The 144,179-nt window shown below is 33.2% G+C and overlaps 2 protein-coding genes and 1 long non-coding RNA gene across 6 annotated transcripts; 2 read left to right on the top strand and 1 right to left on the bottom strand.

The window, feature by feature from the left end:
- Positions 1 to 9,366: 9,366 nt before the first annotated feature.
- Positions 9,367 to 13,378, top strand: LOC141483443 (uncharacterized). Its single transcript, XM_074178093.1, has 2 exons — positions 9,367 to 10,178; positions 10,239 to 13,378. Exon 2 carries the CDS (start codon positions 11,384 to 11,386, stop codon positions 13,376 to 13,378), a length of 1,995 nt encoding a protein of 664 aa, XP_074034194.1. The 5' UTR covers positions 9,367 to 10,178; positions 10,239 to 11,383.
- A 31,254-nt stretch (positions 13,379 to 44,632) lies between these two features.
- On the top strand, positions 44,633 to 138,113 carry pros (homeobox protein prospero). 4 transcript variants are annotated; one of them, XM_023158798.2, is made up of 6 exons: positions 44,633 to 44,681; positions 110,722 to 112,885; positions 114,452 to 114,727; positions 117,359 to 117,540; positions 127,290 to 127,449; positions 130,408 to 138,113. In XM_023158798.2, exons 2-6 carry the CDS (start codon positions 110,801 to 110,803, stop codon positions 130,585 to 130,587), a joined length of 2,883 nt encoding a protein of 960 aa, XP_023014566.2. In that variant the 5' UTR covers positions 44,633 to 44,681; positions 110,722 to 110,800; the 3' UTR covers positions 130,588 to 138,113. The 4 variants fall into 4 exon arrangements, with proteins under 4 accessions (XP_023014566.2, XP_023014565.2, XP_023014570.2 ...); XM_023158802.2 differs by lacking the exon at positions 44,633 to 44,681 and having other exon boundaries at positions 110,418 to 112,393; positions 112,493 to 112,885; XM_023158797.2 differs by lacking the exon at positions 44,633 to 44,681 and having other exon boundaries at positions 110,417 to 112,885.
- LOC111504281 (uncharacterized) lies at positions 64,504 to 71,655 on the bottom strand. Its single transcript, XR_012466090.1, has 3 exons — positions 71,130 to 71,655; positions 69,181 to 69,416; positions 64,504 to 65,152 (listed from the first exon to the last, which is right to left on the bottom strand). It is a non-coding gene; the product is annotated as an uncharacterized lncRNA (long non-coding RNA).
- Positions 138,114 to 144,179: the final 6,066 nt, after the last annotated feature.

The following is a 144,179-nucleotide window of genomic DNA, read 5'->3' as shown; positions in this document are numbered from 1 at the left end:
ATAAAAATTGTAATGAATTTATTATCGACTTCATTATTGGTAAGTATTTGTTTATTCTTATCAATTTGTTATTATTTACAAAATCGAACAGACATGGATGTTGACTACAAAACTATGTTTCGAATAGTGGAGTGGAGATTCAATTTATTGGGACTTTTGAAGTTTGTCTATAACATTCCGAAAAAGTCAATTATGGAGTGGAGATTCAATTTATTGGGATTTTTGAAGATTGTCTATAACATTCCGAAAAAGTTAATTATGTTTCTGAATATACAGAGTGGGGCACTCCATACAACATGGTCCCTGTAGACCAATCCATTAATTTTTTTGGCGGAATTTCTCCATTTCATAATATGTGCAGAAGAAAATTATTTTGAAGTCTCCAGGATGGCTCAAAAAAGTGTGACATATCAAAGTTGAGTTCATTAAATCGAACAGCCTGTAAATGGAACACTGTCACTAAGAATTCTGTTAGCAAATCAAATAAATGTGGTTTCGAAGCTATCTTGATTCAAAGAATGCATTGAAATAAAAACTACTATATGAAAAACAATTTTGGTTGGTTATAGGGAACTAAAAATGAATTAAAATATAATTGAATCTTATATTGCTCAGAACAAAATAACACAGGGTGTTTCGTTTGAAATAACAAAGTTATCTTTGTTGAAAATTATAAGAAAGTGACAATAATTTTTGAACACTCTCTATAATATTGGCAAACGAGAATATAGGATATTCCATTTGAAAAAAGACAATTTCGATATGTCACCCTGTAAGCTTCAGAATAATTTCCATTTGCAGCCTCAATAGATATACATACAATGAACAGGAGAAATTCCGGAAAAAATTAATGGTTTGGTATACAGGGACCGTGTCGTATGGGGTGGCTCACCCTGTATTTGATCATTATCACCAAAGCAAATATTTTATGAAATATTCTGTTTGTGATTTGTTAAATTCATTATTATTATTATTCACTATTATATATATATATATATATATATATATATATATATATATCACACCTAAGCGTATATATATATATATATATATATATATATACAAATATGAAAGTTATTGAGTGTCTTGATATAGAAACAGAAGTTAATATCGGACATAGCACTCATGAAAGTGGCAAACCATAGACACGTGTTTCGGGCTTTTGGCCCATCATCAGTATGGTGCAGCCAAGTGTAAGGATGGGCAACACTTGGTTACCAAAAGATAGAAATACAAATGCACGGAGCCACCAACAGGAGCCAACCGCACATTTGTGGTTTCAGTTGATAGATCTCGTGTTCACAAGAAAACTATCAAAATCACCACGGAGGCAGCTATAGCTACCTGCGTGACATCCGGGTCCAGGAAATTATACAAATATGAAAGTTATTGAGTGTCTTGATATAGAAACAGAAGTTAATATCGGACATAGCACTCATGAAAGTGGCAAACCATAGACACGTGTTTCGGGCTTTTGGCCCATCATCAGTATGGTGCAGCCAAGTGTAAGGATGGGCAACACTTGGTTACCAAAAGATAGAAATACAAATATATATATATATATATATATATATATATATATATCACACCTAAGCGTGTTCAGGGTTCTCGTTTGGTTCTGGGAAACTAAATGATAATAAGGAGAAGTAAGTAGCAGTTGTAATTTTGATGAGGTAATTCGACCCCTTTCATTCAAGATTTGAAGATTAGTGTCCATTTCTGACATTTGCATGGTATTACCTGTCGATCTATCCTTTTGTGGATCGTCGGTATTTGATCTTTCTCGAGATTACATGTTTTAAACTACAACTTCTAGTTCTTATTTCTCACAACAATATTGAAGACTTCTGAAAGTTACTCGTGTCAATTGTACACAAAGTCAGTATCTTCAAAAGTAAATGAATGAATAGTGAAAAAACATTTTTGAAAACAAGTTTCAAATTACACCCATCCATTATTACATTAAACAATTTGTAAGATATAAAGAAATTCTATTTTTTATTAAAAACATAATTTACCAATTATTTTTGTGTGTTTTTGTGAATTTCGTGAGAAATAAGAAAGTCTACTCTAGTTTTTCAATGACGAGTTTGAGATAAATATGACAGAATTGAAAAAAGTATTGAAATTCCATCATTTTTGCGTATTTTCGTGAATTATGTTAGAAATACGAAACTCAACTTTAGTTTCTCAAAATGTGAGTTTCGCCTATAACGGTAAAAACAAGTTTGGGTGGATTATGTGAAAAATACTGCATTAGACTATAGTTTTCAATATTTCGACAATATTTAGAATGAATTTTAAATGAATATATGACTCAAAAATGTTTTGATAATTTTCTAATTTTTGAATTATTTGTGTGAATTATGTGAAAATTGTGCAATTCTACTGAAGTACAACGTTTTTATGAAATTTGAAACGAATTTGAGATAAGTCTCACAATTCCATCAATATATGATAGAATTGGCCGCTGATGAAAATCCATGTCTTCATTAGAGATTTTCACTGGACAAAACCGTAACACGTACATACTTTGTTGAGATATAACTCTTCAGAATTCCTGTGGCAGCCATTTTGTTACCGCCATATTATTTTTTTCCTTAAACCCTATCATTTGATATCAACATCAAAGGGTGCATAAAAGCATAGTCCACCATCTTTGGGAATCCTCTATATTAGTTGGAGCGTGTCGTCATTTTATTTTTCGTATTTGTATTTCCGATAATATGAGGGTACATAAAAAACCAGTCTCTCATCTTGGACGGTCCGCCAATTTACAATATAATTTTATTTCACTAATCCAGCCCTTTCATTTGATGTCCATGTTATGGATATTATAGTGGAAATGATAAATCACAATTTTGTAACACCTGAAATATTGGAAAAAAATTGCGGCAAATTTCTACTCAATCAGAATTTGAAAAATGCATTAAATTTTACTTTCCAAGATTTGATTATAGATTCTGGGATCAGTGAAACTAGATTAGATTAGATTAATATGGGGCTTCTGTGCTAAACAGCCACTACACTGCGACCTTTGCAGATCTATTGTGTGTGTCCTCATGTATGCTAGAATTCCTTGTCTAGGCCCGTCCTTGTAACTAGACTCAATAGGCCAGACCTCAAGTCCCCCATATATTGAGAGGGTTGTGGTTTTTCCTCCCCTAATGTTGCAAACCTTATCTTTGACAGAACTTCGCAATAGCATAGTATGTGTACGGAGGTTTCCTCATCCTCTTGGCAAAGCCTGCATAGGGCTGTGTTTGCCAGTCCGATGTTGTTCATGTGTTTGTTGAGTCTACAGTGTTTCGTCAATAGCCCGACCAGAGCTCTAGTTGATCGCCTATTCAGACTTAGTAGGTACTCCGTGAATTTTGGGGATGGCTCTTTAATGAACTCTTTGGCCTGTCTCATACCCGGCGCCTTATTCCACCAGTTTGAGATTGTTTTTCCTTCCAGTTGCTGTTACAAGTTTTTCGCGGCGCCACAAAAGGGTTCTGGGCCAATGGGGGAGCGTTGTGCTCCTTCTCGTGCTAATGAATCAGCCTCTTTGTTGCCCTTGTATCCTGTGTGGCCTGGTACCAGTGAAACTAAATGAAAGCTTGTAAAAAACGTGATAACAATGTCAAAAAAATTGTGAGAATAGTTCTTGTTCAACTACTCAATCGTCAATGATTAGTCAAACTTCTGTAGTAATGATAAATTAACATTATGAGGACATAGTGAAACACAAATGAATAGAAAAAATATTGATACAAATTGTTTTGACCGTTCAATCAAAAAACAAAACTGGTTAGGGGATTGCAAACAATTCCATTGTTTAGATTCTGATTATCATTTGGGGAATTTGAGAAATTGAAGAAAATGTGATAAAATCATTCTGTATATTACATATTGTTTCTTGATCAAAAACAAATTACTTCGAAACGTTATACGGTAGCAGACATTTTTTGAAAAATGTTCGTGCCTAATTCTTCGATTTTGCTTGGGACTGTATTTCAACAATAAAATTCCAACCTTTTCAGATTATACAAGAGCATTGAAACTTTTTCCAATGTTTTTATCAGTGTTAGCGCTGTTAACTACTATGGCCATATACTTCCTGTCTTGGCAAGCTATATTGCTGAGCAAACATTGTGAAATTTGGAAATGCGGTTATCATTTATATTTTTTGTGCTCTAAATGCATAACAGGTATTTGTAAACACAAGAACACAAATCAGCACATTACCAGCACCATTACCATCTATCCTGAGTGCCAGTTTAATGAATATTTTTGCAACGTTCAAGAGTTCAACTCAAAGCTCATATCAAAAATTATTGTGTTCTACCCATAATCCGATCAGGTTTCCGAAAAGGATATAGTTTTACCAGAACTCTCTTCCACATTGTTGATTGCATAATCACATTGTTGATTGCATAATCACATCGAGGGAACACATGAAATACTTGAAATTTGAGATTCGAAAAATGCATAAATAAACTCGTTCAGAAGTCTTGACTATTACCGAAAACATAACATGGAACAGGCATTTTTAACAACAGATTGAAACCACTCTAATAGAAGTCGTTAGTATTGTCACAAAAGAATCAAAATAATATCACTGTGAAGGAGGAAGTCCTCTGCTTCAACTGTCTTGCAAGTATAGTCTCGTATACTTCATTCAATGAGTAGTTTTTGGAAAAATATGACAGAACAGAGACAAAATTCGATTAGCTTATTCCTCAAGGAATAAAACCAGTTCGTGAAGTTTGGTAAGAAATACTTTGAATGGGCATGTTACTGAACTGAATTCAATAAGAAATCACCTCACTGAATGCTAACAGACCTGCAGATAAAACTTATGTAACAACCGAAAAAAGTACTCACGTATCTAGCAGCAGTAATTCGTCTATTACAAAAGTTCTCTCAATTTTTCAAAATCATTAAATCATGTTATACATTACGAAACATTTATATCCACCCAAATGAGATATATTTTAGAAAATTTAACGATTATTTCGCAAAACCTGGCATTATTTTATAAAAACGAAAGGGAGCATGATTTAATGGTAGGATCAACTGAAAAAAAACTAGTTGTTTTCTTCATAATTATCAACCAGATAGTTGATATTACAAATTCGAATATAATAAAAGAACCTCCTATTGCTGTTATTGAACACGATAAGTTTAAATAAGGGTTATCACGCACTCAGTCTGAGTACTCTAAGTGATTTCAGTATATAGGTAGATAAGTTCAAGACAGGTGAGTCTATTTGAGCATCCACTGCAACCCCTGCAAGATTTTATTGTAGCTCACACCTATTTGAACTACACCAAATAAATACAGTTTCTCAACAAAGCCAATTTATTCATTCCACGACAGATCTTTCATGTCAGCTGGCAATAGTGGGAAATTGCCAAAGGCTGATAATCTAATCCAGTTCAGATCATGGTAAATTTTTCTCAATCTGATCAACAATTGGATCCTGCTCTCGAAGAGGCGACAAATCGTTTCCTGGCTGCACCACCTAGCCTCCTCTAGGTTTGTTGAAGAGTTTGAGAACTGAGCAGCTCTTGCTCTTGACATATGTTTTTCCGTTAACCAGCTGTCGCACCCATATGAACGACAACCCTCAGAAGTCGAAACTTGTGCGAGCTAAGGATTAACGAGGTCTTACCTTTTAACGTGTGATTCCTAACACGGGTTGGACGATAGCAAGTGAAGCGATCGTTCAGACTAGGGCTTGAACCACCGACCAACACGACAATAAATTCGAGTGAGTGAACAAATCACCCACGCCGAACAGCGTGGCTACCGACCGACCGACATGGAGAACAACATCTAGTTTCTTTGTAAAGTCAGCTCAAAAGCTAGAGAAGTGGGAAGCTATTCCTCTTCATCCTTTATTGAGGAGAATTGGAGTCGTTCATTTGATACTCACCTCCTCTGTTGACTCGGGTCACTTACAGGACATCCTCAGAGGAAGATGCTTCACTCCTGATAGCTGATAGCTGTCGAAAGCGCTCGCAGATAATCAATAGAAGATATAATAAAACTTCAAATCTTTTTCGTGAAATTCAATATTGAAATATATGTATATATATATATATATATATATATATATATATATATATATATATATATATATATAACAGAATAATTAGTGACTGGATTAACTATAAATCGATTTCATTCGTGAAGTTGCAGTCAATAGCTGGGCTGTTACAAAGAAAACTCTTTGTTATATGTCAAGCTTTCGGTATATTTCACACCTTCGTCAGGACAACTACAATAATAAGATTATATATCTTATAAAAAATATATAAACATGGAGAACTTACTAACGTGAGAATAAAATATAAAATGATTCAAAAACAGATAGAAAAACATTAATAAATGACAGTTGATAAAAATTTTGGCTGACAATGTCAATAGCCCAGCTATTGACTGCAACCTCACGAATATATATATATATATATATATATATATATATATATATATATATATATATATATATATATATATATATATAAGCCAAGCCAAGTGTAAAGATGGGCAACACTTATTGGCCGAAAGCAGGAAACAACACATACGCACGGAGTCAACAACAGAAGCCAACCGCACATTTGTGGTTCCAGTTAAAAGACCTAGAATTCCTAGGCTACATCTAACATGGCCACGTAGGCAGCTATAGCTACCTGCGTGACATCCGGGTTCAGGATATAAATACAGATAGAGATTTTATCGAGTGTGTATGATACAAAACAAGAATGAAATAATTCGTGGACACAACACTCAAAAAATAGGGGCAAACCGCGGAAACGTGTTTCTGGCTATTGGCAAACCGTGTCCGCGGTTTGCCGACGAAGAAAACGAAGGAGAAATAGTAATGGTATTTCATCCATTATGTAACTGACTGATGTAAAACAAATTATTATTTTTGTTATCAACAAATAACTGTCATTAATTGATTCATGTCAAAATTAACTTTTAAATTATTTTATGACAGCATAAGAATGACAGCCTTCTGCATCTGTCCGGCTAAGATTTCTGCCTTAGCGCGGCAAACCGGTATGATTTTGAGATTCGAGAGTAGAGAGGGCATCATTTCACCAAGGACTCCAATAATCAGAACAACCATCTTGACAGAGTGGTCTGGATAAAGTCTTCAGAGTTCGAAGAGAAAATCTCGATATTTTATATGTTTTTCATCATTATTTCGGATGATATTCGTCTCGCCAGGAACGAATAGTTCCAATAAATTCGGCACTTCTCGTTCCTCATAACGGATTCAATATTCCCTGGAGCGTAGGGCAACACTGGTCTTTCGTCAATATTTACCGTAAGAGTGCCGTAGATGGTAATATAGCACTCTTAGGGCCGCGTTATGTCTAAGGATATAGGTCGAGACCGCATATGCTGGAAATGCAGATAGCATGTGCCCTAGGGTCCCGAGCGTCTCGCGGCAGGCCCTGCACCGTGTGTCAGGAATCTCTATACCCATTACGCGACTACGTTAGACTAAAGTATTGAAGATACCATCCTGGCATGCCATGATGAATCCCTCAGTTTCCAACTTCAGCCCACTCGACCTGAGGAAAGCGAAAATCAGACGCTTTGATGAGCCAAGGTCTCCAATATTATTGAAGAAGGCCCCATGCATTGGCTTATCCTTGTGTTTCTGCAGAAGTTAAGTGATCTCTGCGGTTTTTATATGAGCTTTTTGCTGAACGGGTTCCAACTCGGTGAGTTGTGGTCACCTTGTTCAGTTTCGAAAACTGAACCGAGTTCATCAGCAGCTCGGCAGAGGAATGCTCCAATACCTGCCCTCTCATGGTCACAGACCAGGCAGAGAAGCGGATCCGAACTCCTGACGACTTTACAGGCTATATCCAGAACCATTCTGTCATGTAGACAGTCCAAACTCAGAAGTCCACGGCCTCCCTGTTGTCGGGGGAAGTACAACCGTGGAACGGACGATTCGGGATGCAAACTCCTAAGGAGATGCATCATTTTTCGGATCTTTACGTCGAGTTGATACACCTCCTCACGAGTCCACTTCACTACTCCAAACGAGTAGAATAAGATTGGAACAGCAAGCATATTTGTTGCAGCAACTTTGTTCTTCCTCGACAGTTCCGTAGTCCCCGCATCTGTGCTGATACTTGCCGCGGAGAGAGTTCTTTACCGCTGTTACCACTTGTGAGTGGCGTTGTTCCACCCCGAAGTAAGTATACGTCTCTCCGGCATCCAAATGGTGTAGGATGCTTCCATCTACGAACTGCACATCCTCTCCGTAGTCCCCGCACCGTCCTCTTTTGAGATGGACCATTGCACATTTGTCTATCCCAAATTCCATACCGATGGCATGCGTGTACTCTACCACCACCCTCAAGGACCGATAGACATCCTTCTCTCCAGAGACATAAAGTTCAAGATCATCCATATGAAACAAATGGGTGACCTTGTGCCTCCGGTTTTCCGTGGTGCCACAATTATATCCTCGAATATTTCTGAGCTCAACGGATAATGGCAATAGTGGACTCTAGCTTGACCAGATGTTATAATGAAGCGAGTTCGCCAGATCAGTGGTATCAGTTGGGCAATGAATCTCACTATTTTGTCGGGTACCGCAGGGTATCTCAGCAAATGCAAGATGAGCTCATGCGATATTGTATCAAATGCCTTACGGTAATTGATCCAGGCCATAGAGAGGTTACACTTATATTATATCGAGTCCTGCGTTACACATCTATCGATGAACAGGTTCTCTTTACATCCGGCAACTCCTCTCTTCGACCCTCTCTGCTCATATATCTGTTCGAACACTCGGTTAACTGCGGTGAGTATTCGTGTGTATGAGATGCTTGTAAACATCTTATAACACGAATTCAAGCATGTTATCGGTCTGTAATTCTCAGGAATCGACAAAACTCCGCTTTTGGGGAATGAGAAAGGTACGCCCCTCGACAAACCAATCCGGAATCAGCTGCTCTCCGCCCAGCCATGAGTTGAAAACTTTGGCGGTGGGTTCTTGGTAGTTTTTTCCACCAGTAAGTGTTTAGCCCATCTGGGCCAGGAGCAGCAAAGTTCTTGGACCCACAAAGGCTCTTCGAACGTCTACCGGGGTTATCAGGTTGCGTAGTTCATTGACTTAGGCTGTCGAAGCTCTCTGTTGAAAGCTTCGAACTGCGCTAGAGCTGGAGTATTTAAGTTGGGTGGCTGCGGGTGTTCATAGATATTCTTCCCGAAGGAATCCACCTAATCAGCGGTCGGCGGATTATCCACAACACAACACGTGACTTCTTAGCAGCCACTAGCATTTGTATCCTATCAAGGCAGTGCTGTTTGGTGGTCAGCAGCACCCCTTGATTTAAAATGTGATGGTGTTACGGTTACAAAATTCGTAACTCCAAATATTTCTGGTTATAATCTCCAAATGCTATTTATTGTCTCTAGCATAACAGGACACACCAATCCTTTGTATTGGTCTAGTATGTGATTTCAACAAAGTCATTTTTGGAACGGTATTCGCGAAACGATACCATCTAGAAGTGTTGTTTGTAGAACGTACCTTTAATTGCAATATTATCAGCTGGCAGAACTGCGCTGTAGTCTCGAAATTAAGGTCCGGACTAACTCTTGTTGGAGTGATTTGTTATTTCATATGTGATGAAATACATATTCAATTAGTTGGTTCTTGATAGGAAATTGGTCGTAAGAAGAGGTTGTTTAGTATACTATAAATAGGAATCGAATCATAGGCTAAATGGCATGAATTGGAATTGTTTTAGAAAACAGGTTTTGTGATTGGTCGCTGATTACATTCCTGTAAAGTGTAAATATATTTATTTTTAGTCTTGTTGTTTTGGTAGGCACTGACGGAAAAACGTCAGGGTAAAGGATCACTTCCGGAAGGTGGAATTTGAGGTGGCGAGTAGATTTTCTTTGGGGAAGATATAGGTCGCCGGTGGAAAAAAGTTTAACTGGTCCAACGTTAGGGTAATATCACTAGAGAGTGTCAGTGTCCGTTAGTAGATGCGGGATTTCACCCTTCGTGGAAATAATCCGTTCATTGTGTCTGGAAGTAGTCAATGGAAGCAGGATTGAGGAAGGTTGTTTGCATGCCTGATTCCGGTAACTAGTTCACGTGGCCATCTTCTACATAGAAAAAAAAAATCTCGACTCTGTCGAGGTAAGTAAATTCGGTTTTATGAATTTCACAATCATGAGAGTTTTCTCTTTTGTTTCACAGATTTTTGTTCTGGTTGTAAGAATCAACCTATTAATCAAAAGTAGGTTTGAGGTTCATCTAAGGGCTGTCCCCTTGAGTAGGTTAGTCAATCTTGAGATGCGGAATTCTTTCATCAACCGTATTCTCCACTGTTTGCTGGTACTGGTATTCGTCTAAAAAGATTGTATTACTCACCCTGGGAAAGGAAAAACAGCAGAAGGCTGAAGTGAAGTCAGAGCAATGGCATGGTATCATCAGAATGCTAGGCTAAGTATTCATTGTCAAGGTAACCTCTTCGCAGTGTTGAATATGACTATTTGGAGTTTATTATGAGCGTAATTTACAATCAAAGTGTTGAATTGAAGAAAGGGTTATAATATTAGTTTTTCCCAAGAGTAACTGTACGCTTTCAGCAATTGCTTTAAGTCCCTACTCAGTATAGTATAGACATTCATTTACATTTATGTAGATACCGAATAAGTATCTCAAAATTCAGACAAAAAGATTGATAATCTAGTCAAGATTGATGTATATATGTATAGACACACAAATAGTGTAGTTTTCAAGTTTCAACCTATTTTTCAGAGATAAGTTCTGGGGTTATGTTTTGTGTACAGTATTAAAACGTTTAATTTCAATTTTTTTTTATGATAACAAGCCATCAAATTCTGACAGAGGTAGCAAATAGATTCCTGATCACCTGAGTCGCTTTGTTTTTGTTTTCCCTGTGATTTTTTTTTGCAGCACATACAATAGATCTTTGTTTTTCTAGCTAATAAGGTAATTTCCCTATTTATTTGGGTTTTGGGGGATACTTATTTCTTCTTCCCATATAGCCATCCCTAACCAGGGGAGGTAGGACACTCTGACATCTCCATACATGATAGAAAGATTTGCTGAATTGATATTTCGATACAGGTATGTTCGTTCCTTGGGGAAGATTGAGTTAGCCGGAGAGTCTTCTACACTAACAGGTTTGACAACACCCGCAGGGACGTAGCATATTTTTGGCGCCCACACGTAACTGAACTCATAATTTCATCTTTTAATCAAAACTGAACTCGTTAATGTTAATTTAGGATTCTTACCTCAAATTTAAATGGTGCACAATTGAGACCATTTTGCAGAGTCTTGAAATATCATATCCGTTTTCCCAATAATAAGTAATGGCACTAGTTAAAATAATACCTGATAGGCTTAATAAAGAAGAGCTAGAGTATGAAATAAGTATTAGGGGTGCTAACCCTCAGGGTACTGTTAAAGAACTTATTGCTAAACTTCGACAGCTAATAGAATTAGAAAATGAAGGCCATAGTTTCAAATTAACATACAATTATGAAGCAAGGAATGAACTAGACATTTGTGCAGTAAAAATTAATGAAATAAAACAAGCTTTAACTGAAAATTTTACGCATTCTCTGGTTAAAAAACTACGAGCTCGACTTGCTCATGTGTTAGGGAGAGTTGAAAATATTTCTTCAACTATTTCGGTTGAGATTGAAGAACGTTCAAAATTATTGTCATTAACACTGGAATGTTTGGATGAATTTGAGAAAAAACATATTAATTTCAAGGATGACTTAAAGAAGGAAGAAAATCCTGTAGATGTTATATTTCAAACTAGTCTAGTACAGGGTGGAAAACAAAATACTTCCACTCCTGTTTCTGTCAATAATACAGATTCCCAGATAACTTCTCACCAGATTACTGATTTAACTGATGGTGTCTCAAAAGTTAAAATTGCTGATTGGGGTTTGAAATTCAGTGGAGAATCTGATGCACTAGGACTTAATGCATTCCTAGAAAGAGTAAACGAACTTAGGGAATCCAGAGGGTTAACAAACCATCAATTATTTAGAAGCGCTGTAGAGCTCTTTGAGGGTAAAGCTTTAATATATTACAGGTCTCTGAAAAGTAAGATTAATGATTGGAATACCTTATGTGATGTTTTTAGAGAAGAATTTTTACCTAGAGACTATAATGAAAAAATATGGGAACAAATAAAATCTAGAACACAGGGTGATAGGGAAAGTATTGCAATATATGTAGCATATATGGATAACTTATTTGGCAGGCTAACTGTAACTGTAGAGGAGATAATAAAATTGAAAATCATTAAAAAAAATATTTTACCTTTTTATCAGAATCAATTGGCTTTTGTTGATATACATTCTATTGAACATTTAATTCAGCTATGCCGTAGAATTGAGGATAACAGGAAAAATATGTTAGAATTTACTCCCCCCTCTTCAAGTAAACATACAGTAGAAATTGATTTATCTTATCAAGAAGAAAAAAGTGTTAAGAAGAAACTAGACTTTATGGAATTTACAAAATCAGTTTCATTTAAGAAAAACAAAAAGCCTATTCTCAAAAACCACGATAAGTTGTCAAGTGATACAGAGTGTGACACTACAGCTGAACGGGAAAGAAAACCAAGGAATAGCAGTAACGACAATATAAATAGTGGAAATTATAAAGATAGGGATAGTAGTGTTGATTCTAGGAACAGTGTAGGTAGCTCAGAGGGAGGAAATTACAGGAAAATAGGCAGACACGAAAGTCGTAGTAGAACATTAAATAAACACAAACATTGGGTCAATAGTGTAAATACGGGGTATGAAAAAACTGAGGACAGAGTTAGGAATCTTTCGGGTAATAGAGATAGTTATAGGGGTAATTTTAGAGACAGTTCTAATGATAGGAGAGATTCATTAGAAAATCGTAATTTTGGTTTTGTAAATAGAAATAGTATCGATAACAGAAATTATTCAGGTGATAGGTATAGGAATTTTTCGGGAAGTAGAAACTTTTCAGGAGATAGATATAGAAATAGTTCGGGAGAAAGGAATAGAGATTTTTCAAGGGATAGATATTTGAGTAGAAGGGATAGAGATTCGTATGGAGATAATTTGAATTCAGATCGGTATAGAGTAACTAACTATAATAATTATAGACCTAGAGGTGGATATCTACAAAGTAATTATCAAGATAACAGAAATAGGGATAATCAAAGGAAATTTTCTCATAATTCTGAACAACAACAAAACAGAAACTATAGTTTGGGTGGTAGATCTGGCAATCAAGAAATAATATGCTTTAGGTGTCAAGGTAAAAACCACATTGCTCGATATTGTACCCGTCGTACGGAAAACGAATAGAGAAACCGATTATAGTCCGTGATTGTGTTTCAGATAAAAGTAATTCGGTCTCAAATAATGAAAACAATGACTATTATTCTAAAGCAGAACTTGAGTTGTTTAATAATTATAGTAAACCTGTATTGTCATATTTAATATCACAAGCAAATAATAATGAATGTCCTTATGTGACCGTATCAATTTATGGAATTAAAATGAATGGTTTATTGGATTCCGGTGCAAATAAAATATTCATTGGAGAAAAGGGATATAATATTTTATTAAATCTTGGATTAAAATTAATAAAGTCAAACAGCACTTGCATAGTTGCGAATGGAACTTCTGTGGAATGTATAGGCTTCATGAATATTCCCATTCAATTATTAGATAAAATTCATGTTTTTCAGTGTTATATAATGCCTCAGTTAAGACATACACTAGTTTTAGGCACAGTTTTTTGGGTAAAAATGGGTATAGTCCCAGATTTGAGAAAAGGGGAATGGTTTTTTGGGAATGCTGATAATAGTCATGGACAATTAAATGCAATTGAAACTGCTGATGATTTGACTCTAGAACAAAAGAAGGAAGCTAATTCAGTGATAGATGAATATTTTAATTCTATAAAGGACATCAAGCTAGGTTGCACCGATATAATAAAACACGAAATAAAAACTGATAGTGTTCCAATAAAATCAAGATACTATCCTGTCAGTCCTAAAATGCAAGAAAAAATAGACGAGGAAGTAACTCGCATGCTAGATTTGGGTGTTATAGAAAAAAGCGAAAGTCCATGGAATTCACCTATTTTAATGGTACCGAAAAGTGACGGATCCTATAGATTCTGTGTAGATTTTAGAAAATTAAATGCAGTCACAGAAAAATGGGCTTATCCTTTACCTTTAATCAGCTCAATTCTTGATAGGCTTGGTAACGCAAAATATCTTACAACTTTAGACATAAAATCAGCATACTGGCAAGTAAAGATGGCGGAAAATTCAAAGAAATACACAGCTTTTTCAATTCCAGGTCGTGGGCACTTTCATTTTAATCGCCTTGCGTTTGGTTTGACCAATGCGCCGTCCACATTTCAGTTTTTGGTTGAAAAAATTTTTGGACCAGAATTAGAACCATATGTGTTCAAATATCTGGATGATCTTGTTATAGTAACTCCCGATTTTTCCACTCATATTCAAATCTTGAGAGAGGTTTTTCATAGACTCAAATTGGCAAATTTAACTCTTAATAAAGACAAATGCAATTTCTTCAGAAGTGAATTGAAATATGTAGGATATATTGTAAATAGGTCAGGGTTATCAGTGGACCCAGATAAAGTTAAAGCCGTGGTTGAAATGACACCACCACAAACACCTAAACAAGTACGTTCTTTCATAGGAATGGTATCTTATTATCGCCGTTTTATACCATATTTATCAGAGATAATAGTCCCTTTGACAAATCTTACTAAGAAAAAAGTTAAATTTAAATGGACACCAGAATGTCAGTTAGCTTTTGAGAAAGTGAAAAATACATTAGTAACTGCACCAATTTTATCTTGTCCTAATTTTAATGAACCTTTTGTTCTACATTGTGATGCAAGTTCATATGGCTTAGGTTCAGTTCTTACACAGGATTATGACGGTAAAACTCATGTAATTTGTTACTTATCCAGAACGTTAAATAAACACGAAATTAAATACTCTGTAACAGAAAAAGAATTACTATGTGTCATTTGGGCTATTGAGAAGCTCAGATGTTACCTAGAATTATCAGAATTCACAGTAGTGACAGATCATAGTAGTTTGACATGGATTCATAATTTAAAAAACCCTCAAGGTCGTCTTGGACGATGGACATTACGCTTACAACAATATAACTTTAAAGTTATACACAGACCGGGAAAAGAAAATGTGGTACCCGATTATTTATCTAGATCTCCTGTAGATACTAATTATGTAAATACTGTAAATATAGACAATAAGGAAAAATGTGCTTGGTACAGAGATATGTGTACAAAAATCAAAAATCAACCTTTGAAATATCCTTTATGGAGAGTAGATGATGAAAACATACTGTATAAATATGTAAATGATAATAATTTTTATGAGCCTTATGACAAATGGAAAACGGTAATAGCAAAACCACAAAGATCACAAATTTTATTTGATGCACATAATGATCCAAAATCTGGACATTTGGGGATATATAAAACATATAATAAAATTCTAAGTAAATATTTTTGGCCTAAGATGAAATCTGATGTAGGAAGATACATAAAGAAATGTAGAATTTGTGCAGAACAAAAGCCTGAACAAAAAAAAAATATCAGGTCAGATGGGGAGTAAACCTGTTATTACCAGGTGTTGGCAATACATATCAACTGACTTGATAGGCCCTTTTCCAAGAAGTACTCTTGGTAATCGTTTTGTTCTTGTAGTGGTAGATTACTTTAGTAAATTCACATTACTATTTCCACTTAGAACAGCAACAGCTAAGAATGTAGCAAAATTAATTGAGGATTATGTCTTTTTGCTTTTTGGAACTCCAGAGTTACTTAGATCAGATAATGGAGGTCAGTATAAATCAATAGAATTTGAGAAATTACTGAAAGATTATAATATAACCTTTTTAACAAATGCTTTATATAATCCTGGTCCTAACTTTACAGAAAGATATAACAGGGTACTTAAAACAATGATTCGGTCATATATTACTGATAATCAAAAACATTGGGATAAACATTTATCAAAATTAGCTTGTGCACTACGAACATCTAAGTCAGAGATAACAAAAAACACACCTTATTTTATCAATTTTGGATATGAAATGGTAACAGAAGGTAGTGAATTTAAGCAAATAAGGAGAAAACAAATTTTGGGAAAATAGTTTAGGAATTCCAAGTAACAAAAATAGTCAGGATATAACAATAGACGAAAATTTAGCCAGTAATAACAATAATGAGATTCAAAAGCAACAAAATCAGGATAGGGAGAAATCTAGTAAACTGAAAGAAATTCATAAATTTGTGGTAAAGCAATTAAAGAAGGCTCACTTACAATCAACTCACAATTATAATTTAAGACATAGACCTGTGGAATTTGAAGAAGGTCAATTGGTATGGAAGAAAGAATATAATCTCTCGGATAAAGGTAAAAATTATTCAGCTAAACTAGATAAAAAATTTGCAGGTCCATACAAAATTAAAAAGAAATTAGGAATCAGTACTTATGAATTAGTTAATGATCATGGAAAATCCTTGGGCAAATGGGGTGTAAAAGACTTGAAGGCTGATACAACTCAGGTGGACGAACAGACTGATCATAGAAAGAAGGAGCGTAGAAAAGAATAATCTTGTGTCAACAATTGGATTGTTTTGGTAGCGGCTGGCTTATATTACTTTGGTTTTCATAAAATTTCTTCGAAATTTTCTTTTAAAGAAGGGGGTAGTGTTACGGTTACAAAATTCGTAACTCCAAATATTTCTGGTTATAATCTCCAAATGCTATTTATTGTCTCTAGCATAACAGGACACACCAATCCTTTGTATTGGTCTAGTATGTGATTTCAACAAAGTCATTTTTGGAACGGTATTCGCGAAACGATACCATCTAGAAGTGTTGTTTGTAGAACGTACCTTTAATTGCAATATTATCAGCTGGCAGAACTGCGCTGTAGTCTCGAAATTAAGGTCCGGACTAACTCTTGTTGGAGTGATTTGTTATTTCATATGTGATGAAATACATATTCAATTAGTTGGTTCTTGATAGGAAATTGGTCGTAAGAAGAGGTTGTTTAGTATACTATAAATAGGAATCGAATCATAGGCTAAATGGCATGAATTGGAATTGTTTTAGAAAACAGGTTTTGTGATTGGTCGCTGATTACATTCCTGTAAAGTGTAAATATATTTATTTTTAGTCTTGTTGTTTTGGTAGGCACTGACGGAAAAACGTCAGGGTAAAGGATCACTTCCGGAAGGTGGAATTTGAGGTGGCGAGTAGATTTTCTTTGGGGAAGATATAGGTCGCCGGTGGAAAAAAGTTTAACTGGTCCAACGTTAGGGTAATATCACTAGAGAGTGTCAGTGTCCGTTAGTAGATGCGGGATTTCACCCTTCGTGGAAATAATCCGTTCATTGTGTCTGGAAGTAGTCAATGGAAGCAGGATTGAGGAAGGTTGTTTGCATGCCTGATTCCGGTAACTAGTTCACGTGGCCATCTTCTACATAGAAAAAAAAAATCTCGACTCTGTCGAGGTAAGTAAATTCGGTTTTATGAATTTCACAATCATGAGAGTTTTCTCTTTTGTTTCACAGATTTTTGTTCTGGTTGTAAGAATCAACCTATTAATCAAAAGTAGGTTTGAGGTTCATCTAAGGGCTGTCCCCTTGAGTAGGTTAGTCAATCTTGAGATGCGGAATTCTTTCATCAACCGTATTCTCCACTGTTTGCTGGTACTGGTATTCGTCTAAAAAGATTGTATTACTCACCCTGGGAAAGGAAAAACAGCAGAAGGCTGAAGTGAAGTCAGAGCAATGGCATGGTATCATCAGAATGCTAGGCTAAGTATTCATTGTCAAGGTAACCTCTTCGCAGTGTTGAATATGACTATTTGGAGTTTATTATGAGCGTAATTTACAATCAAAGTGTTGAATTGAAGAAAGGGTTATAATATTAGTTTTTCCCAAGAGTAACTGTACGCTTTCAGCAATTGCTTTAAGTCCCTACTCAGTATAGTATAGACATTCATTTACATTTATGTAGATACCGAATAAGTATCTCAAAATTCAGACAAAAAGATTGATAATCTAGTCAAGATTGATGTATATATGTATAGACACACAAATAGTGTAGTTTTCAAGTTTCAACCTATTTTTCAGAGATAAGTTCTGGGGTTATGTTTTGTGTACAGTATTAAAACGTTTAATTTCAATTTTTTTTTATGATAACAAGCCATCAAATTCTGACAGAGGTAGCAAATAGATTCCTGATCACCTGAGTCGCTTTGTTTTTGTTTTCCCTGTGATTTTTTTTTGCAGCACATACAATAGATCTTTGTTTTTCTAGCTAATAAGGTAATTTCCCTATTTATTTGGGTTTTGGGGGATACTTATTTCTTCTTCCCATATAGCCATCCCTAACCAGGGGAGGTAGGACACTCTGACATCTCCATACATGATAGAAAGATTTGCTGAATTGATATTTCGATACAGGTATGTTCGTTCCTTGGGGAAGATTGAGTTAGCCGGAGAGTCTTCTACACTAACAGGTTTGACAACACCCGCAGGGACGTAGCAATGGATACGTCGTAGTTTGGCGGCTATTCGCCGCACTGCGAACGTGAAAGGCCTGTTGGCCGCCCTGTATTCCATCACACGAGATACGAGACGCGTGTTGTCTCGCCAACGTGATCTTAGCCTCCATCGAATTAGTATTATTATTATTATTACCATTATCATTATATATGAATAAAACACCAAAACTGCACTTTCTTATACATTTTTCCTCCACTAATTAGGAAAACTTAAAATCACACCTAAATACGGTTGGAAAAAATAAACACCTGCCAATATATTGATGCTTCAACAAATGGAACCAACCTCAAAATAATTCAAAACGAACAATCAATATCCACAGTATCAATGAAATATATTTGTGTTTACATAATTATTAAAAAGTTAAAATTTTATGACGGTCAATGAATAACGCCATGTGAAATCGTATAGCGAATTAATAGGTGTCATTCGCTCGACCACCGAAAAAAAGTGGAACTGAAAAATGTATCACTTTTTTATTTTTTACACAAGAGTGCGGGACACCTGTTGTTGGTTTGCTGCTATTAATAGAAATCGATACACTTTGTCTCATTTGCCGTAAATGCCAACTTTACGCGAATGTGTGTACATTCCGAGATGGTTTTGATATCATTTTATTGCAATTGAATGTGCATTATACTTGTTTGATATTGCATAGATATTGTAGAGTACTTTATTGGTTGTGTGTTTTAATGTCAAAGTTGTTTTCTAAATTTGTGTGTTTAGTACTTAAAGAATCGCCGACATTTTATCAAGACATATAATTTATATTTTTGAAAACAAAACCATTTTCCAGAACTTTATCGGTCGGTCGGTAGCCAAGCGGTTCGGCGTGGGTGCTTTGTTCACTCACTCGAATTGACTGCCGTGTTGGTCGGTGGTTCAAGCCCTAGTCTGAACGATCGATCTTCACTTGCCATTGTCCAACCCGTATTAGGAATCACACGTTAAAAGGCAAGACCTTGTTAATCCTCAGCTCGCCCAAGTTTCGACTTCTGAGGGTTGTCGTTCGTAGGGGTGCGACAGCTGGTTAACGGAAAAACAGATTTTTAAACAGATTTTTTATCATAATTCATGTACAAGATGAGTGAGGACCAGCATATTAAATTCGTGAACCGTGAGAGATTCAAAGTCGGTTGAATAAAGAAAAAGTTGACTATTTTATAGATTATTTGAATGGCGTTCTAGAATTTTGGAATTCTGGTTGGTTCCACAAATATTCAAAATCGATAGAATAAAAAACAAAACTGCTTATTCATACATTTTTCTTGACCATTTGTTCATATTCTTCAATATAGGTGAAAGTATTCGTGATTGAACACCAAACATAGCATTTTCGACCGGTAATAGGTCTCTTTGCTCGCTCAATCGTTCTCGAGTCAAGCACTAGTATAATTAAGCACGAACAACTTTCTTCATTACGCTTTCTGTGGGATCAACAGAAAACTCAAACCATGCTTGTTGAAGATAAATTGAAGTCCCCATGTTTGTCTTTTGCAAAGCTAGGCTTCGACATTGACAGTTTTTCAGCTAGTGGCCAGTTTGTAAGCTAGTGGCCAGTTTTTAAGCTAGTGGCCAGTTTTTAAGCTAGTAGACCTACATTGAAAGCGGCAGAAATAGAGTTTGGCTTCACCACGGAATTCATGAGAAATTTTGAATATTTGTATGGACAATTCACCAAAATATAACGTACCAGCAGAAATGGAGAAGATACAGCGAAAAATTACTTTGAAATTCATGTTTTTTTTCTGTGTTACTTCGCACCCAAATTAGTTAAATTCCATTTTTTGGTACCATACAATTACACCTAAAAATATACATTTTCCACAATCCAACCGATTTCTATCTTTCACCGTTCACGAATGTGAATAGAAACGCGAGATATCCATATTAATGACTGTACTATGTATTTTGAATTGGCGATACATAAAATTTTCAATCTTTTTTTTGATTTATTTGTTGATTCCATAAATTATAATCATCTCGTTTTAACAATCAATTCATGAAGATCTAAAACCACAATAATCTATTATCAGAACATAGGCTTTCACGGTCGGAGTCACGATTGAAGAAAACAAAATCCTGGCTAGTAAATTATGCTCGAATGGAACCTAAAGTACCAAACGTTTCGTTTGCTACTGCGGGAGACATCATCAGTGGTACTTACGTGCGTTTACTGCGAGGAAGAAAGTTATACCTCGAAGTCTCAGTAACGGAACAGGTTTTGTCGTTCATTACGTATTTCTAATGAAACAATGTACAAAATAATTTTCAATAACCATATCCTTATCCATATGACGTAATAATGAAATTTTTCAATTTTTTTTCAAGTGCTCAATTTGGCAATGAATACTGCAACAGTCGTGATATGTTTTCATACCTATATTGTTACTAATACGAGTATTTACAAAATATAAGATAATACATATAACTTTTCGTCACTTTGTCGCTTCGTCTGAAATCTCTATTGCTCTGGACCTTTAATTGGTCCATGTCTTGGTTAACCAAATGGCAGTTTGGAAGACAGTTAAACCGCTATAAACTTGAATTAGGATAACTGGTCAAGAAAGAAATATGGTGACAGTTTTCTTTACACTCCAATTCCCAACTGGTTCTTCATTGCCAGATGCCAGCTAATTGATTAGTGTGGAGGATGCATCTGATAAATTAAACAATAAAAAGGTTCGTGTTTACGAATATATGCTCCCCTGAATTATTATTATTATTATTTCAGGAGGTAAATTATTCAAAATAACTCTGGTGACTGTATCGATGAGACATACATATACATTGAGAAAATAAATATTAAGGAATACAAATCCATTAACATTTACTGATTTAATGCTTTTACGGAGTACCTGAGAAATGTTGAATGTTATTCAGAAAATTCACCAAAATGAAAGATAGCAGCACTATCCGATTTCTAAGATTATTACTTCAGTATTCTCTAAATAGAGAACCTGTCGGAACTTCCATTACTGGTTTCCAGAATGCATAACTCATGAGCTTCAAATGAGCTTTGCATTAGGAGAAATGAATCCATTTACAGTTTGATGCGTATTTTTCTTCACTGATTGACTCGCGAGTTACCACAGTCAGAGCCTAACATTTAGACTAGACAAGAATATTGAACGTTTTTCCTCATTTTCTCTAAGTTGTACGACGTTGGGAAACCTCACCGGAAATATTAGTAGTTTGTTATGTCACTACACTACTTGCAGTTTTCACGGATGAGTTGGTACATATAAGGGTAGTACACAATTGCTTCCATTCAACAGGGCCGTTATAAATAAACATAATGAAATCAATTTATTTCATATTAGACAATGGAAGTCCAAACTAATGAAATGCACCATAAAACATTGTCAACCACCTTCAAACAAATTTATTTGATGATCATTAAATTACCAAAACCTCGGGAATATCAGAAACACTACAATTCCACTCTATTGAATGAATATTATCAAAGGAGAAATTGCAAAATTACAAAACATATATAAAAATTCCCTATTCGAAACTTCGAAATTGAGGATGTGCCAAGTCGGACATCTTCAATGAGTATACCAGGTGATTCTCTACGGTGGCTCACCCCTATAACTTTTTCATTATTGGAGATAGAAAAACGAAATTTGGAGGCTGTATTCAATAGTTTCATTTACATTCTTTGACATATTCACTTGCTTTGCCGTACTTCCGGTTTGACCGGAAATGACCCCAACTTTCAATTTTTGAATAGAACATCCTATATATTTTTATTTATTTCGATGTAAAATGACATTCTGAATCCAACAATAGTTCACTTGTCAATATTTGACAAATAAAATCATTTTCATTCCAATTTTTATTTTTTTGATCTACGAGTAGAATTCCATGGATCGTGTGAATCGCTTCATTCTTCATCAATTAACATTGGAAAAATAAAACTTTGAGGCTTATGACTTCACAGTCGTTTTAAGAATTTTTTTTTCAGTCAACTTGATTTTTTCAAATGGAAAGGGGGTCGCTCGTCGGCTTTTTGTGGACATCACATTGATTAGCTGTTCCTCACCGATATTCTAGAATGCTATGCTTACTTTATGCTCTAGTTCTTCACGGGTAGCTGAGAAAAAATCTAGCGGAGTAAGTTCTGGTATTCCAGAATCTAGAATATGAAAAAGATATAATACATTTATGTAAAAATATGACAACTCAAGAATGTACCTCGCAGGCCACTGAATGGGTCCATAAGTGCCAATCCACTTCTATGGGACGGTGTCATTCAGATGTTCTCTTACGACTTGAGAATTGTGAGATGAGATGATAGATATCAACTTGGTTAGCCAGTGGCAAATCTCCAATGAAATCATTAATTTTATTTCTAAGGAACTGTAGATATCTTTCCGCAGTCAGTTGTCCGTCGAAAATTATTGGCCCCAAAAGTTTTCCTCCGATAATACCCATCCAGCAATTGAAACCAAATCGCTCTTGAAAATTTCCTTCTTGCATCAGATGTAAATTTGTTTGAGGCCAGTACCTTTTATTATTCCTAATGAACATACCCAAGTTGGTGAATCGGGTTCCATCTGAATACTTACATAATTTTAAAAGGAAAACGTGCATCTACTCTGTATTTAGTCAAAAACCAGTTGCAATAAGTCAATCTTCGGATGTGATCGTTATCGTAAAGATGTGAAGTCATAAGCTTCAAAGTCGTAGTTTTTCCATGTTACTTTATCAATAATGAAGCGATTTACACGATCAATGGCATTATAGATCAAAAAATAAAAATTGGAATAAAAATTATTTTATTTGTCAAATATCGACAAGTGAAGTATTGTTGGATTTAGAATGTCATTCTCCATCGAAATAAGTAAAAATATATAGGATGTCCCATATAAAAATCGAAAGTTGGGGTCATTTTCGATCAAACCGGAAGTACAGCAAAGCAAGTAAATATGTCAAAAAATGTAAATTGAACTATAATACAACACCTCCAAATTTGGTTTTTTCATCTCTAATAATAAAAAAGTTATAGGGGTGAGCCCTAAAACTGATATGAACTGATATGATTTGATTAGTAAAATATCAGCAAACAAACGAATTACAACAAAAAATGTAATTTGGAAATAAACAGTGTTTCTCATCTCCGGAAAATAAACAACTTTGCACTGTTTACAAATTTCTCATGCATTGACTGTAATTTCAAGAGCGCCGTATATATTTTCATTCTTCCAACATTTCTGCAAAATGCTCAGTCACACTAAAATCAATTCGAGCATCCCCATGTATCAGACCACTGCGGTGTACAGAACCTACTAAAACGTACCCCCCTTCAGAACGCATCGAAATCCTCTTTTCGACGTGGTTGCGTACAAAAAAGCTGCGTCAAAAGTTCTCGCCGTCGCCAAGGGATGTATGGGGGCACCACCAGTCGGCATCCTTAGCGTCTCGACGCTGCTCATGCGTCTCCCCACTCCTTGATAATGCTTGATAGTATCCCACAAGACGGACATTCATTGCCATGTATCCCAAGTGTTATGATTCCTATAGTAAGTGTACTCGCCTTTTTTAATTCTTAAGGAAAAGCATAAGGTAAGATTTTCGTGGAATTCAAAATTCAGAAAAACTGCTTTTCAATTTTTTTTTGCTTGCGAGATTTTTTTAAGTTGTGCTGTAAGTTCAGGTGAGTGAAAGTGAATTGCCGGTGCAACACATTTTCAAAAACAATTAAACCAAAACAGAAGTGAAAAGGACAGGAGTAAATAATTAATGAATTAAAGTTTGATTTAAGGAAGTGCAGGGAGACTTAAGAAGTGACTTGTGAAAAACCCAATTAACTGACGTAGTGTGCCTACAGTGACATAAAAAAATAGTGTTAAACGAAAGTACGCGAAATGATGATAAAAATATTTGTTTATTTTTACAAAATGGTGGCTTGCAAAAACTGATGTGCAAGGAAGGACTTCTAAAAAATCAACACTACTCAATAATGAACGAAATAGAATCGTTGGACTACTTTGAATACATGTGGAGTTTGCATGCAAGATATTATTTTCAGCATGATTCATTTTCGAATAATTGGTTTCGATTTAAAGCATGTATATGAATGTAAAAAGTCAGTTGAAACTTCTTCAAGGATAATTCTTGTATGATCCCGATCAGAAACTACGAAATAATGATTGATTCAAATATATGCATCATTTCACTGATATTTTTGTTACATATCTGATGAAAACTATTACCAAAATTGTTCAAAATTTTGATACAAATATATTCCGAAAATCTAAGAAATATTAATGAATAGGCAATATTTTCATAAAATTTCAGAAACCTGTCATAGAAATGAACAAACCCCCTGAAAAATGAATGCGTGCAAATAATCTTTTATTTCCATGACCACACGTATCATAGTTTTTTAATTCAAATCAGTGGCACTAACATCCAGAATCAAAATCTGTCACTATGTATTCGTGAATTGCTGAACTATCAATTTAATCTGAACCTAAAATTGACTTTTTGTAATCGACAGGTCAGATAGATACGATACAAACAGTTTCTCGCATCGAATAACGTGAAAAGTAAACTTTCATGATTTGATTTCAGTTCAGTTTCTCACTCTATAGATCCCACTCATCTCTCTTGGTTTTTGTCGTCGGATGAGTTGCTTTCTGTTGATTCATCAATGTGTGGCAAATATTTGATTGTGTTTTGGAAAAATTGATCTTTGAAAAAAATCTAATAAGGGTACTATTACATTTTGAAAAGTGAGTTTAATTTTTCATAAAATGTGAAGTGGAATCACATCATTACCCATAAAATTCCCTGTTTATTTTCATGATACATTAGGTGCATGAACTTGAAGAAAAAGTTATTTTTTGTTGTGACTAGGTCATGTGAATGAAAAAAAATCCTCGATTAACGTTTCTTGATTCGAAAATACATTTTTTCTACGAATGTCATTCCATATCTCTTAAAGAGTTCTTTTGAAAGTATTTTGTGTTATCCTTTGATAATTTTGAATAATTTTTCAAAACTATAGTGAATTTTATTCTCAATTATTGAATCATTTTCCGCGTGCAGGGTTGATCAAATGAGTTGTGTAATTGATTAGATTAGATAAGTTCAAATGACATATATGTCATCAAAATATAGGTTGATGTCTGCAAATGAACAATTAGTCAATGAAACAATAATCAACAATTTACTCTGAATTACTAATGGAAAACATTCAGTAATTGAACCTTGATCTAAAAGATATCATTCGTTTCGTGTGAACTCTTTGGAAGGGGTATGTTATTCATTTACACAGGTTCAAGGCTTCATCTTGAAAGCCTCAAGATCAATTATCTCATTCTGGGCAATGAGTACAATTTTCAGCAGGACAAACTGAACGGTTTCTCGCAAAGTACGTTAATTACACAAACTAATTTTTCCAACGTGTTTCATCCAAAATGCTTTTAATTTTCATAGATCGATTTTTTCAAAAAAAAACATTGAAATGTATGATAACACTTATATTCCTAATTGACTTCAATAAATGTAAGGAATAAAACAATAATTGATACTACTTTTCTCAACTGATATGATAACTGCAACGTTTGAAAAATGTCGCCTAATATATGAGATGAAATTATATGGATCCAATTTTTCATTTGGTATGCATCGAAGCAACATATATTATTACGATGAGCACAAGTGAATAAAAAGACTCGTCACACTCAAATAATATTTGTATTTCAGAATGTGAAAGTAAGAATTTTACGAGTATATTTATTGACTCAAAAATGATCAACACAATCCAATTCAGTCGTAAAATACATTACTGAAACTTCAACCATAGTTTCCTAAAATCTTTTCGAACCTCAGTTATAGATATTCATTTAATGTTTATTACTGTTTTCGGGTGTATAACCTTCCACAGTCTGAAAAATAAACGAAGATAAATCAACAGTGGGAAACATTGACTCGTCCACAAAAACGGGCTTCAAAAGAATGTGTTCATTTGAAAAATGAATACAGTGTTATTGTACCAATGATATGTTCATGTTGTTAAGAAACCGATGAAAATTAGGGAGCCCAAAGGCTCAACAGTTCCTAAGATATGATATAAATAACTAGGTATATGCCACACCTGCAAAATGCGATATTCAGCAGTACAATAGCCTTTTTTGTAATGATAATCAACGAATCGATGATACGTATATTGCAAATGTTGTGAGGAATATCAGGCTACATGTTGTGAATCTTCACGTGATTAGAAATGGCAAGTATTCCTAACCAGAGGCATCAGGCGATGAAAATACGAATTCCATAAAAACTCGTTAATGAGCATCAAAACCAAGAGCCTTTCTTGAAAAATCTTAACAGCTACTTAAAAATATAACTTTATTATCATTCTCCCCTACGGGAGGCGTGTCTACGGTGGAGGGGAGAGATAGCGTCGGCGCGCGTCCTACCCCTGCGACGTCTTGTGTCAGTCGTCGGCCGGCGTCCTGCACTGGCGCCGTCTTTCCCTAAGGAGCACCTTAAACCCATGTCTTAGCTAGACGCCTTCACTCCTTCGATATCCTTCGTGGCGTAAGGACACAGTGACTAGTCCTGCGCAGGATAACACACTTTGCCGATACCCAAGCAGTATTTTGGAGTTTATCTCTGAGTTACTTCAAGTTGTGCTTCGTCTTAATAATAACTTACTCATTAGTGATCGAGTGTTAAGGACATGTGCGATGATTAGTTTTTAAGGAATGGATTATTTCATTTTCACATGAAGGTAAATTTGTGCATGGTTATTGTCATGCTTGTGAAGTCAATAAATTATTTTTTATTTAATTTTTTTTTTCATTTTCTATTCATCTTCGCTACCATAATGTGCATAATCCCAACACAAACAATCTTTATTTTTGAACAGTTTATTATAAGAACTTCTTTCAAATTTTCCCATATTCCATTTTACTCTGTAACTTCCTTTGTTTATGAAAAACTCTTAGTCTGACTTGAACACAGTTCCAAAATTGAAACAGTGCAACCTTTAAAATTGTTTTGGATCGAATCGAAGTGGAGGTCGAAGTCTGATGTCATTATAATGAATTATCTCATTCACCTTCTTATTAGGTAATATATGTTTTCAAAAGTTAGCCTTGAGTAATTGAATAACTGTTTCTAATTTTGACATATAAAGTTGAACTTTCCGAAATTGATGTGTTAAAATCCTTCACTTGTTTTTAACCATTTACGAAAGGTTTCACTTCTCATACTGAATGGAAAAAGTTCATTCATTTCATCAAAAATTACAAAACCAGAAACCACATAGACGTTATCAAACTTTTTATACTTTCATCAGAATTGGAAAAAAATGTGTATGAAACAAGTTGGAAAAAAAATCATTTTGTGTTACTCATGCCTTTTTGCCCTTGTAAAGTTTTATCATTGATTACATTAGTAAAAAATATCCCTAAGCAAAAAATATAAATGGCCAACTGAACGAATTTGTGATGAATATTCATAAATTATTTACTGTTGGGTTTCATAATTTCGAAGTATATTTCAATCTCTTCTCCATCCCATTCAAAAATAAGTATACAATTCAATTTATATTTATATTTTTAAGAAAGAATAAATTGAATATAACTCTCATATAGGTTTTCTCTTAAATTATTTGTTAAAAAGGACTTCATCAAATACAGATAAATATTCCAATAGTATCATACCTGCTCGAAGAAAAAAAATATGTGTTATTAATAAGCTATAGAATAATTGTTACTTTCAAACGTGCCAATATCGATTTCTCAACATACTCATCTTCCAAGCTGTTAAAACATAAGTTACAGTAAATTTTCACCACAAATATCTACCTAATTTTAAAAATTATCACAGTATCAATTTGTACGAGTCTTATCTTCGCAGCTCACCAAACATTTCACACAACTTCTAGAAGAACACTGACTGAATTCATGTCTCTCAGTGAACACTCGCGAATACTAACCCTTAGCAAATTGAATAAAACCTGTATTCACATTCAAGGGACTTGAAAGTAAATGTGATATACAGGCGAGTTTCGCACCCAACTATAGCATTGTTTAATAACCTGTATTAGTTTATCATTCTCTGAGAGAACTCAGACAATTTGTAGACCGCTACTTTCACGTATTATAGTGAATACGTTACAATCAGCTATTGGGATTTTCTTTATTGTGAAGCGAAAATTTTTATCAGATCCACTTGAATTCACCAATGTTACAGAATATTTATTCATCACAACATTTGGAAAACAACCACTTCAATCGTTTAATATAATATAATGAAAGGAAATATATATTTTATTTCAAAAACTGTTTTCCATTGGTAAATTTCCATATTTTATATAAATTCTATAGTTTTTTGAACCCATGATTTGCATCTTAATTAAACTGTCTTCGAATTTCCATAACCAGAATTCCTCTAAATCTGTCATTGAAAAGGAATTAATTTTTATTGAACAGTGTAAAGTATAAAATAAGTATGACATAATTATAATGAATCTTCATTCAACAGTCCAATACCGTGAGGTTTTGGATACTATATTTACATTTTTATTTCATCCTCAGAAAGTTATCATTTATTACATACGAAATATAGAAAACCAAAAAATCTAATGATATAGTTATATTCAAAAATGAAATTATTGAGTGATATTCATTGAACATTATGAATGAATTAGGATAAAACAAGTAAGATTTCATTGTGAGACTTTCACTAGAAGGTTTATCAAACCCTAACACGTATTTAGCTTCCTCAAGCGTTTTCATACTAACATGAAATTCACTTCAATTCTATTACTTGAATACGTTCATACAATTAGTGCTTATACTTACTCATATAATATTTCTTCTGTACCCCTACCGAATAGTGAGCAATTTACGAGATTGGGAAAGACTGTAACCAGTATGATATATCACTTTTGTAAATTTATTTTTGAAATCTTATTTCGAACTATATATTGAATTTTCCTCAAGCAAATGTTTTCATCATAAGAATTATATCCAAAATTAAATTGAAATTTCAATGATAACTTAGAACTCAATCGACATTATAGATCAATCAAAAATATTTGAAATTATGAAATATAAGTATCTTTATCTTTCACTACAGCAATTTTCAAAAAAATTATTTCGTAATTCGAAGACTAATATCCCTGGACTGATGGGTGTCAAAAAAATGTAACAATAACGTCAAAAAACTAAGAAATTGCCTGGAATCGTTCGTTGAGAGATAAACCCTCTTGTCATGTGTTCTCGCACAATGTCTAGGAGCTCATTTAAAATCAATCTGTGGATTATACTACATTTTCATCAAGAGTGAGTGAGCATTGATTTTTTTACAAAATGGAAATCTGAACTGTACGTTCATCCTGAGTTTTGATAGAAGATTTAGCTGTACTAATACAATACCAAACTCCCCAGTTTATAATACTCAAACCATACTCAAAATTTAGACTATCTGAGGAGTTTGAATTTAAAGTTTTCAATCGTCTAGAAATTATCAAAAAATTTAAAATGAAAGGAAAGTTTGAATAAGATATGTGTTTTCAACAATATTTCCATTACTAACAGTTCATTAAATGAAAGTAGAATGAAAAAAACATTCTATCGAGTATCTACACTCTTGAAAATGCTTATTTCTCGTATCAGCAAAACAGTAAAACACCCAAAACACAACAAATATCATTCAGTTAGGCTATGTTTTATTTCATTTCAAAGTTTTTCGAATAATAAGTTATTTATTATTTATATCGTCTCATTAATGGAAATCCCTTTCTATACATGATTTTTAGTTGTAAATATACTAACTAGCATCTTCTCAGGATATCATTTCCATCTGAGAAGTATTCTTCCAAGGTCAATTTAGTAATGCCTATGAGATGTATGGCAGACTAAAGCAGATATGTTTGGTATTACCGGTTGGGTTAGCGTCAGTCAATCGCATGCCGTGTGAACCTATGGTTCAAGCCGCGAGGCCGGACGATCGATTTTCACTTTCTTTCGTGTTACCCGTGCTAGGAATCGCACGTTGTAAAGGTAAGACCCCGTTAACCCTTAGCTCGCACAAGTTTGGACTTCTCAGAGTTGTCTTTCGTAGGAGGGAGACGGTTGGATAACGAAAAAACATTTTTCAACAAAGTTGAGATTGATGCAACACTTTTGAGCTTTGATTTTTTCTAAGAAACTTGAAAATATAACAATTGATCATTAAACGCTCTCTATATTCCGAAAGCTTCCTTCAAATAATTTTATTCGTTTATTATGTGTCTATTTTTCTGCGACTGATAATCAAATAATTGACATTATGACCAAAATCAATCATTAAATTTTATCACGAATTTCATTGACATCCCAAAAATTCCTTCATGAATATTGAGCCATAAATTCAATTGAATTGGAAACTTTTTTTCACAATGCACATTTGCAATGCAAATTCTTATTAAAATTGATTAAATTGTCGTTTTAAGTATTCAATATAGATAAACTTTGTCTTTCACACTAAGTAATTTGGACGAATCGTTATTACGATTAGATTAAGTTGACGCAAAGAAGTAAGCCATTACGCGTCGCGTCTACTGTAAGACGACGGGGGACAATGCGCGGGGGTAGAGGGGCGGTCTAAGCAGTGAAGCGCCATCACCGAGAACGCAGGCAGACGCGTGAGGGCAGACGTCGTTGAAGATTGTGTTAATTTTGCAAATTTCTTTGTAACTCGATTCTCGAAGCTATTCTACACTGAGTGCTGTTAGCATATGTTTCAAGTTACTGTATTTTTAAAGTAAAAATATAAATTACTACCTCTTATATTAAGGTACAAGCCGAAGCTACTGAACCTAGGTAGGTAGGTTCTTTGTATACCCTAAATAGGCATCAAGAAAGGAAAACAGGATTTTCCACTCCCAAGGGGGAAAAATAGGGGTTCAAAGATTGTATTGAATTTCGTCCGTTGAAGACCTGAAGTTTTGTGGTAATAAAAAAAATACTGTGACTATTTGTTTAAAATGATTTGTCACGAAACTCAATGTGACAAACCAAATTTTATTAAACAGGCCCAAAATCATAAAATTAGGTTACTGCTCAATGATTCACGGTAACAAAGGCAATTTTATCGAGAGGTGAGATTGTTACAAGCAGCAACTACATCGTTTGGTTTCCAATTCTTTGTTGACTTTTTCGGATGCACAGTTCCCATAACAAAAAAATGTATGAGAAGCTCATTGTTATAATAAGGCAAAACGTAAGAGAAGAAAGGAGAAAACATCCTTACCAATTTAAGTATAGTACCGATGGATAGTTTTTTCAAATTCATTTCATACTGAATTATTTAATTCATCACAAACCCAGCACATTCGCCAAAATATATATGTATGCAAAAAAATTTCACAAGGAACAAACCTACAAAACGTCGTTCAGCGATCCCAACTGGACTAATCATCAAACACTATAATATCATTTTCAATTAAACATTAATTATCAGCACATATTTGACATTGACCTAGGGCCAGACGGACTACTGAATATGTCGATTATTACATAGTCAATGAACTATTCATGTATTGAATAATACGATTCACTATAGGGTATATAGAGGACAATAACCCAATGAATACTTTTTAGTCGCATTGAAGAATTTGAACTATATTTGACTTTCCCTTTCCAAAGCTTACATAATGCACTTGTCAGTCATTTAAATTCAATTATTGATGGATTGAAATGACAATTTTTCTTAAACTGAATCGAGCACAAAATGATCAGTTCCACAAATATTTTCGGTTTTTCACAATATAAATTTGGTATACGGGGTGTCAAAACTGCCTACACTCGATGTCTTCCTTTCAGGAAATAAAACGGAAATTCGAAAAAAAAACGTTAATTTTCAAAAGGAGTAGTTTCACGCAACATTTCAGTCGAGAATTAATATCAATATTCTTATAAAAGTCCATTATATTATCTATAGAATCATGTTTCACGAAAATAAAAAAAGAGAGAAATGAGAATATAAACCGATACTTTTTTTCAAAAAAACGGTAGTTTGTTTTGTTTTTAAGAACTGAATATTCTGATTTTTTTGAAAAATAGGAAAAAGTGAACAAATTTCGATAATTATTTTCCTTTTTTTTGTATAAGGAAATAGTAAATGAGTAAAAAAGTTTCAGCTTCATCTACAAGATATCTATTTTTTACTATTTATTTTTGAATTAAAATATCATACAAAGAGTTAATAGTTTAGGCATTTTCACTGAGTATTGAACATTGTATGGGGCTTCCCAATGAAAAATTCCCACCCTAAATATTTTCATGAAGAACGCGACATTCACAGCTTCACTTTCCACCTCATCTATTTGATGAATTGTTCAGAATATGAATCATTAATTTCAATGCATAGATACAGCCGTAACTCAAAGTTGTTTCAGACGTTCATGAGATAATTATTATTCCACTTTTCAATCGAGATAATCTTCCTGTCTTTGATAGATTTTACCTTCTAATTGGTCCCATGAAAATCCAGATGAATTGAGTCAAGAGTTTGAGCACGCCGTTCTATGCAATATGAAAACATCAATTTTCTTGCATATCGATGATTTCCAAGTGGATGGTGTTCTATCTTCTCGAAACCACAGCTTGAAATAATTGCCATCCTTCAGTTCATCATCATTATTGATAAAAAATACGAGATCCTGCCTGAATTTCTCAAGAGTCTGACTACGGGTTTTCATAGTGATATGAAGATTGTTACCTTACCAATACCTACAATCTTGTATGTGTACTTATACATTTCCATAAAATATACACTCGTTACTGAAGCAAATGATCACTAATACTTTCGGATGGTTCGATAAAAGGTTGCTAATGGTTTCACTAAATTATACTTTGATATTTTCTTGGTCGTAGCTATTTGAACATCCTCCTATACTACTCGTCGATGAACGAAGAGCTTTGCGTTTTCTATTTTTACAGAACCAGTTTTCATGAGTTTTTCATCAATACTATATGTAACTTGTCGTCTAGATTACTCGTCATTGAATGCCTTTGCACCAACCCAGTTGACGTTTTTCGTATACCAAAATAAAATGTTTTTTCAGCAACGGTGACAATAACTTATTCGAAAGAATAATTCAAAGCCTGACATAATATACGACAAAGGAAGATTAACTTTCCTCTTGAAGATGATCACTTGGTAATCGAAACACGTGTCTAGGTGTTAAAATAACGGTTTGGTGATGGGATGAAACTCCAGTAATATTCATTTTCATTCAGTAATTGAAGTGTCACAGCTTTTTTTCTTATTCTTACAATTTTATATTTTTATGAAATAGTAGCAATTCATATCACTAATTGGATTTGTATCATTACAAAGTGATAAGCTCACATTGATTGTTACAAAACGTATTTGAAATATACACTTTGACAATAATAATGCTAGAAATGGTAAGCAATGAACCTGAAGTAGGTACCTGAGTACTCTTTATGTGGATATACATTCGAACGAATCAACAATATGAGTATTTGAAAGATACAGAGCTCGAAACGATTGATTATTCTCACTTCTAATCCAACGTTGATGAACCTTTCACAAAATTCGGGCGTTCAGACACATGCATATATATGTATAAACGCTAATGTATTTTGCTAAACATACATGAACTATATCAATCGACAGTGGACATCAATGACACCCCCACTCTATGTACATAATTTGGTCACTAGTTTACACATTATGGTTAATTGTGGTATCCCGCACAATTGCTCATTAAATGTTACGCTTCTGCTCACGTGATCAACACGTGGAGTTTGCGATACATACACACCAAGCGAAGGCAAAAGTCACGTGCTTGCCTTGACAGGTTTGCAATGGTGTAGTGTCAACACATGGTCGGTAAGGTGCGGTAAATGAATGAAGAAAGAATTAAAAGTAGTGACGTTGTCTACGGACGAGTATGTTTGGTTGCATACGCATAAGGCAACCGCTCTAAATTTAATCGATAAAAGACTTGAATTAGTTGCTCTGGAGGTTGCCGGAGTAATTTGAAATGCTGGGAAATGAATGGATCGGAGAAGTAACCACTACCACAGAGTAGAGAAATATAATCTTTGCCTCTACCACATTGTTTGTGAACAAAAGGTATTCAATTCGAATGTTTCCACATTTAATTTTCGTGAAAGTTATTCCACCCATTCAACCTAAGGTATTGGTTCCTGAAATATTTTATTGAAAAGCTCAGTAAAACCAGATACATAAATAACTATTTTGTTCTTATAGTGGACCTTTTTTAACCTTCAGAAACGCTGGATTAGCATTATTATCGAGTTTTCTGTTGCGTTTGTAGAAAATACTGTAAAACATTATTCAGAAAAAAATAAATGCATTTATGAAATCATTATATCTATTCATCATTGCATTTTTCATTGCATAGGTAGAGACATATAGAAATAAATTAATTTCGAACAATACTATAAATAAATGACGTACATTGCTTTACCTCATTTAGCTCATTTTACTACAAAGTTTCTATAGTGAAAAAAGGGTATTTCTAGATTTTATTATTTATTGTCTCCACCATATACCTCCACTTTGTTCTTCACTGCTTTTATACAGGATGAGTAGAAACTATCAGTCAAAATCGTAAAAAAAATTTTTTTTCAATATTTTCAAGACGCACCCTGTATTTTGTTATGATTCTTAGCATTTCTTATTCCTCATAGAATTTTAGTACTAAGTATAACAGTTACTCAAAATAAATAGGGATTGTGACAAAAACGAGTACAATTGGATATTTCATCATCTATTCAGTTACATTTTCTTATTAACAAAAAAATGTTTATTGAAAAAATTGTAGATCTGGTTTTCCACTAATTGAATATATTCTATGTCAAGTCAACAAAAAACCATGCTGATTTCAAAAATCAAAATTATTTGATCGAACATAATTATTATCGAGAAACGAAACTAATGAAAATTGTTTTCTATCAAAGAACAAACACTCCAGTCTTGAAATAACTTCCATTCAAACAATAGATAATTGCTCCGGGAGACCAATGATGACAAATTTGAAACGAGAGAAAAATTTGTAAATTCTCACAAGATAGTTTGATTCAATTTTTTTTATTGAAGTATACGTGATGCTTTAAAAGTAACATCAATTTACATAATTTCTAGTACTACCAAGAACTAGCATAGCATTCAGGAATTGAAATTATTGGTAATTTGTTTGAATTTTGGTTCGTTTTTTAACTTTTCGTTATTCGCTCAATGGTCAACATTATTTGTAAATTCAATAAGAATATTAAGATGTGAAATATATGTATAAAATAAATATGTATCTGTATACCTGGAAGATTTTTTGGAATACCATGCAAGACTTTAACGTGAGATTTTCATGAAAGGGTTAAAAAACAGCCACACGTGTTTCACTGAACAATAGCTCCTTCAGACGTGTTCAATGCAAAAACTAGTTGATTGTTTTTAACAGTAGCGCAGCTTGTCAAATCTAGGAGGAGACATGAGAATTTCTGCTCTGTGACTCTTTCGCTAGTACGTTACTAGCGAAAGAGAGAGAGAAAGAGAGAGCAGAAATTATCAAGTCTCTTTCTGGATTTGACAAGCTGCAATATAATTAATGATATGAAACTAAGAAAATATAAGTACCTACGCTCATTTTTGAAAATAATACACCAAGTGACGATAATCAGACCAAGATACAAATTGCTTTTGATTTTGTTATGTTGTTCTTTTCCCTCTTATATATATTCGTTACCTATTCTGTGTAATTTCAGTTTCTTCGTTAGCATTTTCAGGTAAGAATTTGTAAAATTCAATTTTTTCGTTCATTCGTTCGGATAAAATGTCAAAATGTTTGAGTTGCAAGTTTCAACGTTCTGTAACGAGAGCTCTGTAACGAGATCTCTTTAGCATATATTGCCATAATTGATTACGTAATTGGGTTCGCCTTCAATTGCTATTCGACTTTTTTTTCTTGGAAGTCATCTCTTGATCGCAATAAATTGAAAGTGCCAACGTCCATGGGTATTCAGTACTTTTTTGACTATATATTTTCAACTAGAAAAATCAAAATCTGTTTCGAATTATACAATCAAAACACAAGATATACATAGTTACTGCAGCATTTTGCAAGTAAAAAGTAATTTAGCGACTTTTTCAAAATGAGAATTAGGAAAAAATTGTGAACGCATCTTATTAAACTGTTAGCCAGTTTTGTTGAAATATTTTTAATAGAGACATAACTGTTTTGAGTACTCAACAGATTTGAACCGTTCCTTTATTAGATTATAATTTTCAACTCGGCAAGATTTACAACTAGACTAATCAGTTGAAATTCGAACCCTTAATAGACATTCAGGAATTTCCCAACAAATTTCTCCGGAAAATTTCGCAACCTCCACCTTTAGACCGTATATTTTTTTTACTTTGCGTTACTTGCAATTACCGGTGGACACATCCGGGCCGGAAATGCATACGTATCGCCGCCTCAGCTACGCACGCGCACGCGACTTACTCTAATCGTTGGCTGCCACCCCACTAATTGCTAATGTACATATTGCATTTGCAGCTATATTACGACGAATTACTAACTTCAACACAATTTGATGGACTAATCCTAATGAGATATGTGGTTAACTTAGTACCTGCACATATAGTTATCCAGGTAGAGCGGCATCTCGTAAATATTGTTCCCATGAAGAATACTTCAAACATTTCGTTTTGTAAATCAAAGTTTGTAGAAAAGAATGTCAGATTCTCACTTAAGTTGAACAATTTGCTTTCAGGTGCTGAAAGATCAAATACCTTTGTTAGGAAAAACAATGTTGTAAAACGGAATTTCTGTTGAAACAGAATTGTTTGAAATTAATTTTGCGTTAACCAGCTATCGCCTTCCTACGAACGACAACCCTCAGAAGACAAAACTTGTCCGAGCTAAGGTAAATGAGGTCTTACCTCCTAACATGCGATTACTATCAGGTTGAAAGATAACTTTACTACTTTATCATTGTGGGAATTCCCCCATTAGGAAAATTTAGGGTAGTTCCTATGTTAAAAGCGTATAGTGTTTCTAGAGATGTTCTCAGTTCTCAAAACCAGCAAGTAGTTACTCGACAGAAATTGAATTTAATTATGCAATTGGAACACATGATTTGGGAATTTGAATGACAATCACAAATGGAAATAATACAGACTGAAAATTCTAATTTGCGATATAATAACTTCTCCAGAATTTGGTGACATATTTTTTTAAATAACGATGAATCTGAATACAAAATTAAATATTCTGAATGTCAATCTGATAGGTTACCGTTAATACTTAGAGGCTACAATACACTACAGAACCGATGAACAATTAAATATGTCTAGAAAGAAAATCTACTTAAAAACTATACCCACAGACGACAATATTGCATATTTTATTTTAAGCCTTGATTTCATGTTAAATTGTATTAGTCTGAATCTCTATGCAGTTTTCATTACTGTATGGTATATGCTGAAGTGTTTAACGTTTATTGATTACTAAATAATCCAGATATTGAAACTTCATAACACACTTGTAGAAGAAGTAATGGAAGGGACTAGTTTTGGTAATAATATTTATTTAGAGCAAGCAAAATGACGACCAAAATTAAAGTTCTTTGAGGCAACATAATAACAGTTCATTACTCAGTGTTTCCTCTCCTAGCTCTAACGATAGCCTGCATCCTCATGGGCATACCCCGCCAAAGGTCTCTGATGGTTTCTTGTGGAATTCGATTCCATTCTTCCTGTGCAGCAATTCTAAATCCCACAATTGAGATAGAAGATAGATTTCGTGCCCGTATATGACTTTTTAGAATGTCCTAACTATGTTCTATGGGATTTGTGTCAGGACTGTTTAGTGGCCACTCCATTACCTCAAGTCCAACAACTTCAAAATACTGGGTGAATGTTCTTCCAGCATGTGCACGAGTATTGTCATGCATTAACCCAAAATTGTCGTAACCGATGAAGCCGTCATAAGGTAAAACATGCTCTTCAAAGATGTTGCGTATGTACCAGCTAGCATTAATTCTTAAATTCGCCCATATCAGCTCGGTGTGACTGCCCCAATAAATGCCACCTCACAACATAATGTGACCACTATCAAAGCTAACTTTGATGAATGTTTTGCAGATTACATTCTGCAAAACATTCTCCAGATCTTCTGTATACTCGACCATGTCCATCTGGTTTCCATAAGTGTTTTCTTGTTTCATATGTGAAAAAAAAATTCCCACCGATGTTCATTTCAGTTGACATGGGCTATTGCAAATTATAACCGTATAGATTTGTGGTGTGGGAGAAGCCTAGGAACTCTGAGAAGGCGTTTTGGATTCAAACCAATTTCTCATTACTGTTTTGGAACTAATGTTAAACTATCTTGTGCTCAGTAAATCGTTTCTGAGATGCGGAGCTGTAAGCGTACGAAGATTGAATTTTCAAATATTGGTCATCTCTTGACGTTGTATATCTCTTACGTCCTTGACCAGGCCGCTTTTTGTACTCCCCAGTCTCATTGTATCGCTTCACAATACGATAAACAATAGATTGATGGATATGCAATCTCCGTGCAATATCTTCTTGTCTGTATCCTCATTGACTAAAGTAACAATTTTAACACAAACTAATTCGCTCAAATGCGGCATCTCACTGAGAAAACTACAGAATCAAGACAGAAAGTACTCGAACAATAAACATTAACCGTGGCAAAGGCACACTGTTCACAGTTTGTTATTTGTACTATTATTTTACTCATTCTTTTATCAATGCCGAATGTAAATTTACGTAAAATAATTTGGCATTTGAACATTTATCAATAAAAATAAATTATACAATTTTTTTTCCGAAAGTGTATAAATGATTGTGAAATAAAAAAAAATGTTCATGTTAAGGTGGAAATTGTACGTATGAGAAACATTTTTTCCTCGCCAGAAAAAAAAAGCTGTATTTCGTCGCGAGTTTCGGTAACAAAGTTGGCTTCATCAGGGGATAACTAAAACTCCTCTCCTCCTCACCTGATGATGCCAAATTGGTTAGTGAAACGCGCGTTGAAAGACAGCATCTTTGATCTGGTGAAAATTTCATTCGATGTTGAAACTGAGTTGAGTATCACTGTCACTGTACCGTTACTCTGTTTTGAAACTATTCTTTCATACTGTTCGGTAGTAAATTGAAAAAACTATACTAAGCACCACTTAGATATTCAAAATAAAGTTGGTAAGAAAACAGTTATGTAAATAATTTTTATAATGAACCTATATATACTTCATTATAGGTTAGGTTCATTAGCTAATCGTGAATTCAAAGACGAAATATTTTTGTCACTATTTTGATTTAACTGTACAAACATGAAAAATGTTCCTCAAATGGAAACATTTGTTGTGAAAAAACCAAATAGATTTTTTTCATTTTATTATCAACTTCGATAAAAAAAATTTCAAATTCAAATTTTCCATCAGTGATATTTCGTAACTCTTAAAAGTTGATAGCCTCATCGAATTCAGTTCAATAAAGTGAAATAATTTTTGAAAATTTATTTGAGAAATATCTATGATTGAAAGTGAATGTGAATTCTGAACAATTACCAACTCAGGCTCTTTTTATGAAAAATTACATAAACAAATTCTTTCTGAATTTTTGAACGTTTTTCGGATATTCATTCCTAAACAAGATATTACCAAAATTGGCCTTCCATTAGTAGTTATTGAATATTTTGGTAAAACGTACTTCTTATTTTTTGTCAATTATGAGTTACTTGAGACTTGTGGAATCGTTCATGTGCAGATTTGGTATCAACAGTATGAATCTAGTGACTTTTCAAAAGTATTTCAGATCTATACTAGAAAGCATATGGTAAAATACAACACCTTATTAATCAACATATCGCACAAATTTCTACTTTTCAGGGATACTATCTGTATGGAATTGACCACAGGTTAACAAAAAATTCATTTCTAATTCTTTTTTATTTTAATTATCCGTAGCAATAATTGATGTACCTATTCGACTGGAGTTTCTAATTATAATAACAGATAGCTATGTTGGTTTTGTTGTTTCATGTGAAAGTGTCATAATGAAAACTATTTTTTAATACGTGCTCCATCGATCATCATCAAGTATCGGCCAAGTCCTTAAAAAATATAATGAAATATTGCACAACTTGATGTAACTTGCAACGTACCTAATCGATACGAAATGAAAAAAAAGGCACGCCTGAAGAAGGTATTGTATAACAAAACACGTGTTGCGTTTTTGTAAAACTGTTTAGTGGAAATCTCATAAAAAAGTGGATTACCTTCTGGTGATGTACTGGATTACGTTATAGATTTTCATCAAGTATCGGCCGATTCCATCATTTATCAAAATAAGATTTGAGTCAAAAAATCACCTTTCAGTTACATCTAGAACCTCAAATCAAATTCATATTTTCCCAACCATCAACTGAAATTAAATAGATTTACTCATTGGTATGTTTTTTACAACAACTCAGATGGTCGTTATCAGTATCATTAAACTCAAGCCATGTGGCTTGTATCTTATCTGGGACTTCACATTGGAATTAAGCTGAACTGTAGTTAGAAAAAGATAGTAACGGAATAGGTGGGTGGATAACTGTTATTCTTTCAGAGGAAGGTATTGAGTGAATTTACGCCCCTGAAATTGAAGTTTAATATTCGTTGGAAGTGTTCCAAAATGTGATCTGTTTTTTTCTCCCACAATTATTGCTTAAGCAGTTCAGATAAAACCTTTAATAATTTTCAGAGTTACCTGTATTCGTACCTCCGACTTTTCATGGTAATAAACAGTGGAAACAATTTATGGACTAGAATCTAGTCCATATCTAGTCACTAGATAATGTTACTTGGTATTTAACAATTTCGGCAAATAATTTCATATATGTCGTATGATGCTGAAGAAAGTATGCCATTTGTAGATATTTTGAAGTATATACTACAGTAACGCTTTAATGTGGGATTTTCTCTGAACAGTTCAGAAAATCACAAAACGTGTTTCACCATACAATAGCTTCCTCAGACGTCTTGATATTATGTATAAGTGAAAATCTCAATGAAGTATTCGTTGAAAACGTTATGAATTTTCAGCAAGTATTGGCCATTTCTCACATATTTAGAAGTATTGGTTTCTGGAAAAAATGCCGTGAATGAGTAGACTTATACCACAATTCTTCAGAAGTTATTTTCCTTATTGTGATTCATATAGCAACATTATGGAATCAGTCTGTCTATAAATTTGGCAATTGCGTCGAATAAAGTCAATAGTGATATGAATATTATCGACATTCTAATCATTTTCCGCTACTTCTTTCGGGTTATTCCAGATTTTCTTATGTAGGTATGTATTTACCTAATTCTGATTTTCAAGAAAATCGGTTTGAAAACTGTAAATATAGTTGACCACATATTCAGCAAAATCAACTGAATAGTAGAAAAACCACTGAGTGAATACTTCATAATGAACTGCTTTCTCAATGATATTAATTTCTAAAGAAAAATATTCCTAGTTAATTTTGAGAAATCTATTCTTAAAATGTAATGTGCGTTTTCAAAAAACGATTTATCAGTTAGAAAAACAAAAAATTATTCCAGAAACATCGAATATTTATGTACATAAAAATTCAGCAAACTACGGACAAGTGTTATTTGGATGACAACAAAAGATTTTCACATATAATCAGTGGGCATACTTGAAGACTGGCTATAAATAAAATTATCTAAGAACAATTCGTTCAGGCCGTCTCAACTACCTACACAGTAGGTTAATGGACTGACACCTATCAGAAAACAACTACTCCCCTGGCTAATACCACGAAGGGCGTTGGATTAAATCCGACAGGTGTCAGTGCAGGATTCTTCACAGAAGTTATTCCTGCATAGAAAGTTATTGCCGCAATAGATTTTCAATTATTGGAACACACTTGCAGACCGGTTTCTGGCTGTTTGGCCACTCCTCAGTGCAAGGTAGTGTATATCATCAACATGAAGTCGATGATTTCCGATAATTGAAAATCGAATTCCGTCAGAGTATCATTTCTCAAACTAAGCTGAAGCCTACAACAAACAACAGGTTTATCGTCGCCCCATCTGCCTGTCCTCCTGAAACAACTACTTTCATATAAACAATGAATTATACGAAAGAAAAAATTCTTTCGAAACAAATACTTCTATATGAACACTGAATTATACAGAAGATAATTTTCTCTACTCAGTTTGTATTTCAAACATTCGTTGTGGAATAAAAATCAGATATCATTCATATGAGTTCTACTTTAAATGAATGGTAACAAATTGCTCTTACATAGAACACTGCCATCCTCACTGGTATCAAGATCTTGTATCTTGTATCAAGATGGAGTAGTAGAAAGCCAAAAAACTTTCTTTCCCAAAAACATTTTTATAGTTTCACAAAAAGCTACATTATCTTCGAAATAACTGAAAAATTATTAATGATACGTAACTATCTATGAATATAATGTGTATTCATCTATTTTGCAGTAGTTCATTTTTGAGTTATTTTGAAGAAAAAGCAATTTTTGCAGAATTACAAAAATGCTGTTTTCACTACAATCTCTTTTTTTCAGAAATTATAGCACTTCCAACCGATTGATCTCCCACAGCGTATTACAAGTACATGGTTGAATTATTTTTATTAGGGGTGGTAAAAAAATTGTCGCCGAACAAGTTGGAATCAAGATTATTTCCATCATAACTTGCTCAGTTTTGAAGCTAGAGAATCTTATAAAAAAATAAAAAGAATATTATTTCAAGCACTTTGAAAAATATCGTGGAGGTTTCTCTAGAAAAATGACATTTTCACTCGCGAATAAGCAGTATTGACTTCCAGAAAAACTTAATTGAATTAGTTTACTATCCATTTTCGATATTATTTTCAATGAAATATTTTTACCCCCATGAGGAGGTAGTATCCACCTACAGTGTAAAAGCAATATAAAAGATAAAGGGTCACCTTTGAAAACGAGGGTAAGTAGAACCCATAGCCAAATTTTTGTGCCAATCTTTGCTGTTTGCCAAAATTGTGCAGAGTCGCAAATTATACAGTGTCGCCTAATTTTACCACCAATGATTGGGCTATAATGAATGGGTTTTTGATTCATTGACTGCATATAATAATTTCAAATGACAACTGAACACTCTAATTCAAATGCACTCCATAATTACCATAATTCTTTCGCTTGTTCACTGTCACTTGGGATCTCTTCTCTTATTGAAACTAATCTGTTCTCATGTATACACTCCAGAAAGCCGTGAAAATCTGTTCACTCATCTGAAGTGAGTATTGAATGAGTAGATCAGGAAAGTAGCAAAAAAGTTATCAAAGTTTTACACAATGTTAGATAAGGTGGAAACAGTAATCTGAATATTTCTGTTGGGATAAAGTGAATATTCCTGCCAAAGTTATTCTATTTTGCAATAGATGAAACGCCTGTAGTCATTTGGTATATTGGGAAGTTGTCATAAAAAATGAACGGAAAAATGTGATGGAAATCTGGTTTTATTGATACAAAATTATACAGAACAAGCAGTTGTACATTATTATACTTATGCTAATTTTCATGTACATGTAGTTGTACATAAAAATGAGCATGGGTATCATCGTATCTTCAGTTATCATTTTTTAAGCTGTGAATTTTGATAGATCACTTACCAATGTAAATTTTAGATAATGTCTTCCCTTACAGCACATATCATGAACAAATAGAATTCAAATTAAAGTCAACCAAGGACATGGTTGTACAGTAACGCCGTTGACAAAAGCAAAAATCATATATTGCGTCTTCATGAATGCATCGATAGTTATTGATCAAAATACTAATTTGAAGCATTTCCCAATATTGAAACATTGTGCGTTTGCTTGATGTTTATACCTTTCGGATTAGCACAACTTACCTATATTTACTTTGTTTCAGATCAAGTAAATGGAAACAAACTTATCATCCCCCCTTTCGAATATATGGTGAGTACATTTCGAATTGTTAAAAAGTATTTTGAGTTTTACAAACAATTTTATGATGGAAACTAATGTCTTGGTAAATACCCCTGATACTACCGTTATGTTTGAATGATCATTTGAAATGGTCATTTAACATATATTTGAATTATATCATTTGAGCCGTTTGTTTGAAACGAATAATAGAAGCACTATCATTAATTTGAGAACAGTAATGTAATATACCTCTTGATACTTTCCTTAACAAAAAAAAAACAATATAACATAGTGAGCAATACGGAGTTCCGTGATTACCCGATTTGCAGTTCCCAACAGATATAATCATATTAACAATGCGGTAAAATAAATGATAACACCAGTTGATTTGTGGTTTGAGGTTACTTTTTGCGTTATGCATATATGAGTAATACAAAACTATCACATCAAAATAAAATATTTCAAATGGGTGCGACTGATATTGATAGCTGAATAATCGTTATTTTTCTTTCAATACGGGTTGTTTCAACTATCGTTTTGATCACCATAAATCATTATTTTTTTTTCCATTAATATTTTTGTGCAGCACTGTACAGAACAAGTAAAAACATTTCTTCGGTATTTTTAAGTAAAATCAGTTCATAACAAATAATTGGGTAATTATGAGTGTTCGCATCAAGTTATCTGTCAAGAATATCATTTATGAGCACGAAACACCAGATCGAAATGTATTAATAATTAATAAATTCTTCATAATACATATAACAATGTTTTATCAATAATGAATTCAGTGAATTAGTCTTTATAGAAATTGAAGATTACTGCTGAAAAATGAATTATTACTCACTGTTGACACAGTAATAATAGGAACTGTCAATTACTTCTAGATATACTCAAGAAAGTATCTTACTGGGTTGTTCATAGCTTTCAGAAAACAAGTAAGTGTTGATTGTTCCAAGAAATATCGAAGAAGAAATCATTTCACTTCATTGCAGTAGAAGCATTCATTGAACGAAAATAATTCATCAAATTTGTAGTAAAAAGTTCAATCCATATTGATTGACACAGTAGCTATATCTATATATTGAACAAATATATTTTCCATTTATTGGTCATGTTTTTAATTAAACTAATAAGCATACTCACAATTATTTACATTGTGGGATGCAGCCGATTACTCTTATCTGCAAGAAAATCCATTTTTAGCACTGCTCGCCCAGAAGAGATAAAAATGACAATAGAAAGGAAACGGAAAGCGCTATCAATCTCGTGTTCATTATTTTAATTAGATACATCTTACATCGCGAAATTCCAAATATATAGATCATGGGGAAATTTGTTTATCTGTCGCATTGTCGACTGAAAATAAATGCGAAGGAGAATGGTGAAAGTACACACGTTCAGAGTTCACACACAATTTATTAGATCATTTTGAAAATGGTCCAATAAATCGAAACCAGTCGTAACAAATAATAAACTTAGTGAAAAGTAGACAAAAGTTTTTTTCTTCATTCTTTATTCTGTATGATTTTCTACAAAATAAATAGGTCATGAATTGAACAAATTATGAGTATTATCGTAACTATCAAAGATACTTTATATTTTGTATATCGATATACACACTGAATAGAGAAAAGTATCTTCTGTATAATTCAGTGTTCATATAGAAGTATTTGTTTCGAAAGAATTTTTTCTTTCGTGTAATTCAATGTTTATATGAAAGTAGCTGTTTCAGGAGGACTTTCTTTCAGTTTGTGTCTGAAAGTTACTTCTTTGCATGATCTACACATCCATGTATAGAGTTACTTATTTTCAAATTGATTAATCCTTCCTTTCTTTGGAAGATTCTCTCATCCATTTTTTTGTATCAGATGGAGTAGTAGAAAGCCAAAAACTTTCTTTCCCAAAAAATTAATCACTCCTAAAAATATAACCCTTTCAAATCATACAATTACTTATTCACAGTCCAAACAGTACAACTTAAACAAATGAAACCTCAAATATGCGTATGTCTGCTTTTGATAACTTCTTTCACTTGTATCTGGGCAGCTAAATTGGTGCACAATTCGTGACTTTTTTATTGTGAAATGTGATTTTCATCATAGATATATTACATTTGGAAGGCATTTAATATGGATTTCAGTTAAAAATTGATCAGCTAGTCATTTTTCATAGCATAAAAAATATTCCATTTCAAATAATAATATTACAAGTAACGAAATTCAATGAACTATGTTCAACAAAATTTCTTTTAAATTAAATATGAAATTCGAAATTGGTTTCGCAATATAGTTCACATTCCTTCATCTCATTTAATATAATTTCCAGAGAATTTATTTTAATTCCGTACCTAATTCAATTCTTTATTTTCCTCAAACCTTTTTTTTAAATAACCCTTAAAACAACATAAAGTACTGTAATATCTGGATACATTGGGGACTATCAATCTATTTCCTGAGATTGATGTATAAAAACAAAAACATCCTCAAGGCACTCTGAGAGCTCATGTTAGATTTGATCCCCTGTAGATTCATTTATTTAGAAAAATGATGTCTTGGAGTGTATTGAAAAAAATTCGATCTCCAAAAAAATATTCCTTTTGAAGTGAAATTCTTATATATGAGGGTGGTCCCAGAAGAACCCGGCCGAAAAAATAAAACACAAACATTTTGGAAAAAAAGTATTTATTTGTCAACCTAATCTACTTGCAGCTCAACACACTTTTTCCAGCGACGTTCAATGAGTTCTATATCGTTTTAATTATAAGATCTCTCTTGCTCCTCAAAATAGCCATTAAATGCTGACATTACTTCTTCATCGTTGGAAAATGTTTGACCACTGAGCCATTTTTTCATTATTGGAGAGGAAAAATAATGCGAGAGGGCTAAATCTGGCGAATACGTGCATGAGGTAGCAATTCAAAATTTAATTTTTTAATTTTGATCATTGTGATAATGGATTTGTGAGATGGTGCATTGTCTTGATGAAACAACATTTTTTTCTCAGCCAACTGCGGCAGTTTTTACTTGATTTCTTAACTCAAACGTTGCAACGGTTCATTTTCACAAATTCATCAAAAACGTTCGTTGTTGATGGCTGCCAAACAAATATTAAACAACATATGTTTTACAGATTGTGTACTTTCTAATACAGTGATATTTTTCAAACACCTAGCGCTATTTCTAGGTCAGGCCGGGTACTTCTGGGACCACCTTCATATACCTCTTTCGAAGAAATTAAGAGAGCCAAGCAATATACTTATGATGCACTGTTTGGACCCTTTGGTATAGTAATAAATATTAGTGGAGTTCTATCCCTACACCAAATCGTTATTTTTAACACCTCGACACGTGTTTCGATCACCAAGTGATCATCTCCAAAAGGAAGATTAAACTTATTTAATCTTCCTCTTGAAGCTTTTAAAGTATTGATATTCCTTCATGAAATTCTATTGGCTTTCTACAGTGTAGCTGATTTCACATCACTAATCTGAGTTCAACATTCCTAACTATTCCAAATTATTCATTCAGTTTAGAGATGATATGGAAATAAATAAAGCATATTCGATTATTCAGAAATTTTATAGAAAATTTTAGTTTTCGAATATCGTGTATTTCGAAAAGGGCGCACTTAAAAAAATACTAACTTCGAAAATATTGATGAATTTGTGTCAATTCAAAAACCGTTTTCATCAACACCTGGTTGGAATATCAAAAAATTTGAATTGACTTTCACCAACTTAAAATCAATCTTCTTAACTCGCACTACCGTTTGTAGAATTGAAATATATTATCTATATGTCTATAGATATTTTTTGTTGAAGTTTTAGATGAAATGCCCTGTATTGATAATACATTTCCTGATCGGTAAATATTATTTGTGTGATTCTGAACATATTCTACATTATTTCCAATGCGATCTTCAGTGCGGTAGAGAGTGCTGAAATTGTCGGGCTTTCATTTTTCAAGGTGCTTGCTTCCACCTGTTTGTATTGGTAGGTTTTCTTCCGTGACAGTGGGCGTTGACTTGATTCAAGACAGAGATAACTTGTTGATATATCTGATTATATTTCTTATTTTCCACCACTGATTGAAATGTTCACATGATAGGTACCTATGTCTATCTTTTAATGAATAACGATGTATGTAAATGTTATTCACACAATCATTTCTATTCAGTGAGGGCCGAATTTCATCATCAACTCACTGACCTGATATACGAGTGTAAGGCACTTGTCAGTCATTAAGAATTCGGTGAAGAAATGACGAGGTTATCAGTTGTTGAAGCTCCGGAGCTCCGTAAAATTGTGTATAAACATAAGCACTGATGTGTTTGTTGATAATAACGAAATGTAAACTTATTGTTTCCATCAAATCAAATTTCTATGTTACCTATATTTTTCATTAGACGAAAATGAATTTTCAATTTCGAACTGAATCATCATTTAAATGTATTTTGCAGTCCTGCTACTGGGAAAAGTCATTTCCATCAAAAACATTCAAAGCCAGATGTTTGGTATTGAAGTATATTGAACTGAGTATAAACTATCGCATGACTATATCCGTAACATGTAAAATCGAGGAATTATTTGTATTACACATAGTGTATGTCAGTTTATTTCAATAATGAAGGAAAGTAATTTTCTGTGGAGGAAAATCAGTTTTTATTGACCTCCTTTGGGTATTTCACTTTCGACAATCTGAAAAATATAAAAATTGTAATGAAGAACTTTATATACACGTATAGAAGGCGCAACTTTTCAGTTCAACCCTATAAGCTACTGCATATATTCAAAGTATTTTTCCAATAAAAAATGTTCTAATAATCAGTACCTACCTTATTGAATTCGATAATATCGCTTATCAAAAAAAAAGAGCTGAGAAATTATATACAATTCTTATCTTAACTTAATTCAATTTAGCTCTCTTTCATGGTTCCCAATGAATTTCGAAGTTGCTGGCAGGGCAAAACAATACATTGTATATGGCTTAACCGATTAAAGTGAAGAAAAGCGACGGAAAAATCTTTCGTTGAAATGCCAGAATTGAATATCTAATACAAAATCGATTTCAATTTGAAAATATACTTATACTCAATCACCACTTTACTATTATTCTCTGTTTCTGGAACGTTCAGACAAATATCTGTATAATAAATATAAAATAGTCGAAAACTGAAAAACAAAATTCATCGATTCGATCTGAATTTTTGTTAATTTGACTATTGTTCTTCGAAAAATTGTGTGACTGCATCTAAATATTTGAAAAGGTTTTTCTTGCATTTCATCCGTTACACAGTTGTGAATATTAATAGTGATCTCAGAGCGAAAAAACCTTCATTTTATCTTGTTCTATAATCAAAGATGTCTCTTAGAATAATACATTTTTTTCATTTCATTTTTGATTTCACCAACTGTATGAAATTACATATTCTCAATCTACAAAAAATTCAAACAAAAAATTATTTGCGCTGTATAAAATTAAGTGAAGCATACATTTTATGAAAAAATAGAAGCTCTGGCGTAGCGTCGCTCCCAAACCAGAACTGTAACAGTGTTCTTAACTTGCGTTTCATTAACCACTTTGCAACGTTCGGAGATGACACATGTGCCGGTTTTTGCCTTCGTAATCACCACCTTCCCATTCGAAAAATAGCAATTTTTTTACATCAGTGTTGTTATAGCTTTCCACTCTTCTGACACACTTCCAAATAAAAAACTATATTTCAATCAATACTAATTCATTTTATTTCGGATAAAATATGTCTCACTTCCAATATGGGATTGTGTACTAAACTTCAAATCGAAGCATATCAGCTGGAAGCAAAGCAATAATCATCAAGATTTTGATACAAAGTCGAATTTGCCATGACGGATTTCAATCACGAAGCGTTATAATTAAAAAATGAACGTTGCTGGACATCAGGGTTATGGACCTGTTGAGCAGTTAGCTATGAATCCTGTGCCATTATGGAGCACATTAGACATCGTTGGATAACAATCGATGGTTTTCTATAGAACATCGTCGGATGATAACAATTGTTTTGTCGCATGAGCAAGGCGAATCGATTTTACGAGGGTGGAAGAAGAGTTTCTTCTCTACTAATTGCGATATAGAAATCAAAATATTCGAAACCAAAATTCAGTAGTTCTCAGAGAAATCAAACCCATTGATCTCTAAGTTCTATATCATATCTCATTATAAATTCAAACGAGTAAAAATGAAATGTAGATTGCTCAGTAAAATAGTAGCTCCAGAGTAGATTAGAGAACGATATTTGTTGTGAATACTCGCAGAAATATATTCATTAGTATTGATACGAAGGGTTTCTTTCTGTTTTCCAGTTTCGAATAAGGAATAATTATAGGTTTGCTCCAAGTTGTATTCGGGTCTGGTTTTCTCCAGTTGTGGTAGCAATTACAGGATCTAAAATCATTTGAGTAAGTATCTTTGTTAAAATTAGTAAATATCTCCTAGCTTGGATGAGTTTTTTCAAATTTTAGTAATTTAAGTTTTAGAGAATATAAAGTGTTATGTTTATATTGCAATGTGACAACAAAATTGAAATGAAGCAATGAAAAAAAAAACAGAAAAATTTTCAATTTTTATAAACGGCAGAAATATGTTAACACTGTTACCAATACCGGATTACCAAAATAATTGAAATCCGCGATATCCCAATTATTCGTCTTTGGAAGACCAAGCTAATCATATGGCATTATTGAACATAAAACGATTCAAATAAACTTAGCAACAAGCAACAAAGCAAGAAGTTCAATCACACGGGAACAAACACCGCAGCAAGAGAAAACCATCTACCTCAGAAAGTGAAATAAACTACTAATGTGAAAACTAAAAACTATTACAAGCCAAATATTGCATATTTCAAGTATCGTTTATACAACTTATAAAGGTATGCACTTCAAAATCTAATCCAAACAGCTGTGACACTGAAACTCAAATAGTTCCATCGTGGATACCTTTGTTCAGGGTAAAGATTTCTTAACTGGTGAAAGATCCATCTCGTTGACGTAACTTCATCGAGGACTTACTGCTATACAGACAAGAATCATCTGCAAGACTATCATCTATGAGGTAACTTCTATTGATACCTGTCGGAAATAATTCAATGGTCTTCGTGGTATTAGCCAGGTAATTAGTTTTTTACCGGGAGGTATTCACTAAGAAAATCCTGTAGTATAGTAACGTTATTTTTCTCAATACGTCTGTGTCTTTCCTCGACACAATCATCACACTGATTTTGATTTCAAAATGTGCTCTCTGATCAGAGGGTACATTGTTTGATTCTAAGTAAAATAAGTTACCTATGAAGAAGACCGGGTTTATGAAGATAAACCGTTCGAATTTGTTGAGGATTTTTTGTTTTCTGGTGGTGACGTCGTTTCTGCCGAATTTGAAAATGTTCAAAACCACTGAATGAAAACATATAACATGTGACTTCACAGCAGCCAGGTGACAAGTATTGTCAACGCATTCGATATACGTATTCGTAAAATTATTTCATATATTTTTGGCTAAATGGGTATGCATGATCTTGAGCACTTTCCCGAAAGTAGTCAAAATCCCAATCCGGAAAGCATTTCTAAAGTATTCTGAAACATAAAATGAAAGCTCTTTTCAGCTATCCCCCGTATCGAGTAATGACAGTCACATTAGAATGGTAACTTATTTCGTGTAGAATACCTAATTCATGGTCGGAAACGATAACGGTCGGCCATTTTAATAAAATCATCTGAATAGCAATAGGATGGGATGAAATTAAAATCTGAGGTAAGAGATGTGAATTTCCTGTTGTTGGAACAGGAGATACGCTAGGATAGAGACATTATTAACAACAAGTAGAACTTGAAAATGTTCGTTTTGTTTGTCATTGAACAATAACAAGAAATTGCAAATAAACGTATACAAACAAGAACACGCTTGTTCTATTACGACATACCTATTCAGGATTCACAACATTGGAAGGAATAAATTAATTGTGTTCGGCTCTCCCAAAGAAGATTCCCACATTCTTTTGTATAAAGATGGAAAAGTAGAACACCAAAAACTTTCTTTCCCTAAAACTGAATTGTATTATGTAATCGAATAAAAAATATATATTTTGATCATTCATTTGAGTTTCGGAGTTATCGCCACGTGCATTAACGCAACTATAATAGTTGAATGATGAGGTGAGATTCTCATCTCTTGTCTTGTCTCGAACCAAGAAAATTTTCCTCTTAAAAATCATGTCTCAACATGACTCAAGCAATTTTGAAAACCCACTGTATTGTTTACAGACATAGTTGCTTCATCTGTTCACAAAATGTTACATAAAAATCAAAAATGTTCTCTTTCTCGTTGATATTGAAAAAAAACCGTGTTGGATACCGAAACTTCCAATAGGTACTGCCACAATATTTTCCTAATGCTTTCATTACTGATCGCCTTCTAGAATATGCCCAATAATAATAAAACATAATGAGTGATTTTCTGTCTTCACTTCTCTGGGCCCATGTTTCAACATGTACTTTTCTGTAGAAATGAACGTCTTCTATAACGAAATGCGGATAAAAAACAATCCATTGTTAAGGCGTTTGTTATTTGTATCTGGACAGGCAGGGTAATCTTGCCAAAATTGACCGACAATATATCCAACAATGAATTTGTTTGACCATAAAACACGTCTATAATACCTCAAGAACCATCTCACAATATGTAATCCAATATGTGCCATTTGGCAGTGCAAAACGCATTTGTTTTCTCTTTTTGGAATGGCAGATGCGCTACGTTTGGTTATAGATTATAAATTGTCTTTTAAATCGATGAGTATAAGCCCCAACAAATACAATGCGAACAAAAGTGTACGTTTCGAATATCGAATTGCGATCGATCAAATGGTCGACACTGATATCTGTTAATCTATTATTGTGAATTGCTAAAGATGTTTTTCATGAAATACACAAAGACGATAATTTGGGTTTATGGAATCACGCCACTAAAATTGAGATGCCCTTTTGAGAAATCTTCTTAGGAACAGAAGGGCGAAGGAGTTTCAAAAGAATTGTATTTGATGGATGCCTTATTCAACTCATATTCACAGAATTGTGAACTCTGACGAGAAGTAACATTCATATGAATTTTTATTCAGACAAGGATATTTTTCGGTCATGCCTGATGGATAATGTATTTCTGTGATGTGACATTCAGTGAAATTTGAAAAGGTATCAAGTATTATGTTTGAAAATTTTCCAGTAAACTTTGCAATTGGTTAGGGAAGTGCCTAAATGTATCTTAAATTCAATAACGAGTCACCTACTATAAGCGTATTCAATATGTCTTTTGAACTAAAAATTTATTAGAGGAAATTTCAGTTGTCAACTGTTCCGAAAATATTTTTGGACCAGTTTGAATTATTGGGTGATTAAGTAGAGAAATTGATTGTGCTAAACTTCATTTTCAAAGGAGGAATGCTGGTTGGGTAACAGGATCATTATTTTCTCCAAAAAACAAATGTTGTCTTGCAGATGTTTCGAATTTGATTGAATTCTTCTTCAGGGCTCTGTAACAATGAATTTTAATAAACATGCCTCCCACAAAACTTATACGAATATTATCGTTTCAATTTTACAAGAAATGATGAGTTCTTAATTCAATTACTCAACGAAAAGTACTTTCTTCGTGTTAGTATTACTATTTTGAAAACCATTAGACATATTAGATACATATGAAAAAAATAAAAAAATCAACAACCAAATTTTCGAGACAACACCAACACAAAACGACATGAAACAAACGCATGGCTTTATATGTGATTCCGATAAAGTGGTGTCTGTTTTTTAGTCAATGGCAGAAAGAAAATAATGAAATATATTTATCCAAAAGGCTCTGTAGCGAAATGATATATGGGTACCCTCAAATGCGATAGTGTTAACAATAGAAGAGATGTCGATGGCCTTAATACTGCATATTTCAATTTGATAAATGAAATACCTGAATAATTTACCCTCTTTTCATTCTTTTTCTTTCTGTCATCGATTAAAAAACAGACACTACCTTATCAGAATTACAGATAAAAGCCATTCGTTTGTTTCATGTCGTTTTGTGTTGGTGTTGTCTCGAAAATTTGGATGTTGCTATTTTTTTTATGAATGTATCTAACATATTTAATGGTTTTTCAAATAGTAATATCAACATGAAGAAACTACTTTTCGGTGAGTAGTTAAACTAAGAACTCATCAAATCTAGTAAAATTGAAACGATAATAATCGTTTTGTGGGAGGTATGTTTATGAAAATTCATTGTTACAGAGCCCCGAAAAAGAATTCAATCAAACTCTAAACGTCGGGAAAAAACAATTGGTTTTTTAAATTAATCATGTTACCCAAACTTCATAAAAATTATTAGATCACTAAACTAGTTACCTGTTCATTTTCAAAGTTCAAAAATTTTATAAATTCTATACTAATATTCCCTAAAAACGAACCAACATAAAAATTAGCTTTTCATTTCGTAAAATATAGCATAAAATACAGACATATTAGGTACACATATTCTTAACACACCCATATTCAAAACAAAAATAATCGAAAAAACGACATAAACGTCTTGTGCCTTTTTTCTCAACTATGAAGTCTTGTCCTGTAGGCACTTTCAAATTTGAGAATGTGAATCATTTCAAACTGCTTCTGAATGTTTCGTGTTTTCGGGCACTCGTGTTTCTAGGTATCAATTGGTCTGTTCCAAATAAAGTTTTTTGAAATATTTAGAGTATTATCGAGTAAATTAAGCAGCACATCACTTGATATTTTCGTTTCTTGTTCGATTTAACTAAATTGTACTTTAAAGTGTTCATCGTTAAGAATTCATCCACATATTTTACATTATAAAATGTTATAAATGTTAAGACATTGTTTTTGGTAGGATTCATGGTTTGCAATCGAAAGTGGCTTTTTTTCAATTTCATATTTTTAATTGTTTGTTAAAATTATATTCTGAAGACTAATTGAAACTTCCTAAGCTTGGTCACATTTTCATTATATCATTGTGTCAAAAGATGTACCTAGTTATGCCCACATAGTTATATCAGAACCAAACAGATTCAATGTCTTACATTTGATAACGTTATTTTAGAGAAATACATTCTGAATTCATAGACATTACTTGAAACCTGGAAGAGAATAATTCACTGGCATTTCTTGATGAGAACCTATTGAAGCAATTTTCTTGATATCACAAATCATCTTCTTTCCTAAACCTTCAAGATATAATACATAAGAAACGCGTGGTTCTTACAACTATAATCATTAAAATCGTTAAATTCGACTCAAATTTCAATTTTACTGTGATAAGTGGAGCATAAGCGCAAGGAGAGAGATAAAAAACTTCATAATAGTTTCTTCTTTTTTTCACACTAGTGAAAATACATCAAAACTAACGATAAATTGATAACTCACTTACTCCTTTTCGTACGGACCTTAATAGTCCTCCCCCTCTCAACTTCTTACAAACAAAATGTTTTAAAAAAATCACTTCAAAAGGTATCATTTCAGTTCATTTCGATGAGAAAAACAATAGTGTTGGATCACTGGTCACCGAGAGGGTGCTTCCTTTTTTTTCTCTAATGGAAGGGGAGGTATTGTGATGACGTGTTTAATAGATATTTCAATTCTATATTCAACACTTTTTTATTTCCCAATTCTGGAATAGACGAGTCATTCTAAAGAAACACGTTTGCCTATTCACCGGTTTCGATAATTCTCATCCAGCCACTTTAGAACCAGAGGTACCTATTTTTTATAAATACCAACATTGGTTGAAAACTCAGAACCCACTAGATCACCTGAAATGTATATACGATGCCCAACCGCACTTCATATCAGAACTCGTAGATAGATAAAGAGGTGCTTGTAATATTTCATTAGATTGAAGATTAATTTGTCGAAAGACTTCATTATTGTCGGGACGAGAGTAGTAAACGCTGTGAACAGCAATTGGAATGAAATGGGGTTAGATTTCAATAGTTTTTTTGATACCGTTTTTTGGTAGTTTCTTAAAATGATTATAAAACAGCTAAGTACTTGAAAACAGCTAATTCGATTTCCAAAATCAAAAAGTGTTAGATAGAGAACCATGAAACAAGTTATCAAAGACCCCTCTTCCTACTCGGGAAGAAGTTGTTAGCGCCCTCTCGATTTATACTTTCAAAGTACATCGAAAAAGGACCACTCAAATAAAAAATTATTTATCAATTTATCGATATTGAACTGAAGGAAACCAAACGCCATAACTCTCTTCTGAAGAATAGTGAACGTCATAGCCGGTATAAAGAACCAGAGGGGCATTCACATGACTTTTCGAAGGACGCATTATTTATAACCAGGAAAATCGGTTATATTGTTTTACGCCTGGCGTTCAAAGTGGAACTTCACCCACAAAACGCCTCCTGATAAGAAGTCATATGTGGTGGCATATGCTTAAACTAATTCAAATAAGACATCTGGCCTTATCCGCGGATAGCCCTTGTTTGCAGACCGTGGCAAACGCCAGGTGGTTATATATCTTTCAAGGGGAGGGTTACCTAGGCAGATGTGTCTACCCTTACTTTTACCCCTTGCCTTACAAGTTTTTGCCAGGGAGCACCGACTTCTTATCAGAATTGCGCATAATGCGAAGAACTTGTTTGTGCAATTGCACTGTCCTCACTAAGACAAGAATCTGTTGAAGGATTTGTCTCAGTGAAATGAGGCCTGGAAAAACATAAATGAATCGTGATTTCTTCCTTTTGAGTGTTTGGATCGAAGGTTCTACAGAAGAAATAATAATGAAGATGATTTTCATTCCAAATCCTAGTTTTATATACGAATCGAAAGTAACTGACTGAATATTTGAAATAACACATATTTTTTATCTGTCGATAATAATACTGAAAGAAAGTTTTGATATTTCTCTCGCGATGCCTGATGAAAACACACGTTTCTGCAATTTCGATCACTTTAAAATCATAACATATAAATGTATAATATATAAAATCGTAACATGCATTATATTATAACTTCCTATTTACCAATCAGTAATTTCCATTAATTAAGGTCGATAATTTGTATACATATATTGCTTTTTGAAGTACCAGCCCAGCTGAGAAAGATACTAGTGTAGTGAAATTTTTATTGAAAATGAATTCTATGCTATGAAAATTTGTAATTAATAAAATGAATAGATATATGAACATGAGCAAATAATGTAATTAATGCATAATTTGAAAAAAATTCATTTTTGTCCTGCACGGGGTTACAACAATATTACTGCAAAAAAATGCTATGTTAGCATGAGCAGATAAGTAAATTGAGTGATAAATTGAAAAAAAAAAGTTTTTGTGTTGGACGAAATTGAAATTATTTTCTTCAGATGTTCAAATATGTAGAATCTTTTGTATTCCGGTTTTATTATTCTCTTTTGTGAAAAATCTTAAATAATGTGTTATTTAATGAATATCGGCCGATTCCATCACATTTCCACTATAAGTTCAAATTCTCAGTGATCCACAAAATCGATTCACCAGATATCATCATAAAAATAAAAATTTGCTGAATTTATGTCGCATGGGGATGTAGCAACATGGAAGCATTCATTGTTATCTTAATTAATAGCAATGTTCACTTTAGGTGTTCAATGTAACACCATCGTGAATAGTTAAACACAATAGCCGGTAAATGTTGTTCAATATAAATTTGTAACTGAGTAAAATCATTTGATGAATTAATTATCAATACGGTTTATTGATCTATTCAGGTGTGGGTGACGCTACATTGAATTGAATTATAACAGTAATCTTCGTGAAATTTTCATATTGAGAAAAGTGTCAACGTTTTCCTTTATGTAAGTAAATATTATTGAGGCAACTTCAATGGGAATGCTGAACGGAAAAACTTCGCTTTAAAAGTATAGACTATTTGTGAAATATTTCTCATTCAATTCATTATTATGGCAATATTCCTGAACCAAAGAAACATTTTCATAATATTCATGTTGAAAGACATTTTTGAAGAGTTAAAATCGAAAATCGAAATCAACAAGATCGAACCAATTTCTTCCAAAAAAATAAAATGGGATGAGGCAAGATTTTTGAAATATATTTCACACATAACGTATAAAACACCAGATATGAATAATACTACTTCACAAACGCATTTTCCAGTTTACTATTGTTTTTTCCCCAAAAAGTACTGAAAATCAGAATTCCTCATGTAAATTTTGGACGCCCATTCGAAAATCAAGATGAAGGGGACATGTTCGATACTAATATAATAATTTTAGAATCATGACTTTCTATAAATTTTTCGAGAAAATCCCAAAATAATGTGCTGAAAAATTCATCATTGACATATAACAAAATTTAATTGATGCTGAGAAGTAAGATACCTACGTCTTTCAAACTGAATTGTTTTCAATATTTCTTGGTAAATTAGGTATTTTGCTCTCTATTTCTGATTCATTTTGAACTTTTTTTAAGTTTTTGACCCTTCTGTTACATCTCGCATAATTATCAATCCAACGTTTTGTTTCGGCATAATGAAAGAGACATATTAAAGTGAACAAAATCAATTAACACCATCACCACATCCTTTAGTCATTCAATATACGGAAATGGGGATGTGCCAGTGTCCTATATATGTTCACATATTACCCATAATGCTCTTTTATGGCGGGTACAGAAGCGCCCTACGAGAATACAGCACTAAAGGCTGGAAGCTAGTGAAGTGCTCGTCAACGATAATAGCCACAAGTAGCTCACACATGCTTTTATGTCCTTTTTGAAGTAAAATGTGTAGTTTTCTACAAAATTTGTCTTGTTTACCTGTGTCGTTGTTTGCTAAATATCCTCTCTAACAGGAGATTTTCATGATTAAAATTGCAGATTAGAAAGACTTGTTGCATTTCCTAATTATGAGTATGCCATCCATTTCGAAATAGTCTTTGTTTCATGATGATGCGTTCCATATATTCACGATGGAATTGAACGAAATAAGTGAAAAACGATCCCCCAAGTCATGTAACTTGGAAGAGTTTTTCACTGTGAGAGAAACGTATCTAGAAAGTGAATGGATTTTTCAATCAGCAAGAAACCTATTTTGGGAAACGTCCAACTGGAAAGTAATAAAAACTCAACATCATTGAAAATATATATCTTTTTTATGTATTATGTCAATTCGTATACTAGAATCCAATACAGTAATAGAATGTCTCATGAACGTGGGAAAAATAAAAATTTTGAAACGCATGTTCATGATAGAATGATCACAAAATGGTCAGGTGTTTTTGTGAAGAAGCCAGTGATTCAAAATAAGTTTTTCTGAAGAAAGTGTACCTAAATAATGGCGATAGATCTATGACTGGAAGCTTTAATTTGAATAAACTATTCTGAATAAACTAATCTGAGTTCAACAATTAAAAGAAAAAAGTTCGCCCGAAATTTGTCAGCCCAATTTTCATTTCCCTGTTAAATATTCATATTTGAAACGAAAGAAAAAATCTTCAGGCAAAACATTAAAATTGCAAACATATTTCTGAATAATTGGTTCTCCTCGCTAGATTGTTATTATTTTTTGATATTCAACTAAAAACAAACAAAAAAGAATTGTCATTTACATTTCTCATACGGATTCTCACAAGTCATATGTTGGTCTCAAACCCAGGAAACAACACAGTTCTACTATTTCTGCTCGAAGAGAACGAAGAAGAAAAATACATGTGCGTGCATAAGGCTTAAATATTCAAAATAAATAGTGACGACTATAATTATTTTTTTTGTGAAAGCGAAAGCGGTTTCGCTGTACATGAATAATGACAATATATTTTGAAAAAAAAGTATATTGTCTCAATCAAATGTATGTATAGCAACCTTCTCAATTACTAGAAAACTATTCACATCATTATATAATCAAAAGTTCCCTCTTTAATTTTTATATGCCACCCAACCCATTGATTACAATGAAAATTTCTTAGAGATTTCCTTAGAGATTTCATTTAACTTGCTTCATATGTGTATCTACAGTGTGCCCAAAATAAAAAGGGCCAGAATGGAGAAATCAGCAATAGTAAGAGCTACAAAGTCGTTTAAATTAGAAAAGAGTTACACATTCTAAAGCTTTGTTGAGTGCGGTTATGAAAGTTAAGAAATTCCAATTGTGGGTGATAAATCAGTGAAATTTTTGCCAAACACTCTGACTTATAAGGGGTGATTCATTTTTTCGATCCTTATAAGTAAGTAAAATCGGTCGAGGTTTCTTAGGGACGAAATGTCGGGTTGAAAATCTATAAAAACATATTGTACCGTTCGAGAAGTGGCAATAAGAAAGTGTTCTTTGTTATCTCCCTCGAATTGCCGAATGTCGGTTATTTTCGAGTATTTCCGGCAATAATCGAAATTCTCCCAATTTAAAACATCATTTGAATACGATCTAAAATGTATAACTTATCCTGATTGAACAGAATTTGTATCTCTCTCAAGTGAAAACAGTATCTCATATTTGTCTTGTTTATTCTTTATGTCTTCTAATGACTCGCATTATGTGATTCAATAAAATGACATCTGAACCCCCACTCATTATTGTAGTAAGAAGTTGTAAAACTAATTAAATCAGCTTTCAGACACGAATTCTTAATGAAAAAATTGAAGTAATCAAAACACCACGTCCGGTTCCATCAATTCACAATACAAAAGTACATATACATGAAGGGATATGGTAACTCGGACGTAAGGATATCCGCTGGCAACACGGTCCAAGGAACATTTGATATTCAGAGGATTTACGGTGCGTAAAGTCATCACGAGATGTGGCTTACGTGTTGTGATACTTTTGTCATCAATATATGTACGGATTGTGTTCCTCATATCCTAATAACGTGTTGATTTTGGATTGAAAGTAGTTCAAAATATGAAATGTGTGCTTCTCGTCGTCTCAAGACGTGATTATATAAGGTAAAGAAGGTATATTTGACACACTTTCATAAAAATTATTATGAAAATTGTATCGTCACATTTTAGGAATCTATTCTTCTATATTCTTCACGTTTTCATAAGTTGTACATTTTGCTGTACAAAATACAGGTATCATGCAACCATGTCCTGCAACCGATGCAACAAATTCATTAGAATTTGGAATGTTTTCGTGGTTCTACGAGATTCTTCAAAACATTCCACAAAATGGTATTTTATATCATTTATTTTGTGTTAGGAAAGATTTGTTTAATTTTGTGTTTGTTTTTTTTTTCATTCATAATTACTTTTCTCACTTTCTGTTTTCTTGCCATTTTTTGTGATATCAGTTAATTTCTTCATTGATTCGTTTTCATTTATGATTTCCTTCATCCATTTCATTCCTAATCAGTTGTATATTCTCTTGTGATACACTATTTGGAACCTTTGGTGTAGTAATGAATATTACTGTTTTTTTTCCCAATACCAAACCGTTATTTTAACACCTAGACACGTGTTTCGATCACCAAGTAATCGAAACACGAAGATCATCCTCTTGAAGATGGTCACTTGGTGATCGAAACACGTGTCGAGGTGTTAAAAGAACGGTTTGGTGTTGGGAAAAAACTCCAGTAATATTGTATAATCCCTGGTAAAATGAGCACAATAGTTGATTGCCTCATTTATTGAAAGTGATATATTGAGTACTGGTCTGATATCATGTGAAAATTCACTTGTCTCCACTTGTTTCTACAAGCGTCTTCGAAGACAATTGTGGATACAAACAAACCGTTTAATTTTCAATTATTTTCATTTCGTGTTATTATTTAATTTTTTTGATTTTTTGGTTGTTGCTTGTATTTTGTTTCATTGTAATTTCAGTTTTTTTGCTCAATATAATTGTTATTTTTCAGCTAATCTTTTTAATTTTTTTTCACAGATTCTTTCAAGGATTTCAAATCAATGTGAATTTCATAATCCACCTGAGAGCACTTTGGAAAACTCATTACTTTTCAAGTTGTAACTCAGTGCTTATAATCTATCACATTTTATGAATTTATCCACAAACAACTAAAGAACATAAAATCTGTAAGTGTTCCAAGGTTTTTCCCTAGAACTGAATTTGATATTATGCACACGAGAATGATAACTGTAAAATATTCAGTCCCTGAAATTTGCAGAACCTTCAATTCAAATTTGACTATAAACTCGTTTCACAAACAGAATTTTTCAGAGACCATAACGAATTACTATTCATAACACATCATAAACAAAATAAAATGAATATATCAACGATTCGTACACGATTTTTCAAATTGAATTTTTTACATTTGGGTCATTTTAATATATCACAACTGCCCCAGTCATTGAGTTTTCAAAACTCTGAAAAGGTGATATGAGGGATTCTGTTTTATTCTTATGTCGAAAAATATATTTATTCAAATACCTACTTTTTGCCCGACTTGCTCCTCCGATGGTTTCCATTTTTTGTTCTCTTATTTCCCTCCAATCCAATTAACTAAGGTATCTTCTCCGCGTGAATAGTAAATCTTGAACTTCTCCCAATCGGTAATTAAATGATGTCCGAGTACGATAAATTACTTTATAACTTTGAAATTGTTTGGTACAGTGGCTATTCACTTAGATTAATCAAGTAGATACAATTACAAGAGTTCAGGAAAGCGATTACAAGTCTTGAACCGAATTTAATTATGTGAATAAAGTTCGATGGTTGGAAATAAAGAACCCAGTCTTGAAGTAATTCAGCTTGGTTACCTTCACGTGAGTTGTACTATTTTCCAGGATACATACACTTCAAAGAAGCTTATTAGTCATCTATTGAAATCGATATAAAAATATTTCAACTCTTTTTATTACAACGTACAACAGCTTACATAAACTTAAATTTTAATTATGATTTATCAAATCAAAAATAACATAAAAATTTGTCATTAACTGTAAGTCATTACCTGAAAAAATTGACATTTCTATATGTTAATATCTGCTTTTCTATGACTAGATACCAAATTTCATGGAACTATGACTAATGTTTTTCAATTTTCGGCAAAAAATTTGGCATGTACCTATATCGGAACAAAGGTAATGAATCGAGGTCAAGTTATTGTTTTCATGAATAACATGTCTTGCTGTTCAGTTATTAAATTATTATTCATCGTTTCGTACATCATTTGGGTAAAAATTGTAATAACAGTTCAAAAACTTGAATGGGGGTTGTTAGTTTCGAAATGGTTCACGATTGAAAAAAAACTCAATTTTCTACTCAGCGAATACAATTGATAACCCCTATGAAATTCAATAACAATAAATAAACAACACCCTTTTGAATATTACTGGAGTTTTTTCCCCAACACCAAATCGTTATTTTTTCAACACCTCGACACGTGTTTCGATCACCAAGTGATCATCTTCAAAGAGGAAGATTAAAACTGTTTTAATCTTCCTCTTTGAAGATGATCACTTGGTGATCGAAACACGTGTCGAGGTGTTAAAAATAACGATTTGGTGTTGGTGAAAAAACTCCAGTAATTTTCATTACTACACCAAAGGTTCCAAACAGTGCATCATAAGAACACACTTTTAATAATTATAATAATAATATACTTGTGATACAACGTTTTGAACCTTTGGTGTAGTAATGAGTATTACTGGAGTTTCTTCCCAACCCCTAATCGTTATTTTTTTTAACACCTCGACACGTGTTTCGATCAGAAAGTGATCATCTTCAAGAGGACGATTAAACTGACCAGTAAAGATGATCACTTGGTGATCGAAACACGTTTCGAGGTGTTGAAAATAACGATTTAGTATTGGGAAGAAACTCCAGTAATATTCATAATAATAATATTATAAATATCATAAAATCAGAAATATGTTCAAGAGTTATAACTCAAAAGAGAATTATGTGAAGAAGAACAACAACTTAATTTACTAACATGAAAAAATCAGATGAAAATAACATGATACAGTCCCCAATTGAAAGTTATTTGAATTAATTTCAATTTAAAAATTGTTTTCATTAAATGAAAAATGAAAAATAAAGTGCCAATGAAGACTTGGAAATATCATTTGAAAATCCCTATATGACAACTCAATATGACAATAATATTACAAAATTTTTACCCTAAATTTAAACAAATTTATTAAATGTTTCACATACAAGTATTATATTTACATACCACACTAGGAAATAATGATTTTCTTGAAGCACTTATTATCAAATTTCTTCAAATGTAGATCCGATTTTTTCTGTGAAATATTTTGACAAGTTAACAAAAGTCATAAATTTATTATATCATCAGAATGTTCAAAGTTCACAACATGTTGAGAAAAAATACAGAATTTCAAATTGGTGTACCGAAAGAAAATTTTATTCGTCAATACAAACAATGGAGGGCTTCAATTGATGTGAAAATTCAATTTTTTTACTGTGAACAAAATAACAACCATTTGGTAACCATTTTTTTGTGATGTGGGGCTGCAGGTTTTTTCGGGTTTTCGTGAAGCTGAAAGAGCAAATGCACCACTGGAATCAATAAAGTCAACCCGGAGCGCCAATTGATTTTTATTGTTGTTTTATAATTTCATAATAAATAAATATAAAAATTATGCACTAATAAATTGCTTCTCATCGAGAAATGAATCAACAGAGAAAATTTACTAAGTTCACAGAAGATGAATGGGATGATAGTAAGGATTGCGATAATGGGATGATGGCAGGAAATATAAGGAGATTGCGGTCTTGAAAGTTAAGAAATCTTTGGAGAAGACACCTGTTGAATATTCTTGAAGGGGATTTAAACTCGTAATAAGAAAACCACTCGAAAGCAACAGTTGGTTTTCAACTTGTTTACTTTTTGTCTGTTTCTAATTTTATTCAAATGAAGTGCATTGGATTTCTCTGGTAGAAATTGAATTACCCTTAGGAGAATCCTTTCCCTGTTTTAATATACGAGTAGAATTCTATTTAGAAAAAGGATCCTGCATATTTTGAATTTCTTACTATAATGAACTGTTCATAAAATGTTCATAAATGAAAATAATTAATTATTTTTTGTTCAGTAACATATAGTTAGGAATTTGATTTCTTGTTTCAACCAGACTCATAAAAGCTAATGGGAGAATTGGTTTCGTTTTTTTGATATGTTCAATGTGTAATTATAAAACTCTCTCAAGGAATATTCATGGGAATAAAGAAGGTATTCAAGTTATTCAATGACGATCTTTAATATGACTTTGCAGTACAGGCGATTTATTACATATTTTTAACGGCGTGTCTGAAATCTGTTGATTTTTTGGTAATTTTGTTCGACAGGTGTCGAAACATTTTTAATTAAAAAAAAATCAGAAAACATGAACTCAGTCAATAATTTCAATATGATTATTGTTATTTTTTTACGAATAAAAGGTTTGTTGATATTTAATTACCATACATGAAACTTTTGTGTCACCAGTTTACATACTAATTATACCAAGGATCACTCGACATGATCCCAATGAACTGTTCCCACGTATTTTGAAGTCGTCGGAGGAATTTACTCTTTATTGGAAGTGGTACTTTTGCCATCGAAAGGAAATACTGAAACTTCAAAACTTTAATATAATATGGTTTACGGTTCCATTACAAATCTGAAGATAATTATATTTGGTGGTAACCAAGGTTATGCACTCTTGCTCAAAGCTTGCGACTAGTAGATTTTATTCCTAGCTATTCGTGTTGGGTGTTATGAATCACACGTTACAATGTAAGAGCGCGTTAGTCCTTAGCTTGCACACGTTCGTAGGGTGCGGTAGCTGGTTAACGGAAAAAACAAGCAGACTTGTCCTTTCAATTGACTTGGACCGCTTGATTCCACCGAGGGTAGTATAGGTCCGTAGTAGACGACAATTCACTACTGTTCATTGCTTTGAAGTTAAACTGAATACACCTTCGGACTACACTTTCTGTAAAACCTTCATTTAGGAAATGAAAGATTGTTGTTGGTTAAAAATGAATAAATCTACAACAATTCAAATACAACTCAAACCACTTTCACTTAGGTACCACACTCAAGGTGTTCTCAAGTTTTTCTGTAGTGCAGACAATTTCAAGTTACATTATTGATGAATGATGAATCAAAATCAAACGTCACTAATTGATGCCGAAATTTGGCTTTGCAACCTTGCAAACCCGGTTTATTTTACATATTCGTTGAATGAGTATTTTGTCCATCTAACAGATTACTACTTCGTAAGGAGAAATGGTATCGCCGTTAATTACTCAGACTTGTCTTTTGAAGACAGTTGAATTAAATATAACATTCGTGGTTCAGCCTAGCACAATCGATGAAACCTGTTTGATCTCATCACTCATGGTCGAAAAGGGTTGAGACGAATCTTGTTCAGTGGTTAAATGCGAAGCCTGGCTTCACAAGTAAAAGGAGATCTCATCGCCTTTACTTACTCAAGATTGACCTTTAGGGACAACAATGCATTCTCGGTTCAGCCTAGTATCACTTGTGAGTTTGACTGGTTGAACAGCACTGTGAAAGATATTGTAAGAGACAGAGGACAAATCTCGTTCGACGGCCGATTTCGGAGCTCAGATTTGCAAATGATTGTCTTTAAGAGCCCCGTTTATCTTTGATATCCGTTGATTCGTCCCTCGATCTCATGGATAAAATCGTAGATGAGATCTCATCGCCTTCACTCACTCAAGTTTGTTCTTTGGGGACAATTGAGTCAACAATGCATTCGTGGTTCAGCCCAACAGCGGCTCGAATCAAATTTATTTGGTTTTGCATCAAGAATACTTTGTTTTTTGGTTATGATTATATCTGTCATCAATCGTAGTATAGATATTTCCAATATTTACTTGAGAATATTTGATAAATAAACTGTACGTGCACCCAGATCATGATTAAATAAAAAACGGAATAGATACATAACTAACGATTTAAACGGAAGACCGGAAAATTATCAAAACGTGCTAACTCTCTCTCATTGCACTCGGAAATGCCCTAAAAGAAACCCATTTCCCACAACTCTATTTAAATCAAGATAACCGCATATCTTGCATGATCGCTCGGGTGTCGGGTGTTTCATCGACTTTTCCCATGTCTCGCAGGAATAACGTGGGCGGCCGTGCTCTATGAGACACGAAACCGGAATCGCTTATTGTATTCGCTACTTAGCCACTTCCGCAGAACGCCGCGTTTCCGCAGGACTACTTCCGCTGTTTCCTTACGACGCCCTTATCACGACAGGTATACGACTTAATTGAGAAGGCGCCCGTTCCTCATTTTTGTTTGACGCGGAAACGCTTGAATTCGAATCGGCCATGGTGAATTCGGCTACTTTCCATTTTCCTCGCACTTTCTGATAAATGGTAGAATGTTTATCAGGGCGACAGTTTCAGAAAGTTATTAAAACGAAATTTCATTACTTCAATTAATATTCTTCAATTCATAATTTCATTGATTCACTGTAGTAGTTGTATATCAAAAACCCCATAACGGATATAGGAATGTAGGCTTTCACGACTGGCGTCAACATTCTAATTGGCTTCCGGGTTTTGCCGTGGTCTTCTTTGGTTATAGTCTCCAAACGTTTCAACTACAACTGCGGCAGACAGATAACTGCCGCAGTTGAGGTTGAAACGTTTCGAGATCATACCACAAGAAGACGGCAAAACCCGGAAGCCAATCAAAGCAACCCATAACGGAATACTGACACCTCGGACGGTTTATTATATGAACCAGTTCCAGTAGCTACAGTAGTAGCTACACTCCCAGACCTGTCTATTATCCAAACTTTACAGTTTCCGTTTGCCATAGGCTAATCCATATCTATTAGTCCATTCTAGACAATGAGGCTGCTGACACCCTCGCAAAGGGGGGTAGCTTCATCGGACCCGAACCTGTCATTGGCATTGGCATTGCTTTAGGTTTTGCCATACAAACATTGAACACCTAGTTGGCAAGAAGATTTAAAAACTTCTGGCAGACTTTTCCAGGATTGGCTCACTCCAAAGCGTTCGTTTCCCCTTCGAAGCTTGAAACCAAACAGATTTTTGACTACAGTAGGAATGAACTACGATATCTAACACGCCCCTTTACAGGTCACTGTTGTCTGAATCATCATATGCAGCAGAGCATACACTTTGTGCCTGCCCCGCTGCGGACCGAATCAGGTTTTCAGAGTTTGGTAGAACCACACTTTTACCATCTGACCTGTAAGATATCTCACCATATAAACTAATCAGTTTCGTCAAGAAGCTGGGTTTATTTGGTCGAGTTTGAATAGGTGTGAGCCACAATAAACCCCTGAGGGCTGGGGTGGAGTATCGAATAGGCCCATGTACCCTAATAAAACCTAGCCAATTTCTCTTATGTTTCTGACAATAAAAATACCATACCATCGCGATTTCTTCTTTCTGAGCAGACTTCTCTATAGCTTGTACTTTCTATTGGTTGATGTGTGGGCAGGATTTGGGAAGCTTGAGTCTTGGTTCTGAGATTCTAATGCTAACCCTTATGTTTATAATATACCATACCTGATTTTTTTTGTTTGGCAGCTGTTATTAAATATTGACTGTATTTGAGACCCAATCACTGCGACCCTATCCAATAAAGTGTTTTCAGTGCTTCCAACGGAGAACTGTAAAACAATGAATATGGCTAATAGCTACTTGTGATGTCGTTTATGTGCCGTTGACCCTTTTCATCCAGAAATGATCTAGATAGGTTCGTCCATTGAACATCTTCTACATTAATTTTTCTTCGGGATACACTGAAAGATGAAACTGGTTTTATATCCTTCAATGAAGGCCGTAAGATCTCATAGAAAGTTGAATAAAAGCAATATTTTCTGAAAATCAAATTTCAAGGCATTTTATCCCCTCACAATGATATTTTGAGTTGTAAAAATTATTTTCGCTAGATTTCTTAGAGCCTAGTTGAATGCTATTTCTTCACATCTGTCTTGGAGAAAATGAAATATGTATTTTAAGCTCATTAACGCTCTCTTTGTGGTTAGTTTTATATTTTCCTATCTTATTAATATGAGGATATACTTCAAGGGCAATACAATTTGCCAAAATTTACGTTACACTTGCCCTCTATATTGCACGATTTCAATTCATAAAACGTCAATCACTCACAAAAATATCAGATTATTTATTTAAAAATGGTAATACAGTATTTAAAGTAAGCGGAGGATAACAAATTGAAAATATGGTAAACGAATTGAACAATAATCAAAATTATAGCTAGTGTCAAATGAAGAATTTCAACCAGAAGCTGAAAGAAATTGTTTCTTTCGACTTTCTAGATGTTTTAGTGGAAATTTCGTTTCGATAGACGCGGTATTTACTTCTTCAATATCCCTTCTAGTATTGGCACTGTTGTGTTCAAAAATGTGAATCATTTCACTTGAAAATAGAACAAAACTCTGACCTTTTTTCTTGAATGTTCAATAAGAGCTATGTGACTACAATCCACATACTTTACATGTGAACAAATTCGAAAATCATAAAATTTTTCATAAATATCTTCTTTTAATCGATATATACTTTTTCATATGCTATATACCAGCTTGAATTTAGACATATGATACTTTAACATAGCAGTAATTTCAGTTTCGAATATATAACTGTGTATCTTTTTTTGCCGGTTACAATATTGACTGAATTCCGTGACAACTTTTTAGCTTTCAACATAAAAAGCGTGACTTAATTTAATAGCCTTTGTCGTTTTTCTCTCCTATGGTTATTCGAATTATTTATTTATCGAGCAACGATTTTAATGTTTTTATAATTGTAGCAATCTATGGAAAATTGATAAAAAGTCTAACGCACTGTATTTCCTTGCATTATTGGTCGGTCGCCTTTGACGCTTTGCGTGAGAATGGAATAAGCTATTCTTCCTCGCGGTGTTCATTGTGCATTTACAATTTATCTCTTGCAAACCTTAATTTTTTAACTGCCTTCAAATATATTGAAAAATTAAAATCACAGTTTCGAAAGATAATTTTAAACACTTCAATTTCCACAAGCATTTAACGAAATACACCTAATTTTACCAGCTGTTTAAAAAAATTTTGAATATCTAGGTATGTATTTTCGATGAACATAATATGCCATGACCTTCACTGAAGTCGTTTGGCAAAAATATGCCCACACTTAATGAGTTTCAAATGATCCAAGTGATGGTCAAGAAACTCAACCATTTCGTGATATGTGTATATTTACCCAGATTATTATTAAAGTCATCACGGAATTTCATTATGACCTAATTCAATTCCTGATATACCTAAACATAAAAGATGAGCTTTCAAAATATATTTACAACAAATATGATTACAACCAATTCATGGGCTGTAAATATTCAATTCCATTCAAGTTATAATTACTTTCGAAAACACCTTGAGTTTTGATTATCGACAAAAAAATCATATAAATAAAAAAAATTTACCAATGGATTCATTTAACTTGTATCTACATACCTTATCGGAACAAAAGGAATCCAAAAGCCAAACACTAAACTTTCTATAAATTATTCAGCCCCAAAATATAATCAGACATGATCACGCCTCGAAGAAAGGTGCCGCATATATTTTATCAGTCCGTGAATCCCACTTCCGCTATCACTTACACGTCAGAAGGCGAGGATAAGGAATCAGACCACTTACGAAGTGACGTCACCGGACACAACACAACCTTGAGACGATTTTCTTACATGTGACGTCACCGGCAACTTGAGACGCGTGTCACGTGACGTAACGACGGCAGATGTTTTATTGGGCATATTTACATGATAAAGGGAATTAAGATCCGCGGCCCGGTGTACAAGTCGTAGTATAATATTGTGTGTAGATCGTAGTAGGCTTCCACAAGAGGGGCGACTTTCTTTTGTTGACGGAGGGTCAAAAAACGGGACCCGTGGCTGACACGCGTTCGCTAGATTGTATTTAGTACGAAGAGAAGTTCAAATAAAAATGTAAACGAAAAACAGCGGCGTAGTTATAACTGTAAATTTGAAAATATATGTGTTTTCTGTGATATTTAGAATTCCAGTCACAATCCATCTGAATTAGAATATTTTTATGGCTTTTTTTGAATGCTTGAAATTGGATTAACGGAAATGGCTTTTATAAAACTTACCAGAATTCAATATATAATGGCGATTCTTCTTATTCGTGAAACATGAGCTTAGATAGCTACCCATTTCTTTCTGAAATTCATTGGGCTTGAACTTTTTCCAGAATTTGCAAAATGATCAGTAAAACCTTTTGTATAATTGTTTTTGAAAGATAATTCATGTATTTGAAAATTACTATAAAATGTGTTTTTGATGTTGTTGAAGGATAGATATCAAAGCTTGGCTTTGTAATAAATGCCTCGGGGAGCCTCGTTTATTTTTGATATTTTAAGATTGAGTCTTCTGTCGATCCTACACAAGGCGTCTTCATGAAGGAAGATGCCCATACATTTTCTCACTCGTGTCCGTTAAGCAATACTTTTGTGGCGTAGACTAGCACCACTAATGAGACCTACGACAGATCTGTTTCATTTTATGAACTTTGATGAAATCAATTTCAAAAGTTGTATTTTCAGCTGAATAGTCTGGGTACAGTTTGACAATTTTGAAAGTGATTCTCAAAGGACGTATTCAAACAGAAGAATCTTCGAACACCTAGTAGAATCCATCAAACACTGATTTCAGTTCGAAATTAGGAATAAACTATGTCAAGAACACCGTTTAGCACAGAAGAATTTTTCGCGTTATGTCATAGATCTAGCAGAAAGCTGGCTGAAGATATGAAAGGTTGAACTAGAACCTCTTGGAAGAATTAATCCAAAACAAGCACTTTTCCCAATCACTTTGGAATTGAAAAAAATTCTCTTGAAGACGCCAACTTGCCCGAGGAGAGTATTACGGTTCTGGTTATTAGGAAAAGTGCTTGTATAGCTGATAGCTCGGATAGCTGAAAAGAATTTCTTTCACTTCCATCACCATTTGCTGATATGACCTTTGATAGAAAATCTATTTTGTTTCAAGTCGAAAAAGCGACACTCTAAAAAAGATATTGAATGACATATAATTGATGAGGCCCAAAAGATAACACGAACAAAATACTTTTGTGATATAATAGGCAGCTTGTCTTTCTAAACGTGCTAATCACAAAAAAATCATTTGGTACACTAGAATACATCCTACCGAAAAACTACCCTCATTAACTAGTGCCGAGTCCCAAAAACATTCAGTTGTCTAACAAGAATCCCTAATCAACAAGTTGATAGTGTGAGTATTTGCCTAATGGAGCCGATGAATAGAAAAGAAGTGCTGATGGAAATACCTAATAGCAAATGAATCTCGAATCAGCAAAATTTATTTAAACAAACAAAAAACCCAAAAAAAGGTGAATAAATCAGACAGATCCAAGACCTTATGTTTCCTAGATTGAAGTCATGGTAACGGCTGGTAGTCTGTGGTTGACTGGGAACTAAGTCACAAATGTTTCGTCTGCTACTGCGGCAGACATCATCAGTGCGTTGACTCGTTGCTGAGATTTTGTTTTCTTCATTCAGATACAAGACCCTTCAGAAAACAAAAAACGTAAAACTTGCAAACATGAATGGTATGAAAAATATTGACAGAATGATGATGCATAATATCTGCGAATCAAATTCTCCCAAGAATCAGGATGTAATGGTCTATATCACGTGCGGCGACCGAACAGAAGAATATTTATCATACACTCTGTATTTTTCCTAAAGCACCTCCAGATGGGACATAATTTGAATTATAACTACACCAAATAGATATGGAGAAAGTATCAAACTCGTGAAATGGAAGAAAATAAACAATATTCCCTACGAATCATCAGATTTCTAACATGTCGAGACAATAATTAACAACAGTTTCTCCTGTAGTGTAGTGAGAATATCAATTTCTAAATAGATACATGGAATTTATGAACACTGGGAAAAACGATTTTCGCAAAAAATCCTTCTTGAAATTGACGTATTCTTATTTTAATGAATTCCTGAATAGTTGTTGAATCTATATTAATTTCTCCAATTTCAATCTAAACCACGAGCGCCACTGCCGACGTAAATATGACGGTGCAAACTTGGTCTATAACGGACAGCTGCATCACCTATGAGAGGGAGCAATACTCCTGCAGCCAGCTGACTTATTCTCCAGTCCATAACAAAAGACGACTACCCTCCTTCTAATAAATAGAAACTGCATGCTACCCTTCTTCCCCTTACTATTGCAACCTTCAGTTTTTTCCCCTTCTTCGGCGTCCCGCTGATGAACTTCAACAGGACCGGCCCAAAATTGAAGCTGAACTGTGTAATAAATTATAGGTTGTAGCAGAATGAACTCCCATCAAAATATGACTTGAAAAATTTATCTTTTCATGAAAATTGTTCCAATATACAATTTGTTATTCATCAAAACATTCATGATTATAGAACAAGTCACAATGACAATTTCAGATCACGCTCGAATTTTGGGAAAAAGTCAGTACTACATGATGGCATTAATATCTGCAATTGTTTGCCAAATGAAATGAAACGAGTGAAAAATATAAAGTTAAACTATTTCTTTTCAAAAAATGGTCAAATAGGAAACAAATGTTATCGAATCGGTGAGTTTGTTTCTTGCTTTTCCTGAAAGTACTTCTATTCACAAAACAGAATGAGTGCAAGTCTATTAGAAAATAGAAACTAATACAAAAATAAGTAGAAACCTTTACCATTTCCATATATAAAAAATGATTCATAGATTTTTCGGCATATTGTATTAAATCATTTTATTTTGATTTGTATATTTCAATGTACATCACAATTTATTTGAACCTTCTTATTTATTTCGTGCAAGTATGTACTGTGGATAATTCAGTTTACATTTTTTTTACCCAATTAACATCAATTTGAATGGATAAAGTTCAAAAATGTTTTCAGAAACACGAAAACTCCTTAAAAATAATCAAATATTGAATCTGAATACAATATATTGTAGTGAAACGCATTTTGAGTGAAGTTCATGGCGTGAAAATTGTTATATTGTTAACATGGATTTTTATCGAGTAACGGGTCAGTAGATACATTAATAGGCAGAGTGCTCATAGAGCAAAGCCATAAGAGAAAAATTGTGTTCTTGATGTTATAAATGAAAAAACAATATATGCAAGAGACATATGTTGTTCTCCAGTTGCATAAAAAATAAAATATCAGGAGTAGTTCCGAATTTTGTTCGATTTAATAGGATCTGAAGACGGCTCTGTTTGTTATATTCCTAATTTCGATTTGCAACTTCAGTAACGATTTCCCAAACTCGACATACGCCTATCAATCCACTGGTTTCGTCATAGTCTTTTATAAAAGATGTTCACCCCGATAAAGTGTATGATGCATCAGAGCCTGCCCGATCTAAGGGTGCCATTATCAAGAGTAGGTTAGGGCGAATAAAGATCTGGAGTAGGTCAGTGGTTCATTCGAAATATTTCGATAATTCAAAACTGTACAGAGTTGAAATAAATCTTACATGCAGTGGAAAATATACTAATGGAAATTCAAAATGGATTTGAATCAATTGTGAAGCTAAAAATTCAAAAAATTAAAAAAAAAATAACGTATGTTTAATTTTTGTTGGTCTTTAAAGTTTTAATTCATGTGATTTATGTGTATTTTTTCAAATTTGAGAATTTATAATATAGGTACGTTCAGATGTTGTCTATGGATGTTTTGGATGGTAGGTACAATTTTTAAATCCTCGATACCTATATTTGATAATCATAAATCATATTTCACAGCAGAAAAAATGTCCAAATGTCCTTGTTTAAGAAAAGACAGCAAAGGGAAAAATTAATATTTTTTCAGATTATCAATCGGAAGATAGAGCCCTGAAACAGCAGTCTGTATACTGATTTTAATCTAAGAAAATCAGAATTTGTGTTTCTGTTATGTTTATATATATATATATATATATATATATATATATATATATATATATATATATATATATATCTAGAAAGGTTAATGCAGTCAAGCTGCTGGAAAATAATTTCATGAAAATCAAAAAATAAATAGATAAGTACTTTTTGATCATTCCCACATTGATTTCAATTCAATAGCCACCGGTAGACAGCTGTTTCAGCCTATTGGGCATCGTCAGTACCGGGCAGGCGGTCCTCGATTGAAGACAAAATGAGAAAAACCAAGAAAGTACTTGATAAAAATAGCTGCTTGAACCGGAGAACGGCGTTTATATGGAATAAACTTCCTGAGAACGTTTTTCCAAATGGACTCAATGTCCAGCGATTCAATTCCAATGTGAATCACTACTTTCGCACAGGCACCGCTTTAAGAGCGCCTTGCGGATTTTCCTGTGGTGCTTGTACTTTGTCTTTATATATATATATATATATATATATATATATATATATATATATATATATATATATATATATATATATATATATATATATATATATTGAAGACGGATGTCATAAACCTACCTCAATAAATTCTCTGTCTGTATCAATCTTACTGATTTTTATAATCGTTTTCCCAAACAGAAATATCTATTTAAACTTCTGACCCAAACTTACTTTAGAAATTTTCACAAGTAGATTCATAATACCATGAATTGTGAAAGCCAACAAAATAAAACATTTTTATAGTGTTGAATACTGATCGATCAAACTGTTATGCTTTTATTCTCTGCACTGATTATTAAAATATTCCAACCGAAAGTGTTCACAAATGAAATTATTCACGCGATAGTCGTGAAAAAAATCACTCTCAGTTTCCGATGATAAAATAAACAATGTTTATATGTGAAATTATTCAATTGACAAATATAATTGCCAATCCGAATGGATATATATTACAATAAAAAATATAAAAACTACCCGACGACCTGTTGATTCTGAAAACTAATTAAAATATAACCTCATTTCACCCCGTCATTGGAATAAAAATCAAACGTACATATTAAAAATACATCCATTATTTCATTCAAAATACTGAATCAATTTTTATTACCAGCGCTAGGCGGTCTGTGATTCGAGTTTGTAACATGAACAGACGTATAAGTGTGCCATAGGTTCATAAGATAACGTAATTCTTTTGTTATAACCTACTAGTGAATCTCGTATTATTCATCCTCCCAAAATATATATAGAGGGGTGGTTAATATACACTCGAGTGTGTGCAGATGCGTTTAAAACTTTTTTCTTCTCCGTGACAATTGAACGTTTCTAATTCATTAATCAAATTCAGTACTCAGAGAAATGTTGCAATTTGTTGTATTTTTCAACAGCATCTGTCTGCAAATCTTAAGAACCGACCTAGGCTACACTTCCTAAACCCTTTTAAGTTTCACAAGAAATGTTTCGCCACATCTGAAGAATAAATCGGTGGGTTTCAAAGATATTTTGGTATTCATGAGAAGCAGGTAGCTAACAAGTAAGGATAACAAAATTTGTTTTGAAGTAAAAGGGTGAATTTATTCTGAGGTTTTCCAATGATGTGCATCTGCTTGATAAACAGCTTGAGTTTTGAATTTCGCATCTGCATCGTTCTTCTTTTATAAATTTTTCAAACATTTGGGATTCCTTCAATGCCGATATTTTCATGAAATCTCGGCATTGAAATATAACTGAAATTATTTGGAATTCGCCATAATGATTCAACGAAGGAAATAATCAGAAAAAAATGGGCCACTAAGCATCTTTTTTTCACCTCTAAGTATGGAATTCTCCCATTCATTGTGATCCTTGGTGCCTTAACGTCATTCTCATCAGGAGTCATCTTCTCCAATCCAATTATTTTTCATTTTCAAAACTCAATCTATTGATGTCTCCTTATCAGTCAATTTTTGTGTTACATACAAATTGAAAGTTGTATTTTTTTAAATTTCGGATGACCAACTCACATGAATTGTCGTGTTTAGAATCAATTTCGAAGTTAAACAACTGAATTGATATGTATTCACCTTTATAATTGTTTTTCAAATAATTTGCCACAATTCCTTTTTTTGTGATGCACTGTTTGGAACCTTTGGTATAGTAATGAATACTAATGGATTTTTATCCCAATACTAAACCGATATTTCAACACCTCCACACCTGTTTCGATCACCAGGTGATCGTCTTCAATAGAAAGATTAAACTTCACCTTGAAGATGATCACTTGGCGATCGAAACACGTGTCGAGGTGTTGAAATAACGGCTTGGGATAAAACTCCAGTAATATACAATTACTTTTATTCATAGTAAATGTGAGCATATGACTCGTGTGTGCGACAATTAGTGGACGTGCACTGAGATGGACGACGCCTTTTGCGAAGGCAATTGATGCACCATCCTTTTTTTTAACAATTTCAAATAGCTTTGAAGGATTGAGCGCGAGAAATTTCGGACAAAGATTAGTGAAGTGGTTTTCATTGCAATAGAGACACCGAATTGGCGATGTAGATGTTACATATGCCTTTTGAGATTGAGTATTTGGTCGAAAATTTGAGATCTTGGGCTGATTATTAGAACTGCCTGACCTTAAAGACTAAGTCTGAAACTGCGTACTTTCGAGTTGAACTCGTTTATTGAGAAAACTGATCATTTGTTCAACAGTAGAATTTGGAAAGTAGTTGCTGAAATCATTGCACCTCTCGACTAAACGGCAATCGAATTTATCGCGGAAAAAAACTGTTAAAAATGAGTCCCAATAGTTAGTAGGCTCACCTAAAGATTGAAGAGCTCTCAGATTCTTCTGAAGCTGATATAGAAAAACGCGAGTAGAAACATCTTTTGAAATGGAAGGTAAATCAATTAGTGATTTAATATAAGCATCGCGAATTAATTTACGATCGTTGTACCTTTCTTTTAACAAGTTCCATAATGTCTCATAGTTTTGAGTCGATGATTCGATAGATGAGATGACCTGTGCTGCTTCGCCTGAAAGACAGCCTTTCAAATAGAATAACTTTCGAATTGCTGGTATATCTTGGTGGACAAGTGAGTTGAAAAGATCATGAAAGTCTAGCCAGTTATCAATAGAACCGTGAAAGATGGGTAGATTTATAGTAGGCAAACAAGGGTTGAAATATAAGTTAGATGTTGCTTGAAACATAGGTTCAGCCGCTGCAGAATCTGCGGCTTGTGGTATAGACGCGTTCAATAGAGTATTGTTTTCATTGCTAAAAGAATTGGCTTCACCTTTTGTTTGTTCCGCTTGATGAATTGAAGAAAGCGGCGGAGAATTTAAATGTGCCGCTTCTGTATCCACTATAGCTGCCGTATTACTTGTAGAGTGCGACTGTGATTGTCTGCGAGTACCTAGTAAATTTGATGCAATAGAATACGTATCAAAATATTGCTCTTCAAAGTTGGTGCGATAATCGCTTAATTCTTCCGATTCTTCGAGAATTAACTCAAGGACAGGTTTCGAACGTTGCACCTACTGTTTCTATTTTGTTATACTGTTTTTCTAGAGCAGGAAAGTCTGTTGACGGATCGAAACGCGATAGGAATTTTTTATAATTTGTAAGAGATCGCTGGGAAACTCAACGTTTAGTTTTTAATGCTTCAATCTGCTCGACACACATTTTTAATGCTCAATCAGTTACTGAACAAGAAATAAAAAATGTTTATAAGATTATTTATATGGAAAGATGTGTTTCGATCGTTTAAGGTTGATCTGAAAAAGTTTATTTCAATAAAAAAATGAATTGATTGGGTGAAAATGATAATCGAAATGGTATATTGAACAATGAAAGAATATATGAGTAGGATAAGATAGGATAGTCCAAATGACTTACCGTGACCACTGACGATTTTGACAAGATATCGATGCTGCTGGCCGTGAATTCGTTGGATAGATTGATAAACCGCTGCTTGGGCTGGTGTACGCAATGGATTTCCAGAACTTGAAATCCTGGAACTGGTATGCTGCTGCTTCGGGTTGTGCAAGATTGCACTGATGTCGATAGTACGATGTTTACTGTTCACTTACAGTTTCAAGTGAAAACTTGAAAATTATTATGAATATTTTCAATCAATTTTAAAAATATCCGGCTCGAAGGACCAATGTTTTCACCCACAATTGTTTTATCGTGAGTATGAAATGATCAATGTGAAAAGATAGGATGGGAAAAATAACTAGCTAGATGTACTGTAGACAAGACAGTATTTAATTCCTACTGTACTCTTACAAGGTTTGAAACATAATGAAATGATTTTACAAAATGTCAATGTTCCACTCGGTAGTTAGAGAAGGGGTTTCAGATTTCTTTATTGGTTTGGATTAACATAGGTAGAAGAGATCATAATAGCCGGTAATTCCCAAAATAAGGGATATAAGGAACAATTAAGGAATCAAAAATGTAACTATTATTTTTGTAGCTTACAATATTTGCGTGAAATCCTCGTAGGATTTCACGCAAATATTGTGGAAAAACCCGGTTAGGAATAATGAAAAATTGAATAACTCAAACAAGATCAGTTACCAATACATAAAATAAAATCACTCCTAAAATTGTAACCCCTTCAATTCAAATACAATAAAAATAATGCCATGAAGCAATCTGTTTTGTTGTACAAATTTTAGAGTTGGCAACTCTAGGCTAAATAATAAAAAATTGAGATTCACTTGAAAAAAATAATAATTTCGATAGTAAGATTTTGAGACCGAACACATTTCATTTGGTGTGATGCACTTGGTCAATGTAAATCTCATTGGAAGCGGACTAACCTTGAAATGTTTGTTTATGCACATTGAGAGAAATAATAGCTTTTATGAAATGTAAAACTGGAACTTCTGGTGTGAAATAAATATGAAACAAGCACTTTTTCTAACCACCAGAACTGTAATACTTTCTCGGCGCGCATTTCACCAACCAAGTTGGCGTCTCCAGGGCTTCAAGAGATGAAAACAAGTTTTTATCATCTTGGTTGGTAAAACTGCGCGTTGAGAAAAATATTGAAGTTCTGTTGGGAAAATTGTTTGTTTTGGATTTCTTCGCCGTTATTTCTTAAGTCACGCATGATTGCAAGCAGGTGCTTTGAAAGTCGAAAAATACCTGATTGGCTATCAACCGCGAGTATTTTTAAATGTGCCATAGATAAAACATTACAATTTGAAGTATATGATTTCGTTTTCTAGGGTCCTCGTGCTCGTTTACTCAAAAAAAATAAAATTTCAGTTTAAAAACGTAACATATTCTCATTCTAGAAAAACCCATAAATGTATTGAAAGGATTATAGATTTTATATGCGGATACAGAAACATCTTAGAAAATACCTCATAAGGATATAGCTCACGTACTCGACAAAGCTAAAGTACCTTCCATAAATCATCGTTATTCTTCAGTGCTATCAGTTCGGCAGCAAATTTGAGAGATCAAACATCACGCCTACCACCTGGTTTTACGAATATCTCTTATTTTGAAACTAACTCAGCCCTATTGTTGAACTTTTATGTTTATTATGTGTTATATTTCTTAAGATACCCACCTGTCTTGGGTTGGTTTTCGCACTAAAATGTTTCGAACTGAATGGAATATCCGTGCTTACCCTGCACTCCTATAACTTCCTGTTCATTATATAAATAGGAATTGCCTTAATTTGGTACTTAAAGCTTTTGAATACCACAAGTAGGAAATAAATGCCTCTTTAACCAATGATTTACCGGCAAGGTGAGGCCCAAGTAACAGATTTTTTTTTTGATTCACTAACAACTCTGTTACAAATGCTCAACAAGAGGATACAAATGTTTTGTGTGAACAATTTGCCAGGAAGGTAATTTATTAAAATTGACATACAAATGTTGGATAACAATAGTGAAGTTCTATGAAGTTCTACTTCTACTATTTAGTCAACTGACATATATCCTTACATTAGTGTTTATAAATGAGTTTCGGGGAAATAATTATTTTTACGGTGTTGAAAAAAGATTGAAGTAATTGATGATACTGTTTTGAAAGTCTTTCTTTTTCAAGAGATTGCTTCCAGATCAGCTCATCATAGTTTAAGCTCCAATAATATTGAGAAACGGACGTATGAAGTGAATATGGATATCAATTTTCGGCTTTCTAAAAACTCTATAATCAGTCTAGCGTTACATCTGAGAATTATATCGTAATAGTAACAGAGATTTAAATTTCTAACATATCCAAATTGTTCAAAATTCAATTTCCTTTTAGACATATGAATCCAAAAATTTCTGATATAAGATATTTTTTCAATTCATTCCAGCATGATCAATATCGAAAACTATTCTTATATATGAATATTACTGGAGGTTTTTCCCAACACCAAATCGTTATTTTTAACACCTCGACACGTGTTTCGATCTTCCTCTTGAAGATGACCACTTGGTGATCGAAACACGTGTCGAGGTGTTAAAAATAACGATTTGGTGTTGGGAAAGAACTCCAGAAATATTCATTACTACACCAAAGGTTCCAAACAGTGCATCATAAGTATTCCTATATTTGTATCAAATCATTGCCATCATTCCTGCCAAAATGTTATGTTCATAAGCATTTGCAAAACTGGTTTATATCGTATGTCGGTGAGTTTCCAACGAAATTTATTGAATTTGAAAACGCACATCCCACCTATGAGTGATACAATAGAATTTGGAATAAAATGTTCAACATTAATATTGATGATAATGTTTTAATTGTCTCACAATAGGGTTATGTTCGATTCCAAAGAATGATCAACTTCATACTCGTGGTAAATTATTTAATATAGAATAAAGAAAATACTTATGTCTAGTTTTTACTGTGTTTATTTATTCGTTACTACCGGTTACTGAAAATGGCCTTATAAGAATTATAAGGCCATTTTCAAGTAACTACCACAAATTGTCAAGTTGCGTCTTAAATAGTGTGGACAGGTATCTGCTCTAGGTACCTGACCTAACACGATACCAATATTACAATATGTCACGATTACCAACTATTGGATGGATCCTAAAATTCCTAAATTCAAAAAGGGCGAGCTGCATAGATCTAGTTGGTCGTTGAGCGTTATGAACTTGGGATCCTTGTACAATTTATTTATTTCCAACGCTTCCAATAAATTCATCTTCCTTCCTTTGTTACATGTATGAAGAATTTTCATGTTTCCTTTATTTATTGTATGGTTTGCTGCTGGGCAGTCCCTACATTCTGGTCTGTATATGTCCGATTTTTTCCATTTATCCCTTTTCGGTTTTTCGTTGAATAACATGTTTCCTAAATTATTCTTATTAGAAAATAATGTGCTTATGTTGAGTTTTGAAAAATTGTTCTTTATATTTTCTGAGAGCTTCCCTGAATAACTCATGCTAGCATATTTTTTACCTTCTTTATGTTCTTCCTGATTCAGGAATAGTTCCTTCATGATCAATTTATTGTTCTTATTGGAGATCAGTTTTTCAATTAAGTTGGCGGGAATATGGTTGTTATATGCTATCTGCTTTATGATCCTAATTTCTTCTTGAAAAGTCTCCTCTGATGACAGTATCATAAATGCTCTATGTATCATAGATCTGAAGGCCGATAATTTGTGTGATAATGGACTGAAAGAATTCATCGGTATTGTACAGTCCGTGAAGGTGTATTTTCTATAGATGTTGAACTAAAATTTATGATTGCGTTTGAGATTCAGGAATATACAGGGCATATACAGACTAGAATGTGGGGACTGCCCAGCAGCTTATGCAGCTCAGACAGGCAGAAACTTCGACATAAGATACCGAGAACATGTATTATCAAATAAAAAATCAGCTATATATGGAAACAAACCATACAATGAATAAAGAAAACATGAAAATTCTTCATATATGTAACAATGGAAGGGGAGGAATTTATAGGAAGCGTTGGAAATAAATAAATTGTACAAGGACCCCAAATTCATAACGCTCAACGACCAACGACTAGATCTATGCAGCTCGCGCCTTTTGAATTTAGGAATTTTAGGATCCATCCAATAGTTGGTAATCGTGACATATTGTAATATTGGTACCTACAGCAGATACCTGTGCACATTATTTAAGACGCAACTTGACAATTTGTGGTAGTTACTTGAAAATGGCCTTATAAGCCGAAACCGGTCGTAAATGAATAAATAAACACAGTAGAAACTAGACAAAAGTATTTTCTTTATTCGATATTCAACATGAATTTCTACAAAATAAATAAGTCATCAATCGAACGAATTAAGTTATTTAATAATTTTTATAGGCTTACTATCATTACATGGTTACACAACACTTGTTTTTCCAGATCGACCAGAAAACAATATTTCTTAAAAAAAACACTGGTTGTTATATAGAATCGGTTGACTAACAGTTACATGTTCTGTCAGATGATAATATTTGTTCAAAAATTGGCAGATAATAATAATAATAGGTCTTTATTCCCATAATGATACAATAAATAAACGGGAAAGGCTGAAGATCAGCCTTTCCCGATGATGTTGATTCATTCAGATCATGAAATCTTGTTATTTGGGAAAAGGTATAGATATGTGAAAATGCTTTTATTGATATTCCGAACCTAATTTGTCCACTGATCATGTTGGATCCAAACTGAGAAAAAGCAAATGGAAAACAAACAAACCACCCTTCAAAAACACCTCGATGTATATAAATCATATCGGCGATGATCGCGATCCTTTTTTTCCGGTTGAATTATAACCGATCAGAAGTGGGATAGCAGAGTATCACGTTTTCAGGAGTGGGATGGAGTTGCCGTTAATGCACACGTTTTTCCTGGCCTGCTGCAAATTAGCGGCGGCCGAGGATGAGGAAACAACCGAGGAGCGGCTCTCCAAGCGCATGTGCTAGTGTTGAAATTAAAGCGGCAATGAGGGAATCAAAGAGCGTACTTTTGAAACGATGACCGCTCGTTCGATCGATGTTTTATAAAGCGAGGCTGTGGCCACACCCAGGGCTAATTGAATGATGCCTGCACTAGACTTGCATGTAATTTTATGTGCAGTTTTTGTACGCCAAACGACGATGACTTCTATGTTGAACTGGTCAACATCACCGATGTTATGCGCGACATTCATCACTGCGTCCTGTCAAAATTCCAACAATATGTGGAGATGTTCAATGCGATTGTATTTCATCTGGGTGAAATTACTGACGGAATATTTTATAACCTGCACCCATTGTTGATTGTTTCAGACTGAATTTCAGATCGTTAGAAATAATGCAACTTTTCAGATTGATTTATCTATTGTCGTGAATAGAATTTATAGTCAGGGTGGTCACTCATCTCACAAAAACTTGACAATGTTGTACCAGATATTTTAAGAGTTTACTAGATGAATTAAGAGAGAAAAAGTCAAAAAAGAGGGTGTTGATGAAAAAAAACATGAAAGAAAGATTTGAGACGTCTCCCTTCTCTATACCTAGTTACTTCCATGGAATGTATGAACAAATACTTCTTTTATCGACCTTCGCTAGCTATTAACATCTTTCACAATCTTAGCGTCCCGGAGGCTGCCTCCGTCGTCATAATTGAAAAAATCTGGGGATATTCGTCATTATTCTTTGCTGGTTCTCTCTATTACCAAATTTCCGACAACATTTTTTGAAAATAACCAAAGAAAGTCGATAAAATACTCTGAATTCCTTAACAAAAAATGACTTTTGTTTCAATATTTTTTTTTGATTCAATTCCACGAGCCATCTTGATGCTAACTGAAATACAAATTAGTTAAATATATACGATATATGTGCACTCAGATTCTAAGAGAGCTGCAAGAAATCTTCCTAGGTCATCATCTAGGCTCCACAATCGTCTAAGTATGGCAACAGTCATCATCCGAAGACGATTGTGGCTACATGGCTATTCTGTAGATTTCATATATGAACTGTCAATTTTCAAACCAATACTTAATTACCAGTTCAGTAACAGTTTACTAGTTCGAATATTAAAATAAAATGAACGAATAACTTTTATGTATAGCAATTATTCAATTCAGTAAATAATATCCGTTTTCTTTGAAGAAATAATCACCAATATCCATGGTATATTTCTTCAATATACTCTGAAAATTTTCATAGTGTCAAACAGCACGTTTCAAAATTCATTGATGATACAATTATTTTCAGAGTTCAGAAAGTTATTACTAGTTAATTTCCTTTAGAACTCGAACGTTATTAATACTGTTGCATGACTCGAGAATCAAAAGCATATCACAAGAAGAAGCAGCAAACTGTCTGTCAAATGTCTAAGAATAATTAACTTTGTAGAGGAGTGACTGAAGATCAATTAAATGTACTGTTTCGAGTTATTGAAGACACTAATGATGAACATTTGTTATTTCTTGAAGTCAAGGCGATTAGAGTGAAATTATTCAATTTGTGATCACTCCTACTGTATACATATATATAGAATAGTTACACGATCCAGCTAAGCATCAGGTTGTTACTAAAATAGCATTTGATGAAATTCCGTCAACAAAAGGTATGTTGCAACTTTCAATTTTAATTTTAGAATACCAACCTGAAGACAGCACAAAACAAAATGCGACGTAAACCTTCAAAGGGATTCACTACGTAAAGCAAAACAAAACTTATTGTGTGTCGCAAAGGTTTGTAAGACCCTATGAATTTATTTTGACGATCCATTGTTTTGATTTTGCAATAACTCTCAGAAGGTGTTAATTCAAATTGTATAATGTAACGCTCCAATTTATACAAAACATTTCTCATAAATCTTTCTTTGTATAACACCGTCCATTGGTGAAAATCTATTCAGTAGTTTTTGAGTTCGCATATTTCATGCATTTATTGCAAGTTGATCCATATTTTCATTCGGATGAATTTCAAAAACTACATTTTTACAAGTGTTTTGTGGAATAGTTTCAGAGGAAAATGAGTTTCATATGAGTCGAACGTTAAAAGATAAGGCCTAGGTGATTCTTGGCTCGCACAAATTTCCACTGTTGTCTCTCTTGAAAGGGTGACAGCTTGTTAACAAAAAAACAGATTATAGTGTATATCCACAGTAATTGATGATTATAAGATTATTCCCCAAATTATTTCCAAAATTCCAATGAAAATTCCACAAATTGTTGTTCATTATCACATTCAATCCACAGGTTTATGAACTCATTTCACTCCAGAATAGTGAAATTTCATATACAGGGTTAATATTTAATTAAATTTCATATATTATATTTAATAGAGAAAGTTCATTCACAGAGGGTGAATGTTGAAAAAAATAGTGTTTTTTTTTTCATCAACTCAGAAGTCTCTGAGGCTACTCTGATGAAACTCGTTGGTTCTAATATCATTAGGGTTTATTTTGAGGTAATTAGATCTGAAGTAATAAAAACAGGTTACCCATTGCTAAAGCTTCACAACTCTTTTGTCAAAACTAGTTTTCATCGAAAGACATTTTTTGGTATTTCTATTGAACAGATCGAATTTAATTATAATAGAAGAAAACTTACTAGTTTACAAAATAAACATCAAAAATATTAATTAATAAATAAGTTGGTATTAAAACTATCACAATTTAGGAATACTTGATTCAACAACGTCAAATAGTATACTTTCCAAAGCCAAAATCGATTTTATGTTTTATTTTGATTAAAAAACCACGAACAAATTGCAATGTATCTTATCACATTTTTATATATCATCACATTTCAATGTGTATAATATTGTCTCACTGGCAACCGAATTTGTTGATCAATTCTTACAGAATGTTATCAGTTGTTATGGATTCTTATGTTAACTCATCAACTTTTTTGTCTTGAGTGTTTTGTTTAGTATCAAAGATATGAAGAATATAAATATCATCTACGGTGTAGTGTGAATCACACTTGACTTTGAAAGTTCAATGAAGTTACAATTCTGATTGTACAATTGTAACAAAAGTTAAAAATGGGGTTATCAATTTTTTTTTAAATGTCTTAGAATTAAATAGTTTGGTCTACTACACTTGGTGTGCAAAAGGAATTAATATCCATGAGAAGTAAAAACAAAAATAATCAACAGTCAGACTGAAGCTGATTCATTTTTTTGACATTTGAAACTTGAAGATTCATTATAAATAGAACATTCATGTTATTGCTACATTATGATTATTTTCGTTAATTTTCTACAAATTCATTGTGAGGGAAAAAAGATGTCAGAAGCATCACAAATATATTTATTTTATGTTTATCACTTCATTTTTTTTTAAATATTCTGATGAATATTCACGATGATCACAAATTCATCTAAAGCTTCTTGAAGAAACATAAAAACGAATTTGATTTCACCATCAAATATATTGAAAACTCTGAATTGATTTCGATTGTGCACGCTTCGTTTTACGGTTCACTGAAGGAATGCTTCCATTATCTTAGATGCTAATTCACGTCTTCTTTATTTCCTTCGATGAGTAAAAAGTGACTTGCATTTTGAAAATAGTGACACTTCCGTTTAGAGGTAGAACATCTGGGTTTATCTTTTTTTATTTGATATCGTGTTTATTCATTCATTGTCATTCATTTCATTCATTGTCTAAAAACTACCTTCTTGTAACTTCACCTTTCATGACTAGTTTATAAAATATTCCAAAGTAAACAATTCATGAAATATTCATGAAATAATGAAGTTTGAACCGGCAAATGTGATTTTTTTTTGATTATATACAACTAAATGTGCTGTTTTCCAAATATTTTTTTATGATATTTATAACATTTGTAAATTGCGATTGAATTACTGAAAAAATGTATCATTAGTGTATTATGAAATGTGTTTATAGTGATTATGGATGATTTTTTGTAGACCCAAATGTAAAATCTACCATTTCGCAAACTTTATAGTGCAAACAAAAAACTGATTAATTGTTGATTTTCACCGTTTATTTGTTTCATTTTCAATTTGTCAAAAGTATATTTAAGTTTGTCACATACATAGCAGCTTAGATCTGAATCTGAGAGCCATCAAACCAGTTTATGGTACCTGGTGCAAAAAAAATGTTCAGCATACAAAAAATATCGATATTTTTAATCTTATCAGGTGTAATAAGAAAAACGCCTTAAGAGGGTCCTCATTTCAGCCAGAAATCAAGAAATGTATAGCATATAAAATTGAAGGAAAACCCTTGTTTTTATTGGACCCGAAATAGTTAAAACTATAAATCTATAAACTAGAATTGAATGAGACCTACTTTTCGAAATCCATCAGATATTCAAATATTCATCACCTGATATTCGTGAATATTCAGTCAGAATAAAAAAATAATTGAAAATTTTCGGTTCACGAAGTCAGCAGCATTGTTTTCATTCAAAGTTGTGGAAATACGTATAATTCAACTCATTGTTCCAAAGAAAAATGTGTTCAGAATATAAACAGAAAAATATGCATCTTTAAATTAATTTTCAAAGCGAATAAACGAGAAAGCTGCAACACATCAAACGTGAAAGAGAGGCTAAACTTTTTTCCGAGTATTGAGTGAATATACTGACCCTTGCCTTGTTTTGAATAAAAAAGTACCAACAGTGAATGCTCTCTCCGCTGCCAGCTATACATCCTATTTCTAATTAGCATATACGAGTATCGAGCTGATGAAAATCAGTTTTGATCATCCGGGATTTCAATGAACTGATGGATTTGGGGGCATATTTCTGTAGTTTCTTCGTGTAAGTGGGGAAATTTGCTAATGCCGGATATTTACAAGAAATTGAGCGCTTCAATATAGAATTGTACATTATTTCACAGGTGAAAGACCTTTTGACATTTTCGGTGGAATTTGGTGGAATATTTTTCCTTAACTTCTTCTATACCCCACTCGGATACAATATTATTCTCAGAATAGATTGAAGTATACAGACATCATCACAATCGCCGTTTAAGCCGTTTTGGTTATGACTTACGCTTGGGCGTCTATTCTGTTGAGGTGAATCATTTTTTATATATTGGTAACTATTTATTGATCATATTAGCCTAAGTTTTCTTGTTCGTAAACTTTATGTTCATTGTTTTATTCTGCTTCACTTTCTCCAAGTTACTTTTTTGTCATTTTTGTTGGTAGCAGCTTTGTATAATACAGTTACTCATTTTAACCATTTTGCAATTTGATGACTATCACTATAATTCCATAGCCTAGCCATTTTTTTATTTCTTCATTTCTTTTTTATCTTCTTTCTTCTAATCTCAGAAATGAAAAATATTATTCAATCTCTGATAATTTTTGAAAGCGAGTGGTTTTTTTCATCTCCTGTAGACGCCAACTTGCTTGCCCAAACGCTCGTCGAGAAGAGTATTGCACTTCTGGTGATTGGGAAAAGGGCTTATTTTGGATTTATTTCACGCCAGAAGTTTCAGTTTCACCCTTCACGAATGGATAGTTGAATACTGAATAAGCATATCAACGTTATTTGAATTTGATACATTTTTCTTTGTGAAGCGCTACGAAATTTGACAATTTAAAAACTACTGTAAGTGTATTTTCGATGGCTTCAAATGAGATCATCCTCTAGTATCAGTGATTTGTAAAATACTTTGTTATCTTCAATCGAAAATCAATAATATTCTGCGTTTGTATAAAACGTTTTCTGTATTTTTTTCGTTTTTATTTGGCCACCCTGTATTCTTATGTATTCCTTATACTTGAGAATGACTTCATTCATAATTCAGTAATGATTATATAATAATGATAAAATATATAATTACTGATTTGTTTTTCTTCCGAATACTTGAATAGATAGGTATGCATTTCTTATTAGAGGACTGTATTTGTAAGATATTGAGATGTAAATAATTTATTTTAGGATGCAAGTTGAAATCTCATTACTTACTCAAAGGCAAGTAGTTTTCATGAAAAAAATTGAAATCTCGAGAAAAGTTTATTCGACATTTAATTTTTTTTTCATGTTTTTTTCCTACATTTGAATGAAAAATATTATTTTTATCACCTTATTTTATAAAAGTCAATGAATATCGCCCAAAACATTTACGTCTGAATATTCTTCCACCTAATACCGTATGTAGCTCTTATCTCAATAGAAACAAATTTTAAGAATGCAATTGTTGATGTTCTCGATCTATAAGAGGGATGAATAGTTAATAACTGACAATCGATAACTTAAGAGCTCATAATCCCTCGTTTGTAGGCAAATATCGGGCCCGTTTTTATAGTTTCTGTTTGCATTGTTCACGGAAAAAGCGGGCTTTGTCTTTTTCTTTATTGGGAGGCAATGAGAAACGGGAAGAGAAAGGGTTTAACAGAAGACGCGGGCTCCAAATTAATGGATTAAATAGCGCCGGTTTCGTCAGCAGAAAATTATTCAGATTATGCAATTGTACCAGTACTGCAAAATCTTTTATGATTACTGTGCAGAATAATAATAGTAGAAAATATGTTGCATACTTATAGAGAAGGCAGTCAATTATAACAATTATTTTTGTATCTACCTATACGGCATACTGTCCCAAGAAAATCGTTTATATTTCATAGTAACAATTTACAAAAGTTGAGCGATATTAGAAACATGAAGCTATTGTCGGTATTCATACAACTGTTTATTTTTTATTTTTCTCGTGTTAGCTCATGGCTATGAAAGTGAAGGTGTTTTGTCTGCATACTCCATAGGAAACAGCGATAACATCTTTCGAAGATATTTATTGAAGGACAGTTGAGCCAAGAAAGGATTCATAAGAACAGTTAAAATCAGCAATCCATTTGTGATTCTACCTGTTTATATTCACCACTGGTGGATAGAAACAGCGTTGTCTGGTGTTGGAACGAGGAGGTTTTATTTTTGATCAATCAAACTAGCTGCCTCACAATGAAAGCTTCATAAGAAGACAGAGGAAGAATCTCGGCCGGTAGTCAACAGACCGCCTAATAAGGAAAGATGTCATCGCCTTTGCCCACTTAGGCTCGATCTTTGAGAACCGTTGAGTCCATCAATCAATTGTGATTCAACCTAGCACTTCTCATGAAATCTATGATGGATCGAAATTGTGCTGTCTGGTGTTGAGTCACGGATCTTTAATTTTGGCAATCAGTCTGATGTAAGAAAATAGTAGCAGATACCTACTACCAAAAATATCCCAACCAAATAAAAGAGAACTGACAAAATGGTTAAAGCTTTCGCGGCAGAGGTTCTCATTGTCACTATTTTCCGGATTTGGAGGCCGTAAATTTTTTGAATTTCTTCCTGACGTTTCGCTAGCGCGAAATACGCATTAGCCATCCAAACTGTGAAATAGTGGTAATATTTTGTATCTTTAACATTAGTAGAGATATGCAAGCCTATTTACTAGACCCGCTCATTATAGAAAAAAAGATATTTTGGCTTTCTACGTCTTTACGATTGAACAAAAAATATAGGAAACTTCCAAAGATAGAAAAAAAATAACGGCATTGCAAACTTTTTCCAAAATTGTGTAAACTATGCACAAAAGTTTCTTTCAGGTACGAACTGGAAAAAAACCCTTTACCTATTCAATCTGTATCCCAAACATTTGTTTTGGAATTGAAACATCATTCATAGGAACGGAAGAAAATGTAATATATAAAAGACTATTGATAAAACAGTTCACTAATACGAAACAAGCATCCTTGATGTGTACTTTTTGGGACAATATCAATCTTATCTTCTCATGAACAGACGATATAATTTTCTTCTTATAAAAATATTAACGTTAAACAGCAAACTTCACAAAATATGTCATTGAACAATTTTTAGGATATTATTATTATTGGCAAATTTTTTGATAATATTGTTAAAATATTTCCAGAAATATATGGAATTGATGTTTTGGGTTCCAATTTTTAATTTAAAATTTTGAATAATTGAATCCCTATCGAGTACGTCCTACCTCATGGTTTTATCATTCTTTTTCAAATTGCCAATTTGGTATATATCCGAAACCACAATATGCGTCACATAGCTCTGAAAATACTATATTAGGAATAGCATACGCAATTGTTCGGCTATTTTTGGATACTGGACATGGAGGCGAATCTCAGTCAAAGAACGGTGTTTTTTTAGAGGTGCATTTGCATTTCCTCTTTGCGCTTCCCAAATTGTTCGAAAGCGATATAATTTGTTTCGGTCTTTGTATTGTTTTAAAAATATCAAGATTCAACTATGTTTCGATAACTAAATGAATTTGGAATAAATGATTGGAAAATACTTCAAACTTCTGTTACTATTTGAAAGAAACTATATTATTTCCATAATCATGATTATCATCAGTATCAGGTATTTCACTGATTAACAGTTATAGATTTCACATATGAGTTGAGAAGCGGCTGCAGGTGCAATATCATAAAAAGTTCATATATGTAGAGGTAAAACAAAAATGAAAACGCCATGCGTATATCGTCAACGAAAGTAATATTTCTTATCATCAGAACAAACAGAATGCCACGTTTGAAGTCAGTCATCAATTTATACACAAGTATTTTGAGGCTTCAAGAAAGATGTTTAATGAATGCAGTGCTGACTTGAGACTAAGACCATTGATTCACCGGCTCACGGAAGGGAACAGCGGAGATCAATACAAACTGTGAAACCTCGTGGTGGCCGTGCCGTGGTGTGAGGCAGGTTAGGGAAGTCTGCCTGCCCTTCTTACAACTGCACTCTACTGCAGTCTTTGCTTCTTTCCGCCCCCTTCGCGAATTCATACTCACTTGCCAGAAGGCAATATCATTTGGCATGGAGAAAGCGGGGATAATTCAAAGTCAAGCTCGTGATTAACTGGCCGGAATCGGGACGAAAACATGTCGGTTGGGATTCCTTATTGAGTTTATTTTTGATATTGTGAGTTGAATCATTCAAGAGACTTTTTTTGGTTCGATTTTTATGATACTTTAGAATCTGAAAACTATTAAAAAATATGAAATGCATTCCAGTTATGAGAACGATACAACACAAAATTAGTAAACAACTTGGTGGTATTTCAAATTTGTCACTCAAAAAAATTATGAAGAGCTATTTTGTAAATCAATTCCGGTGGCTTCTTCACAATCGGATGAACTCAATTTTCTAAAATCAGAGTTCACTTTCCACAGCATGATTCTAGGAGAATGTTAATCTATTTATTCCTGATTGTAATTTGTTGCTCAAAAACAAAATATTACTTGAGTTCAGTTCTCTGTGAACTTAAATTTCTCGGCATGAATTTAACTTTTCATACGGTTATAATTCCTGTGCAATCAGTATTCTGGAACGATTTTCGGGTATCTTCCACCGATGACATATGTCAATGACTAGACAGTTCATTTGAATGCACATATTCCAAATGAGGCTGAGTTTAAAAAAAGGCGCAAAAATCAGAACTTAATGATGAAAGAAACATATAAGGCGGCAAATTATCAATATAACTATTCCAAACATTCATTAAAGCGTTTTTAGCACGATTTATATATCCGTATTATTCTGGTTATATCATGAAGTAAGTAGTTGATTTATCAATAAAGAGTTCATCCCGATACTTCAATTGTCTCTTGGATAATTTTACCGGAGGAAACAGGTATTCATCAATAGGCATGGAATTCATTAACTGAAGAAATTTTCGATTTCAAACGAATAATATATTTCATTGAAATATATATTAACATCAACATAAATTATAACATTATACATATCCCAATAGTAACATGAAACAACAAATTATCTAACAGCTCAAGCACATATTCATTATGATCCCATTAGAAGACCAATCCAAGAAAATAGAATATAGCAAATACGCAAAGCTGTTATAATAGGGTTAAAAGAGTAAAGTTGAGTTTGATGAAGTTGATTCATAATTGTTTAGCATAAATCAGGTAAAAGTGGGTTACATCGGGTAAAAAAAGTTGGATTAGATTTGGTTGCATTACTGTTTTTTATATACTGTATTGTAATCTCAGTTCAGTGGATAATGAATTCTCATTATATTCCAGGGCATGTTATTTGTTCAAATATATTTTCGAACGTAGTCCACATTCTTTTTTGTACCTATTGTTATTTTCCATCGTAACTGAGTTCTTTTTTTTCACGTTCTTCATCTAACTTTTTAAATTTATATCTTATATTTTTTTGGATATGTGTTATTGTGTTATGTGTTATTTCAACTCCCTTCAATACTGACTCAACTAGTTCTGACTCTGTTTCAATACAGATTCATTATTTGGACAAGTTTTATCATTAACACGGAAATAATTATAAAAATTATACAGTAACCTGAATCAACTACTTTCACAAATCATTAAATATAATTCCTCCTGGAATACACGTTTAATGAACTTTTCCGATCTCTTCCACAAAAACGTCGTCTCTGCATTTACAAGATTTTTTATTCAAAATTCAGCGCATATTATGAATAAATTTCTCATAAGAATACTGCATTTCCTTTAGAGCTTGCTGTGAAAAGAATCCCCGAGATTCTAAGTGCAATACATCTTTGCATCACATAGTTAAGACTGGAAGGGTTGTGAGTGGTCTTCGGGGGTGGAAAAGGGTGAGGTATCTAGAGTGGAAAATGTGATTTCTTCATCTCTCGCTTCGGCGCAGGAAAAAAAATAGAGTTGGACCAAGAAATCTACGAGTATGACTCCTCACGGGGTGAAAAATGCAAACGACTTGTTCCGCTGTAGGCACGCTGATGTATTTAGTGTCTTCTGAAGCTTTTAATCATATCTCCTCGAATAATTTCATGAATGCGGTATGAATGGTTACAAGGTTTTCTGCAAAGGAATTCCCTAACAAGATGCACTGAAAGATTGATTCTCGAAGCGGTGAGATTTCTCTTGGTAAAATCTAAGGAGAATATTTTACAGTCAGATTCGATGTTTTGTTCAACATTTCAAAGGAAATCGAGATTCTTCATCGAGTAATGATGTTGTCTTCTTGCCATCAGTTCTGATTCTGAATGAATATACATGAGTGGAAGAAAAATGCCTGTTATAATCTCTTTTTCCGTTAACCAGGTGTCTTCTGACTGATAATATGGAACCTAGATATTCGACATATTGATACATATCATATTTGCTTATTTCATCCAGATAGAATCTTTGTTTCTGACTTTCAATGAAATGTTTTCTCAGAATTCTGAAAGAATAAAAATCTCATCAACAGAGGTGATATCTTGGAAATTTAGATAAATGTTCATGAAGTTGGCAGGACAACATTAGTATGTTGAAATTTGTCATCAAATTTTGTTCCTCTGTGAACCAACACTAATTTCTTCCATTCTGAAAGTATTTTTGTGACAACTAAAACAATGTCTAGTTCAAAATAAATAACACCGAGGAAAGGTTTTGATAGATGTCAATGACAGGGTAGATTTGTAAACTCTAGGCGGAAAAGCAAATGAATTAATTTCTTGGAGCTACAGAATTGTATACCTTGATAAAATAGAATGCAACTAGAAATTGATTTGTTGGTTCCATGCTGTTATATGTATAAAAGCTGAATAGTCTTATAATCCTTACAGAAGAATATACTGATATACATACACAGCTACAGTATCATTATGTTTATCTCTGAACCTTCTACAAAATTTTTTATTTTATTTTATTTAAGTCGCACAGTTTTTCACTGAGTAACTTTTATGTGGAGAGATGTAACTTCATTATTTGTTCTTTTGAGATTTACAGAAATTTTCATTTTCAATGTTTCTGCTTTGATAACGACCAGAACAATATGGCCGTTGCCTCATTGTATTTGATAATGTCTAAGTCGTAGACAAAACGTCTGTCAGCCACAGCCAAAAAACCCGGAAAATAGTTTTGATACTTATGTCTTGATAGATTTCATTTACCATATAAAACATAATTTCCACTTCCTGATATACTCACTATATAGAACTCATTTCGATGAATACTAAAACGCATTAACATCGTGTCTAGATTAGTACTTGAGTGACATTCAAAATGAGTCCCTTCTATTTCTTAAGGACATTGTGGTTCAATTGTAGGCTCATGCTTTTCTGTTCGCTAGCCATATACTTATTGAAGTGCATAGTGGATGATATTCTATTTTCAAATTTTCGTTGATGATTATGCTTCTGATACACCTTCACACAAATATCGAAAAGCAAAAAGTAAACCTCTTATGAAATTATTGTTCGTTTCAGAGTCATAGTAAACCAAAGTTTTTTTTCCAAAAAATATTCGTTTTAATCATTGTGTCACTTCAATTATTCAGACAAGAAATGAACAGTAACAGATCCGAGATTTAACGAGTTCTAGAGAGGCCACTTAGCAGGATCACAATCTAATAATACGCGAGTTAAAATAATGACTTCGCGTCATACATTCACACTTGTCGCTAACGATGTTTATCCGCAACTAGAATTAAAGAAAACGGAAGGAGCATTTAAGTCTGTGTGAAACAAAACTAAAAATAAAATTCTCATAAGTTCGCTTCATTTAGGTAATGGGTTAATTAACTTGTTTGATCAGCTACAGAATTAAATGAAAACGAAAAATTCACACCGGATATGCTTATTGAAACGACAACGCAATTAAATAAGGCGAATTTGAGATAGAGGTGTGAGCGAGAATCCGGAGTTTAGTTGAGAAAATTTCATTTCGAAATCTCCGAAACTGATAATTATATTTTAATTCTTCAAACGTCAGATTGCCACTTTTCGTATTAAAGTGGCAAGATTAGATTTCATTGAAGTAAAGTGATTTTATTTGTTTATTTCAAAAAATTTTTTTGAAAATATAAACGTATTCCATTCGATACGGAATCATACGATTTTTTTTTTCAGATGGGTTTGTAACACATTGTATACTAAATATTTGATTTTCTGAAGCGAATTCTAACACTTTCCGCTCTTCTAAAATTACCTCAGCTCATTGTAATCTGAAAGGGTTAGATTACAATGTTAGTTTGAAGAGGTTACCATATAAAAGAGGGCTGTTCAAAACGGGATTTTGTAGTTTTTGGCAATTCTTTATGATTTTCAGATTTGCAAAAGCAAATTTGAAAATTACTGTTTTATAAAGATCCTAAAAAATGAGGTAACATTCGTTTATTCGTTCGCAGTTATACAGGTCACGTTCGAAAATAAATTTTCCTATATATATAAAATATCTGCTACGAACTCTTAGATATGAGTTTTAATAGCTAAATTGAACTGACCATGCTATTTGTTATCCCAGTTGCCTCAGAATACTTGAATAACAGGTTTCTCAATTTCCGAAACATTTTGGATAACTTGTTGGATATCTAGAAGGTTTCAGAACTTTTGATGTACTATTTGGAACCTTTGGTGTAGTAATAAATTTTACTGTTTTTTTTTTCAACACTATACCGTTATTTTAAAACCTCGACACGCGTCCCCAAGTGATCATCTTCAAGAGGAAGATCAAACATCTCTTCTCTTAAGGATGATCACTTGGTGATCGAAACACGTGTCGAGGTGTTAAAATAACGGTTTGGTGTTGGAAAAAAAAACAGTAACATTCCAAGTTCCAAATAATAACTAAAGATATCTACATGAACTAGCGACATGACCGCTCTCCTCTTATTCCTGAGGTGCCATTGACTTATAAAGTTCCAATCTTCATAAAAAAATTATTGCTATACACATTTTCCCGATTTCTCATCAAAGTAGCAAGTCATTATGCAGGAGGTGATTTTATTCTGAATGTTCATTTCATGTTTTCCACGAAAGCAAATATTCCAAAAATGTTACAAATCAAATTGTTAAATTTCAATTAGTTTGTTAATAATTATTTGATAATTTTCAAAAAATATTTCAAATGTTTTTCAGTTGTGTCAGTTTTTCCGTTAAGAACTGAAAACTGAAATATATGCACCTATGAACGTTCATTTTCAAAAAACTGATCCGGCACTGAATGATCAATAAGCTGATCTCCGGTGAAAAATTACACTTCTTGACGTCACTGAACCTTCCGGTTTTTCGTATTAGTTCAATTTTAGGTAGAGGGAAGTTTCGGATGTGACTAGGTAATTGACTTTTTCATATGTGAAGACAATTCAATTAATTTTTTTCTCATAAATTTTGTCACGGTTCTGACCTGGCAATTTCAGGCGTACTTTGTAAGTGTGACGGGAAGTAGGGAAAGAAGGAAGCACTGTTTTTTACAATTGTCCAAGTTTCATTCAGGAAATGAAGTGTTACTTTTAATGAAACTGACCCTGTATCTCGAATACTACAATTTGGTTATTAAAAATACTGGTTTTGCATTGACATACTGTTTTTCGAAGATCCGTTTTCTACAAAAATCATATCAATTGTCAATATTGATTAACGTAGCTTCAGATTCAGCATCCACGAAACATATTTGAAATATCTTGATGACTATAATTATGGAAGGAAAAATTGTAAATTATTGCAAGGGCAACTCTAATATCTTCTTAATAATGACTTGAACTCAATGTTTCTGAATTTAAAAGAATTGTGATGTTCAAAATAACATTTCAATGTTAATTTATTTCGAGTAATAGAATTCGTAGGAGAAAATAAATGTTTTCTGTTATAAAATTTCAACATATCGGTTCACATTTATACATGCCACATTGCATTCCATTTCAATGTAAATTTCCTGAAATGGCGAACGTGGAATAATATATCTTTCTTAAACTGACCAGATCAATTAGTTAACCTCAAACCGTACTCTCAAACCGTAATCATTACGTATGATAATCCAGAAATAGGTTTTCAGTATGAAAAATACGTCGTTTTTCGTCATAAGAAATTAATGACAAACGAAGGACAATCTGCTAGATTATACGTTTTTAAGACTTGGGAGGAAATTATATGAACGATGAGGGCCCTAAAGTTACTGTTTAAGTGAAATATACATTAGTCAAATTACGGCTTCGTCGGGTAGCGATTTGCTTTTTTGTTACTTTCATTCATTCAAGGAGAAGAAGGTTATAATTTCGCGCACGACAGAAATCAATTACCAAATGTCTCAGTGTTTTTACTTACTATTCCGTGGTTAATAGAAGAATATTTATTCGAAAATTTTCACGCACCCACAAATAATATCCAAGTATATTTCCTCTGTTTTTTCAATCATAATTCTTCAAGAGTATTTCTTCATACTTTGATAGAAAAGTACGTGGAAGTTTAATGCTATCATATTTCACTTTTCATATATTCAACAAGTTGGAATTGAAGTGGGGGGGGGGACTGTTGAAGAAATGTTTTTACCTAGTTCAATAATAAAGACGCATCCTATATCAATAAATATATGATAGTTGATTCGCCAAAGAAATCTTCAATTCATGAAATATATCGTCAACTGGACCTCTATTGAATGAAATACACCTCTTTCACTATACTTATTTTCCTATATTCATTAATGTGCACTTCCGAAGACGCACTAATAACATAATGGCTGGAATAATTATTTAATATCCTGAACTCGCTTGTGAAAGGAACAAAACAAATCAAAGTAAACCCTTGCTGAGAAAAATCAGTGTAAAGGAAGTGTATAATGAGGAAACAAGGGAATGAAATAAGGCGATAATCACCACGAGACTATGACAAAGACAGGATACCGTTCGATGACATTTATACACTGCCCTATAGAGTGTTTGAATTTTACTGTAGTAATTTACATAATTCAATGGAATTTGGCACCCAGGTGAACTATGCAGTCCATAACCTAATGAAGTAATACAATACGTACAGAGATATATTTTAAAACATTTTCTAATCATTTTTGGAGGTAGTAGCAAAAAGTATAAAAAAGAAGTATGAAAAAGTAACATTCATTGTGAATAGAAAGAGTTATGTGTAGATTGTCCCGATGGCAGGTTTGAATGTGGTGATGAAATTAGAAAGTGGGACGAACGTGAATTCTTGTCGACCAACATATTGTTTAGTGATGAATCCACATTGAAAATTAATGTTTGTTTCAACATTCTGGAAAATCAGATCATTCAACTAGAATTTTTCAACACAATGTTAATGAAGTTATCTTTGTGGAATTTTAACAGATGTAAGAGAATATTCAAGAAATCCTGATTTGTAGAAACTTTTCCATTTGAATAGAATACGCAAACAAATTTTCTACAATAGAAAACAGAAATGTGGCGAAAATAAATAGCGATTCTGCTAAATACAAGATATGAGTACAAATTGAATGTTGAAATGATCTGATTTTGATACCCTGTGGGGAAAATCGTCGGGATCCCTGTGATCTATCTATCTATCTGAAAATATATGAATAATGAATAACCAGTATTAACATTGCCTGTAATTTGTTTACATGTGTCGTGCCTATAATATTATGATTCTATCCAAGAAGTTGAATTAGAAAAAAATTTAAAAAAGATTGACTGTCATTAAAAATCTCAGTTATATCTGGTTGTGATGGAACCGATATATGAAAATACATCATAATGTATTCGAGATACAGTATTATGTATTAGAGATTTTTTTAATAGTACGCAGAAGTTAACAAATTACTACCTAATAAATACACTACATAATAAATTTCTATGATTTCAGGAAAAAACTCATTAAACTGGACATATACTATCTGACACGTCATATTACCTCAACTAATTAACAAATTCATAGTTACAAAACGAATTTGATATCGAGGAATCATTCAAATCTATTTGATTATTGAGTAATAGTTCCAGATTATCAAATATATACATTTCTATTCATTGAGTTTCAACACTTCCTCTTCCAAATGCGATACGTTGCAATTATGATTGAACACGTGCCCTATTGTCAAATGATAGTTTACAAACTTTGAATTGCTTTTCACATTCAAAAACTGCTTGTGTTTTTTTATTCTTTGGGAGGAAGTTCTCCAAGTTTGGCCAACATAAATGTTGCACCAAGAACCACGAGTCAAGTTATATACTCCCAACCCAACTGACACTGACATTTTGTCCTTATTGTTTTTATTGAATTGTCTCAAATTATTATTTGTTCTGTAGGCTACGTCCAAATCTTTGTTTTGAAAAACCGACCATATTATTTGTGGGCTCGCCAAAGTAGTTTATTGTCACATGAAATGTTCACTATCGTAATTTTTTTGAAAATAATTGAGTCTGCTCTATGATCTGTAAATGGAATATTCAATAGACTGTGTATCATATACCTACTATCAAGATTCATATTATTATGGTATATGAAAGCATGATGATAAATACCTACATAAGATTATAAATGTATCATACTCATTGTTTTTTTTTCCAAAAAATTTCTACGTTTGAATTATCCTCCATCTTCAATTTTTTCAGTTAAAATTATTCATTTTTTCAACTGTTTACAAACAACCGTTGAAAAATTATTGATAAAATGGAATTTCATTATCATTGTGAAAGAGTAACAAATATTTTACATTTTAATCAACCTTCAGAAATTCGAATCATATTACCTACCTGTTATGGAAGTCAATAACATTGAATATGCATGCTAGTGTACATCAAACCACACAAGGGGTATCGCTAATTGCTAGTTATATACGGTTTACAAGAGACTGAAATCATTTCATGAAACCAAAAGGGGTCCAGCTCAACAAGGGATAAAAGAAATCAAAGTTCATCTCGGAATTAAATATTTTGGGGAGTACTATTTTGGTAAATCCGATCAAAAATGAAATAATACAAATTACAAATCATAAAATATTATATTTTACACAGGAGTTTACCTAATTATTATTGCAGAATATATCGGAGCCGGGGTGCATGAATCTGATAAATCTATCTTCTGCAAAGGAGCATAATTTGTGACCAGAAAGTTTTATGTCACGTCATCAAGAGCTCATAAAAAGGAAGTATTATGACTTATCCAACGAAGAAGCCTTCTGACTATTTCATTGAGGGTGCACTTGAATCATGTCTAGTAGTGCTTATGATATTCCACTTGATTGTGGGATATTCACTAAACAGTTCACAAAATCACAACACGCGTTTTACTTTACAATAGCGTCTTCAGGCGAATCCAGTACTGCATACAGTATATCACAAGTGTTATTTTGGATTCATAATTCATCCTCAAAATAATCCGTCCTAAATTGAACTTGAAAAGATTATGTGATGTTATTAGCCCTAGCACATTAATTATCAATCTATTTTGATATTAGCCCAATATTCACAGAAAGTAAGCAGGATTTCGAAAATTATTTCTCTATTTTTTTATTTTCGGGCAATATTCATTGATCACGAACCTCGTCGGTGTGTAGATAGATACCTGAGTGTGACAGCTTTCAGGTACGAATATTATGTTATCTTATTTATAGAAATCATTATTTGTTGTTCGATCGTGATCTTCGCCAACCACCTGCTCCTCCACGAGATACAGTAAGGAGCAGTATAATATAAGATATAAAAACACAATTGAATGAAACATCCTTTTCAAAAATATTCCAGTAAACCAGAATCTGGTACGATAAAACGGTGTTTTTCTCTTAGATGTGAATTAACTATAAAAATCTTATCACGCAAGTAAACGTAAATTCAAAATTGCGACACGCCATAACCACAAGAATATAATAAACATCAAAATGTTTAGGACATTTCTTTTTAAAAGTCACTCACATCCCTCGAGTCAGATTATAAAACTCCCAATAAAAAAGACACCTCAATACAATAAAAAATATCGTTTCCGAGATAAATCACCTACTTGACATTTGTTCTTTACTGTGTGTCTCATAAAATGTGTCAAATTGATGTTGAAGTTATATTCTAAGAAAATGGGATTGAAAGTCATCAAAAAGAAAAGCAGGGGAAATCAGTGGACAACGACAAAAGGTAGAATATCACTAGTAGGTCCACAAAACTATTCAATTTGAATGACACTACCTATTGAAGACATATTTTCTCCTTTGACGAAAAACTTTTCTTTCATGAGTAGCTGGAATTTGTTCGTGTGGAGGATTGATTTTGATCCGTAAAGTTACTATCACTCGGCCATACCTTTTGAATTGACAATCTAAGTTGATTTATTAATGATTAGGAAACTGAAGAATGAAGTATTGACTTTGACTTTCGTCACTGTGTTATATAAAATGTTCTGAATGATATTGAAAGAGTACTACTTATCAGTAGTAGCCCGTTAGTACTAGTAATTTCATTACGTAAGAGGCTTTCTTTTCACAATGAAAGTATAGGCTTTCATTATGAATTGTTGAAATAATATCATGACAGGTTGTTCTTCGTAGATGAGGTGAGTGAACTGGAGAAAGATTGATGAAAAGTACAAGAAGAATATTAAAGAGGCTCTGAGTCAAATTGTACATTATGTAAGTGCAGATTTTCAAGAAATAATGAACCATAACAAGTGCATTCTGAATTAATGGGAAAAATCGTAGTTGTCTGTTGATTTGGAAAATGTTGTTGAACAAACTGTCACTTTTATATGGAAAGTAAGAAAATATCTGAAAAAAATTTCAATTGCTGCCTGTCCGTTTCACATGCGATGTGATCAGAGGGTCCTTTTTTATTTCGGGTATATAGCGTACTGAATATGATATGTTACTAAACCGGGAGAGCCCCAACAACAATGAGAAAGATGAGCATTAATTACAGTTTCTTATGGCAAATAAATGTTGGCAGTATACTCGTATCTCCTCATGTAGACGAGTAACAGTGGTTAGAATAGGTACTAGTAATTCAGAAATGTAAAGTTGTTCAGATCATCGATACAAAAACTTTGAAATGGAAAGGTCTCATACCTCGAAGATATATCTTATAAAAACTACAAGAAAAAAATAGGGAATCTATGCATACAGATTTACTGCGACCAAATGAGAGATTTGACAGCAAACCTACTATTACAGATATTTCTGCGAACAAGCACTATCACACAGTTAACCAGAAATCGAATGAGAATATTCCCTGGTGGAATGAATATCCGAAACGGATCAGACAACAGTCTAAATAAAGTCAAAAGGTAAGTGAGGCTTGCTGAGGAGGACTGAGGAGGAAGTGGAACAGCTCCAAATAATATACTCACAAAAATGTAACAGTCTCAGTTAATATTTAAAAAATAAATACTGAGGAGTTAAAAAAAAAGAGGGGAAGCTATAAGCAAGTATCTCCAGGTGTAAACTTCCCTGGGTCAGAAATCACAAGTCTAAAACCAGAATCATGGAGAAATTCAAAATTGTAGTCGTCCCCTAAAAGGATGTCTAGGGAAGATCATGCTTTCATATACCATAATAATATGAATCTCAACAGTAGGTATGATTGTTAACGGATACGGTTTTTGGTTGAGTCACAAAAAAGCAGAATATGCTTACGTTGTAAATAAACCTTTGTTGTGAAATTTTCACATGAAAGATTACAAACCCGCAACACGTATTTCACTATACAAAAGCTTCTTCTGGCGTGCTTAATACTAACCATTTCGAAATGATTCATCTGTTCCATTTGTTTTGCTGCTCATTGTTTTTTTTTTTCGATATTTTAACAAAATATTAAATTCGATGCACAACAATCCTATTACACGTATATGAAAACAGGTGATACACCTATAATTTTATCAATTAGAAGTCAGAGGTTATCTCTCACTATTCATGACGTAACTGTGGTGGCATATGGCTCTATGCAAGATGAACTTCCGGTAAGTCGCGAGTGTATGAGCATTTCCGGTCCGTCATGCGATGTGATCACCCAGAAATTATTCCCACCGGTGATATACTCTTAATGAATAAGAAAAAATATCAGGTGGTGCGTTATGGGGGTGAGTATTAGACAAAGCAGGCGAAGGGCCGGTTGGAAGTTACAGATGGACGGTAATTATACCATGGCTATTTTCAGTTAGAGGGAAATAAAGCAGACTTTAAACTCACCACTGGAATTTTTTCAGTGGTAAAAAAAGTTCATGAAAGAAACCACCGGAATAAGGAAGATAAATATTGAGTTGTAACTTCGTTTGATGACTAATTCGACGCCTAGGAAACTACCCATTTTTATATTTAAAAAATGATAATCAGAATTCAACCATTCATTTCAAGATTTATAATTTTTCAATTGTTGCTACCAGGGTTACATATATGAAGGGTTTTCTCAGATTTTACATTGAATGCGCTTCACTAATGATGCACTAGTTTGCATCAGTAAGTTTTTTAAGCGGTGTGTTTAATTTCAAATATTATTAGAAGTGTCGGAGATGATTCAGAGAAACAGATGTAGTCATGAACGAAAACATAATTCAAATTGTATTGCTCTCAATGGACCCTTTTTATGTTATTTTTTAATTTTCCAGACAGGATTATACTTATCTCTATTCAAAATTTCATCTGCTGAAAATTCAGAGTTTTATTCTTTCGACGTTGGAAAATATTTAGATTCTAGACATTTCTAGAAAATTTATTTTACATTTCATGTAATTTTAATCGTTCAAAAAAGGCAAGACATTATGAATATCTTCCATGCAGAAATATCAGCATAGAAGTAATCTTACGAACAGGAGGTGTGCATGGAAGGTTGTAACTTGCATATTTGCTTCACGTCTCCCCTATTCAATGCGTCGCATCTTAAAGGGTAAAAACAAAAGACCAGACTGCTCAAGTACGTACTTTTCGTTCCCTGTACCCTTGCTTATTAATATCTGAATATATGTCATTACTTTCTTGCAGTGTTGTCTGAACGAAAAGATTTTTAAAAAGTTTATGTAATAATTTCTTTTGAGAAAAATATAGTCAAGATGATTTGGTTTTAGGAGAAAATGAAAATAGTTTCACAAACTATCAATATAGATAACCAAATCGACTCAACAGGATTTTTTCCAACTATTGTTTGACATGAAACACCAAATGACGATTTTATTCATGAAACGACAAATATTGAGATAATCTTGATACAATATATTCGTAAGAAGCATAAGAAGACAAATAGTCAACAACTCTAAAAATCATTTTATTGGGTTCTATTGCGATAATAAAGATTCTCAACAATAGTTTTCTTGAATATCTTTCATGTACATACAGCGATCAGTTACACAATTATTATATGTATATTGAAAATGTATTTGTTCACTTTTGTATGTCAGCTCACTTATATAAATGTTTCCAATACACCGTTGGAAAATTATATATTCTAAAACTGAAGTTATATTATTTTTACTTCATTTGTCTTCCGTATAGGTAAATTGTTTGTCGCTTCATATTCAAAGGTATGAATCTTGTTTATCTGTGAAGATTCTTAAGTAGGGAGAATCCTAACAAATTAATAATAGAAGTCAGGAGTGTGACAAAGACAGAAAAAATCGTTAAATGCATTTGTGAACAATTTCTTCCTTTAAGGGCAAGAATCTCTTAAGTTACCAAAATTACAGCGACCCATTTGATATCTCGCATAGGCACCAGCATATAGGTATTACAAAGAAATTTTGTGAAACATCTTCTATAGAACTTGTTTCTTTGTGAATCTTCTGCATTTAACGTTCAATATATCTTCCCTTCTGCAGGTAAGGGCAATAAGTAACAAGGTGCAAGGACTTGTGTATGAAAAGAAAGTAAGGGTCGATTATAAATTTACTTGGAGTTCCACATCTTTCTCGTGTGAATTTATATATTTTTGGAAAAAGTTCGATCAGGCATCTTTTTTGATTATTTTAATGGTTCTGTGACATCATGCCATCATTATTTCAACTATATTCAGAATTTTTTGGGAAAAAAAAGTTTTTGGCTTTCTACTACTCCATCTTGTGTATAAATTATAGATGATGGCAGAATATATATTTGAATCCAAAATAATTTTTAAGGGACAATAGAAACTTCATACATATAGAATACCTTATAAGTAAGAAGTAGAAGTTCCAACATACCTTTTTGTTAGTTTTTCATAGTATAGATGGAAATGAAAATAATATGAGAAACTTCAATTTGAAAATAATTACGATATATAAGGTAGAAATTCAAATTCATCTATCATTGTTGTATGAAGTAACTAATAGGAAGTCTGGGTTGAACCACGTCTGGTGTTTTCAGTAGTTCGGCGTTTCGCCTTCAACATGGAAGACATAGGTCTCTCAATCTGCATACTTCCATGTGTTTTTCGAATAGATATTTGAACTTGCTGTAGGTCGCGACTAGGTTTGCGAGAACTTCAATTTCTGTATTGATGAAGATGAATTTTAAATGAAATTAATTTTTGTATCACATTTTCAAACTTCGTAATGCTGTTTTAGATCGATTATTCTCATCGAAATAACTGTATTGAGAAGCTTTTATACTAAATGCGTCTTCTGAATTCGGTGCCATGGTGTAAAAAGTGCACTCTGATAAAATTCTCACAATATTTTGCCATCTGTCATGTTCGCATAGTCAATAAATTTTCATAAGAAAAGTATTGTAGCCGTTTTCTGCCTTGAAATAAAGTATGGAATCTTCACTAATAAAAATATCTTCTTAAATGTTTGTAATTGATAAGAAAAATTATAAAAAAAGAATATGTAATATTAAATTAATATTGTGTTCGTTTTCGAATAAATTTCTTATATTCATTCGGAAAATTCATTTTAACTTTTGGATAGTTTGCGAAAGACGATTTACTGTAATAGTTCTTTCTTATGATATTTGGATGAAACTTAAATGAAAATTTCATCTATTAGTAACTTATTTTGACAGCGGATTTTTTGTGGTACAGAAAAACAGATTGATTGATAGAATTGGAACCACTGGTGTGCAAGAGAAATTATTGAAAACACTGCACCCACACCAAAAAGTACCGTTTTAGTCATCTGCTGATGTTAACTGGCATGTCGAGTTTACAGTATACTTTTGTTCTGGAGTGGTGAAAGTGTTTTCAATAGATTCTGTGGTGTCACAATAAGCACAATTGGACTTGGCAATACTGTTAGATCAATTCATCACGGGACTTGACTTGATATGGAAAAATGGTAAACTATCAAAGAAAGACCAACGGTGTTTATATCGTTTTTCAAGATCGTTAATTGAGGTTTGTTTTGAGTAGGTATTATGTTCCATAGACTGATAGATACCAGTTATTTTTATCAGCGAAACGTTGAGAAATTCACCCAAACGAATGAAAGTCAACAATTCCAAAAAACGACCATATAATGGAATCCGATTGAGCTCGATTTTTTTTAAAGAACTGGCCGATACTTAATGAAAATCAATATTAAGAAACTAATTAAAACGTAAAATAGTCGTTCAAAATTTTCATGAAAGTATATCTAACGTTATGTAGATTGTCGAACTTATTTTCAATGGGGTAAATAATGTTTAATAATGTATTTCACTATTTTGAAAAATATATTATTATCATTATTATTATAGAAAGTAATGTTTTATAATGTATTTCATTATTATTTTGAAAAATACAGACACTTATAGAACACAACTTGGACACGAAAGCCTTAATCAATTAATCAAAGACAGATGAATTTGCTAAATATCCATTATTTTCTCACAAAATACCTTTTTCATATATACCTTCGATAAGCATATAATTCAGGAAAACTGAACTAAAGTGAACTTGATTCAAAGGGTAACAGAAAAAATCTGGGATTTAATTTTATTCTCATTATTTTTCTCATCATGAAATCCACGAGTGATATCCATCGAAAATTATGATTGAGGTGTCAACTGCATTTGTAATTTTCGCCTAGAAGTTTCGCGAACAAAAGTTATAAACGATTCAGTTAAAAAAGGTTTGTTTTTGCGAGTATTCCAAAAACTTTCCCCAATTCATTTCTTGGAGAACAAAAAAGGCTTGTTGAAGTGTTTTTGTCATTTCTATTTTAATGATAAAAAATATGGAAAGAAGTTCAAACAGAGAAATTATTTATGATTTTTTTTTCTTTTTGACAAAATGTGTTACGACGCATTGGTTCATAACAAATTATTTTTCAAATGAACAAATAGGAAATTGAAAAAAAATATTTTCAGTAGGTATCTTATATCAACATTAGAAAAAATAATTCTTCAATATTATTTTTTACTGGCAAAAATATTTTTTTAGAAACGATTTTCTCTTGAAAATCATTATTTGCGTTAATAATCATAGTCCAAAAAATCCTTGATGAGATATTTTTAAAAAAATGGGCTATCGGTTGAAGGCTTTTTTGAAGCTATCAATTTTGAAAATCATTAAGTTTTTTATGAATTTCAACATTCAACTTGGATATTACTGTTAATTTACAAAAGTATGATTGAGAAAAAAATTGCGAAAAACATTTTTTACTGGCGTGCTATGCAGCAATAACTTTTTCCTTTGTTGAAGTGTCGATAAGATTCTAGAAACTCATAAATTTGATATTGATAGTGAACGGCAAGAAAAAATAAATCAGATTCTTCAACTCAAAAAAAAACTTTTTGTCCAATATAGAACTACTTCAATCTATTCCTGTAACTATAATTGAAAAATTTTGTGAAACTCCTTTAGGAAATATCATATGTAAAATATTTTATTTGTATTCATATATATTTCAAATTCTGCGCCTCAGCTCTAGAGGATTTTTATTGGCTAGATTTGCAAAATTTTCTGTGTAATTACTTAATTACATTTCAATCATTTTTGGTGAAGGGAAACTCAATAAATTCGAAATGGCTCTTGTTGACTACTTTGTGAATCACTCAATCATTTCACTCACTTCAGTCGTTTTGAAGGGTGATTGAAATTTTTAAAACGTCAGTTTTGTGTAAAATCTGATATTTTTTTATTAACTGGAATGCATACACAGTTTCTTGACTATAATATTTTAGTGTAGTCAGGAGAGAGAGAGATGGTAATATACTACTGAAATATGTATTTCCATATACTTCGAAATGAAGAAATATCAGTAATTCAAATATATTCCGAGTCTAAAGCACGACTATTTATTACTTAATGTATATACTTTTTTTGGAAAATTGCGATTGGAAGGACATATTTGGTTCTGTTCGAGTGAAATTATGCATTTGAATACCTACAATTCTTTTTGAGTATCATATATAAAAAAAACTAACTGACAATATCCATCATTCTATTGTTTGTACACTTGATCACGGCTCCTCGAATATGCGTGAAGAGTTCGAACTGACGCTGAGTTGGGCAGCAACTGCGGATCGCGGCCTCCTGACAAATCAACAGTTGTTTCGCGACCGCAGGTGCCACCAGCCGGAGAGCCCTCTTTCTCGGCAGACGCCGTAACGATCCCTCACATTCTGTCTACTTTCAGGTATTGACATGGGCGACTATTCTTAAAGTGGGGACGGTAATCTGGAGGGGGACCTGCTCGACCAATAACGTTCCAACTTATGATGTCATCGGAGGAGGAGAGTGAGTTTGGCTTGTATACAGATAAGCTCCTGAAGAAAACCAAAAGAACTAGACAGCGTGTGGACGCCGGCGAGCCGCGTAATTCTTATTCCTCGATTCCGAACTTCAGTTCGCGACCGGCATTTCTCGGTGGAAGTAATAATTTATACGGCGCCATTTTTACCCAACAGCAACAGTTCGGTCTTTTCGGACCGGGGTTCGCGCCCGCAAAAATGTTGAACGAGCTCTTGGGGCGGCAAAAGCCCGACGGTGGAACGGACGGTGAAGACGTCAAGTTTGACAACGTGATCAGGTGCGACGGCAGCCCACCTTCCGGGGAACAACTCGCGCATCACATGCTGCGGGATATTCTTCAGGGACGTAAGCACGAGCTTCTTGCTCTCGAACACGACATGCGAAACGGCCAGGACCACATCATGAACAACAACAACAATGAACCCAAGACGAGTCCGGAGCGTAACGATATGGAAGCCTCGGTGGGAATGAAGGAGGGCCTCGTAGATGACAGGCCGCAAGCTGAACTTATGGAAGAGGCCCTGAATGGCATGGAAACTGAATCGTTGCCGTCGCCAAAAGTGGAGCCATCCAGTCCAGCAAAGCCAGAAGATGCCAAGAAAGCTCGTGTTGAAAACATAGTCTCAAGCATGCGGTCTAGCCCTGCTCCGCCGCAAGTTAATGGTTGCAAGAAACGAAAGTTATACCAACCGCAACAACACGATAGTAATGCAGAAAGATACGTAGACGACGAAGAAGAAGACATAGAGCCGATCAGGCAAAAACGAGTGGAGAAAAATAATCTCAAGTCTAAGTTAAGGTCGATGCAAGAGCAACTGGCTGAAATGCAACAAAAATACAATCAACTGTGGACGCGAGTGGAGCAAGGATCGGAAGAAAGTCAGGAAATTGAAGAAATTCCTAGTGATAGTGAACAGAGTAAGAGATCTGCACCTCCTTCACCTGTGACGAGCAGCACTCCCACACCAGTGCAACAGCATCAACCAACACTGGCGCAAGAGGTGAGCAAACTGAAAATTAGTCCTCCCGGTCCTCCATTTCATAATGGATTTTTACACAATCCCCATCAGCATATGAGTAGTGCAGCTGCAATGTACCTAGGTGTGAGTCACAAGCTTTTTATGGAACAAGAAGCTCGGTTAGCTAAAGAAGCTGCAACAAATGCCATGAGCAATGAATCGCAACAATCACTACCACCTCAGCAACAGACTCCACCCAAGCCCGATCAAATCACTGAACGTTTGAGCATGATGAGAAACATGACTCCTGGCGGTACCGATTTGGAAGGACTTGCCGACGCTCTTAAAAGTGAAATCACAGCATCCTTGTCAAACTTGATAGACTCTATACTCCACCGGTTCGTTCATCAGAAAAGGTGTAAGCAGCAAGAGGCTGCAACCGCAGCAGCGGAACAACTCAACAAAGATTTGATGATGGCCTCGCAACTTTTAGATAGAAAGTCACCAAGGACCAAAGTAGCGGAACGACCTCAGGCGCCTCCTCCACCGCCCAACCACCAGAACCAGCATAACCACCCAAGCCACCAGAATCAAATGGTAAATGGTAACGCGGGTTGTCCACCCATGATGCCCGTTCATAATATGAATAGTATGCAAAAACCTTCAGATCTTCATATTCGACCTCCAATGTTTCAGCCCCCAAAACCTCCAGGTATCAACGCTCCCCTTTATGGAATGAATCATCCTTTTTGCGTTTCAAAACAGGAAACCCCGGAACAGAATGAAGCTTTGAGTTTAGTAGTTGCCCCGAAGAAAAAAAGACATAAAGTAACGGATACGAGAATAACGCCAAGGACGGTTAGCAGGATACTTGGACAAGACGGAATGGGAATGTCCCCTGCAGCGATGGAACCCAACCCTTGTTCTTCACCACGGCCTCCCCCATATCACCAGCCGCCGCCGATGTTGCCCGTCTCCCTTCCGACGTCGGTGGCGATACCCAACCCAGGCCTTCATGAATCTCAGGTTTTCTCCCCGTACAGCCCCTTCTTCCACGGACCAAGTCATGGCCACCACATGGCAATGCAGGTAACTTTTTTGTAACCTTAATTTTATTACTAAATGAAAAAAAAATCAATTCACAGACTTAACGTACCAATGACATAGTAAAAATATAAAATCTGTTTTTTCGAAGAATAGATTCTCTGTCAGTTATCATTTTTCAAATCTAATATCTAAAGTATATTGAATGCCAATGATTAACTCACAGGCAGATAATAATATAATTTGATACAGTTCAACAAAAAATATTCAGAAATCTGCTTTCATGGCCAAATATACTTGTATAAGAGATACGTGTATATATATTTGAATTTTAATGTTGTTGCTGCAATTTATAATTTTAATTTAAAAAAATAATCTAGATTCCCGCAAAGTGAGAAAACAATAATGCAAAATATTTCGAATTGAAAAAATAACAATGTCTATTTTTTTATGGAATAGAACTAACATTTACTCAAGAAATGCATACGACAGGAAATGAATAGTTGTAGGTAGTGTTTTTCCATTAGCTCCATTATAATATGCCGCTAATGAATCGAAGAAGGGGTAGTTTTTGTCGTTAAACTGATGGTAACCAAATAAACTACAATTCAGAGTTTCAACTATTCACGATTTTTACATTTTTCCCATTAATTTTTCCAGAGTACATATCATGACCTACAAACTTACTATTAGCTCAATTTTTTCCCTAAATTCCCAATTTTTATAAATCATTTTGTGTATTTACTTCAAACCTCTTTGATAACATTTATCATGGATTTTCATTCAACAACCAATAACAGAAATTGGGGTAACACATGATGTGATCATTATTAGATAATTACTATTTAAAGTATTTTAAATATACAATTTCACACTTTGAGTGTTTATCAGTATACATTCATTCACTATCAGATTTGAATGTAAAATTGTTTGTCTCCTAAAAAACGGGATTTTTTTGTATGAATCCCCAAATTATTTTCATGTGTCATTTGGCATTCCTGTTGAATTTCTCAAACAATTTTTATGACATCAAGATACATTTCTTGTATAGTGGATTTAGTGAAACCAATAATTCAACTGTGATTTTTATGCATAATAATTTTTAATATTATTGAAACATCGATTCATAATGCCTTGTTCTCATTTGGAATATAAATCTAAATCACGACAAGAAAATGTTTCTTAGTGAATGTTAGAGGTTCGCAGTATTTTCCATAAAAATTTCAACGGAAGAAAACAGATTGCATAAAATTGGAAATTTTTCGAAATTAAATATGAAAGCATTCACTTCCCAAACGTTTCTACTAGTAGGATCTTGTAACTTGTATAACTGTATTAGCCGAGAAAGTTGTTATTAGAAACTTTGAGTGAGGCGAATGATCTGAAATTTCATTTTGAAATATTTATTTTCCAAGTATACAATGTATCTATCCTTGATACAGTCATTACATTCGCTTTGATTTCTGTCAGGAGAATGAGTTTATCCATAAAACATGTTAAACCTATTTAATAATAAAAAAATATTTTGATTTGGAAGTTTTCTTCAATAAGAAAAAAAAATAAACTTTTTGTTTCTAAAATCAAAAGTTATAGATTATTTTATTTTTTCAGGCTTCCTCCTCCCCACCCCGTATGCACCACAAGATCGAGAGGGAGTCACCTCCAATTCATCACCCGCCCACTCTTCTACATCCCGCGCTTCTTGCCGCAGCCCAACATGGGGCCTCCCCGGACTACGGGCATATGAGGGGCCCCTCAGGAACGATGAATATGGACAACGGTGATAGAAACTCAGACTGCAACTCAGGGGATATTTCTTACGATGGAATGCAGCCTACTATATCCTTTTTATGCAAAGATTTTAGCAAAAATCTTAGTTCACACCATGTATGTATTTTCGTGATACCATTATGCTTTTCAACTCCTACCTTTTTGTAGTTTGAGAGCTGGAACCTGTAGTATGTATACAAATATGGACAGTTTTTACGGTATGGGTTTCGAAGGGTAGAAAGTCAAAGTCAATCTTATACAAACCCTAAATTATGGTTTGTATAAGATCAAGAAATATTTGAGCGAATCATCAACGTCAGAATATGAGAGTATCAAACACTGAAAACATGATTCGGCTTGCGATGGATCAGGCTCGGCAGTTTCATCTTCTTCCAAATAAAGGAAGTACGAATTGTCTTCTGAGAGTCAGAGTCTCTTCATAGGATGTATCAGACAGGGACCTTCAATTGGGCCATTTCTGTGATAGTCTAACAATTGTTTGGTGACATAATTTAGAAGATGCAGAAATGTTTCGAAATGGGCCAATTCTATTAGATTTTCCTAGGAGTCTGAAAATATTCTTGCAGATCAGGTATTTCGTGTTTGTTTGGCAAAATTCACCTTCTTGCGAGGGAATTAGCAGATCCATTCCTCTCAGGGCCAGTGTGGTTAGGTTGAATCATATTATTGAGGAGAGTATTTTCTATCATTTCACTGCCAATTTCAAGAGTCATGCAATTTCATTGATTTATCTGTGAGGTTGATTTTATAAAATCTGCCCATAGGTACATAAATCAATGACTTAGGTCCCTAGGATCGCCGATATTTCTGTTCTGAATATGCGACTAGATTCAACTACACTGAAACCAGAACTAACAGCTAACTGCTTTTAGTATTTTTTTTCCTACTGAGGGTCCTGCCCTCCTTTTTTGGGATGAGAACTCTATAAAGCAGGCCGTAAAATGTGGCCTGGTAGTCTACAACGTCCCGCATGAGCCTGTTTTGTGTAACTGTTAATATGCACTAGATGGGCCTCTTTCTTCAAAAATATGTGAAGAGGCAAAACTACCCAATTCGAATCGTAAAGAATCGAATCCTGAACAGACCTCTGTATACCTACCTTATCAATTTACGTTCTTCAGGTTATAAAACGCATTTAATTCATAAATTTTTGGATTACTACATTTTTTCATATGCATATAATAATACAATTTCTAATGCAAATAATAATAATAATATATACACATGTATACTTTCATGATAATAGTATATTCTTATAACACGTGCAAAAATCACAAATAATATCACACAAATACTGGTATAGTATTTACATTTAATGATTTTGTTGCTTCAGTAGAAAAAATATATAACGCAAATAACTGAATCAGGGAACCTTGAACGTAAAACTGAAACCTCTGTCGTAAAATAAAACCAGAACCAAAAGGAATGCTCTCAAACACCAACACTCTTCTAGACAGGCATTTCATTCACCAAGTTGGTGTCTTCAGCAGATGAAGTAAACTAATTCCTTACCTTGCTTTTACATATCTGATACTTTGAACACACATCAATAATTTGTTGAGTACAATTTGGCGAGAATGTTTTTTTGAAAGTTACTGCTAATTTTTGAAATTTTCAACGGAGTGATTCATGTAAAGGTAAATAATGGACGGTTTGCAATAAAACCTTTGTCACTGTTCGTAGTTCGTGCACCACACTTGCATATTTTCAGTGGGTAGGAAATTTTTCGCCAATTTGTACTCAACTTATCGTTGATGTGTGTCATGAACTGAAGGCTACTTCATCTACTGAAGACACCAACTTAGTTGGTGGAACACACGTCGAAAGTGTTACAGTTGTGGTGTTGGGAGCAGTGCTCGTTTTGAATCGGAGGAAATTTCATTGAAGAAATGAGTATCAATTTGAAAAATATCAGAATGACATTCTGACTTGCACCAACGCCGAATTGTGATACCATTTAGTACTAATACAGTAAAAGTTGTCCGTATTCCTCTGATATGCTAAATCCGACTTCAGCTCTCTTACTACCCGGTATTTACCTTCCATTCTTGTGAAACTCATTTCTTCAGAAGCCAATTCAGTTTCGTCAGTTGAACAGAAAAAGAATCATTTTAATGCCATTATTTGTAAGTCTTCTAAACTATGACTTGGGGTTAAGTTTTTCGATGAGGTATCGGAATCAGATCTGATAAATAAAACCTTATTAGAATCCTTATAATACACCTTTATTGTATTACACGAAGAAAGAAAACTCACTTATAACTTCGATCAATCAATGATTTATTCATAGAAATGGACGGAATTTTCAGTTAGTAACTGAATAAAAAGTTCTGAATAACGTTGCTTGAGTTGTAATGTGTGTTATTAGGAAGTTTTACAATGATAGCTATTATGAATTCTTCATCCACTTTGTATGTCTTAATACTTATGTGAGAATAAAGCGAAATGTTCCACATGTTTAATAGAAAAGAATTGGTAATTGACATGAAATTACCAGTGTATTATGACAGCCAGATCTCAAATTCTTGAATTTTTCATCTTCTTCCACTCAGAGAAAGAAGTCAAAAATTATATTCTTGGTACTTCGAATGAATTTATTCTAATGGAAAATTTATAAAAACTTGAAAAATATGAAAACTTTCACTTATGTACAATAATATTTATATATCAATTTTTTCTACACATATTTTTGTGGTGTACTATTTTGGTTTTTTTTTTACAATTTAGACGAATATTTCCTTAACTCCTGAGCACTCGTCAACATTAACACCGATGCACCTCAGGAAAGCCAAGCTGATGTTCTTCTGGGTACGATATCCGAGTTCAGCAGTTCTCAAAATGTACTTCCCGGACATCAAGTTCAATAAAAACAACACTGCCCAACTCGTGAAGTGGTTTTCTAACTTCAGGTAAGATTTGAACTCTATTCTTTTCGTTTTTACACTTTCATGTTCTCAACCTTCCCCAGTCTGAAAAGAAAATTTCATTTCCAAAAATGATTTTTCAATAAAAAAAAAGAGCCAAAGAAAATATCAATCAGCCAGAATTTTTTCCAATCAAACGGTATGAAATTATTGAAGAATTGTACTTCTGTCTATATATTTTTCAAAAAGGTTAACGCTTCTCCTAGTTGATATTTTCCATTTCAAAACTTGAGTTTCATCGTAACTACTTTTAAAACAACATTAAGAGATTATAAATATCCAAATTTTCACCATCTAGGTACTATTTGTTTCAGTAAATGCAATAAGGCCTTTTCATTCAAAATATATAACTTTTTAATTTTTCTGGTATTTTTGCGTCGTTCTTTTTTGATATATTTTTTTATTTCACAATGTTCTGTAATAGACAGTTAATCTCAAAATAACGAGTTGACCATCAAATTTAGTACCTACCGGTGCCACGTGGCCACATCTCTAAAAAGTAATAAGAATAATGAAATATCAGATTCGGATCTAGATATATTGGGAGATGACATAATACAGCTTGTCAAATGTAGCAAGAGCTTTCTGAATTCCGTTATGGTCCCGCCCACTAGATGTGCGTTCGTTAGAAGACGATGAGAGCGAGCTAGAGAGAGAGAGGTAATTATCAAGGCTCTTCCTAGGTTTGACAAGCTGTAAAAGTCATTTTCAAAAACAAGCTTTCAATAACATGCTCTGAAAAAAGTTTTGAATTAATTCAAACCCATCAATTTATTACATAACACAATTCATATGATATTAAAACTTTTTGCGATATCCAGCCCCAGTTGATGAGTTAAATAACCACTATTACTGGACTTTTTTTAGTTTGATCTTCCTCTTGAAGATGATCACCTGGTGATCGAAACACGTGTCGAGGTGTTAAAAATAAAGATTTGGTGTTGGGAAAAAAACTCCAGTAATAGTCATTAATACACCAAAGGTTCCAAACAGTGCATCATAAGTAGTTAAATAACCAATTGCACTTTTATGGATGAGTTTATATCACACAGTAATAGCGTTCTTCCCAAAGAAGTCCAATGAAGAATGAAATTGCATTTGAGTTTTTGAAATGTATAAGCAGTACTTTAGTAATTGGTAATCTATGATTGTCTCAACACGGTTATTTTTTAGTGGCTGTGCTCTTATTCGTCATCATTTAGAAATGATTGTGTATAACCTCAAGTTTAACTTCAGAAATCGGTCGTAACAAGTACACTCAACCAAAAACCTTCGATATCAGATAAGGGTTAATACGCAAAGTATTTTCCATATTCTTTATTACCAAATTGGATAGATTAAAGCACACGATATTGAATTTCTTATCTTATCGAGGTAGACCCATCTGTCTAAACAAACAAAAATGAAGTCATGTTAGGTATATGAACAATTACTTCAATATACTTATCTCACCATTTCCAGGAATTTGTTTACTAATCATTATCGCCATGCTGAAACATATAAGATTAAAGATGAGCTCTTTGTCATCTATCCAAGCACGTCAAAAGCACGATTCCAATTTTCATTATTATAAAAGCTCCATCATCTGAACTTCAGGACTTAGGAAAATAGAAAATAATCTTAGACAAAGTTTGTTAAAAATTTGCTGAAGAAATTTTACCTAATTATGTAGAGGAGATCTGAATTTTATCCCTTCTTATTTTGAGAAAACATTTCCATTATTAACCATCTTGAGAATTCTCATGAATTTATTTATACAATTTTTTTGCTGAATTTCATAAAATATTGATTTCTGAACAGATAATGTATCTTCAAAAAATACAAATCAAGAAAAAAGTTCAATTTGAGCAGAACAGATTTTCTAATGAAACGAATAAACTTTTCGTGAACTTGAATGTAAATTTTGGTTTCCACTTATAGTCTGTTCAATAGGGTACAGTTGAATTATTCGATTTATGAAGGTACACAATTTGCTCCATACGAAACAACCTGAAAGCTCAAAGCGTATGGACGGTGTACTTCCTCATTTACAATCAGATCGTCCTCGTGTATATGCTCACTTTGAAGTTTTAATTTTTCAAAACAAAGTCAACATTTCATTAGTCATAACTCAGTTTTTGATTTTCTATTGAAGTTAATGTTAATATCAAAACATTAATTGACAGTGTACGAGTATAATATTAATTTGATGGAAAAAATTGAGCAGCGAATACGTCAAATCGCATACAAGAGTTTTCTATCTTTATTAGTTTTCCAAAAAAGTGTACAATTATCAATTATGAAAAGAATGAATGACTTGATTCAATTTTTACCACACACACTTTCGTTTAGTGAGGAACGCAAATTGTGTCTTCATATATTATGAAAATTAGAAAAAAAATGACTGGCATTGAAAGGAAATGAAATAATTCTGTACATAATAGTACCCCGCTTTATAAATTATTTCAAATATTTCAACAGCAATATTTTCAAAATTTTGAATACTGGGATTACTGGAAATATTGATGAGTATCCTGGGTCATATTTTTTCACATCACCTACACTAGCATAGTAAGTTTACTTCGGTTTTGGATGAAAACCATAGTAATGGCAAAAGTTATTTCGATACGGACTCGGATAATTATTATTAATCGTAGAAGCTTCACATTTTTTTTGTGGTGAACAAGGTAACGCTTAGGTCAGATATCTCAGTCCAAAGAGCTCATACTTCCGCCAGAACTATTTCATTAGGCTATCATGAAGAGAAGTTATTTTACTAGTTCCGACTCTTATTGTCTAATGATTCTAAAATGATTTGGATTCTCTGAAAGAGCAAATGAAATTAAAATGAATATTTGTTCTTCCAGAGATTTCAAATCATATTAGAATCATTAAACAATGGAAGTCCGAACTAGTAAAATTCAGCATGAAGCATTGTTAACCACATTCGAACAAATGGAGTAGAGAATTTACTTATTATTTTTTTCACCGAAGTTGCACATTCGGAATTTGCCACAGTCTCATAGCATTTTTCACAACGGTGGGGTAGTTTAGAGACTCAAAATCTTGGGCCTTCCATTTCGAGATCAACAGTTTGCATATGTGGCGTATAATAATAATAATATTAATAATAATAATAAGTCTTTATTCCCAGAATGAAACGGGAAAGGCTGAAGATCAGTTGGTTGCAACCTCTGTTTTTCATCTTAGGCCAAGGTGGATGCCAGGTGGATACTTATATCTGTAGCATTTTCAAACATTATAATAAAAGCATATCCTTACTTCACTTGATTTCATATTCATTGTCTGGTAGGTTGAATATATCATAATTGCTGTTTCTGTTTTATGAGATTAAGCAATTGTGAAAAATAAATTTTTGTAAGGGCACTGAGAGATGTCATAATTTCGACTTTTGGTATTCTACCTCAGGGAGAACCCATAATATTTGAAAAACTATGCAAATAAAAATATTTGCAAATAAAATATTTGATACTGGTAATTTTTTGTATATCAACTGAAGGAAATATTTGATCATCAATTACTATTTCCGAATAAGTAGTATTTGATGACACACTTTTAGATTTGCTATACTGTTTTTATCCTCAAAATCATTTCACTGTCTTTTTATGTCATACACAACCACTCAATCAACTGAAGTAATTACCAGCTTATTACACAGTTGTACATACGACCTCGATGATTTAAAAAATCCCTCGACGTCAACGTAATATACTGCTTAATTAAAAATAACTTAATTAAGGTCTTCAGACTAATTAGTACGACGGGCTTTTTCTTTGCATTTAGGGGTGTTTTGAACTACTTTTACATTATATTTTTTCATCTAACCTCAGCTCGTTAGCTTTCGCATGTAATTAGCAATTAATATCTAATAATGTGAATACGATCTCAAGGAAATCGGTTCCTATGCGTAATATAAGATTTTGGAATTTCAAAAGACATTGCATCAGTCAACAAACAAAACGTTTGTTCAAACTTGCATATAAAATATATTTAGGGACAAAAAAAAGAGAACTTGGTTTATTTTGATAATACAAAGTCATTTTATTTTTAGATCAACCAGATAGGATCTGTAAATGTAAGCGTAAATAATTAACAATCAATAATCACCAATTAGCTTAATTAATTATTGATACAGTTTAGCGGTAAGATTGTACGTCCCATGATTTTATGGGCGGTATGGGAGGTGAGAAGGCGTTTCCCACTAAATTACTTCCGGTCACTTAAAATCCCTTTAATCGACTTCGGTTAGATTTTGATTGAAATAACACACCTTGATTTCATTTCAGTATCAATTTTTTGAACTGATAGTTGAACTATTGTAGACAATGAATTTTCCAACGCAACCCCTCTCGTTTTTTATTTTTTCTCAAATGATATTTGTTATTCATCATTCATCTACATCACCCTCAGAAGTCTTTGTGTGGATTCTTACCGTTCATGACGTTAGGAAGAAAACTTGTATGAATAGAATAGATATTTTGAAGTATTGAAAATAATTTTTCAAGAGATAATTGAATTTCCAAACAGTTATTATAGGTAATGATATTGATAATGTATAAAATGAAATATAAATTCCAGCTTCAACCCGCTCAGGTTGATATTCTCCATTAACCAAAATTAAAATAGATATTCAACTAATGTAAAAAAAAAAGAATTTACTGAAGAGAATGTAAACAATAACCTCAATATTGATAAAACTAGCACCAATTACAATAATTTGAAATGATTTTCAACTTTAGCACTGAGTGCCATATTTTTGGAATAGTTTTTTATTTATTATATTTATTTTTATTTTTATCATCCTTTCCTAAATCTTTGCCATTTTCTGAAGCACATAGGTACTTATTCTGAATTTTATTGAAGTTTACGAAATGTTACACGCACCAAGAAACTATTTTCGACTGGGCTGAAAATTGTTGATTATCCCAATTGTGACATATGAATTTGTGGGAATTTTCAGTTAAACTTCTAGTATCTGTTGAAATTTGTATTTGGGTTTGCTTCGAACGGCAAACTTTGAAAATCAAAACTTGTGCGAAATAAGGATTAACGAGGTCTAACCTTTCAACTTGCGATTCCTAGGACGGGTTGGGCTTCAGGTAGGGAAAATCGATCGTCGGGCCATAGGGCTTGAACCACCGTTCCACATAGCGGTTGATTCAATGATTGCAATGAACCCTTCGCCTCAACGCAACCCACTAGTCCTCAAAGAAATATTGGATATATTGGAATTGGCCGCAGTGGTAGTGGGCCCGACTCACGATCGGAAAACCGTGGGTTCGATTCCTGCCTCGACCTGCAACCGTGTTAGGAATCATACGTTAAAACGTAAGATCTCGTTAGTCCTCAGCTCGCACAAGTTTCTCAACTTGTGAGTATTAACGGAAAAACAGACAGACAGACAGAATTGGACATAAAAAATCATCATAGGTGAATGAAAACTGAGAATGAATTTATAAAAGTGTGACACATAAAGATGGGCTTATTGTTATATTCAATTTCCAAACAAGCATCATTGCTTTCAATTGTCTTGAAATTATAGAACAATTATTTATTATGTTTGGATCATACTAAATACCAGACTGCTCTAAAAATATGCACTTCCTTCCCTGAACTTATTTGAAACTGTGAGTAGTTGGTTTTAATTTTTCTCATATTTTTCTAAGACCGATTATAGTAGCATTCGAATTTAAAAAAATCAATTGTTTATACCAAATTCTGTAAGCGAAATCTAAAGTACAGAAATAATTTAGCGCATCTGATGAATCAAATCAAATGAATATATATCAAAAGCGCAGTTCTTCTTGGGCATAAGTATCCGAAGACAAAATACAACTCGCAAATTATAAAAGTTTTTTCCTCGCAGGTGTATTTTTATATACGCTGCTAACCAAGCTCAAACTGATTGGTTGGTTTTTATTCTATTCACAGTTCTTTAGAAGTAACTTCTGTAAACTCGTTCAATATTGTGTTTTTTTTTAATTAGCATTGACTAATTAGCGTGAACCAACTTCAAGTTACAATTCTGAAATGAACTTACAATACGAATTTGTGTCCTTTGTTTCCAGCAAGCTCTTCGAACTATGACAATCTTTTTCTAATTCAGAAAGAAAGTTGGAATTTTAATTCATGAATGTATTGTTTCTGGAGAGAATAGTGAAAAACGCGAGATTTTCGCATCCTCATTAATTATTAAGATCATCGGGATACAGGTTCACATCGTATTTGATAACTGAAAGTGAATTATGTTCAGAAGTTTCATGCTAAAAATGTCTTCCTAATATTTTTTATATACTGGTGGAACCATGGACTCTATTTAAAGAGGATATTTTGGATTAGTTAGTAATGTAACGTACGGCGGTTATTGGCTTAGACCTTTCAACTATCATACCATTTATGGTAGAACTGTTTTTCAAACCACCGAATGTGATAAGAGAAAACCAATCAAATGTGGATGATATAAAATCAATTGACAATCTGATTATATATATATATATATATATATATATATATATATATATATATATATATATATATATATATCAGCGTTATAAACAATGAAATTACTTCATTCACTTGAAATTGATGAGACTTGAAATTTTCAATTTCAATTTGATATTTCGCTCATTTGATACTTCGTTTCATTTTCAGACTGACAATTCCAAAATAATAAATATATAATAATACATAATTATTTTTCAATATTTTCTCAAAATTCTGAAAAAATGACTAGAAAAATATTTTTGATAAATTTTGACTTCTACTTGAAATTCTGATATAAAATAAAAGTATGTCCGTTTGTCTGTGAAAGTAGCTCATAGTCAAAAATTACTGGGGAAGGAGACTTCTATTCCTCATTTATGAAATACAGTTCATTATGGGCCTGCCGTAGTTGAATTTTATAATAAATGTGATAAAAGAAGGCAGTGCCTCTATATGTTTCAAATGTTTCTGAAATATTTAGAGAAAGTACAGGAATATTCCGTATGCGACGGAATCGGCCGTTAGGCACGCCTGAAGAAGCGAGTGTATGGCGAAACACGTATTGCGTTTTTGTAAAACCGTTTAGTGAAAATCTATCCCACAATAAAGTGTGAGATAGATATTTTTTAGAATATTCCAGAATATATAGGTCATACTCCCGTATGAACTATATTTGTCTATGAATTCAAAATGAGTCTCAATGTTTCATAATGGTCTATTTTATATACATTCACATAATTATTATGAAAGCTTATAATACTCTAGAATTTCCAAGAATTTAAAAAAATCATCTGAAATTGAGTTTTGAAAAAATTATTCTGAAGTTTTGTTTATTTATCATAGTTTTTTCCCAACCCCGGTTGGTTTGACAAAGAATTCTACAATTTTTTATTAATTTCAAATTGTTGATATAGTTATCTTTAGACATTGTTAATCTATCGTCTTCCTTGTTATTTTCATATAATACCTATTTATTTTATAAAATCTGACTATATAAGTTACTTAATTTTGATTTCAATAGTCTGCTCATTTTCTGTGAGCTTTCCTGAAAAAAATATGGATTTATAATTTGAGAAAGTATAAGTTTCTTTTTTGTAAAATACTATGGATTTTTTTCAAGATTTTTTTTCAAAATTTCAAGAGAAAGTATCAATATAAAATATGAATTTCAACATTTAATATTATATCCCCAAAAGTTCGTTAGTCCCTACAGTTGTTTAAATAAAAGATATAACCGTTGGTTCCTTTGATCAATCTATCCAGTAAAGTTCGTTATTCCAAGACGCGTGCCTTATTCTTAAGACGTCAAGGAATTTTCTTAAAGAGGGTTCGCCACCAAGGGGAGGGTAGATCAAAAGGCAGCTGTTAAAATCTATTGTGTCTGTCTAACGTCTTTTGCCTTCAAGATTCCCTTGTGTGACTTACCTGGTGTTTCGAATTCTTTTAAATCAGTGGCGCCGTAAACAAATCTAAAACACTGTGGGAAAGTATGCTACGGAAAGATTTCCCACGAGACCTGAATATATGTTATAGACTTATTTCCCAATATTTTTTTTCGAAAATGGAAAGTATCAATGTTTATTGTTACTTATTGAAGTGTTCCTCATTCATGAGAGCATGAAAAGTTTTAAACTAAATATACATAAAGCTATCACGCACCGGTAATTACTTTTATTATTATTTTATAAAATGATCTCCACCATCAACTAGAATTTCTAAACAAATTTTCAATTTGTCCTGAAATATTAAAAACAAAAACAATTTATTATTGTCACTTTTTATGCTGTGTACGATGGCCTTTACCGATTTTCAACCCGATGGTGTTTCTAAGAAACCATCAATTTCAATTTAGTATAAAGAGAGAAATAAAAAACACCCGCTACAACTTCATTGACGTATCACAATAACCTTTGATTAGTAAAATTTCAAAATGTCAAATGAGCTCTTAAATAGTCAACTTTTTCCTAATTTACCCAACTTTGTATCTCTTAGGGTTTCTGATTTTGGGATGCTTATCTTGGACACATTGTAAATTTAAAATGAATCTCGGGTTCTGTGGTCGATAATTTGAAAGTAATATTTTTAATACTTGTTAGCGGCCAATGAATATTTCGAATTTAAAGTCGTTTTTTCATTCTATTGTATCACAAATACATGTTCTTTGAATCTTTCAGAACAATCTGAAAAAGACATAAAATAATTTCAATATTTTAGATGAACTAATGAGATTTCAGCTTTATTTACAGTTTTTACTCATTTTAAAATATAAAATCTTTACATACTGGATAGTCATTACATGAGAAAAGGCCAAGAACCAGATAGTGCTGGCCGAATAACAACTACTTGTCATTACCCGAATTTTGTTGAGAACCTTATACAAGCCAATCGTTAACCTGTTAGTAGATGATAATAGACCAAATGTTTGCAATGAGATTGTATTAATATTACCTAACATGGTAGTGTCATGTCATTGAATTCAAACGCCAATTATAGGCCAATTGGGCATGCATAATTAATATGCCTGTTTAGCTATGGTAAAATATTAACGTTAACAACTGTTGCTTTCCGCGTATAGCAGATTGTGTATTTAGTGCAAGAAATTACAAAACGAAGCAGCACTTTGGAAAGTGAGGTGTCTATATTTCTTTGACCTCTTAAAGGTTCAAACCCGCATTAAGTGGTTTGCTTTTTAAGATCACGTAGAAAAAAACACCTGTAGGTTGATAATGGTTTGCGTTCAGTGAATATTAAGGAGTACTACTACTTCTGTTTGGATTGAAACACACTGGAGAAAATGATTGTTTCGCTAGCGTAGCAGTAGTGGTAGCGTTGAAGTGATGTAATTCGAATGAACTTTAGTTTATTTTTTCATATTTTTTTAGTCATGAATCGTTTCAATATACCTGATAGACTTACAGAGCATGTTATTCTCATAACTGGGTTTGACACGTACCTGTACTAATGTTTGGAATATGAAGTTACACAATAGTGTTTGTTCGGTTCAATCATCAAACCGCTATTAAATCTAAATCTGAATTTTTCTATCATTGTCTATACTGAGAAAGGAAACAAATGTACTCAATTTTTCATTGATTTTTTTGTGTTGGTGTGATATATAACTTCTTTCAATGCTGACTGAACTTTTATATTTGTAAAATTTTCCTCGTCCTATAGATATAGTTGAACTGAATTGCAATCGATAAAATTGGTAGATATGATTGTAGAGGTTAATATATATTTTTCATTTTCAGGGAATTCTACTATATCCAAATGGAAAAGTATGCAAGACAAGCAGTGTCAGAAGGTGTCAAGAACGCTGATGACCTTCACGTTGGTGGGGACTCTGAGTTATACAGGGTGCTCAACTTACACTACAACCGAAATAATCACATCGAGGTATGGGGCCCACAGGTTCGTGAAATCGACCGAGACATCTCAAAAATTCAGCTTGATGCTTTTTTTTTGTCGCACAAAATGATTTTTATAACTGACGACTCCGAAATGATACAAGTTAATAAGTAATCACCCATCTATCTAGCACTTCAAATGAATGTTTTTTCAAACAAACCTCAATTATCATTTGGGTTTTCAAATTAGTTTTTTGAGTTCATTTTGGAGTCTACACATATTTTTTTTCACTGATTTTTTTCAACTTCGCTACGCAGATGTACTCGAGCTTTTCACGTTCTTTGCTTTTCATTATTGTGTATCTCTTATTTGCTTCTGAATTACCAAACGTTTCATCTGTCAATTCGGCAGACATCATCAGTGATATGTGCGTTGACTGAGTGGAAGAAAGTTATATTTCGAAGTCTCAGTAACGAATAATCGTTGTCTGCCGCAGTAGCAGACGAAACGTTTGGTACTTCAGGTTCCATTTGACCACGACCTACTAGCCCCGATTTTGTTCTCTTCAATCATCACTATGTTCTATGTTCCATATTTTTCATCATTTGCCTAACGCAGCGATAGGGTTAGAATTCTTCTTTTGACAATATTAATTGTCATTTCCAGAGATCAATATAGACGAGGTTGGTTGAAAAATGGTAAATATTTGGAGCAATTTTCAAATATTTCGGAAATAATGAAGTATCATCATTTAATATCTTTTGATAAATTATTATAGTATTCATTATCATATTCATTTTGACAATATCCAACTTTATGAATGCATGCATTATATCATAATAAATTAAGGTTATGTTATGAATTATTGAGAATCGAAAGAGCATATTTCTGTAACTCACACAGAAGTCATTCTTAAATTAACCATAATTGGACCGAAATATAGAATAAAAACTATTCTACTGAAAACTATTCAAGTTTTCGTAACAAAAACTTCATCTGGAATATATATTTCACGTTATTTTGTGAATTATATAGAATATTTCTGTTACCCGTGCACCCAACCTCGTGCATATTATTTCTAAAATACAGGGTGGAACTTAGGGTACCTACTGCATCGGCAGGTACTACAAAAAGTTAAAACAGGAAAATTATGTTGAATTTTACGGAGTGAAAACGATGTAAGGGACAAATTGAGTGAAGTAAAATCAAATTTGAAACACTTCCAGTAAACCGAAAATAGGTTGCAACTTCTATAATTCGAATGCAACACACTACATTTTCTTGCAAGTTCATTTTCTACATCAAATTATAGATCTATTCCAAACTACTTTTTCATTAGATTTCTTACCAATATTGCGCAGTATAAAACAAAGTCGCTTCCCTCTGTCTGCCCCTATGTATATTGTCCCCGTGCGGAGCCGAGGCGGCTCACTAGTTATAAAATAATCAACAAAAAAAACATTGAGAAGGACTTTTTCAATTCGAATATATTGATCAGCCTTTGTGATAAAAATTGAAAGAAGTCGACTGTAAACAACGATAAATCAGATACACATTCTCTTCTGTATATATATTTTAATATTAATGTAAGTCACAAAAAGGATTTATAACTTTGAATTGAAGGGGTTATATTTTTAGGAGTGATTAATTTTTGGGAAAGAAAGTTTTTGGCTTTCTACTACTCCATCTTGATACAAAATACAAGGATGAGGGAATCTTCCGTGAAAGATTACCTCATCTTTATAACTTCTATTCAATTATCTGCGAGCGCTTTCGACAGCTGGTCGTGCTATCATCATCTAGGCTCTACTCAAATTGAACGTGTCATCCTGTTGTATGTTCTTTTATACGGTCCGAACGCCTTAAAATGCAGGTACTCCAGGTTCATTAGGTTAATTTGCCTGTATTTGGGTTACATCAGGTACTATCCTTTGTGTTGGATCTTCTCTAGGTTTACTGTTTCTAGGAGTGTGTATTGATTTGTTTAATATATTGAATTTTCGGTCTTGTTGTGTTTTGATTTGTACTTGTTGACGTTTGTTAGTTTTTTGGTTTGGTGTCAACATCACATACAAGCCAAACACGAAAATAACACAAAAAATAAACAGCTATGAAACAGAAGAAGACAAAAACCATACAATGATGTATACCCTGTATACGTTCAGACCGTATAAAAGGACATACAATAGGGTGATACGTTCAATTTGAGTAGAGCCTAGATCCTAGATGATGATAGCACGATCAGCTGTCGAAAGCGCTCGCAGATGATTAAATAGAAGTTATAAAGCTTCAAATCCTTTTTGTGACTTACATTAACATTAATATACTGAAAATAAAGGAAAATTAGTTGCATCATTCAAATCAAAAATTAAACAATTTATGGACACAACACTCAAAAAAGGGGGGCAAACCGCGGACACGTGTTTCTGGCTATTGGCCAGAATTTAACGTAGCATCTGAATATGTAATGATATACAGGGCGTTCTATTTTAAAAAATGGAATATATATATATATATATATATATATATATATATATATATATATATATATATATATATATATATATATATATATCTATATCACTTGAATCACTTTGTTAATTGTTGTAAAGCGTATAAAAATCGGTAGTTTTTGAGTTCAACGCGCGCGCACGTTCAGACAGATACGGAGGGGGACTTTGTTTTAATACAATAATTCAATATTATTTTCAGTAAACTATTGTAAAACAAGGTAAAATGAAGCTAGAAGCTAGAATTGAATATACTCGTATGTCTTAAATGAAATTTAAGGTGTACCACCTTGTATTGGTGGTGTATTTTGAGCGTACTTCCGGTATAACTGCAAGTTATCCGAACTTGAAACTCTTTCAGGAGGGATTACCCGCCAACATCATTCCCATGCTGCCAGATTTTCATTCAATTTTCACCCTGTATTGGTAATGCGTACTGCATATTACATACATTAACTAATGTGCCCATGTGTATACACCATTTTTCAATTAAATTTTTGTTTTGCTTCAGGTTCCTTCTAACTTCAGGTTTGTGGTGGAACAAACACTACGGGAGTTTTTCAAAGCCATTCAAGAAGGCCGCGACGCCGAACAATCTTGGAAAAAGTCAATCTATAAAATAATTTCAAGGCTTGATGACCCGGTTCCGGAATATTTCAAGAGTCCAAATTTTCTGGAACAATTAGAGTGACCGGTCAGTGATTGACCCAAACGTGTACCAAACTGTAGCCAATGGTTTACAGATGGTACTGCCTGTTAGCGACAAACTGCTAACATGTTTCAACACCAGATAGAATCGGTGACGTATCTCACGACCTGTCAACGGTTTTTGTTACTTTCAATGGTTTGGAGACGTCGAAGTTCAAGAAGAACATTGTCATCTTTGAACGCATTTGGACATTTGTTGAATAGTTGTGTTAAGTTGGCAGAAAGACTTGATGATTATGCCTCAGGCTTTGCGTTCGTATACACGAACAGTGAACATAAATCAATCAATTTTTCAGTGAATACCTGAATATATACCGGCTAGAAATTATTGACGTCAAGTCCTAAGTTTTTCAAACCAGCAGTTAGCAAGCAAGTTAAAAATCTGCACCAACTTTCATTTACCTTTGGCATGTTATTGTTTACTGCCACTGTAAACTGTACTGTTTATACCCACTTGTATATAAACTTGAATGTATATAGTATTTATCTCTCATTTTTATTTATATAATTACATTCCTTACCAAAGTTATATTTTTACTAGTCGTCACGTAGGGTAGGCTACCCTACTTTTTAGTTTTTTTGATATTGTATATGGAAGATCCTTTATAATCTGATAAATGAGTTCCTTCTATGTACAATATCTATAACTTGAAATTACCATGATTATATCCCATATTAATTTCAAATAAGATGCGGGGTATAATTATTGTAACATTAATTAGGTAAATGTGTCATGCGTCCTATCCTATACTTTCTTTATAACAGCATGTCAAACTTTATTGAAAGTGAAGGAATATTCAATGAATAAGGACTCACAGTACTATAAAACAAAGAAAAATAATAATTAAACAACCAGACCAAATGAAATTTCCAAAGGAACAGTAATATCAAAATTCTTCACAATATTCACTGTTTTCCTCCAAAATTGAAACTTCAAAAATTTTGATAAGTAATTCAATATGGAAAATTAACCAACAACATATGGTGAATATATTGCTGATCTAGTTTTCAAGACGATTTATAACTCAATCAATATCTACTTGATATCTACATTTGAACTACTGTCTCACTTTTACTGCACTACTTGTAGTACTAGAACATTCTTGTCATTCTTTATTGATTTTTTCTTATAGCAATATGCTGACTTGAAAACCTTCAGTAGTGAATTGAAAGTTTGACATGTTGTGAACAAATTTTCTCAATGTTATTGGTTTGGTATTCTTTTTTATTTTTTGTTGGTACCTTTTTTTATAAATTGATGGATGTAGCCGTTACTACGTGGTAGGAGAACATGATGGGAAGAGAAATGAAAATTTCTTTGTTTTTTACCACTTATATTCATTTATTATTGAAAGGGGTAAAAAACATAGAAATTTTCACCTTTTTTTATTTTTATCTTTTGTTTCTTGTTTTCAGTTCATGGCATATTTACCCGATTACCTTTATATAATTATTATTTTTTAGTATCACGTGCACAATACTAGTGTAGAAATACACGATCTCGCTGACACAGTGTGAGGCAACTAGTCATGTAATAAAATATATTTAGTTTTCGAATTTTTTTTGTTTTTTTTTATTTTCATTTTTTGACAGTTTACAGTGGGTACAGGTTCCTGACTTGAATTTAGAGCAGCGGCATCTGGCCGAATAAAAATAAAAGCAAATTGTATATAAAAAATTTAAGCCCAGTATTCCTTCTCATCCCACAATAGTACAGTCACAATAACAAGAAAATAGGTCCCGGGGAAGTTGTCCTAGTCTACAGCTAGACTATGAAATCGTGATTTTGCTGTTCCTAAAGTTATATATTCGAAACTGCCGAAATTCGAAAGACTGCCATTCATTTAAGGTTGAGTTAACTTTTTTTATCGTTAAAAGATTCAGTTACTTTTCAAAATTAATGGTTTGGGTATTTTGAAAGAATTTGCTTTATATTTATTTCACTCGGGACCTCATCAGGTACATTACACTAAAACGTTTTTAAAATTAAAATATTAAGATAGTTATTTATTAGATGAAAGTATTTAACGTTGTCGATTGTAAAGTACCCAATATGCAGTCAGTTCCCAAACACTAAACGCTCGGTTCTTCAAATCAAATCTGTAATTATATAAATCGAATGATAGTGGCAACTGAAGAAATTTATAGTTTTGAACATTTCACGTTTATACCCATCTACTTACAAGGCGATCAACCATTAGATTCCTTGGTCAGAATGTCAAGAGTAGTTTCCATAGATTATGTCATAAGTCTGGCTTGTTCTTTAAGAACACTGAAACCTAGCAATGCATTCGTGGTTATCTAGCGCTACTGATGAGAGTTCAGCGGGTCGAAACAACTCTGGATGCCATTGGATCATGGATGCATTGTTTTTGGGCATTGGTTTCTTCTAATAGTTTCCACTTGATATATGACAGAACGGAGAACTGCTAAGATTGACTCTAACATTTCTTCTTGTAACGATTTTGCAATAAATAATAATACCAAATGAGTTTCTAGTTCGGAGATTTTTCGAGTGAGTCATCAATATTTTTTGAACCAAAAATATGATAGTGAGTTTGGTTTTTGTACCCTTCTAACGATTTTCTCTTTGTCTCAGCAATTTGTGAATTGATGAAATGATTAACTCCAATAATTTCATAATTATAAACAATTCAGATAGCCATCTTGAAAATATAAATATGTAAATACGCTTTTCTCCATACAATAGATGTTAAACCGGTAGTAAATGCACATATTCGGTGTTACTTTTGAAATAAATATTAAGAAATAGTGAATCGAGTATAAACCTGAGTACAAAAGTTTGTGAACTGGCAGCATGTGACAATGGGATCATGAAGAGAATACCCAAGTGCTTTATTTTTAAGTGTTGTTTAGAAGCAAATCCTGCAGATTTTCACTTGGCTATGGACTGTCTGTAATAATAAGTGAGAAGCAATGGAGTCTTGATAGACACAGTCGCTAACTCATATAATCCAATGTTTTGATAAAACAAGGTCAACTGATTGTTTTGACCGATATCATTCTCAATAGATGAAAATGAATGAGTTTGCTAATTATTTTCCAAATTATCAATTCAGTTGATAACATTTAAATAACAAATATTATTGTATTTTTTGGTACTGCCACACTACTACTAATTATTATTATTATTATTGCATTGAAAATATTTTTTGGATCTATTTGGCACGCAGGCTTCAATAACGTCACAAAAAATTTAAGTTTTCCATGCATTTAATGTTTTTGTGGATCAACAAAGGATGTAGTATACTATACACCTACGATGTATTCTGACATTATTGAAGAGTTTGACTCATTTCCCTGATTTTCAAGTTGGTATATATTTGAAAATCAGGATAAATCATGAGAAAGAAATGGGTTGAATTTCGCCTTCGTTAAAAAATTTTTTACGAAAGTCAACAATGATTGTAAACATCAATGGAGTTTTCATCTTTCTGTTGATGAAATCATAATGTTTTATTACTATTTGTGAAAATTTTAAAAATTCGATCAGTTGACCAAATGCTTCTTGTTTATAATTATGTTAGTCCGTGAACTTGACAGTTGAGACCTCAAAAAGTTACTGTTGGTTTTAACAATTCACCTAACTTTAACTTGCTCTCACATATTAACCGATAATTATGACTTTCATAAACGAGATAAAAATCTCGTCTCAATTCGCGCGAAGCCGTGCAGAAGACGGCTGTCGTCCCGAATTGTTGAAGACAAACCCAACAGATGAATTCAGAAAAGGCCTGATCAAGGTCATGGAGGAATTACATTGCTTTCTGGATGAGACTGTATAAGTAATTTTTGAGGTCAATCCAAAAATCCGAAATTTCGGATTAGTAGTGTAGTTACCCTTCTTTAGGTAGGATCCCTGCATAGTTCCTCTTAAGTTTGTATTCTAAGGATAAGAAACTACGGAAACCTTATTTTTGTTGACAGAAAATTTCGCCCCGGATACTTATATTAGTGAGACTAGAATCAAACTTTTAGGCTAGTGTTAAAGATTTGATATATTTTATTGTTTCGGTATATATGGGAAAGCAAAATTATCTCTAAATTGTTATTCACATTCTATGTGTCAATATTTGGAATTATATACAAATAGAAGCCTGGGCTGAAATTTGATGGAAACGAAAATATATTTTCAGTAGTGGGTAAGTCCTTCGTGAGCGTTTTGTAACTTTTTGGCCGTTTTGAAGATTCTTAGTTCAAGGAGGTGATCTAAACTGAATTTCTCGTCTCCAACAGGAATTGAATCATACAACAGGTAGAAAACATTGAGTAACTTGGGAATTCAAGAAAGTTGGGGATGAATTTTTCGGTTTGGGCAACCACAAAAGTATTATTTTTGCATCGTTTGGTTTCAATGCACACACATTCGGACATCTTTGGCAAAAAGCGGCTTTCTCACGCCATGGTATGCGTGTGGAGGTTAATTTGTATTATTTTATGTTACAGGAGGTACTTCTACTTTACAGATCAAACACTGTTCGGAAAAATATTTAGGTCACCGGTTCAAAAATGTACATGAAAAATATCACGAAAAAAGTACAAGCTTGTTTTAAGCACCTCTGCGCCTTAAAATTAAATTTCGAAGCAAAAATGATATGAGTGTGTATAACCAAAATCTGCCTTATTCTATTTTCTTATGACGAAAATTTCCTACCATTATAGCGTTATCATTTGCTAGTGTATATCGTTCTTCACCACTGACACTGACGATTTTTAACCACTTCTCCATAAAATATCAACTAATTAGTCCAATATGTAATACATAGAATTTTGTGTGGGTTGTAGTATACATGTACAATTGTTGGTAAACTACCGGGTGTCTTCATTGACTTTGTCTAGTTTAACTTTGTTTGACAAATTCTGTTCGATATCGTTAACTTATGTTACAGCATAGCCACTAGCAGTTTGATGTTTGATTTATTCAAAATAGGTTAATCACACTCTCTCAGCGGTTTCGGTGCTCTTATCCCTCTTTAATCACAACAGTTGTAAGGGTGGGGAATCGGGCCGTTGTACTCATAATGTAATAGCAATGTATATTATTATTGTAAACAAAACGGATTGTTTCTCTAAGCAAATGTTACTTTCTGGCAGGTCAAGTCCACAGAAGAGTTCTCAAACCTGAAATAGCCAATAAAAGACACACTAAAACTGACGCAATAGAAATGAAGGCAACCAACCAAAAACTGCAGTTTATTGAACTTTCGAAAACCGGCAACTATCACTCATTCAAAATTTCACTGGGCCAATTCGTCCGTCAAAAAAGTGCCTTCAAAGTTGTTTTTACGAAAAAAAATTACAAATTAAGGGCCCTAAATAGACACAATGCCCAACCAAAATTCTTCTGAGGTCTTTTCCTGTCTGCTGTCATTCTGATCTGATTTAACAAGAGGCACTCGGTTCATAACATAAGATTATTTCTTAAATATTATATTGTTATGCTAAGATGGCCGACAGGGGTGTTTGTCAACCCAGGCTATACTATTTGTGGTATATAGTAACTTTGATTAGAGAGTAGATAATAAACAAACAGATTCAATGGTTTCAGTTACCCATGTTATGAACACAGGTTATGTTAGCTGTTATTGTTATTTGTTAGGCATGTGTATTAGATATTAACCTCTGTGCCCATCGAAGACATGAAAACCACCCGTTCATCAAGATTTATACCAAGCAGTACATTCACTGTATATATATATACACCCGCACACTTTTTGTACATTATTGCATTCACTTACGCATTGTGAAATTCAAAATTTTGGCAGTTATTCTCCACGTGGTTTTCGGAAGCGTGCAATATCTCAGAGGCATATATCTGGTGCATATTGCTACCCCTATATTAAGTTTAATTTTTGCCGCCAGATGACTCGTTTGGTCTTGCTCTCTTAAACTCGACAACAACATGTAATGACGTTGGTCATTATACGCCACTGATATGTCAGAATTTGGCATCTAAATTTCCGGAAATGCAGCTGAAAATGTTGTATGGATATCAAAAATCAAATTTATCACTAATTTGGCAAATATTCACAAACTATTTTAGGTTAAAATTTTGGATAACTCAACTGGTTTCATAATGTTTCCTTTCATACAAAATCGACCCACGATTTTCCCCTAGCTCACCCCACTCTCTCGAAAATTTTTGGGGTTTTCTGGTAGAAAAGCTATTCTAATTTCTTTCTGAAAACGTGTTTTGGACTTTTGTATTCTAAGGTAGGTTATTCCATTTATTATTCAGGCCTACAAAAAATTATCATTTTAACCAATCCCAATTTTAGTGTATTTGAGAATTTTTATCAGAATATTCGACAAATTATAACATTCCAAATCGGTTTTTTAGCAATGTTCACTACACGCTTTTGAGAAAAATCCATATGGAATGCTATTTGTGCTTTTGTTATATTCAATATAGGATTTTTCTGAGTCCAAATGTGATTACAATTTTTTCATTCAGTGATATCCTTTGAAGTGATTTTTTGGAGAGTTTATATCTTGTCGTTTGTATAATTCAACGTACATTTCTATATAAACCATGAATTGAAAAAGTTTCTAACTAAAGTTATATGCCCCGACTCCAATACAATATTTCTCTGTATTGTTATCAAGCAAACATTAAAGAAATATAATAAACTTACAATTCAGAGAATTGTATTGAGAATTGTATTCTTTTCGTTTATATATAAAACCTACAATAGCTTTCTTTATATTTTCATAATTCTATCACTGAAAAATGGAGAATTCGAAAAAGGTTGAATCGGCCTTCGATATCATTTCCTTAAATATTATTTTGAAAAAGTGGGAAAATGGAAAATTGGAACACGGTTGAGTTATCAAATGAAGTAAAAGGTTGTGGCAGGTTGTCGAGGTTTAGGTCACTGGTATAACGCCACGAGGCTCCGAAAAATATAAATAAGGTACTGCATCGATAGAATCGAATGAAAATGTATATTTAGTACAAAAAATGAAAAAATCGAGATAGCTCAAAATTAAGTGAACTCTTCCACCTCCGAGCCAACCCTGAAAAGTTTATATGTGTAAAAATTTAAGAGTATTTTTATATTTATATTGGTGTAAATCAAAATTTGGTATTGACAAAATTATTGTAGAAATTTTAGGTTGATACGTTTAATAAAAAATAAGCTTTAGGAATTTTTAAATAAATTTGTATATAAAAATTTATATGATATATATAGATGGTTGGTCCGGAGCTGGGTGGGACATTATTCGTATATTACGTTTGCATGGGGCGTGGCGACGACGTATACTATATTACATACGTACAAAGTACTCATAGTTGTGCGGAAGCACTCTCCTACGTTGCTTTTTGTTCATTTAGCGTGTGCCGTATCCATGTTACATTAGACAATTTTACTATTTGGTGTACAGCAATTGTTTCGGTACCCAGTTGGATGAGGCTAGGTGGGTAGGCCGAAACGTTGTGACTGTGTTTTCATTGAACAGTATAATAAATATATACATTTATTTGGAGATATCGTTTCATTAAATCACATTGTATTGGTCTGGCTCCAAGAGTGAGGGTTCTATTGATAAGTTTGCAATCAATAGCTGTTACAAAAAAACTCTGTTATGTGTCAACTTTGTCAGGACAATAACGCGAGATTAAAATGACTTAAAACGGATATAGAAAACATAAAATGAAGAAAGTTATCAAAATTTGACTGACAATGTCAAGATTCAGAATTTTCCCACTTGACATTGTCAGTTAAATTTTGATAACTTACATTATTTTATGTTTTCTGTGCCAGTTTTAAGGCATTTCATAATATATATATATATATATATATATATATATATATATATATATATATATATATATATATATATATATATATATAGAGAGATAAAATCTCTCTTCATATATATATATATATATATATATATAGAGAGATAAAATCTCTCTTCATATATATATATATATATATATATATATATATATATATATATATATATATATATATATATATATATATATATATATATATATACATAGGTGTATATATTCTACGAACTAAAACGAACTGAGTGCGATATTGAAAGGTTTGAAGGATAAGAAATCAGTTGGAATTGACGGAATTAGAACTGAAATCTTCAAAATTATTGGAGATTTTATTATGGAACTATTATCTCATATACTCAATAAAAGCATAGAAAAAGGTATATAGCCGTCAGCCTTCAAAAACTCCATTATAATAACACTTCATAAAAAGGGAAATAAAACAGAAGTAGATAATTACAGACCCATATCATTATTAACGTACTATAAAATTTCATCTGACAAGCAGTTTGGTTTCAAAGAAAACACGTTACCAGAAGATGCAATAATGGTTTGAATAATGCTGTGTATGTATTTTCATAGACATATCAGAAGCTTTCGACACTGTGAGTCACGTCTTACTTCTGTAAACTTTAAAAGATATTGGTATTAGAAATGAAAATTTGAAATTATCTGTGAAATTATAAAACAACGATAAAAATAAAAACAACAATAAAAATTAATTGGCGCTCCGGGGAGTCTTCACTTATTCCAGTGGCGCATTTGCTTTTTCAGCTGCAGGAAAACACAGAAAAACCTGCGGCACCACATCATCTGAAGATCTTGATCTAATAATGTCCTCTCTCTCATAAAACAAAATGTAGGGTGTCTCCAGAGGCTCCAATAGATTCAATACATCGCCAGAACACTTCGTGACACGACTATCGTCAAACTTAAACCAGTCCGTTTCGTCTTTGACCAAGGCGTAATAATGACCAAATTCAACGCCAGAACCACAGTGAACAATGACTGCATGAATATTATAATAGTGGTCTGCTAGATTGGAATGTTCATCTATTTCGAACCTTCCAAAGAGTTTCTTGCTTCCGTCAGAGGTTGAGTATTGTTTGAAGATCATCAGTGTTATTATTAGATTGACTAGTGCCTCAGTTATAGTTGTTTCCTCATAACAGTCAGTTAGTTTGGCGCATGTCTGGCAATACAGTCGATCATCACCTGTTAAAATTTCCATTTTCAGATGGAATAAGCTTTGCACGGACTGATTATTAGTCATATTAGGAAAAGCTAGACGAAATTTCAGAAATTCACATAAGTTTTCGCTACCTCTTGAACATTTACTACAAAGTTAACAAGTGAGGATTTTTTCCAGCAAAAGATTTACAAACACAAGACTAGATGGACTGTACGGAATCACTGCAGCTGCATGAACAGGTGTTTCAGTTTGAAATTCTTCGTCATGAACAACACTTGTAAAATGCTATTCATGTAGCATTCGTAAATTATCCAATACAATTTTCTTCTCTAGATTTTCAGGACAACTCTCTACTGATTCGTAAGGAAGAACATGTTTCACAGAATCTCCATAAGAACTATTTCTCAAGCTGCGATCGATCCTTCCAAGTGAAGAAGGGTTTCGTAGAGGTATCGATTCGGCTCTTGCTTCATGAAGCTCTTACACTGAAAGGGAACTAGAACTACGATGACTGCAACTCATATTTGGGAGAAAGAATGACCCTAAGTCCATTGACCGCAATGAAAAAGAAGAAGGTGGATCAATCACTTGTGAATTAACCTTGATAGGAGACTGATGAATATCCACATATCTTGGCTTGTTTGGAAGAGATTTCAGTTCCGTTCTGAAATTAGGGCAATGCATGATCTCATCAAAATTACGTGAAAGAGGAATAATTCCAAGGACCGAAGCAGCATTGCCACATAGAATAGCAATACTAATTCTTTCTATCAGTAGAACAGTGATGTTTCGTTGCTTGGCCTATTCTCCTTCCGAGTTCATGAACGAATAACAGAGACTCCCGGCCATAAACATCAAAAGTTTCAACCGCTACTGGATGAACAGATAGTTGTTACCAAGATTCTGGTATTTCTTTTCAATTTTTCGCCAGACAATGCTGCAGTTCCAGCAGACTTCGAACTTCCGGCTAGATGGGAAGCCGCGACCGTGTCAACACAAGTGAAGTCCCATACCACAGGTTCACCATATTTCCATGGTATGAGAGACACACCATCTGGTCGTTTACCATCATCTCGACTGGTACCTAGTCCAGAATTGCAGGAACATCCGCTGATAGCTTGTTTCAATATGTCGTTCACTTGGTGATGTCAAGATGTACACCCTGCACTTCTCCTGCAACTCAAACCATGTGTACCTTTCTCATCAACTATACTACCGCAAACACAAGTATGATGCACACAAATAGATGAACCAATCCTAAGAATGTGTGAAGAAATCTGATCGAGGATGTTTTTATCGGAGAACTGAAAGTGTGGATTCATCGTATTCGGCCAATGTATCACTTGATCTCAAGATTCTGATAGCTGACCTAATGTCACCATCAGCTATTTTACTCAAAACAACAAGCTTAGATGTTGGTTATATTTACTTTTAAAGAAAAAAGTATAAGGGAAAGTTAACAAGTTTTGCCAGCTTGTTAGAGAGAGTTTGTATGTAAACATTCCTCTATAATTTCGCAAAGGGCAGAGGCAGAGCAATTTCTTGCAGATTTGGGAATCCTTTTCATGATGTGACTGGATTGTTTCAATGCGGACAACTTTTCATGAAACATCTTTATTAGAGGCAACAGAACACAATCGACAGCTCGTGTGAAAGCTGATTCATTCAAAGAAGATTTTGTATTCGAAATTTCATGAAATCTATCATTATGAATTTTCAGACCTTTTGTTGTTTCAAAGGATTTTTCACAAATTTTACAGAATTTGTTATCAAGAGACGGGAGATCGTTAGCAGTCATTGAAATGAATGATATACAACTACGGAATTAACCATAAAGAATAGAATCATTACATGGAAGTTGTTCAAAATGAGCAAAATATGTGTTTTATATATAAAAGATGTATTTTAAGTTGAATTGGTCCACTTCAATTGAATGACTTTTTCACCTCCTGAATTTGACGAACTTATTTGAAATATATTTTTCAACTGTTGGTATTTTTGCCAATTCTTTTTTTCTGGAAACTTCTTTGGGTTTCGGAGGTTCTTCTCCCACAATTTTTTCAGGAACTGTTTCTTTCACAACTTCTTTAGGAGTGATCATCCTCCGAAGAGCTTCTTCTTCAAAACCTGTCTCAGATTTAATAGACACTACCTCAGTTCCTTTTTCAGGAACATCTTTTTCAATAGTTTCCTTGGGATGAATTTCTTTTATAACAGGTGGTTTTTCTATAGGTTCAAAATCTGTCAAATTTTTTTTCACTAGCTCCTTCTTAACCTTTTTCTTAGGTTCTTTCTTTTTCTTTGCATCCACTTCTTCATTAGGAATATCTTTCTTGATAGGGGGTTTTGGAATTATTAGAAAGCTTTATCACAAATAAACGTCAGATAGTAAAGGTAGACGAGGTCCTCAGTCAGGAAGAAACTTTTGAATATGGTGTTACTTCAAGGTAGTGTTCTCTTTTTTCCAATATATATATATATATATATATATATATATATATATATATATATATATATATATATATATATATATATATATATATATATATATATATATATATATATATATCATCAGCGCGGTGCAGTCAAGTGTAAAGATGGGCAACACTTGTTTGCCGTGTGGAGTGTTGTGTCCACTAATTGTTTCATTTTTGATTTTTATATCCTACCCACTCGATAAAATCTCTCTTTATATATATATATATATATATATATATATATATATATATATTAATTGATTATCTGCGAGCGCTTTCGACAGCTGGTCGTGCTGTCATCTTCTAGGCACTCTTCTAGAGCTTCAAATCCTTTATGTAACTTACATTAATAGTAAAATACTGACAGGAAAAATATATATCTGTTTAAAAACCTGTTCGAAATCTGTTTTTCGGTTAATCAGCTGCCGTCCCCATACGAAAGACAACTCTCAGAAGTTGAGAAACTTGTGGGAGCTATGGACTAACGAGGTCTTAAATAGATATAAAGATGATATAAAAGAAAAGTGGCGAAATAATACAATAATTGGATTTGCCGATAACACAACGGTACTGTACGATGCATTTCATCAGTTCGAACATTGTCTAATAGGCGATAAATTGATTTAAAATCCATGAAAGAATCTACAAACAAATTAAGAAGATTAGTTGAAAAATTAACAATAATATTAAGCAAAAAACTGAGGTTTTTTTTGCTTGATAAAATTGTTATTTTTTCAGCTAATCTTTTTAAATTTTTCATAGATTCTTTCAGGGATTTCAAATCAATTTATAGCAGATTGGACAATGGAAGTCCGAACCAATGAAATGCACCACGAAACATTGTCAACTACCTGCAAATAGTGTATGATGCTGAAAACTGGGACATACTGAGAGATAAAGCTCAGGCTGACTTTTCACTAGTAAAGAACTGGCTCGAACATAAATTACTAACGGTTAACTTGGAAAAATCCAATTTCCTACCTATCACCTTCACCTACCTTCACATAAACCAAAGTTTCTCAATATTACCTCTGAAAGAAATCAAATACTTACGTGTAACTATTGATAGTAATTTGAAATGGAAAAATCGCATTCTCTATGTCATCAAAAAACTACAGAGCATCCTTCATACATTCAGATACCTTGAGAAAATTTTGTCATTCAAGCATATGAAAACACTATACTTTAGTAGAAAGTCACTTACGTTACGGCATAGTAGGTTGGGGTGGGGCCCTACGATTCATATACGAAACACCAAGTATAAGAAAAGCATATATAACATTCGTATAAATATATTTTATCAAAGATGCATTAATTCACAATTGAACTTAATTACTAAACCATCACCACTTTTCCTATTTGGATATAAACAACTAAATGAATAACAACGCTCTCGCCAGGCTCGCTTGAGTTTACTAAATATGACTGACTAATTCCTATCCAATCTCTCGGGCCCCGCGTTTTTTCGGTTACCGCGCTTTTTTTTCCGCCCATGTCGATAGTGGTTTCTAACATTCGGCCATGCTACTATTCCCCTTGACCTCGAAGGGAAATCTACCAGTTTTCTGAAAGAAAATATTAGAAATCAATTGCACAATCAAACATTCTAATCATTTGACTCCGGTTGCGAACTCGCTTTCCAGATATTTCATTCATATGATTCAGAAATCACCAATACTGAACTAAGAATACATTTAATACACACTCTACAATATTGATCTCAATATTCATTGGAATATTATACATTGATACTGGACTCAGTGTTCTTTTGATACATTCTGAATTATATTTTTCCCAATACTCATTGGAATATTATACAAACTATACAATAGAATAAATAGCATATATAAACCAGAAATCATAAATACTGGTCACAGTATTCATCAAATACTCTCTTGTGATATTGATTCGATTGTTGTTGGCAATTTTTTTCAAATATCATTGACTAATATCATGTGCTCATAAATAAGCAAGGCAAAATGCTAAATGAAAAGGAATATTTTCAAAGAATAACTAGCACGTTCGTTTCGTGTAAAATTCCCAATTGTAAGCCTGCAGGCATGTGATATTTACTCATTCCCTTTTCTTTG

This window comes from Leptinotarsa decemlineata, unplaced genomic scaffold, assembly GCF_025532065.1.
Source record: "Leptinotarsa decemlineata unplaced genomic scaffold, Ldec_3_MD MMD2_tig00003348_RagTag_RagTag, whole genome shotgun sequence".
Taxonomy (NCBI): Eukaryota; Metazoa; Arthropoda; class Insecta; order Coleoptera; family Chrysomelidae; genus Leptinotarsa; species Leptinotarsa decemlineata.
Note: the sequence above shows the minus strand (reverse complement) of the source record. Positions and strands in the feature narration are given on the sequence as shown.

Excerpts from the sequence above, each read along its gene's own strand:
- LOC141483443 (XM_074178093.1), top strand. The coding sequence starts at position 11,384 with ATGGCACTAGTTAAAATAATACCTGATAGGCTTAATAAAGAAGAGCTA.
- pros (XM_023158798.2), top strand. The coding sequence starts at position 110,801 with ATGATGTCATCGGAGGAGGAGAGTGAGTTTGGCTTGTATACAGATAAG. Across the intron at positions 112,886-114,451 it reads GCCACCACATGGCAATGCAG|GCTTCCTCCTCCCCACCCCG; the intron begins GTAACTTTTTTG and ends TTATTTTTTCAG. Across the intron at positions 114,728-117,358 it reads AAAATCTTAGTTCACACCAT|ACGAATATTTCCTTAACTCC; the intron begins GTATGTATTTTC and ends TTTACAATTTAG.